General features: G+C 41.6%; 2 protein-coding genes and 1 long non-coding RNA gene across 11 annotated transcripts in view; 2 read left to right on the plus strand and 1 right to left on the minus strand.

Moving 5' to 3' along the window:
• LOC142826546 (uncharacterized) overlaps positions 1-1,181 on the plus strand; it is a 2,122-nt gene extending 941 nt beyond the window's left edge. The window contains exon 3 of the long non-coding RNA XR_012900748.1: positions 895-1,181. This is a non-coding gene — a long non-coding RNA (uncharacterized LOC142826546). The remainder of the gene's footprint in view (positions 1-894) is intronic.
• A 24,290-nt stretch (positions 1,182-25,471) lies between these two features.
• On the minus strand, positions 25,472-87,322 carry RPAP3 (RNA polymerase II associated protein 3). 6 transcript variants are annotated; one of them, XM_075930635.1, is made up of 17 exons: positions 87,149-87,322; positions 83,246-83,404; positions 78,753-78,890; positions 76,562-76,684; positions 72,416-72,543; positions 70,221-70,342; positions 69,694-69,764; positions 66,952-67,086; positions 59,614-59,741; positions 58,460-58,581; positions 55,820-55,890; positions 55,578-55,694; positions 45,567-45,778; positions 43,126-43,324; positions 42,101-42,198; positions 40,107-40,207; positions 25,474-37,299 (listed from the first exon to the last, which is right to left on the minus strand). In XM_075930635.1, the coding sequence occupies exons 1-17, from the start codon at positions 87,314-87,316 to the stop codon at positions 37,208-37,210; spliced, it is 2,184 nt and encodes a 727-aa protein (XP_075786750.1). In that variant the 5' UTR covers positions 87,317-87,322; the 3' UTR covers positions 25,474-37,207. The 6 variants fall into 6 exon arrangements, with proteins under 6 accessions (XP_014430698.2, XP_075786755.1, XP_075786750.1 ...); XM_075930630.1 differs by having other exon boundaries at positions 83,246-83,407; XM_075930650.1 differs by having other exon boundaries at positions 83,246-83,407; positions 87,255-87,305.
• On the plus strand, positions 87,275-105,460 carry ATP23 (ATP23 metallopeptidase and ATP synthase assembly factor homolog). 4 transcript variants are annotated; one of them, XM_075930685.1, is made up of 7 exons: positions 87,498-87,637; positions 89,989-90,026; positions 92,445-92,490; positions 92,602-92,683; positions 97,204-97,341; positions 101,992-102,075; positions 104,933-105,460. In XM_075930685.1, the coding sequence occupies exons 3-7, from the start codon at positions 92,474-92,476 to the stop codon at positions 105,134-105,136; spliced, it is 525 nt and encodes a 174-aa protein (XP_075786800.1). In that variant the 5' UTR covers positions 87,498-87,637; positions 89,989-90,026; positions 92,445-92,473; the 3' UTR covers positions 105,137-105,460. The 4 variants fall into 4 exon arrangements, with proteins under 4 accessions (XP_014430695.2, XP_006126531.2, XP_025042111.1 ...); XM_006126469.3 differs by lacking the exon at positions 89,989-90,026 and having other exon boundaries at positions 87,292-87,637; XM_025186326.2 differs by lacking the exon at positions 89,989-90,026 and having other exon boundaries at positions 87,468-87,609.
• Positions 105,461-144,179: the final 38,719 nt, after the last annotated feature.

Here is a 144,179-nt window from a genome sequence, read left to right on the forward strand (position 1 = left end):
AAAAAACAACAAATAATCTTGTAGAACCTTAGAGACTAACAAAAAAGGGGTAAAGCATTCAATGGGATTTATTGTCTGAGAAACTCAAACACTATCGAGATCATAAAGGCTGCTTTTGCTCACTGAAAGTCATTCTTCTTATCTGTTTTGGACCAAAATAGCCAGTCAGAGATATAATCATATTGAATCAAATAGGACTTCACTCACATAATGTACAGGCTCACAGAAAAGGGCTTTGATCTTTTAAAAAAAAAAACACTTCTTTGCTTCATTACTGTAGTTTTACCAGACAAACTACATCTGGGAAGAAAGCTTTTAACCTCTTCAAATTTTAATTAAATTTTATTTCTAATGGGAACACAAAAAAAATATGAACCAGACTGTCATTTATAGGAACATTTTAGCCTTTTATCTGCAAGAATGGTGGCCACATTTTTGCTGACAAAATTGCAAAAAGCTCTAATGGGAATGGGAAATCCATGCACCTGAAACTGATTTTTTAAGAAGTTGTAAAGTGCTAGATTCTGCAAATGGGTGCAGAAGGAGGAGCCCTATTTTTAACTTTTAGGATAGCGGTAATGAGAGACTTACATACAGTTTCCTACTCTAGGTGAGGTGGCAACAGGAGATGAACTTGGGTCTCCCAAATTGGAGGAAAATATCTTGGCTCCTGGGCTACGGAATATTTGAGGTGGGAAAAAGGGCTCTCTCATTCCCATTGAAATTTTTCCACTGGTATAATAATGAAATAGTAATTTATAATGGCAATGATTAGTCTTTGGGCCAGGGAAAGGGAGCAAAACTGATTCTACAATGTTGGTGGTTATAATACTTGGTTAAGCAGTGAGAAGCCAATGTACCTTTGAATCACTATGTAATGTTCCACTTGTTTAGTAATGCAGCCTGCAAGAAGCAGATTACATCTGTACTCTGGGATAATAACTAGTTTCTAGTTGCAACTGGATATAAATATTATCTATAACACACCAATGCTCTGAAGCCTGGCTACCTGACAGACTATCATCTAGAAGTTGCAGCAACCTACTTCCTCAGTAGAGGACACCATCTTCCTATCAAGCTGAAATTTTTCCTGGCTTTTATCAACCATACTTGAGTTATTTCAAGATGCTGGTCCTCACTGAAGCACATGGATCTCATGTGATTACCAGGTTAAAAAAAAGGGTTTTTTAAAAATATCTAGAATAAAATGGCCCTAATGAACTAGGCTCTGTGTGTTTCATAACCACACAAGTACTTGGATAATGTGTGTGTTTCTGGTATTCAAGGGCTAATCATAGCAATTTATGGCAGTCAGAGAAAGCTGTCTGAGGTGGATTCCAAACGCCCTCTGTCCACCCACTCGTTGTGCAAGTGTACTGTTTGCTGTACACAAGAGCACAAAATAAATGGGAATTAAGTTGGCATTTTAATGACTCTGGCATCTTTAACAGTTTGAAAGAACAGTGGAATCACTCATTTTCCACACGCACCCTGTACACACCCAACAGAGAGGCTCCTAAGAGTCTGTGAACATGGCCATTTGCTTCTTCCTGCCTTTTGTGTGATTGAATGAAGTGTTGTAGGGTAACTCCCTCAAGAGTATTTTTTAGGACATGTCATTCATTGTTGAGTGAAAATGTGGGAAGCTGTAGAATTATGGAAAGCAAAGATTCTTTACCCACACTATTAATCATCCCCTAAGGGGCCTGATAAGCCTGAAGAAGTCAACAGCTCCTATTGACTTTCAGGGGCTGAACTGTAGACAAGAGAGCAAATCCTGAGGTACTAAAAGCAACTGAAACACTTTTAAGGGTGAAGACTGTTCTTGGTAGAAATTAATTGTTGGTACATCAGAAAAGAAGGGTGGAATCAGAAAATGGAAACATAGAGTGAAGTGGCTACTATAAGCAGCATGGTTGGTTCTAGGGAGTTGTACATAATAGAGAGTTCACTTTTGCTATCAATGCAATATATGTATTATATTGGGCTTGTATATTGCTCAGCATAGGAGTCGAAGGGCACATTACACCTATTTCAACAGACTCCATCAGTATTCAGGCAAAGAGGCATTCTGGTCGAAATTAATTCTTTCTCAGTAGGTCTTGAATCAAAGTCCCCAATCTGAATATCTCTGCAGTCTGGCTGCAGAGATATGAATATATTTTTTCCAGTTCTGTGAATAGTCATACCTTTCTTTTCTTTTCAGTTGTCTTTTCTCTCTCCAATTAGTTTCATTAGCTCCTGCATACTTTTCGGAAGAGCAGATGTGCTTTTTCGGCATCTTGGTAAACCTTGTTTTACGAGGAAGAAGGGATGTTCTGAAAAAGAGGAGGTGGGGTCGGATATTTGGCCTAATGTAGATGGGCCAAATGTTGGAAAAGCCTCTTCCAAAAAAAGAAGCAGAAAAAACTACACAAATTGCAATTCACAATTTGCATAACTTTTTCCGGAAGAGAAGTACAGTGTAGACTTGTACTTCTACACTAGCTTGCTCAGAAATGTGAAAAATCCACACCCTTAAGTGATCAGTTATATGGATCCAACACCCTATGTAGACACACTAAGTCAGTGGGAGAGCTTTGCCCATTGACACAGCTACCTCCTCGCAGGGAGGTGAATTAATGGCCCTTACAGGAGAAGCTCTTCCACCCATGGGGGTGCAACTGCACCTCTGTACATGTTAACAAGTCCCTATATGCACTTCAGAAGTCATACTCCCATAGTCCACATTCCTGATCCAGGAAAGTACATTGCCTAACCAAACATACTACATTGGGAAAGGTATGAAATCAATATAAATTAAGTATCCATTCAATATTTTTTTTTAAATTGGAAAAGTTTTATTGGGTAAAATCTAAAATCAGAAATCCAAGTTATACTTTGAGCCCTGTAAGATGAAGTAACTTCTAGAAGCAGATTAATGCTTTGTATAGGTATGCGACTCTATCAAAGGATGATGACTAATAGAGAAAAGTACAATCTGGTGGACATCTTAAAGATTAAAAACTGCTAATATTAGACTAATACATTTGGTTTACAGCAGAGTGGCATATATATTGAAAATTTTGGAAGGAAAGGCATCCTTGCATAGAAACATTTTCTTGTGGGAAAATGAACTAGCTGCATATTAATCACAACAGAGCATAATTACATATAAAATTTTCCACTTTTCAGTGAGGAGCAATACTTCAAGTCATTTGCACAAAACTCCCACTAGCAGCAGCATTTCATTATAATCAATAAGTCAAACATTTATTTAGCACCACTGCTGCTGACAATTAGTCTTTTGTCTTTTTCACATCTGGCGCTCGTAGTGAGATACATATAATCAACACGTTTATCCAGATAGTGATTTATTTCCTGGTGCTTTCTTGCTTCATTTTGCAGTCTTCATTCATGGAAAATAAATACATTAATTGTTTCATTTGTTAAGTGACCTTGATAACTAGTCTGTTATAAAAACTAAATTAAAAGCACATTTACATTTATCTTAAAATAAGCATCAGGCATTCATTATGGGGTGTGATTTTAAATTCCCTTAAGCACAAAGAAAGACAACCCTGATGCCAGGTTTGCATGAATAAAGCAGCTTGTGTTTTGATTTTGGGCCAGATTCTGTCACCTCCATTAACATTAAACAGAACATCATCCCCACAGATTTCAGTGAACACAAATGGCAGAATTAAGCAGCACTTCATCAGTAGCACTTTGCAGAATATCCTAGTCCTTGATGATATCATGCTGTCAGGAATAACCCTTTTAGAATAGTCTTCTCTGTATGATCTATCCAGAAACATTTTTTGTTCTTGCCCAATCTGCACCATACACAAATTTACAGCTTATTATCCATAAATGTCAAACATGACTGAGCTTTTCATATTGACCCAGTAGTGAGCCTCTGGCATGACCAATAGGTAAATGGACTTTTTCACAGGTAAGTCTTTTTTAAAAAAAATTCAAAGAACTCATCCGAAAACAATTTTCCTTGCAAAAGCAATAGATAGCATGTAATAAGTGACTACTGTGGCATTTGTTGCCAACCCTTGAAACTATGGTCTAAAATAGGAAATACAACAAGAAGAACAAAACAGTCATATTTTAAAAATACTAAATTTCAAGATATCAGGTAGTTAATTCTGAAATTTCATGATGTAATTGTTGGGCTCCTAACCTAAAAAGGAGTTGGAAAGTTATTGTAAAGGTCGGTTGCAGTACTGACACCCTCACTTCTGTGTTACTGCTGGGCAGCTGGAGAGGAGTGACTGGCAGGCAGCCCAGCTCTAAAGGCAGAGTCGCTACTAGCAGTAAGGATGGCATGGTGTGGTATGGTCATCCTGACTCCTGTGCTTCTGCTGTGCCTCTCTGTGTGTGTGTGTGTGTGTGTGTGTGTATTTGTGTGGGTGCATACATGCTGCCTTCAGACCTGGATGCCTGACCAACAATTGTTGCTTTCCAGCCACCCAGCTCTGAAGACATCAGAGAAGTAAGGGTGGCATTATTGCAACCTCCTAAAATAGCTTTGCAATGACCCCCTGGTAAATTTTTCTGGTCTGGATCTTGAATTTGAGAAACACTGGTCTCCCCCCATGAAGTCTGTATAGTATAGGATAAAAGAACACAAAAGACCAAATTTAATGGGGGGAGACCAGATTTCATGGTCCATAACACATTTTTCTTGTCTATGAATTTGGCAGGGTCCTACTAATCAGCATAGGTAGTAACTGTGCTGAAGTGCAACAGCAGGGCAGCTGCACTGATGCAAAGCTAATACCAGTGATTAAAATTAGCAAAAGGAGATCTGGAAGAGTACATAGTGAATCACAACTGCTTTTCAAGTTTCCTCATCATATTTCCACCCTTCGCCCCCACCCCCTCACACACATCACATCTCCTCTGCGGTTTTCCTGAGGAAAAGTAGCCTGAAGATTCTTAAAAAAAAAACACATGTAAAAATCATGAACTCTTCGGGTTCATGTTTTTATGTATAGACAGATCTGTTAAATTTGGCATGATAACAGGAGCACTGAAACGTTGTGTCTGGTTTGAATTGGGAGCGTTTTGGTTGGGAAGATCCCCAGTGCTGCAACCCAGCCTGGGAGACCCTACTGGTATAGGGAAGAAAGAGACTTCTGCTCCCAGAAGTGAGGGGATCCTGGATGTGGATGAGGAGGCAGCATGCAGGAGGATGAGTGTGTTACTGGTCTCCTGGTCAGGGGATGGGGGTAGATTTTTGGAGCCCTGTCCAAGCCAGGAGCTACAACTAAGCTGCACAAAGTTTGCAGTTTGGAGGGTGGGGCGATGCTACTCCCTACTTCCCAAACTATGCCATTATTAAAATGTCAGGGGCATGACCCCCCTGGCTTTCCCTGGTCCAGCACCAGTGGTCCCCACCACTTCTACAAAGGTTCTGACCTCCTGGGCCATGACAGGAACTGACTGAGGCTGGCATGCAGTGAAGTCAGTGTGAGTAAACACAACTTTCTTTGTTAGGGAAAGTGCTTGTGGAGGAAATGGGGACAGTGAAGAGACTTTAAGGCTTCTCCTGGACTCTGAGGAGATAAGTTGTCTTATTATTTAACCAGGATTCAGAGTTACTGACCTCTGATTATAACAACTTCCATCTTCAGCAGGGTTGTGCAACTTATAATGATCCTAAGTTGGAATCACTCTGCCCCTTGTTACCTTGACTGGACTGTATTATGGAACCAATTGAGTGCTGTCCCAGTTTTAACATCCTCAAGCACACCCGTGCAGAATCTAGAACTCCTAAGTAGAGCACAAGCTCAAGGACAGGATGACTGGTGGTGGTATAAAAGTTCTATTTACCACAATAAACTGCATTTATGAATTGATTTACTGAAGTGCCTCTGCCAGCCTATAATGGTTGTAACATTTTAATTATTCTCCAACTGCTAGATAATGGCTTTCCAAGTAAAGTTGAGTTATTTTTAGTTAAGTTTAGGGCTTGTCTAGAGAAAATGGTGCCCCAGGTGAGAAACATCTTTGTTGCCCCTTCACCTTTTGTTAAACTTTTGAATACTTTATTCTGTATTGCATTTGCAGCCCATTTCATGACTTCGAGGCATGATTTGTATGCATTATTTCATTTGCCATGAAGACAATAAATGTCCGTGCTAGGATATGTAAATTTGCGAGCCCTTTGCAAAAAGCCCCATGTGGTCATCTGGGTTATGTGCCCCTAAATCTGACCCTGAGTGTATGGTCTGTACATGGTTTATAAGTGGTACTTCTGGATTAGATCCATGGCAAAAATCAGCTTTGGTTGTTCCCTGGCGGCTCCCGTGGCTCAGCCAATTGGAGTCACCATCATGATTAAATTCCTTATGAGTAAAAGGACTTAAAAGTAAGCAAAGGGGCAGATGGAGTGCTCCCACCTAGACAATATTGCCACTAGGATATTCTGTATTTCCTTTACTGTCAACAACTTCACAAGCTCCAGCACATGAGTGGTACCTGCTGCCACCTGAACAGAGAAGAAAAGGGGGAGGGGGCTACAACAGTCAAGAATAAATGCTTGCCTATAGTCAGAAAAGGAATTCCCCAGCAAGGACACTCCACTATCTCCCCTCCCACAAAGGACTTCCCATCTGTTCCCCTCCCCTCATTGCACTGTTTTCTGACTTTGTCCCTAACCCTTGCCTCTTTCTCTTGTTGTATCTTCTCGTTCCTAATCCCCAGTTCTGATTCACTACTATTTAAGGTTCTCTTTTTGTCACTCTACTCTACCACAGCACTGATATGTGAGGTTTTTGTGGCTATGAAGGGGAGCCAAAAGATTACAAATCGATAGATCCTTACTCGGGCTAGTATTGTGCCACCCCTGTCCATGCTAAAACCCTCACAGGAGAGGTTGGGGAAGAAAATCTCCACAAATGTCTCCATTGTTGCGTCCCCCTCATGGTATTCCACAGAGGAGGCAAGGTTTATGCTACCATGGAGAGAGCTGGAGTGGGGGAGGGGAGGGATGCGGTGTCAGCCTCCTAAGGTAGACAATCTCCAGGGATCTATAACAGGCCTAAACCAATCGTGCAGTGGCTTATGTGCATTGGAACTAGCGTTAACCCCTGATGACTCTCCTCCCACTAGGAGCCTGGCAGTGCAGTTCCAAAGGAAGGGTGTTGTTAGTGACTATCTCATGGCTGCTGCCACCACATGGGCTCATGGCTGGGGAGGAGCTTTGCAGCAAACTTAATGCAGGCTCTTGCTCTGTCTCCATGAACTGGAGTGTTTCTCTGTCCCCATTCCATCTCACATACTCTTCAACCTCTCCCCCATGTCATCTAGTCTCTCCTACTGAGGAACTAGTTACCATCTGTTTGCTCTTCAGTGGCTATGTGACACGAATTTATCTTCTCTTCACTGCCTAATACACCCTAACACTTAGGTAACTACCACATTAGCACTACATGGCATCCTAGTCTCAGTAACTGTGCGGGTTAGAAAATGGAGGAAAGTAACAAACACATTTTTGAAAATTTTCATTAGCATGTTCTTACCAGCTCAACCCAGCAGGGAGGCCCAGGCCTTATGAAACATCCAAATCGAATGGTCCAATTACCTCTATGGATTTGGTCCTTTTAGGCTAAGGCAGAGTAGTGCTGGCAAAGAATTGGTCTTGCCCACACTATGTAAAGAGAAGACTCCAGGACTGTCAATTTAGGCTGTATCATGAGCCCTAAATTCCTTATTTGTAAAGAATAAAACATTATGAAATGAAAAAGTCATTATGCCTCTTTTAAATTAAGCAAAATCTGTCATTTAAGTCTGCATTTAAGAAGGAAATTTCAAAAATCCAAGCTACAAAGGCTATAAACTATGACATTCCTATTCCTGTACACATATCCCAAGACCCAGTGCCTAGCTTTCTCTAATCTAAGAGGAAATGGTGGCATATAGACCTATGTCTACTCTACAGAATTTTTTCAGAAAAACAGCTGTTTTTCAGAAAAAAAAGTCACTTACGTCCACACCGCAATCACATGCTTTTGAAAAAAATAAATTGAAAGAACAGAGGGATTTTTCCAACACTGGCAAACCTCTTTGTATGAAGAAGAAGCCTTTTTCCAAAAGAGCCCATTCGGAAAAAGGAGTGTGTGGATGGGGAAAAGGAAGTTCTTTCGAAAGAAGAGAAAAAAGGAAAAATCACAGGTGCCTTGGTGGCCACTCCGTCCATAGTAATCACAACTTAAATGCAAGATAGCATCTGTTCAGTGTGGACACTATCTTTCAAAAAAGCAGATTGCTTTTTCGATGCACTCTCGCAGTGTGGATACTCTCTTCCAGAAGAAGTGTTTTTGGAAGATCTCTTCCAGAAACACTTCTTCTGAAAAAAGCCTGCAGTCTAGACGCGTAGCCTAGAGTATGAGAATATAAAGATACAGCTCATCCAATATCCACTGAAATCAGAGGAAGTGTTTCCATTAACTTTAGTTGGTTTTGGACAGAGCTTCAAGAAACCATTCCAAATGGTATTTTAAATGTCAAAAGAAAAGCTCAAATAAAGATTTGCATTCTCCGCATATGTCTTTCAGTAACACTTTATTCCATTCACACTGTATTTTACCTAAAAAGTGTTCTTTTAGGACCATTCAGACTTTAACTGCTGGTTATGATAGCATGGTGAAGAAGAAATAGACTTGTTAAATACCAGTAATTTTGAGAAACATTAAAAATAGTTCATTATTTCATCATTTGTATAGGGAAGTAATGACAATTCTAATACTGCATGACTGAAACCCCATTCTTTATCATTTAGATTCTGTGTTATAACTTCAAGTGCTTTGATAAGAACAAGGTAGAAATTGTAGATAACTTTGTGATGCAAATTAGGAAGAAATTCATTTCAACAAGTGAATATTTCTATCTAGTTGGGTTTTCATATCATTGAGCAGAAACACAATGATAGTGAATACTGAACTCTGCAGGCAGGATTGCAGAGCAGGAGGAAAAGTAACTTCTCCCACTATTTTAGCTGACTTGGCTTCTGAATCTTACCAATGTTTCCAAAGCATTCTGCTACTTCTATAAAACCTATCTAGACTGTGCAGATAGTCCAGACATGCAAGTACAGAACATACACAAGCATCACAAAAGGGGTGACCATATTTCCTAAAATAAAGGTGGGATGTCATGTGGCTCATAGAATCCACCCTCCCCTACCTGCAGGGCCCCTCAAAGATGACTCCCCCGCCCATGACTAGGGCTCCCCCTCATACCAGCCCTGTTCTGCTCCTTGCTGGGAATGACTCCCACCTAAGCTCTGCATTGCTCATGGCTATAGCTGAGCACTGAGCTCCATGAATCTGTGGCTGGAGCGGACACCTGCTGAGCTGGGGATAACCCTCTCTCCCCAAGCTCTGTGCCTTCTGCTAGCACAGCTGGGCCTGAGCACCAGATTCCCATGCCACTCATGGCTGGGCTTGGGGGTGAGTGCCCAATCCCTATGCTTCCCTATACATTTGTAATTTTGAATGTATCCTCCATACATACCCACACAATAATATTAATAATCAGCATGGTATATGGTTTCTAATGATCTCACCACTGTAAGGCAGAAATGGATATTTAAATGAGAAGTGTAAAATTATAAATGCAAATGTAAGATCTTGATGTAGATTCACCCTGTAAACATCTGTATAAGTGCTAAAGGACGGAGGTTATCCTTGTATACATATGTCAATGTCAATTCAATTATTGAAATGTTTGTAAACTTTAAAATATGCAAGTTTGGCAATGTCTCAAAATGGAGTCTGAATCTCCATTTTGAATTTAGAACTCTTTCTGATAGCATCCATTTGAGTTATGCATTCTATCACGTTCACAGGTAGCTGTTAGAGTTTGAAAATAGCAACTCACCTACCTGTTGGAATTTACATCATTTATGAATATTCACAAGCATCCTGTTCTACCAATCAGTTTAAAACACGCCGTAAGAGCATCCTTTAGTGTCCAATCATTTTAAACCTTAGGGTTCATGAATATGTATGAACCAAAACTATAAAAGCTTCTGTCACGCAGCAGTTACCTGTTGCGTCTGGGCGTCGGGCTTAGGGATAGGTTAGGTTCTAGAGAGAGAGAGAGATCCTTCAAGTCTTGTCCTAGGTCTGATAGAATGAGAAAGGTCGTGTAAAGCTATTTCTTTAGAGAACCTGATGGAAGGTCAGTTCTCTCATTTAGGTTAGGTTAAGGTAGTTTAGCTTTTAAATAGTAGAGCTCCCATCATCGTGTTTGTACAGCAGGTTGCGTCGGTCCACGCATGTTGGCCATCTTCGTGACTGTCCGTTGGGCGCGTCGGGATTAGTTTAAGGTTTTATTTTTAGGTTAGGTTTAGGATAGATAGGATCCAGAGTCATCCATCGCCTGATCCAGTTGCACTGAAGCGCGAGAAGAGGCGTCGAGGACCAGAAATTCTGCGGAAGGCGAATTGACCGTCTTCGATCTCAACTCCTGCTTCGAGGGATCACCTTGGCTGTTCCTCTCCTGCGACTAGCAAATAGCCAAAGGATCGTAGGTCGCCAAGCACCGGATCAGCCGACAAGGGACACCTGGCAGGTCCTCCCCAAAGGCTTCCAATTAGCCATAGAGTCGTAGGTCGCCAGCGTCCATCAATTGTCTTCGTTGTAGACTCTGTAGTAGGTATAGGGACCTTGAGGGACTTCCCCTCCTGGTCCACTTAGTGTAAGAGGGGACTGCCCCCTTGGGTTAATTTGAGGTATTGTTTTGTTAAATTTATTTTTGCAACAATATAGTCTGGTGGTTTTCAGTTTAAAACCAAGTCTTAAGTTTTTATTTAACGCGCCACCTTAATCTAATATCTCGCACTCTCCGGTGATCAGATACGGTGAGAGGGTCGCTACCTTAAATACCATCCCTTGCGGATTGGTCGGGTTATTAAATTAACTCTTGGGAGAAGTGTTCTTAAAGACCTTCTTCAATTCTGTTGACATACAGCTAACACCACCTCTCTGACTTGGCAGCCTACATGTTATGTCATTAGTGAGTTGTGGTACACTGAACTCAACAGCACCATTCAAACTCACTGTCAGGTGAGCCACATGCACTATGATGTCATTAGGAGCACAGAACCAACTGCATTTCAGTTCAGACAAGAAGTGTGTAATGGAGGGTCTCTGTGCTTCATTTGAGGGGTGGGGTGAAACAGACTTATTTTTGTCTCCACAGATAACTTTGGGTTCAAATGCCAGCATATAGGTAGCTAACTCCTCAGAACTCCTGCAAGTGAAGTATTGTACTTTACCTATATTCTAACGTTTGCATCCATGCTAAGACACACTCAATAGGAAGTCTGGTCTAAGGCCCATTCTTATCCCTTTCCATTGTTTTGTTGCTGATTGCACATATTGTAGATCTGTGTTCCAAAGACGCTAAAGATATAAAAAGTTAGCATAGTTCATTCATTTTTACTGAAATATTGGAATGACACCATACTTGTGAAAGAGCTGGTTGCATGGTCACCTGGTAGTGAGGAAAAATACATGCCCATGGTCCTCATCGTGGGACTACTGCGTGTGTTAATTAAGTTTAGTGCCCATGCATCTCTGTTGAACTCTAGGCCAGAGCTTTGGCATAAATCCGTATAATATCAGTGGAGATTGTTTACAGCAGCTGAAGATCCAGCCCAGTTGAGATACACTGCCATAAAAGTGGTGAAAATGATAAGTAGCGTCTGCATCTTTGTCTATGCTTGGAAACAGTTCTAGTAAGTTTTGGGCTATGTCTAGACTGCAAGCCTCTTTCGAAAGAGGCTCTTTCGAAAGCATCTTTCGAAAGAGCCTCTTTCGAAAGAGAGCGTCTAGACTGCACGGAGAAATTTCGAAAAAGCGGCTTGCTTTTTCGAAAGAAAGCATCCAGTGAGTCTGGATGCTCTCTTTCGAAGAAGCCCTATTTACATTGAAGAACGCCTTCTTTCGAAAGAGGAACTTTCAAAAGAAGGCGTTCTTCCTCGTGAAATGAGGTTTACCGCCATCGAAAGAAAAGCCGCGTTCTTTCGAATTAATTTCGAAAGAACGCGGCTTGAGTCTGGACGCAGGAGAAGTTTTTTCGAAAAAAGGCTACTTTTTTCGAAAAAACCCCTGAGTCTGGACACAGCCTAACAGTAAAAGTTCTATGCTGTTGTTTTTTAATTAGGGCTCTCCCAAATTCACAGTCCATTTTGGTCAATTTCAGTCATAGGATTTTAAAAATGGTAAATTTTATTATTTCAGATACTTTTATTATTTCAAAATCTGAAATTTCAAGGTGCATTTGTAGGGGTCCTGATCCAAAAAGGAGTTGTAAGGTTGTTGAGGGAGGTTGTGGCATTGCTAGCCTTACTTTTGCACTGCTGTTGGCAGTGGTTCTGTTTTCAGAGCTGGGCAGCTGGAGAGTGGTGGCTGCTGGCTGGGAGTCTAGCTCTGAAGGCAGTGCAGAAGTAAGGATGGTATGGTATTGTCACTGTTATTTTTGCACTGCTGCCTGCAGAACTGGGACCTTAGTCAGCATGCATCTGCCACTCTTTGGGTTCCCAGTGCTGAAAGCAGCAGTACAGAAGAAAGGGCAACATGGGTATGGTATTTATCATCCTTACTTCTGCATTGCTGGTGGGGTGCTGCCTTCAGAACTGGGCATCCAGCCAACATTACAACCACTGCTCTCCAGTTGCCTATCTCAACAGGCAGCACAGAAGTAAGGGTGGCAATACCGTGGCCCTCTTAAAATAAGCTTGTGATCCTCCAGCAAATCCCTTTTGGGTCAGGACCCCCAATTTGAGAAACATTGGTCTTCCCTTGTGAAATCTGTATAGCGTAGGACAAAAGCACACAAAAGGCCAGATTTCACAGGAGGAAACTAGATTACATGGTCAGTGACATGTTTTGCATGGTTGTCAATTTGGTAGGGCCTTATTTATTATATGCCCTTCTAAGGTACATTTCCTATACAAAAGGCCAGATCATCCATTTATGTACATTGTGTTGTTCCAGTGATTTACACAGAGTTAACCAGATTTTCACCAGCTGAAAAATCTAGCTGAGTATTTTTGTGAGAGATTCCAGCTATGAATACACTTAAAAATAGCACAAAACACATTTTGGGTGCTATAAGAAGGCATTGTTAGGAGGATGATTCCATTGAAATAGCTAATAAATATTGCATGAGACAAAGTTGAAGACGAAGGTGTAAATGGATTCATTTTCATACAGTCTCAAGGCTTACATATGAAAATTAAGTGAATCCACTTGCCTCAGTGTGCAGACAAGGAACTTGTAAATTAGCAAAATTTCATGAAAGTGTGTGCTGTCTAAATTAAAAGTCAAAAAAAGTAAAATGAGTTGGGTATATAATTTATACTGCATAAAAATTAAATTGTAATCTGATGTAATCACCCGTATAAAAGCTGCATGGAGATTTTAATAACCACAAAGAGAATGTCCATCACAGAGACATCTTTAACTGCTTGAACATAAAATGCACAAAACAATTGCAGTTATTTAGGTAATGACAGCAAATTAGGGAAAAGCTTCCATTCTCTTCATTACATCTCCACTTATCCACAAGTGCTAAGAGTCTTGTTTAACACTGACACAAGGAAATCAAAATAAATCACTGCATGGCAAAACAAAGAGATAAATATTCTTGTAGCTGGAAAGTGTCAGAATTGTGAGTTCAGACAAGTATTTCACTCAGTATATAAGGCAGACAGACAAAACTGAAATGTATTTCCAACACTCAGGTGAAATGTTTAGTTTCCAAAATGAATATACTCGGATAAATTCTTTTGGCGATATTGGACCAGCTTTGCTGGTTCAGTGAGTCTTGCTTTGTGCCATACTACTGGTGTAATGTGGCCCAGATGTTTGTTTAACCAGCTCAGGGAAGATTAGTCCAGTGATAACCAAGGGCTTGTCTACACTATGGAGAAGATCGACTCGCCGGATGTCGATCTTTCAGCATTCAAGTTAGCAGATCTAGTATAGACCAGTGTTCCCTTTAAGCTTCAGGGAAGCACAGCTTCACAGGTGATTAATCTGACTGGGCGGGGCTGATTAATCACCTGTGCTGCCGTGCAGCTTCCAGGGAACACTGGTGTAGACCTCCAAATTGAATGCTGAAGGCAGCCCCTACCAGAGTCTGGTGCTCTTCCTTCTGTGGGATCATGTTTGGACCTAAGAAATGTTGCTCTTTGATCAAACCAGTCATTTAAATTTGAAGATGAAGGAGAAGCTAAGTTTCTATATAGACTATAGTTTGGAGGTTCTGCTCTCATGCTTTACTTGAGACACCCCAAACTACCTGGATTTGTAAGACTTGAGCTGCAAATCTCTTGAGATTGGACATTTTCCAAAATCCTTGGAAATTCCTGGGGATTTAGAGGCTGGAAATACCCTGAGAGGAACCTTTTCCTCCCACTTCACTTTTTGACAACAGAAATGTAAAGGGAACAGAAATGTCAAAAGAATCAATGGAAAGGAAACTTTAAAACTTCTGTGCCATTTAAGCTTGAGAGAGATGTGAAGGTACAAGTAATTTGTTATGTTGTCTGAACTATTTTGCCTATCACTAATACAGCTGTTCACTGTTTTTAAACCCTCACAGACACTATCAGAGAGTACCTTGTTTTATCAAGGCTTCAATTTTCACAGAATACTATAGCAAAATTCCTTTTTTGAAAGATTCCCTTCATATCTTCATTTTGTAAGGATTAGCTTTGCCATAAAAAGGAATGGAAGTGAATCTGTCCCAAAGCTATTCTGTAGACCATTTACTTCCAACATACCAACTGAAGATTACACATTAATAATGTGTGATGTAGCATTCATTAGCTATGGAACTGTATAAAGGAACATCATTACAGAAGGGAAGGAAACAAATATAAGAAGGTTCTGAAAAGGAATATGAAATGCTTATACTGTTTTTATTGTATATGTTGGGTTTTCTGAATGTGTTATTTTTAGGTAACTTATGTCTCTCTATATAGATATATAAAGATTTCTGATGCATATACAAAATAGTGTTATTTTAAATATGTAGCCCTGTACCTCCAGGGATCAACTTCCTAAAAGCACCAGAAGCACCCTCCCCCGAACCTCTTCTCTGACAGCCCACTTCACAAACTTCAGAACAAAGCTGTAAAGGGCTTGGGGTCTATGTTACCAGATGTGATGGATGGGAGGGGTATCACTCTTTTCTAAACATCCTAGCATTCAATAACTAAAGGGTTAAATTAAGAACAGTGGGTATCCAGGAAATGTTGGCAGAGAGCCAAGAGAACCAATTGGAAAAAAGTGTTGAGATTTAATCTGAAAGGGAATCTGCCTGCTGCAGATTTCCCTCAATAAGGAATAAAGAAAAGTACCCTGATGGCAACTAAATACATGTTTTCCCTCTGCTCATGATCCATGCTGATTCATACTTCAAGGCCCAGTTCATTCCTATGTCCAATATTTCTTATAGGCATGATTATTCTGATAAGGACCGGAGGAAGCAGATGCTGTACAATTTTTTCACAAAGGGTATGTCTACACTGCGGTGCTATTTCATGTCTTGACAGCATGCCCCTTATTTTGAAATAGCTTTCGAAATAATGGGCATGGTATTCTGACTTCCTTGTAAACCTTGTTCTATGAGGATTAAGGGATGTTTTGGAATAGCGATTTCTTTTGAAATTTGGCACTGTGTAGATAGCGCCAAATTACGAAATAAGCTATTTTGAAATGAACTTGAAATAAGCTATGCATAGCTCAAATTGCATAGCTTATTTCAAGTGAAGGGTGCAGTGTAGATGCACCCAAAGAGAGCAATCAAGGTATCTAAATACAATTCAAATTTCAGCACTGTATCTGCGTTGGTTCTTCTGGCCTCCTGCCAATACCCTGGCTAGCTACCTGAATTTAACTCTTTAGTTACTGGGTGCTGGCCAGCACTCCTCCTACCTATCACCCCTTGTAGCTATATTATACAAGGAACTCATATACAACTGGTTATCTATGACAATCTCCTAAACCTTTTTCAGTGTTACATGTATTGTTCTCACAAGGCCACTTTACCAAGTGATTCAGAACAGTTTATATAACTGAACTGTCTCAATAAGATACTCTGTCTTATTCTCTCAACATTCTGTTTGTTTTTTTGACTGCCACTGCACATTGAGTGGATGTTTTCAGAGAATTATTCACAATGACTCTGAGATCTATCTCTTGAGTAGTAACAGCTGATATTGTTCCCATAATTTTATATGCATAGTTGGATTTATGTTTTCCAATATGTATTACTTTTCATTTATTGTTTATCTATTGCTAACCTGAAAGGCAAAATTTGGGCTGACAGAGTCCAAAAGAGAGTGTTTGAAGGGATGGTGGTGTCATGGACCTGAGAGCCAAAGATCACAAGAAAGATTCCATCTTGTTAGAGCCAGCAGATAACAAGGTGACTCACAGTCCTGGGTACCTGAAAACCATCAGACCAATAGCCCATTTACATAGAAGACAAAGAGCTGCTTGTGGCACGATTTCATGATTGTTGTATAACTAAGAATGAAGGACATTCCATTTCTTTGTCTAGGTTTACACAGGGCCACCAAAAATAGCTTCCTGCCACACTTCATGGTGCTTTGACTCCATTCATGTATCCCAACCAACACTCTGGTCTGTAAATCTTCTAGGTATTATTTTTGTACCTCATGGTAAACAATAATTCTCTTCTGACAGCTACATATGTCTAGATAAATAAGAAACAGTCTTTCATTCACTATGTGATAGGCCTCATTCCAAAGAATACACTGCATTACTTTAACCAAAACATAAGGCAACATTTTTAAAACAGGCAATCCATCTTTTATCCCCTGGAGCAACTGATGCATTATTCTCTGAAATTCTGCAAGCATTTTAACAAAACCACAAAGGAATGTTCCAGACTTCCACAGATCTCTGCAGACCCAGCAACAGGAAAGAGGACAGGGCAAAAGTATCAGTTACCCAGGGCCTAGGCAATTTAAAGGGGCCTGCAGTGGCAGCCAGAGCTCTGGGCTTTTTAAATAGCTATCAGTGCACTGCAATGGAGAGGGGACACACTGCAATCCATTTAGCATGGAAGGCCGGCTGCCCATGATCCTGCTCCTTCTGCTTAAGGCCTCACACCTTCTGGGAGCATGGAACCAGCCAGCTCTCTCTCTCTTTCTTTCTCTCACACACACACACACTTTACCCAGCGGCCTGCAGAGGCTGTTGGCTCCCCTAGCTCTTTGCGAATGCTCATGTATGGCATGTTCTGAATCTGGTTCTAACACAATCTGTAGCCCAGGGGTGGGCAATAATTTTGATGGGGGGGCGGGCACTCCAAGAATTTGGAAAGCGATCGAGGGCCACACTCTTCCAGAATATTAATGATGGAGGCGTGGGGTCTGGGATGGAGGTTGGGTACAGATATCTGCTTCTTATTCAAAATGTCACCTGAATGTTAGAACAGGCATTTGCATGGCACTTTTGTAACTGGCATTGCAAGGTATTTACCTACCAGATATGCTAAGCATTTGTATGGCCCTTCATGCTTTGGCTCTCATTCCTGAGAACATGCTTCCATGCTGATGATGCTTGTCAAAAAATAGTGCATTAATTCTATTTGCGACTGAACTCTTTGGGGGGAGAACTGTATGTATCCTATTCTGTGTTTTACACACATTCTGTCATACATTTCGTGTTATAGCAGTTTCAGATGATGACCCAGCACGTTGTTTGTTTCAGGAACACTTTCACTGTAGATTTGGCATAATGGAAAGAAGATACCAGCATGAAAATTCTAAAAATCATTATAGTACTCTACCCAAGGTTTAGGAATCTGAAGTGCTGTTTAAAATCTCTGAGGAAGGAGATGTGGAGCATGATTTCAGAAGTCTTAAAAGAGCAAAGCTCCAATGCAGACATTACAGGACTTGAACCATCAAAAAAGAAAACCAACTTTCTGCTTGTGATATCTGACTTAAATGATAAAAATGATCATGTAGTGGTCCACACTGCTCTGGATCGTTTGGGCACATGTTGTCTGGAATGGTGGTTGAAGCATAAGGAGACACATGAATCTTCAATATATCTGGCACGTAAATGTCTTGTGACAGCATATTCATCAGTGCATGCAAATGCCTGTTCTCACTTTCAGGTGATATTGTAAACAAGTAATGGGCAGCATTATCTCCTGCTAATATAAACAAACTTGTTTGTCTGTGTGATTCACTGAACAAGAAGTAGGACTGAGTGGACTCATAGGCTCTAACAATCTCTTTATCATTAAAGTAGAAATTACAATGTAAAATTATATAGAAACATAACTGCATTAAAAATAAAACAATAAAACCCACCTTATCTCTATAAAGATATCTCTATAAGGTGGGTTTTATTGTTTTATTTTTAATGCAGTTATGTTTCTATATAATTTTACATTGTAATTTCTACTTTAATGATAAAGAGATTGCATTGCAGTACTTGTAATAGGGGTACTGAAAAATACTGTTTCTTTTGTTTTTACAGTGCAAATATTTGTAATAAAAATAAATACAAAATGAGCACTGTGCACTTTGTATTCTGTGTTGCAATTGAAAAAATATTTGAAAATGTAGCAAAAGTCAAAAATATTTAAATTCTCTGCAGCCCCTTTTGGGTTAATGAGGTAATATTTATATACTAGAAAATAAAGACAGCTCTAGAAGCACTATTATGAAGTTCATACAAAGCTGAATTTAAGGAATTTTACATTAAATAATATTAAAAATGCTATTCAGGCAACTCTGATGTTTCTGTATGTTTGCTTCTGTGCAAAATTGAATAAGTGAAAAACTGGACTCACTGAATTCAGTGGTAAAATTCCTATTTACTTCAGTGGATGTTTACCCTATATGTTCAACCAAAAACGGAATACATCATGTCAAATAAATGTATCAATACTCTAACATTTGGCTCACTGCTGTCCATGTTCATTAGTGTCTGAAGAAGATGAGTAAAGAGAAGAGAAAAACACTTCCTCTAAAAATCTCTCGTGTCATTTCCTATTGACCAATGACTGTTTATGATTCCTCCAGTGCTGAGAACACACACACTCTCAAATCATCTAAATCAACATCACACTTCAACACTTACTGAGTGTAAATTTTAATTACTGAAGTAATTAAACCAGAGAAGTATTACAATGACTGAGACTACAGCAGGTATATTAGAATTTTAATGCATTTGGATATAAAACGTTGTGAAACAAAGATTTTTTTTAAGAGAACTGTGAGAACGCAATGTCTTCAAATACACAGTACACATGTAAACAGTAGCCAAGCATGCTACCAGCTGAAGGCTAAAAATCCACATCATGATTTGTTCTTTGTTCTGACTAAAACTCTTTCCTCCAGTTTTCAATATTCACATGTTTCTTATCCTTCAGGATTCTTTGGGAATGGAGGTATATTTAGAAAAATTCCTTATAGGTCATCAATGTAATAATGCAGCCAGCGGTCATGTTCCACAGGCTAAATGCTCTTCAGTGTATATGTATTTACGGTCAGGTTTTGAATCTAAACACTCTCTGGAGGCATCTTAAAGCATGACAAACCAAACTGGCTATTGTCAGCGATAAAGAACGATACATTTTGGTACAGGACAACGCTTTTTGAACAAAAAAACCACCCCTTTCTTTGCGTGTGTGTGGAGAGAAACCTTTGTTTGAGGTTAACCAGTCAAGACACGTTTTATTACTGTTACCAAGAGATTACAAGCTGTCTTTTTTTCTCTCTGTAACTCAGGTGTTAGTAGGTGAGCCTTGTGGCTAATGTTGAAATTCAAGTCAGTTGAGATTTTAAGTCTCTTGTTAGGTCCAAAGCCAGCAACAATTTCATAAGACAAGCACCAGAGAAACCTTTCCATTAGGTGTGCTGGTTTGGGCTTTGCCCATAGCAACTCTTTGCATATCTTTATAGAGATAAGGTGGGTGAGGTAATATCATTTAATAACTTCTGTTGGAGGGAGAAACAAGCATTTGAGCTGAGGTCCAATAAAAGATACTGTCTCACCTGCCCTGTCTCTGTACAGGTTGGACATTCCCTGTCTGGCACTCTCGGGCCTGAGTGCCAAACAACGGAGTTTGCCATATGAGGGGAGGTCAAGGCTTCCTATCTGGCTGTAGGCTCTGCTTCCGGGTGGGGCTGCGCTCCCTGCAACCTGCTGCTGCCTCCAGCCCCCCACAGTGTCAAGCATGGTCAGGGCTGTGTCCCGCACTGTGCCAGCTCTGGCAAGGGCTGTACCCCCTCCACTCTCACCTCATAGTGCCAGCCTGGGCTGCTCATCCAGCTGACTCCAGCCCTAGCTGGGGATGAGCTCCAGCCGGGACTGCCCTCCTGCACCGCACCAGCCCCGACTGAGGTTGCACTCCTGGCCCTGAACTCCACTATCTCTAGCCCTGGCTGGGGCTGCACTCCTTGCTGCCAGTCCTAGCCAGGGCTGTGCTTTCCCTTGTGCTGGCCCCGTCACCAACCCAGCCCAGGCTGTGCTGCTGAAACTGGCCAGCCAGGCTCTCTAGTCCAACAATATTCATAGACCTACTGGACCACGGATGTTGCCAGACCAGAGATCCTGGATTTTAGAGGTTCAACCTGTAATTTCCTGGGACCCACACTGCTACAATACTAGCATATACCACATTTCCATATAGGATGTTTTGGAAAATCCACATGGTGAGTGAGCTCATGAATGAAAGCTATTACAGCTCACCAGCACAATTAACGAACATTGATGAATAAATTAAAAGTAGAGAGAGAAATTAGAGCGACAATAACAACAAATTAACTAGAGAAGTAAAGGGCAAAGTAGTGAGAAAGAAGTGTTTAATTATGCTGGAGATTTCCTAATAATATTTTCTCCCACCCAGCCCAATGAAAAACAAATGCCATCTGGTATGTGTTGCAGATGCAGCTGCCAAACCACAGCACACATACAAATGTGCATATTAAGCATACAGCTGTTTCCATTTCGGGTTGCCCAGTAGCCAGATCATTTCAGATCACCCACTGAGATAAGGGTGTGAGGGACCTTGATAGGTGCTAGCCATAATATTTTTTTAAACACTAATTTCCTAATTCCCAACTGAGGGTCACTGCTAGATTTGATATCCTTCTGGATGCCTTTACTACAAGAATTTGATACAGTACAATTTGTGCCCAAGATTATAGGTCTCTATGTATACTACTAATTGCAAGTTCTTTAATTCTTCTCTGCAGGACAATATAGCTATTCCACACAGGACTTTGCTGCAAGTATGCTTAACAGTATGGCTGTGTCCAGACTCAAGACTTCACCTGCGTCTAGACTACAGCCGCGTTCTTTCGAAATTAAATCGAAAGAACGCGGCTTTACTTTCGACGGCGGAAAAACTCATTTCACGAGGAAGAACGCCTTTTTTCGAAAGTGCTCTTTCGAAAAAAGGAGTTCTTGAATGCAAACAGGGCTTTTTCGAAAGAGAGCATCCAGACTGCCTGGGTGCTTTTTTTGAAAGTACTGCTTGCCGTCTAGACGCTCTTTTTCAAAAGAGGCTTTCAGTCTAGACGTGGCCTATGCGATCATCTCATTAAACACTTTCATAACACACGTGCACAAGGAGGATGCACAAATTAAAGATGCACAAGCAAAGTCTGGCATTTCCTAACTTTTGAATGCTTGAGCTTGCAACCTTTTCAATTGTATATTAAGATTAAGCTCAGGAAGGCACAAAGCACATTCCTTGTACTTTGCCATTGTAATGCATACATAGTCTGAGCAACCTACTCAGTTTTAGTTGGGAAAGACCTTCCTAACCATTCAATAATTCCAAGACTTCAGCTTGCTGCTAAGCTGTGAAAGTAAGTAGAGAAATCAAGCTTATATTTTTTCAGAATTAAACTCAAGGGAGGAACAAATACAGAAAGAAAACACAGGGCTTGGATTGAAATAAATGAAGGGCAAAAGGGTTCCTATTGGATATAAATCAGTTAAAAAACCTGCTCTCTCTGTCAGCATTTCCCCATCCCTCCAAATTGCCTCCAATTTGAGGTCTGTGAAAATAAGTAGGCTTTTTAAAAAGGCAAATATATTTTATACCCCTCTCCTCACAAAACATATAGTCTATGTTTGTGAATAATTCACATTATCAGCCCAACTCTATAACCGGGAGAAAAATATGAACAACAAGTAACAGTGTGGCCACTGAGTAAATTATGCAATGAGATCACTTCATTGACTCCTAGTGTATTTCTTTTCTCTCCTCCCACGCTCAGTTCTCTTGTACTCCCTCCCTCCCTCCCTTGACTAATATAATGCTTGCTAGATGAGCTCACTCAAATTCCCTTCATAGCCATTTTCTCTGACGGGTTTTTTGTTCAATGGAAAAGTGTTAACTATTTCCTGTGAGCCACTGAAGAGAGTCTATATAGGTGCCATCACACTCTGGCAAACTCAGTGTCTGAATGCTTTAATACAGAACACTGTGGCATGTTTCCTCAGCAATAAAGACAGTATTAAGCATGTCCTCACATAGGATACTGAATCAAGTTCAAGGTCTCAACCCTTCAAGATGTTCAATGGCCTTGTGCCAGGGTACCTAAAAGATCACCTACAGATTTGGAATGAAGACTATCGAGGACATCTTCCACCATGAGGGAAGGAATTTCCCAGAGCTATTGTTTCAGGCAGATGGCAGACAGCACTGTGCCATTTTGGAGGTTTGGCAAAGCCAGAAGAGCTAGCAATGCAACTTTTACAAATAAAGGCATTGCACTTGTCATGGCAATAAATCAGTTCTCTTGCAAATTCTGTACCTGAAAAACCAGAGTCCATATGAATAATGGGCCACATCACACTTTCCTCTGGTGAAGCCTGTATCAGAAGTACAGATGGCCCAGGAGAGTCTGAGAGAGGAAGCTCAGAGTTCCTGATTTAGAGCTTGTCTACATGACAGTTGTACCATTTGTCTGGAGGTACTTTTTCATGCAATGTTAACCAGCAGAACTATTTGATAGAGGATGCTGTGAAGTCCAAGACTACAGCAGAGTTTTTTTTTAAAAAACCTGAAAAGAAGACTGAATACTAGGCTAGATGGACCTTTGGTCTGATCTAATATGGCCGTTCTTATGCTCTAACTCACAACCATAATGGTAAAGCCTTTCTGTGTAGGAGATAGAGCTTTCTTAGGGCCAGTCCTAGAGTGTGGAGCAAACTCCTATTGTGCCATCACAAATCACATACCTTCCTCTGGCAACGTTCAAAGTCATAACAGATGTGTGAATAAAGTAGTGATTCCATCCCATTGTATGACAGAGAACCAGGACTCAAACTTCTTGGGCCCACTATAACGGGAAGCCTGAGACACTAATTGGTATAGTGCAGAATGCCCATATGAAGGAAGGTGCAGGGTAATAACTAGCATAGGGAAATGGAGCACTTGGATCAATGGCACAGTCCATCTTGATACCTGGCCCTTTCAGAAAATGTGCTGACCTATGTCCTATGCTTTTCTCAGGATACCTGGGCAGGAGGATCCCAAAGCAAAGAGCAGAATGTTAGGAGAATGTGAAGTAAATAGGGTAGAGACTAACTAATAATCTTGTTTCTGGCCTTGCCATTAGTTTATATAGGCTGAATGAGCAAGCGAGTGTAAATGAAAGCACAAGGCTGCAGCCACCTCAGCTGGTAGCCTTGAAGTTAAGGGGCTAATGGAGCAAGGGGTTGCTATGGTAACCAAGCAGCTGGAAGGGAGGGGAAGGTGTAAGGGAGGCACAGTCTGCAAAAAAGTGACTATGGCCAAACTTTGCTCCTTTCCCCTCCCACAAGGTACAAGAGATGTGGTCTCGTTGCCCCCAGACTCAAGAGCCCCTGGAACGGAACATGGCCATATACTAGAAGAGGTGGTACTGAAAAGGGGCACTAGAAGTATAGCTAAGTTTGCCAAGATGAGGAAAGAGGAAGAGGGAGCTCCGTCAACAGGCAGAGCTAGGAGTCAGGAGAAGAAGGGGATTCTATAAAAGTACAGCACAGTAGTTGGGGGAGGGGAAGAGGAAAACTATCAGCACATAGATATAAGCCCAACTGATGTGAAGGATTTTGGAATATGATTAAACTCTATTGGCCTAGAGAGATAGCTCGACTGGTTTCAGAACATGCTTGCTTGTTTAGCCCCAGTAAACCCATCAAATTGCCTGCAGATTGGATTCTGGACTGTTTTTTTCCAATAAATTGTTGGAACGGAGAGGGAGAACGGAGCTGGACCCCTACCACCATGTAGCACCATATCACAGCCTCATATGCTTTTTTAACTGAGGGGAGGAGGAGTGGGAGATGCATCTCACTTACTTTCCCAGGACAGTCCTCTTAAGACAGTATTCGTGAAATCTAGAAGAAAAAAAGCCCTTCTCAAATCATCTCAAATCAATTGCTTTTCAAGCAGTGTTCCTTGATAGTTCCTGATGTTTTGGGGGAAAATACTGTCTTTGCAAAGTCAGAGCTGATACATGGAATTTCCTATACTGAATTCTTGCACTGCATGAGATTGCATACCACAGTTGTTTAAAAATAAAAGCTACCAAGTCTTCCCATTTGTAATGTTGAAAGAAATTTTACGCTTTGTGGATAAATTTAAATACTCTGTTAGAAAGGAAAAGGGCAACTCCCATTAAAGGCTAGACCTTTTGTGTTTTTCTTTAAAATGTCACACGGCTTTTGAATGATCTTTTAAAACAGTAATATTGTAAAACCTGCTTTGCTCTTTTATAATTGAACTAATTACAAGTACTGAAACAAGAATGTAGCCATTGAAAAGAAACACAGCATAGCTGCACCTTGCAGACAATGTAACAAACCAACAAAAACAAAGACTACTCCACAGGGGCCAGTTAGGTGTTTTTTTCCTGAAAGTCAGTAGGTGCTGCCCTTACTGTCTTTTACAATTTCCCCCTAGACATCTGTTAGCTAGAAGGCACCCAGCATCTTAGGGTCTTTATATGAATCAGTAGGTGGCATGGGCAGCGAGTTAAATGGGCTTGTGGTGCCCATGCTCCAACAATATTCAGAGCCGGGGGCCCTGCTCCACTAATGGAGCTGGGTCTCTCCCCTGGCCCTACCTGGAGCAGGCCCCGGCCTCCACCTGCTGGCTACTGTGCATCCTCCCCCCAGCCTCAGAGCATCCTTGCTGGCATAGGCGTGTGCACAGGGCAAGACTGGCCGGCTGGAGGAGGAGAGGTATGATGGGGCAAGCCTGCAAGAAGATGCTGGCTGCCATGGTGTCAGAAGCTTCACAGCCCGGGGCGGCCCCGCGGACACTTCAAAAGCTCCCCTAGGCACGGGCCAGTGCGGAGTGGCAGGAGCGCTGAAGCAGCGGCAGAGCCAGCGGAGCCAGCCGGCCAACCAGAGATAGGGTGGGAGGGGGGCGTGGGGCGAACCTGTTGGGCATGGCAGGAGCCCGGCCCGGCTGCGGGGGGGGGGGGGGGGGGGACTCTCTGGGGCCAGTGGGGAGGACACACGGGGCTGACAGCCTTCCCCAGGCTGCAGCCTAGCCCATGGCATGGCTGCTGCTCCCAGACAGAACAGCTCCCGCTGGCCAACCCACTGTAGGTGGACTCAGTGGCAGGGGAGGGAATAGCCATACGGGGAAGGGGCTTCATGTGTTCTGGGTTCTGTCCCAGGCTGTGCTGCAAGCTTGTATTTGATGGACCAGTTGCTTTACCTCAGTTTCCCCCATCTGTATAACAAGAATTAAGAAGCCTCTCCTGATTTCGCTAATTGCTAGGATCAGGGCTGGGGGAGCCTCATTAGTTCTATGCTGCTGCGTTGGTTTGCCACAATTTCAGAGGAAACTCGTCCGTTAAGTGTAGTTTCTCGCCGACATTTTAAAGCCACCCCTCCAGCATACCTCCCCCCCCACATAGCTTCTTGTAAAGCCTCTTTGTTAGAGTGCTGTAGGCTGGCGGGGGCCCTTTAACAAAGCCTTCCCCTTGGCCAGTGTGAAATTGGGGGCCAAAAGATCTAAGCAAGCCTGGGTTGCAGGAATGGGGGGATTTACAGAAGGAGCAAAACGTCTCTTTTCTCTGTGTCCCTGGCACTGGGGCAACAGCCACTGGAATGCTGGGCCCAGGTGCACCGCCCACAATTCCGAAAGTGGTTGTTGAATTACAGCGTTCAGGAAAGAGGCACAAAAAGGATCAGAAATAAGTTGCCAGGAGGCCAAAAGAATTTCAGGAAGGCACACTTTGGAGAAATAAGACATCTAGTGAGTTGAGATGAGAGGGGGGGAATCAATGTGCCCTCTAGTCTTTTCCATCCATGTGCAGAATAAATTTTGTTATGTGCACCAAAGTGAGTTTGAATGTGCACCACCAGGACAAACACAAACCTAAATGTGGGCATGCTGCTAATCAGCTGGGTGGCACTGGAATCGCTCTTGAGCGGCCGCATGAGCACACAGGTTACAGGGAACACTGGTAAGAATGTTGAAATGTACTTGTGTAGAAGAAAGAAGATGGAGCAGAATGAAGGCCTAACAGATCATAAACTCCCTAGAAAGTGTGCAGCAGAGTGTGGCAGATGAGAATGTTTGGGGGAAACAAAGTTCCCTTCCCCTGGGTCTGAAGATGAATTTCCCAGATCAGAGAAGTATCGATTTTGTAGTTATGATGCTAGCTTGTTTTGATCTGTATTTATGGAGCTTCTCCCCTGCTAAACAGACATTCTTGCCTATTGCTGTATAATTTGGCTTTTGCTCATTTCCAGTTTACAGGCCCATGAACACTCTTTCTTCTGAGGATGCAATACTGTAAATGGAAAAATTACATTAAAGACGCCTTTCTCACTTCGGTTTATGGGGCTCTACAGTGAGACTGAAAGAGTTCGGTCTATTTGGCTTAAAGTTAAGGGGTGACTTGGTCTATAAATACCTGCTTGGGGCAAAATACATTTGAGAGTGGGCTCTCCAGCCTAGCAGAGAAAGGACTAACCCAGCCCAATGACTGGAAGTTGAAATTAATCCAATTCCGATGGAGAATAAGGCCTGAATTTGTAACACAGAGTGACTACTCTGTGGCACATTTTACCGGGGGGCGGGGGGGGGGGGGGGGTGGATGCTCCATCACTGACAATGTTAAAATCAACAATGGTTATTTTTCAGATCTGCTCTGGGAATTATGTGGGGGAAATTCTCCAGCCTGCCTTCTACAGCTCATTCTGGATCAGTGGTTCTCATACTTTCTGGATTCAGCCCTCCCCTCCTCTCAGTTCTGAGTCAAGGAAAGGGGCCCTGGATATCCCTAGACCAAGAGGCAGTGAGCCTCATTTCTCTTCCTGCTGACTGGTGTAAGTGAGGAGTAACTGCCCTGGTCTTAACGGATATACATTCTGCTCATGAGAGGAAACTCTTAGAGGGAACAGTTCCCCAGCCTTTCCGCCCTCGAGTTAATGTCACACACATTGGGTTAATGCAATTGCAGGATAGTTGCATGAGGGGGGGTTGGCGGGGGCCAAACTAATCCCTATTGGTAGGAGGATGGTGGGAAAAGTCCTTAGAGGGGGGGGTCACATGACACCTTTTACTTCTGGTCATGTGTCCATCTTACCTGCGAGTTTTACCTCCAGAGGTGTGGCTAATGGGAGTCAGGGGGTGTGGCTAATGGTCAGGGATGGGCGGGAGAATGGAGGGTGGGACTAGACCCATTCTGGGCACCACCAAAAATTACACAAACCTGCCGCCCCTGGTAGGTGACACTTTGGCCTGAAGGACTGAAGGTTACTGGATACTGGAAAGTGGGCCATGTGGGACTTTCATGAGAATCTATTCTGTTTAAATCAATGCCAATCTCTTAGAAAAAAACCTTACTATTTTGTTTTAAACCACCATTTCTGCCATCAGTTTCTAATTGCCTTGTGTCTAGAACTAATAGGATTGCAGGGTTCTGTGGAGAACAGAGACTGGGAAGAGGCAGCACAGGAGGAGAGCAGAGGCAAGCAGGCACTATGAGACTACGTCTACACTGGCACCCTTTTCCGGAAATGCTTAAAACGGAACAGTTTTTCCGTTATAAGTATTTCCGGAAAAGCGCGTCTACATTGGCAGGATGCTTTTCCGGAAAAGCACTTTTTCCGGAAAAGCGTCCGTGACAATGTAGACGTGCTTTTCCGGAAAAAAGCTCCGATAGTCATTTTCGCGATCGGGGCTTTTTTGCGGAAAAGGCTACTGTGCTGTCTACACTGGCCCTTTTCTGGAACAGTTTTTCCGGAAAAGGACTTTTGCCCGAACGGGAACAGCATAGTTTTTTCTGGAAGAACAGACAATTTTACAGTAGATCGTCATTGTTTTTCTGGAAAAGCAAGTGGCCAGTGTAAACAGCTTGCAGCTTATTCCGGAAAAGCAGCCGCTTTTCCGGAATAAGTGGTCCAGTGTAGCACAGCCTGAGGGTATCAGTCTGGAGGGAGGCAGGGTAGATTTCAGAGGTTAGCAGGAGAGGTAAATTTCATTGGGTTGAAAGAAAGGAGAAGAGGCTTGAAACCATCATCTCCAGTTGCTCAAACAGCACTGAGCACAAGCATACTTGTCTTCACTGCTCCTAAAGCTTAAGAGGTTTGGAGGAAGAGCCTTGGACTGATAGACCGATGGGAAAGAATTAAGCCACTTGTCATTTTCTCACAACTGCAATTTTCCACAGTAGATCTGCACATTGTTTTAGCACAAGTGCTACTGGAATTCTACAGTAAAGGGAAACCAGTGTTGAATGACTTTGGACTCACTTCTGATTGTGTGTCATCTGTTTCTACTAAGCTTTGATTCAAAACATGCAGGAACAGTGGCTGAAGATTTCCTGAGTGTTTTATTAGATTGTGTGGGCATCTCTAGCTAGCTAGATTTCCACATTTCTACTGAACATACCACACAGGAAATAAAACTAGTTACTAGCCTTTCTATAGCTATTGTTCTTCAAGATGTGTTGCACGTTTCCATTCCAATGTAGGTGTGTGTGCACTCTGAGCAAAGTAGCTGGAATTTTTTTGCCTTAGTGGTATCTATCAAGTTGGATTATAGTCCTGGTTTAAAGGATCCTTACAAACCCCCTATTATTGTATGACCTTGACCAAGCCACTGGAGCCTTATCTTGTAAGCTCTTCCGTGATAGCAGACCCTGTTTCTTGTATGGCACCTAGACTCCAAGTGATACTCTATTTGGGAGCAGGTCTATGAAAGCCTGTAGTTTACCTAAGGTTTATACTTACAAAGCAGTGCACTGACTTTAGTCACCTCACATAGATAGCTTGTATTAATTTTAAAGACCTGGTGTGTGTGTGTGTGTGTGTTATTTTAATGTGTGGCCAGAATCCCTGCACTGCTTTGTAAATGTGCATTTAGACTTCTCTGCTTTTCTGCATGAAACCATCATGACACCAACTAAGTATTTATAAATCTGAGATTTTTTATTAAAAGGTGCTATTAAATCACAAATTATCAATAGCCCCCAGCTTTCCCAAACTAGCAAACAACTTTTCCATCTAGAAGATGTGGAATTTGAGAAATTTTCCCATAAATGTCACATCAGGTTTTAAAGGAATTCATTATAGACCTTTCATTGAGATTAGAATGACCACAAAGTGTATAAAAATGAGAATTCAGTAACAAAGCATTCCCCTACCAAGTGAGACTGTCTTCCCATTGCTGATAAATTAATCCAGTACTATACTGTGATTTTTAATAGTTTCAAAGCTATAAACGAGAGATAACCACTGTAATTTTCACATGCTCTGAAATTCATTCACCAAATGTGAAAAAAAATACAAATGAAGCGAGATTTAAAATGAGAGAAGCCCATGAGTTTTTTAAAAATATGCTGCAATCAAAAAATTACAGTGGAACTTTACTGATACTTTATTAATGAGTAAGCTTAATAATTTTCATAAAAATAGTGGCCTTCCCTCACTTCTCAGAAAAAACAGAATATTGTGGCATTAGATGGTAAGTTCTTGTATAACATAGGTGACAATACATTTATTAGTGAATAATAAATTGAGGTTATTTGTAACTTGAGTTCTTTGACAAATACTGCATATTCACCCTCATGATATTGGCACCAGTCTTTCCTATGTGTTGTTTGGAGATGGGCTGGTTCAATTTGCCAGCAACTGGATGCTTATAACATCACATAAATGGATTCTTGAAATTACAAACAAGGGTTATTCAGACCAATTTGCGACCTTACCATTCCCTAATCAATGGTCCCTCCCAAAAGAGCATTTTGATATCAGAGGTTCAATCTTTACTCCAGCTTCAACAAACAAAAGATGGTGGGTTTTCAGTCTATCTATGATCTAAGAAAGCTGAATGATTTTATCTAAAGGCTCCAGTTTTGAACATTGATCCAGGCTTCCATTATATCCTCTTTCTAACATGGATCCAAACCAAATGGCAATACATTTATTAGTTAATAAATATAATTACATTTCACTTGTCAAAATAGCATGATCCAGTGGACAGGGCTTGGCCCGAGACTCAGATGTCTACTGCCCTCTCTGCCACTGAGCTGCTGTGTGACTGGGGAAAGTCAGTTTGTCTGTTTATTCACCTGCTCTTTGTCAGTTTTACCTTGTGACATTTCTTTCTGTATTCTTCATAGAAATATTATTTGATATGGACCAACTAAGATACATTTTATGGAAGATGGGTCATGTGAGGAATCATTACAAAGGCTATGATTTACTAAATGTATTTCTTATTTGTATGTATATATTATTTCTGTATCTGAAGTTAGGAACATTGACTATGTAACAATTACATCTGTGTACGTATTTGGGAGAATGTCCACCAGATAATAGGCAATCTGCCTGGATAGGCTATTTTAAAGGACAGTAAAATTTTGAAGTTACTAATCTCCCATCATCCAGAGAAGCTTCCTGTAATTATGCCTTGACATTGAAAGGTCATCTGATAACTGCTACCTTAGACACGTCAGGCATTTTTCCCACTGGAAACAAAGGGTTCCCACCTTACATAAATCCTATTTAAGGCTGAGAAGTGAGTCAATCAGGGCTCTTCTCCATTACCTGCCTGCCCAAGAAGAACTGCTAAAAATATTTGGAGAAACAAAGGAACTAAGCTGGGGAGAGACAATGGCTGGGTCTAGGTTATGATAAGGGTTTAGGCTGTAAGACAGTGGTCACCAACCAGTAGATCATGATCTACTGGTAGATCTTGGAACCTCTGACAGGTGATCCTGAGAGGTTTGGCCAGGAGGCTATCAAGTGCTGGCACTTCGTCTTCCCCTCAGCACTGCCGTGTTACTCCTGCCCTCTGCCTTGGAGGTGCCCCTCACCCCTGGGAGCCTCCTGCTTGCTGTACAGGGCACAGGAAGAAGAAGAGGGAGTGCTGATGTCAGGGTGTCCCTCCCTCCACCTTGTACCCCATCTTCACAGAGCAGAGGGGGGCAGGGATGGAGAGTTTGCTGGCTGCTTTGGGAGTGGTGCAGGGTTAGGATAGGGGTGAGCTTGTCTTAGCCCCCTGTGGTAAGCAGTGCCCAGCTGGAGCTCAAATTCCAAACCCTGGCCCCAGACCTGAACCCCTCCTGCACCCCAAACCCCTGCCCCCAGCCTGATAAAAGCGAGTGAGGAGGGAGGACAGAGTGAGCAGGGGCAAGGCTTCGGAGAAGGGGTGGGAAGGAGAGGGGGCAAGGGTATTCGGGTTTGAGGTAGATCCTGGGTTGTGCTTAAATTCAAAAAGTGATCTCATGCTTAAAAAGGTTGGGGACCACTGCTGTAAGAGAAATAATAAGCTCTGAGCTGCAGAAACTCTGCAAACTGCCTAAAACAAAATTTAGGGTTTCAAATTAGTGTGTAACTTGTTGCTTTGGTATATTAAGATTAGTTTTCATGTTTTATTTGCTCACTATTCTGCTTTGTCCTGTTTGCTATCCCTTATAATCAATAAAAATTTACCTTCTGTAGTTAATACTTTTTGTTCATCCCAAAACAAGCAATTCATATTGGAGGGAAGGGAGGTAAAGCATAACTCCCTTCCACATTCAGGGAGGCATTTTGTATGCAGTTGCATTGGACAAAACTCTGTACAGCACAAGACAATGTTATTTTGGATTTGCACTACAAAGGAGGAGTGTATGAGTGCAGAGTAAATCCACAAGCTGAATCCTCTCACACAGGCTAGGTCTACATTGCAGGGTTTTTGTGCAAGAAGTAGTTTGTGGAAGAGTTCTTACACAAAAACGTCTTGCGCAAAAGTGCGCCCACACCTCAACAGCACATTGCAAAAGTGATGTGGTTTTGCACAAGAGAGCAGCCACACTGCATGGGCACTCTTGCGCAAGAAAGATCTGATGGTCAGTCACAGAATGGCCACCAGAGCACCTGTGCTTTTTCAGAAAGGCTCTTTTTGCACAAGAAACCCCTGTGGAACATGCACACATGCCTTTTTGCACAAGAGCTGTAGCACAAAAAAGTTATGCCTCATAGAAGGTTTACCTACACCACAAAAAGTCATCTGTTCTGCCATTTTACTGTTGATTTCCTTGCACAAACATATACTTGAAGTGTGGACGCTCCGTGGGTTTTTGCACAAAAATGGCTGGTTTCGCGCAAAAACCTTGTAGTGTAGACGTAGCCACAGAGCTGATTTCAGTCTATGTCTGCAGCTGGGTGAGAAAGAGAGAGAGGTTAAAGAATGCTTGATAGCCTGGCATAGCAGGCTGACGTTTTTTGTATGTATTTGTTCACTTAGACCCTGATCAGAGCCATATAACCAGACCCCAGCTGGCTCCATTTGTAAGATGGGTTCTTATTTGACCATTTATAAACCACAGACATTAGAATATATTGGTGAGGTTTTGCCATAGTTGTATCTATGTTTATCAATTTACCAGTATTTGGGTGGGATTCTTCACAGTTACGGCAACATCAGTACAAGCAGTACGGAGTCTTACTTTTTAATATAATCCAGATAAACACCATTAACTAAACTATTGATGTAGTGGGGGAGAGAAGGTCTGAAAACTGAAGATGTCTGGAAAAGAATCACTGTCTGATGCTACTGTTTGGAAAGAAATAAGATTCCCGTAAGATTATCCTTCTACCAGGGAATTTGGGAACCACCTTAAAAAGCAGGAAAGGAAAAGAATTCCCTAGCAGATACGGTTGTTTGCTTCTACTTCTAAATCAAGCTGCTTGAGGAAAATAAAGATAGCTGTAAACTAGAACCTTAAAGGCAGAATACTTGAAAGCTGCTTTTAGAAAACATAAAAGCCTTGAGAAAATACTTTTAGAAAAACAAAGAGGAGTCATCAAATTACACTCTTAGAGGTTCAGCTTCACAGTACTGATTAAAAGAGAGGGTATAAAGTGGAGAAGAAAGAAGTGTTTTGAACTTGACATAAGGTAGAAAGGGCACAGGGAGAGAGAGAGAAAAAAAAAAAATCAAAGGAAGAGTCCAACTGAAGGTGACAGAAATAACAGGGAGAGCTAGTGCAAATGATTGAATGAGAAATACGGTGAGGAAGCAAAGGAGTATAATAGAAAAAAAGCAGAAAAGAGTGCTCCAGTACTCAGTCAAGTTGAAACAAATGACTAGGGATGAGAAGAAAATGCAAAGTATAATTAAATGTATCCATGAATTTTAAGACCCTTCATTTTCATAGGTCTAAGCAGCACCTAAGTACAAGACAAAGAGCTAAATCCATCCATGGTGCAACTCCATTGTCTTCAGCAGAATGACAGCTACTTACATTGAGGCTGAATTTGTCCTGCAGTATCAAACAACTACTCTTGACCCTGGTCTACACAAGGGAGTTATTTCAAAATACGCAGAACATCGACACTAGCAAGCCCATTATTTTGAACAGGCTGATTATTTCAAATTCTGTACTTATGCTTTCCTTGGGGAATAACATTTATTTCAAAACACTTATTTCAAAATAGTTAGTGTGGATGCTCAGTTGCTGCTATTTCAAAATAACTACTCCCCAGAGTAATTTGAAGTAATTACTTCCCAGTGGTTTCAGGGGCTCTAAGTCGAAGTAGCATGTCCACAATAATGGAGCCTGCCTCAGACTAATTTCATGGTTTCCCCGATAGTGGGGGCATATTATTTTGATTTTGTTATTTTGGGAGTTATTTCAAATTTAGGTATTTCAAAATAATCTACTAGTGTAGACATGTCCTGAGACAAGAGGAGTCAAAGTGAATTCTCTGTTTCCTGGATCATCAACAGCAAAAACAAGATTCTTCAGGTTGCATTTTGTTCTCCTAAGCGTTTGTGAAAACATTGGACCAGAAAGATATTGAGGTTAGGAAAGCATTACTGAAGACATAATCTAAACACAATGGAATTGCATATGTGTAGATGGGGGTATAATTTGGCCTGCAGAAAGTCTAAACTTGATAAACTGAGTTAGTCCCACTGTCTGATCTCAGGGAAGGAAGAAAGTGGATGGAGGAAGTAGGAAGAGACAACACATGGTTAGAATGTGAATTAGTGAGATACAATGAATAAGGAGTTCCACAAATCCCTTTTAATAGAGACCCCTCCAAGACAGAAAGGCTCTATAATGACATTTATGGAAGGGAAAAAAATTAATTTAGTAGATCAGCTAAGGTGTTCTGTGACATGCTAATGGGGGCATTCTGACTGTCAAACTGGCAGATATGCCAACATAAGGGGGAGAGTCTGATGGTGCAGGAGTGGCACAGAAGCTCTTAAGCAGCACCTTTTCACTGTTTCCAGCATAACCAGTGTAGACATTAAAAAAAGGGGTACAGGTAGGATATCCCTATAATGCACCAACTCATTTGCAAAAGCTTGATCAACCGTGGCAACAACTTCTTGTAAAGTTAAAGAATTGTACAGCTACAGTATACCACAAAGATGCCATGACAGATTCCAGTTAATGCTTTTGATCTATTGCTATAACCTGAATATATAGCAGGCAGCAAGAATGCAGCAAAAATGAGAGCACACACAAGGACAAAAAACCAACACACACACACTCACTCTTTGGCTATGTCCATCTTGTTCTACTTAAGTTTTATTGGTTTGTTAGCTGTTCTAGATTTTTACAAAGTTATTTAAAAACACCACAGACTGAAAAATCAAGCACTCAAAAGATAGAAACTACCAGAATTAAGTTTGTCTGTGCAACCTGAATGCGGCCCTTAGAATAAAGGGTGTGATTTTCAAAAGCACAGGTCCCTTTGAAAGTGTGACAAATATGAGGGCTACTCAGAAAACAAGGATAAAAAGAAATACTGCATAGTTATCCATTCAGGAAGCACACACAAACTTTTCTGCATTGATTGAGACTGGGAGGTACTGCAGAAAAAAAATGCTATGCAATCATTTAACTTACTCATAACATATACATACAATAGGGAGCAGAATTAAGGTGGTAGAGAGGCTACAAGTAGGATTTCCTCTGTAAAGGTTCATTAGCTCTGAAATAAGATCCTGACATTTCCCTAATGACAATATTGGCTGGATTAGCTCCAGGTAAAGTGGTGGGACATTGTTACCTTTGTTCTCCCTTGTCCCTCCCAGCAGCATCAGGCACTGCCTGGGCACAACTGAGGAGCTGGTCCAACTGTTATGAATTATTTATTTTTATCATAATGCCTAGGAGCCCCAGTAGGGCCTCATTATATTATAGCTGTACAAACACTGAACAAGAAGGTTGCCTTGCATATATTTTTTCTTTAGATTATATCCAACTTGGAGAATTAAAAACTAAATAATTTAACAATTGTAATCAGTTACCACTAAAGTGCTGAAAAAACCTTAAGAGTTTAGGACCACTCAGGACTTCCAGATTTAACCAGCCAATTATCCTCTCTAAGTCAGAAAGAAGTTTGAATTCTTTCTGTGAATGTTATAAGTCTTCTGTATGATTATGGGCAAAGCATTAACCCCTCCATGAAATGGCATTGCTGAACAAAGTGATCAATATATTCTTTCAATGAATAACAATTCTTCTGACTCCACTTTGTTATTGCTTAACCAAGGATAGCCAAGGGGAGAGCAAACCGGCTTAGAAAGAATGTTAGTAAGTGTTGGTCACACTTCCAAAACTATGCCAGAACATGAAAATGGGAATTTAGTGCAGCTGTTTTCTACTCTCTCTCTCCATGCTAAGGCTGTAATACATTTTTTCGTCGTTTGGTTACGCAGATAGGAGGTTCTGCTTGTAGTGCCTTTGCTATCTGACATTTCCTCACAGATGTGTGTATTACCATTACTCTATTCCTTTGTCCTCTCCATGCTGCATTATTATTCTGCTTAAAACAGCCCATAAGAAGCACCCCAAAGCTTCAGCTGCAGAACTACTGGCCCAACTTGTAAAGGGGATGGATTGATAGAACTATGTTAAGAATTGTGCCCTCCGTACAGTATGATATATATTCACATTTTATATATTTTCATTCAGCCACAGGTGCAATTTAGGGTCTTAGTGAATATTTTTAAACCTTTTATTGTTTGGTATCTCGTCACTTAATAGAGCTTCCTTTTGTACTGCTGCAGAGGTTGAGGTTCACTGGGGCAGTTCAGCTGTCAGTGCCCAGAAGTCAGCAAAAGACATTTGGAATTTATTGACAATAAGACCTCAAGTTTGCTGAGCATCAGCTGAAGTTTTCATATTGTCCCGCATAGCATCTATTTAAAGCTAAATTTAGCTAATCTGAGAAATGTAAGTTAAGTAGTACATTTTATGTTAAAATACGTTATACCAGCCAATTTTGGTATTTTGAATTAAACACTGTTCAGTTTATTTCCCAAAATAAAACTCATGCTGATCTTGTAATCATCAAGTTAATCATTCTTACCAAAACTCACAGTTTATAAATAATTAATTTTATTTCTGAATAACCCCGAGTCTATTGCCCTAATCCTATAGTTCATTCTGCTCAAGTGGGCACGTAGGCCTGGGGGGGAAAGGGGTCACACTGGAAACAAAAGGGCGCTGAAATAATGGACACAACTGAAGAATTGGTACATAAGCCATTATTCTTTCTAGGCACTTGCCGTTTGGTTATGTCTGTTATAAGGATTTCATTACCTATATAAATGCAACTTTATGGATGTAATTCTTCCACTGACTTCAGGATAAGTTGCTCAGAGAATAGGTGCAGAATCAGACTACTTCACATATATAAAATATGTAACATCAATAATCTCATTAATACTGAACACCGTATTTCTTCTTCAGCTCTTCAACAGTATTGTTCTCCAATCCTGATTGGTTCACGTAACTGAACAATGCATGTGCAGCTGTAAGAGAGGATAAAAATTAACATGGCTTTCCATTTTTAGTTTTTTTAGACACACTATAAGATTTTAAGTTTACGAACAATCTGTTACAGAAAATGTCTCTTTTTTTAAAAAGCTAACACATTTAGTATGTCATCTAGATTTATTAGATCAATAGGAACTAGTTAAAACAATATTTGTCTATAAAACTGAAAACAAAAACAAAACAAATAAAAAAATCCACCAAATGGCAACAGTCGTCATTTTTGTTTTGGTGCTCTAAACTATGACTAAAGGTCCTCTGACAGCACGTAGTAAGCCAAAAAGCCCCATAATTCCTTAAACTGATGTCTATTCCTGATTGTAAAAAACAGAAAAAATAAGATACAAGCTATCTTGTCTTTATGATATTAAAACAGAAGGTAAAAAGTGTGTGCCAGTTGTCAAACAAAATTGGCATAAAATAAAACTGTCTATTCAAATATAAGCAGTAATAAAAAAATATACTGAAGTAAAAAAGTAGAAAAATTTCAAGTCATGAGAAGGCTTCCTTGCAAAAGACAATTTGTCCAAGAGGGTCATTTTTTATTACACTGAAAGAGTGGTAGATGTAGTAAAGCTCAGCTGAATGTAGTAATTTCCTAATTTTTTTTAAATGTACATTTATCAGCAATAGATGTAAGGCACCAAATGGCTTATGTGCATAAAACTGATGGTCTCAGTACAGACCCGAAGTAGACAAATATTCAAACATATACAGGATCTTTCGGAAAATAAAGCCTTTTCTGAAAGATCCCTTATTCCTCTTAAAATCAGGAATAAGGGATCTTTCGGAAAAGGCTTTATTTTCCAAAAGATCCCCGTCTAGACTGGCGCTTTTTGCCGGCAAAGCCCCGAGCCGGAAAAAAGTGGCAGCCATGTTTATGCAAATGAAGCGGGGAAGATTTAAATCCCCGCTTCATTTGCGATTGCGCTGTGTCTAATTTGCATCCCTTTTACTGAAAAGGGGTGCAATCTAGACACAGCCCAAATGCTGTACGAAAGAATGATCAAGGCGTAAAGAGTAAAACTCCTGTGAACTAACTGAGGTGATGCTTGAAGAAAAGTGCTGATGCATACTGGAAGAACAATTTAGAGATGCTTTCACTGTCTGCTTAAATTTGTTCTCTGACAAAACAGAAGATGTCAATCTCTAACACTAATTAGTGTTCATATAGGTGTTAGATTTCTCAAAAATAAAATTAACTGAAAAAAATAGATGTCAGAAAACAATTACACTGTATGACTAATATTCAAAAGATGCTAAGAGGAATCCAGTAGAATCTGATTTATTCATTACATAGGAAAACAACTAATATTAAAACACACCCACACAATTTTTTAACAAGGGTATTAGGGCAAAATTCTCAAGGTAGGTTACAGCCCTTTGCATAAAAGTGGTACAGAGGGATCATAATGTAGCTGCAAATGTCCAGCAGAGATGTCCCCGAAGCACAGAATCTCTGCTGGAATATGTGTACTTTTGCAGATCCCGAGGCATATATCCTACAACAGAATGTAGAGGGACTAAAATGGTGGAGGAACAACAGTGCAGGAGGGCCAGGGAGGAGATCTATGATGGCAATTATCAATTGACAAGGTATATTAATGATTCTTTTCCAATGGCTTAAGTTATAGCTGCTATGAAGTAGTTCTAAGCTGCATTACAGCTAGGGCCAGCCATGCAAATCAAGGGTCTGTTTTAGCCTAACAACCTTCTCCTGTCCCAAGACAGAATCAATTTTTGGGTTTTTGTTTTCAAATGGCAAGTAATTGTTTTTCCTTTTGGTGCTCTCTAACGTAAATAAAGGTCTTTTTACAACAAGTTGTGCCTTGTTATTACACTGATGGGGAAAATTCAAAGGTGGCAGCACACAGTACTGCAATTAATAAAGGAGTTTCACTCAAACATTTTAAAGATTTTCTTCTCAAACATGATTTAGTGGCAATCAGGTATGACATCTTGCATATTTGTACTATATTGTGCTCGATTACAATGGCAGCTATTGGGGTTTGTATACAACATTGCTACTTAATATTGAAAATGGTAGTCATAGCCAGCATGTCTTTTCTGGCTGTTAGTTTGAGTTTTAAGGAGATCCCAAAAAATGAAAATCTCTAAACAGCACATTTAAAACAGCTGATTTGATCAAGCATGCATATGCAATTCAAAATCATCTAGATTGAATTTCTACATTTCAAAAGTATTCAAAATGTTCTAAAAGCTCTGCTCTAGGAATTCTTTTGGTGAAGTTCCATGGCTTGTGTTATACCAAAGATCATACTAAATGATTACAGTGATTCTTTCTGGGCTTAGACTCTATGAAGATTAATTTTTTTCAGGGCGCTTTCTTCAAGCCCAGACAGTATCCTAAGGATAGGTCTCCATTTCTTCCTTTTTTTAAAACCCATTTACAAAAGCCATAAATAAACTGATCACTCAGTCAAGGAGGATATGATTTGTCTGGAATGTGTCAGCTTCACAACTGTATAGTCAATAATTGTCACTACACAGTGGTGAAACTTTCCCTTCTCAGAATAGTTGAGTTCAGTGCTTTTAGACTGATGCTCTCCCTCTCCAACCTCTCACAAAATAAACTGAAAATCTTTTTAGAAGCATGTAGTTAAAGCTGCCTGTGAAGTATAAATAAATAAGAATTTGTCTGTCTATTTGCATCATCATTATAAACTGAACTGATACTGAAATTTATTGTTTCTGGATGAAACAAGACCTATGCCAAGATCCAATGTCTTAAAAAAAATAAAATTCAACATTACTTTGTGCTTACTTTTTTTCTCCAAATCTGACATAAACATCACTGCCATATCAAATCTTTTTATTTCAGATAGCTTCTGGAGAATTTCAAGGATAAGCGTTGGTTTCTCTTTCCTAAAATAAAAGATTATTAAATACATATGCAAATAGCTACTTCTGATTAGAAAGATCCAATAGCTATAAAAAGGATTATATATTTCAAGCTACAGAACAAATATTTTTTAGTAATAGATAAAGATAAAAAAATGCAGAAAGGAGGAAAGTTGACAAGGCATAAACATGAAATCATGCACTAGCTATTACTATTCCTATACAGGCAGTCCCCGGGTTACATGGATCCGACTTACATCGGATCCCTACTTACAAACGGGGTGAGGCAACCCTGCACTAGCTGCTTCCCCCCAGCAGACCAGGGAGATGCAGAGCGGCTTTTCTCAGCAGACACCTCAGCTTGAGAATAAAGGACTGAGGGAAGTGAGGTGTGGGAGAATAAAACTGAGCTCTGAAGAAATGTTTGGCTAGAGTTTCCCCTACAATATGTACCAGTTCCGACTTACATACAAATTCAACTTAAGAACAAACCTACAGTCCCTATCTTGTACGTAACCCAGGGACTGCCTGTATATCAAATCATACTTTTCAGTACCCAAAAGACTGGTGCTTAAGGTGTGTGTTTCTTGTTGAACTTTTCCTTTGAGCTGTTATTCTTGGCTCATGATAATGAAGAGGAAAAATAAAATTCATGTTGTTTCCAAACAAAAATGGAAGCAACAGATAATGCAATTTACGGCTTTTCCCTCGGAAACACGTGCTCATACAAACTGTGTTAAGTAAACTGCCTTAGTAGTAAGAAATACACTTGACTTACCACTTTAGACCTCTACAGATCATGATCTATTGATTAAATGTATGGAAATCCATAGGGTTTCAGGAGTAAAATAAGGAGAGATATTTTAATGGGAACCTAGCAATTTGATTGTGGTGATGTGCCTAGTAATCAGAATGCATAATTGCTCTCATTTTTAGCACTAAGGAAAAGGTATCAGGATTTTTTTTGACAATGTTAGCATGTGAGATCACTTACCTTCCTCTTTCACTATCAATGACTACAAGTTATCTTCTTTCTTCTTCATACCTCACATTCCCCTCCTTTTAAAAACTAGTTTTATCTTTCTGCTCCCAATAAATTCACTCTTTAGCAGCCATGCATGTAATAACACCGAATGAAGGACATGCCTCTTCAGGTGTGGTGATTCACCCGCATGATTTGCTTTTGATTGGCCAAAATTTGTTGCCAGCCTATATCCTGACTCTTAATTTACACTTGCCACTCTGCATAATAATAAACATAACATTTTTAGAGCCCACATTAATTCAGAGGAATGGCAAATTATTCATAATGAGCGAATGAATTTTATGCAGCACTGAAACATGACAGAAATAATTGCTAAATGCTTTTTATTTTCTTAATATTAAGATTTCCATTTACACACACATGCTTGCTACTTCTATGTGTTCTGTTACAAAGTACAAGCATATAATTAAAGGAGGAAAATAAAAACCAAGACACTGAACACATGACAAAGACGACAGCTAAAGTAATGAAATCTGTTTGAATTTCTTAGTTTTTTTGCTCTTCTTTGAGCTATACTGAATTGTTTTAAAAATGAATTCTGTGCTAATGGAATGTGCTGTCCAATAAAAACAAATCATTTTTAAATAGATCACTGAGTAGACAGTCAGTAGTCACTACTGAGACAATATGAAGTTTAACCAATGACTAAATCAAAAGGCTTTTTATTACCAATTTTCCCCTAGCTAGTCCTTCTGAAATACTCTTCTGTATTGAAAGTTAATTTCTTCAGGAATACATTTAGATAAGCCAGTGTTATATGCTTTTAGCTATCAGAGTATCAACAATATGTTCTGTAAGGCAAACAGAAAAAAGCCTATGTTGGCAGCAAGCAATATAAAACCCTAAGATAATTAGTAAAGAACTGAACTTACTCAATGTAAAAGTCTTGCAGAATTTTCAAAATCTGGTTAAAGACATCTGGATCTAAGGATTTTTGGAACAGCTTAGGGTAAAGCGAAGGCTCTATTTGCTTTGGAAGAATAAAAACATTGTTATTTATAGACATAAAACATGATTCAATCATGAAAACCGAAACAAATAATTTTAAGCTCTCCTAAGTAGGGTCCATTCCCTTCCACATACTTTATAGTGCCTATCAACATCATGGACCCTTCTGAAAATGAATAATAAAAGCTACAAGAATACATTTTGGCCTATTATTCATACGTCCTTCTATTCTGTTGAATTGACAGCTGTAATTACAAGGAGATATATTTCTCTTCCTAGAGCTACTCATTTTATTTTATTAACTTGTACCTTTTTGCAAGATGCATATGATTGTTTAAAAAAAAATGTAAATTAACAAAGGATAAACAAACATTCCTTCAAAAAATTAATTCAAAGCAGTTCAAAACACTTTAAAGAATACTGGTATTCGTTAATGCTATAATTCCAATCCAGCAAACACACATGTGAGCAATTCAAGTTCAATGTGGATACCAAGATGCAAGTTTACATAATTTGGAAGGGATTAAAAAAAAAAATTAGGGCACTATTTATAGACTTATGTTTTAAAATTTGAAATAAAACAAACGTAAGCACAGAATGAAAATTATTTTCATGTGGAGTCAAGGCTATTTGGTATCATGATAAGGATATTAACACCTAAGAATTGTTAAATCATTTAGGCTACGTCTAGACTGCAAGCCTCTTTCGAAAAAGAGCATCTAGACTGCAAGCAGTACTTTTGAAAAAGCAAGCCGCTTTTTCGAAAGAAATCACCCAGGCAGTCTGGATGCTCTCTTTCTAAAAAGCCCTGTTTGCATTCAAGAATGCCTTTTTTCGAAAAACCCTTGAGTCTGGACACAGCCTTAGGTGCTAATTTCTCAATCTACTAATATAAAAAGAGACTATTTCTTTAAGCATAGTAGCAGTCATATACTATTATTTCTCTTACCTTTAGGTACATGTACATCTTATCTGGGCAGCCTTTCAATTTTCTGAAATCAGATTCAAGCTGGAATGAATTTGCAGGGATTGCAGGGACATCAGTTGTAGACACGGGAAGTGATATTTTATTTTCTTTGTCTAGATGATTTTTCAGACTGGAGAACTGAGGTGTAGCTGATGACATATCTTTCATATTGGTAGGAACTCTAAAATATTTAAATATACATTTTAAATTAAAAATTCAGGCCATTTCATAAATGAGTCTTAGTTGGAGCTATTGAGTACCACACCTCTTTTGCAAACCTAAGCCTTAACAAATGTCCTCACTTTTAAGGTTTTGGTAATATTTTCTATAAAAAACAATTATTTTCTCCAGATTAAAATATTCCTAAATTTTGAAATAAAAGCAAACAAACATACTTAATGGAATTAATTAAACGTTTGTTAAAGTATAATTTTCACTTGTCCACTTAAATGATTTTCTAGTCCTGAAAAAGTATATGCTACATATTTACTTTATTTCCAGAAGTAACCCTGTTTTAGTGTACAAAGCTTCTACATTCAATATATATCAGCATTACAGAATTTTTCCCCTCACAGCTGCAAGAATACAAAAATAAGTTTTCTTTGCAATTTCATAATGCAAAACAATAAGCATGTCAAAAGTGAAAACATTTTCAACACTGATTACAGTGCAGCCATTTGTTCTCCTATAATTTATTTGTCTTTTCTATCAGTATATTTTTAGCAGTTAAAACGTGGCTGTAAAAATGTACTTTTGCCCTAAATACTACCAAATAAATCCATTCAACTGTTCAGGGGAGAAAAAAAAAGATATACACTTGAGTTTTATAGTCAGTAAAAGCACATTAAAAGAGGCAAGGAATACCATATTAAAGCTCTCTGACCGTTCAAAGAGCCTGGGAAATACTCTTCAAACCAGCCAACCAAGGATTCTTAAAACCTGGGTGTAGGGCACTATCTTTACTGGTTCTGTGTCACCCCGTCCAGCCCATACCCAGGGATGATTTAGGAGTCATTCAAGGGATGATTCCACTACAGAAAGAAAATGACCCTGTCACAAGCTGGCTGGTCTTTTAAGGAGAGAGTCAGTATCAGCCTAGTCCAAGACAGGTCAGTTACCTTCTCCTTCCAGCTGATCCTCATCTGCTAGGGTATGTTTACACTTGTACCCTAGTTCAAACTAGCGATGCAAATGGATGTGACCGAAATTGTTAATGAAGCGGGGATTTAAATATCCCGCGCTTCATTAGCATAATCTCGCCAGCACGTTACTCCGCTCAACAGCTGTTCCGAAAGTGAAAGTGCGCACCGGGACTGTTAGGGGTTTGGTTCAAACTAACACATCCCGGTGCGCACTTTCACTTTCGGAACAGCTGTTGAACAGAGTAACGTGCTGGCGAGATCATGCTAATGAAGTGCGGGATATTTAAATCCCCACTGCATTAGCAATTTTGGTCACCTACATTTGCATCCCTAATTCGAACTAGGGCGCAAATATAGACGTACCCCTAGAGAGCTGGGAAGAAGTTATGGGAAGACCTCAAAGGGTTGCAAGACTTTGATTGGGGGAGGCAGGCTGATCTTCTAGTAGGTTCTTGAGAAACGTAGCTCCCCGTCAGACAAACTTGTGTACTGAGGGTTTCAGGAAGGAGACTGGCTCCTATGACTGACCCTGGAAGCAGGGAGGCTCCCATGTGGAAAATGCCTAGAGAGTCAGTGCTCTGTGGAGAGTGGGAAACACCTGAGAGCTTAGGCCAAGAAGAATGGAGAATTTTTCTTTTTATGGTTCACTTGGGATTATTGTTTAAATTCATCACCAGTAGCTCGCCACGGGGGCTGATGGAAACCACCTGGGAGAAAGCTAAGGCATGGTAAATAGTGGTGGGCCAGAAAGGCATGCTGCTGCCACAGGCTCCTTGGGAGCTCTTATCAGTCAACAGTACTTGGAGCAGACATGAGACTCCTGGTTACCTCCACAAATGGAGGAGAGGTGATAAAATAGCTTTAATATCATCTTTATTGCCTCCCCAAATCTCCTCCATGTGCAGAATTAGAATCTTGCCCTAAAATTCCCAACTGAAGTAACTGACATAAGATATAATGCACAGGAAATGAAGCATTATTATAGATCAAAATTACACAACTTACCTCAGTTATTTGGAATACCTGAGCAAAACAATCTAACAACTTGTCCGCTGTATCTAAAAGGCTCATGTTTTTGTTTCAAAATTATCACACACAAATGCATAAACATATTCCTAAATAAATCCTTCAAAACAAGGTGCATACAGCTACAAGATGACAAATGATATAGTAGTTACATTTAAGCAAGGTTTTTTGGTGCAACATTCAAAGAAATTAATACATACCCAGCTATGTTTGCTTATCAAATTCAAGAACACCAGAAGACTTTACTATACTCACTGGCAGGCTGGACTATCACTGATTTCTTCTATTTTCAATTGTTTTGCTTTTGGAGTATCAGATGAGGTTAAGAGGTCATTTTGACTTTGATTCCTTGTTGTTTCGATGTTTGTAGAATTAATCCAATTATTGGCTAGAGTACTAGGGTTAGGCAAATCAATATTCTGCATCTCATCACCAACTTCTTCAATGAATATTCTTCTCAAAGGTTTCTTAATAGAACAAATATCTCAGGTTAGTGAGATACTCTATTCTTTGTAGAAATTACAAATAAAAGACTATTGTTCACAATGGAGCTAGAACCTCAGAGCCACCACATTAGAGTGTGCTGGTGTCCAGAACAGACACCTTACAATAAAAATATACAGTGTGTTTATATAGTTATAACAGGCTTTCAAAACTCATCATAAAATTAAAAATATTCCTTCTTATTTGGCCTTCTTTTCCCTGCTACCACTTTACTTTATTTCTCTGTATCATGGGGGATCCTCACTTCAAAGTCATTCCATTTCTGTATTGTTTTCCCAGATAACTGGAAAAAAACCCATACTTCTTTTGAGATCCTTTAACCTTCCAATTTAGGATCTATCATATGTGATCAGTTCATTAGCCAATCAAATTTTATATCACGACTTCAAAAGCAAGATGCAGCAGTGAGGTTCAAATAACTTTATTTTGCATGGATAACTATAAATGAGTCTGTGGTCACAAAATATAAAAGCCAGTCATACACTTTGAATAAATTATGTCCTGTCCTGTAAATTCCATAGCTTACCTACACATTGTTATGGAATAATTCATTCTATGTGTTTCAGTTACGTTAATAATTATTTTGATCCCTGCTTGATCTCCAATAACTGCATACCCCATATTGTAGGCCCTCCATAAGACTTCAGGGTCTTTTATAAAAAAGTCACTCAAGTGAAGGGTAAATTCCATCCACTGAATGTAATCTTTTGGGAATAGAGTGTGTTGTGCATATTTACAAGGTCACATTCAATTATTAGTAATGTGACTGAAGTTCAACTAGCCAGTTAATTCATTCAAGGGATGCACACTGTGGGAGGCAGTGGAGGAAAGTAAAGGGGGGCAGACTGCTCCTCGGAGCTGGCAGACATGGAGAGCAGCTTAAAAGCTGTCTTCCCACTCCTATTGGTGCCCGCCTCCTTGTCCCTTGCTGCCTCTGATAACAAGGCGGGGGTGCGTGTAGTTGGTAAAATTAACTGATAAGCCCAACTGATAAGCCCAGTCTTATGATTTCATCATGTAGTCGACTACACATCGACATCCCTACTTTCCAGCGCTCAGCTCTGGTTCAGCACCCACCTCAGATTAGAACAGTGTGAGTTGCTCTAATAACCATGTCAGCAACCAACAATCTCCAAAGAACGGTCTTCCATCTTGGGATAGCCAGACAGCAGTCCATTATGGACACAACCCATCCTGACCCATATCAAGAGAGGTGTAAGGTCTCCACTGGGGAGATCAGGTGATTTCTGTTCTCTTTGCTCCTTTTTCAGTGCTCTTACAGATAGAATAAGACAATAAATGTGTGTCTAACATTAATTTATAAAGTAAACTTCTGATAATCTGGCACCTTTAGGACCCAGGGGGTGCCGGATTATCATATTTGCCGGACTATCGTAAGGGGGGGCTATGAGGGGTCTGGTGTGGGGGGGGGGGAAATGAATCAGGATGCCTAGGGCAGAGCAGCTGGGGGGCTGACTGGTTGGTCCCACAGCGCCGAGGAGCGGCGCTACTGGACCAACCCGGCAGCACCCCAGCTGCTCTACCCCAGGTGTCCCCAAATCAGCCGCTGCTTAAACTGATCAGCGGCTGACTCCAGGAAGCCCGAGGCAGAGCAGCTCTGCCTCGGGCTTCCTGGAGTCAGCATCTGATCAGTTTCAGCAGCGGCTGAATCGGGGACAACTGGGGTACCTGCCGGGTTAGTCCCGCAGCAGCCCGGAGGGGCAGCGCTACAGGACCAACCCGGCAGCGACCCAGCTGCTCTGCCCCAGCTTCCCCGACTCAGCCGCTGTTCAGTTTTAGCAGCGGCTAAATCGGAGAAGCTGGGGGCAGAGCAGATCCAATGGTCCGGCTGCCCGGAGCACTTCCGGGTTCCTGATGGTGTCGGATCATCAGGAGTGCTGGACCATCAGATGCCGGACCATCGGAGTTTTACTGTATTTAGTATTTCTAGTTAGTGCCGCTTTAAAGATGAAAATTAGCAGGTCAATAAATGCTACAGCTGATATGCCAAGGGTAATTTAAGATTAGGAATGTTAACAAATATTTCTCTTTCTAAACGTGTAACTGCTGAAAAAAATTTCAGCCGTTACACATTTACACATGATGGGGGCACACTGCTCCTGGGAGCCAGTATGTGGTTTGAAATCCGCCGTACTGCTTCCTCTCTATCCAAGGCAGCAGTACCAGGAGGAGGGTGAGGCGAGGGGAGGAAGGGGGGAAAAGAGTGACTCTGAAGGAGCCGGTACTCGTGGTGAGCTGCCTTTTAAGCTTGTTCCCCCCCCCCTCCCTCCAGCACCAGCTGTGGGAGGCAGTGGGGGGGAGAAGAGTGCCCCACAGGAGGCCGAAAGGGAGGTGTAGAGGGTATGAAGCCATTAGGATTAACCGATGAGGTCAGGCTTATTGGTTAATCGTGTAGATGACTACATGCTAACATCCCTATTTAAAGCTATGGAAGATATCGTTTATTACATCTGTATTAATACAATATTATAATTGTATGTAAATAATCCAATACTTTCTTTTTAAATTTCAAGAAGAGGACATTATTTTCTAACTTTAGTCTGTTAATCATTTTAATTTATATTACAATTAATGGAGTCAAGAAAAAGAACTGTTTGGTAATAAGTTTTTAAATTAAGAAAAATTTTAAACTTTAGTATGCTTTGCACTGTACAAAATACAGCAAATGCTACTATCTCTGTCGCAGGGAATTTCTCTCATACATTTAGAAAGCAGAAAATAATTAAAATGTCTGAATAGTGTAAGTCTAATGGACACAAATCTTTATCTGCAAACCACATTTATCATCTTAATATATGTTTTTAAAAGGTCTCTCTAAACTCAAGTGATCGAAATGTAGTCGTGTTAGTCTGGTGTAGCTGAAACAAAATACAGGACTATGTAGCACTTTAAAGACTAACAAGATGGTTTATTAGATGATGAGCTTTCGTGGGCCAGACCCACTTCCTCAGGTCAAATAGTGGACTATTTTCTTCCACTATTTGATCTGAGGAAGTGGGTCTGGTCCACGAAAGCTCATCATCTAATAAACCATCTTGTTAGTCTTTAAAGTGCTACATAGTCTCTAAACTCAGGAATTATTACACCAGAAAGGGAAGTTACTCACCTTGTGTAGTAACGATCGTTCTTTGAGATGTGTCCCCATGGGTGCTCCACTCTACGTGTCGGGCTCGTCCTGGCGCCGCTGATCGGAGGCTTTTCGTAGCTGGAGTCAGCCGGACCGCGCATGCGCAGTAGCCGCCGCACGCCGTTCACCCGTTTCTCCCGTCGTGCGGTCCGGCCCCTCCGTCAGTTCCTCTCACCATCCAGAATCAGTAACTAGACAGGAAGACTGACCCGAAGTAGGGAGGAGGGCGGGACGTGGAGCACCCACGGGGACACATCTCGAAGAACGATCGTTACTACACAAGGTGAGTAACTTCCCTTTCTTCTTCGAGTGGTCCCCGTGGGTGCTCCACTCTAGGTGACTACAAAGCAATAGTCAAGATGCGCACCGGGTCAATGATTCTGTGCAGAGGCTAGAACCGCAGACGCTACTGCCGTGTCTGAGGCCTAGCGCCGCACTACAGCATAATGATGCACAAAAGAAGTGCTAGAGGACCAGGTGGCTGCCCGGCAAATGTTGCTAAGGGGGATGCCTTGGACAAAAGCGGTGGAGGTAGCAACTGCTCTAGTGGAATGAGCAATAGGCTGAGAAGCAAGTGGCTTTCCTTTGAGTGAATGACATGTCGTGATGCAAGTAGTGATAAGTCTAGCTATACGTTGACTCGAAGAGGGTTGCCTTTGGAACGTTGTGCTAGTGACACGAGCAGCCTGTCCGCACGTATCCATGAGTGGGGTCTCTCTATGTAAAAGGAGAGAACTCGTCGCATGTCGAGCATGTGTAACAAGGTCTCTGAGGGAGAAGCGTGCGACTTAGGATAAAAGGAGGTTAAAACTATAGGCTCATTGATATGAAAAGACGTATTAACTTTGGGGATAAACGCCAGATGTAGGCGCAATGTCACTGTGTCCTTTGAAAAAGATGTATAGGGAGGACTTGCCATTAACGCCCCCAGCTCGCTGACTCTGCGTGCCGAGGTAATCGCTAATAGGAATACGACTTTCATTGTTAACATGTGCAGCGATGTAGATGCCAAGGGCTCAAAAGGAGGGCAAACGATTGTGCGCAGGACCAAATCAAGGCTCCAGATTGGTGGAGGTGGTCTGTGAGGTAGGTGCATGTTCGCCAATCCCTTCAAAAATCTTTTCGTGGTTTGATGGGGGGGGAGGGGGAAGAGGAACCTTGCACTGGTTGATGGAAAGCACTGATAGTTGCTAAGTGAACTTTCAGGCTTGACAAGGAGAGGCCAGAATCGTGAAGCTGGAGGACATAATCCAGGACCTGACGCAAAGGAGAGACAAGGGGTTGCATGTTTTGAGTTCGACACCGTTGAGCAAACCTGTGCCACTTCGCCAGGTAAGTTTTTCGAGTCGAAGATTTCCTGATGCTCATCAAAATTGTCTTGACTCATTGTGAACAAAGGTGCTCGTCATCTTTGAGCCAGTTATCAGCCATGTTGTGAAGTGGAGTGAATCGAGTCTGGGATGCCGGAGAGCCCCTTCTCCTCCTGTGATAACAGGTCTGGGTGAAGAGGGAGTGTTCATGGTGGGTATATTGACATCCTGTGCAAGAGTGGGTATCACGGCTGTCTCGGCCATGCCAGGGCTATCAGGATGACTGTCGCCTCCTCGAAAGTTATTTTCTCAAGTCCTTGCAACTAGGACTGTGGGGGAAATGCGTAAAGGAGTGATCTGTGCCAAGTGGTCAGAAGGGAGTCGCCCCGAGAACCCCTTCCCATTCCCGCTCTGGAATAGAACTGGGGACACTTGGCATTGTGTGTTGTGGCAAAGAGGTCTACCGTTGGCGTACCCCTCCTGCGAAAGATGTAATGTAGCACGCCTGATCTCATCTCCCACTCGTGATCCGCAGGGAATTGTCTGCTCAACGAATCTGCAACGACATTGCTGATGCCAGGTAAGTAAGACGCTGTGATGATTACGTCGTTCGTTATGCACCAATTCCAGAACCACACTGCTTCGGCGCAGAGGGAGCGGGATCTGGCGCCTCCCTGTCTGTTCACATAGTACATTGCCGCCACGTTGTCTGTGACTGTGGTGTGCTGAATGCGTGGGAAAAAATTCTTGCATGCCAGAAAAATGGCACGTAACTCCAAGAGATTGATGTGATAAGTCTTCTCTGTGGAGGACCACCTGCCCTGAATGCAGTCGTCGTCCATATGTGCACCCCAGCCAATAAGCGAGGCATCTGTTGTAAGCGCAGAGGACTGAGGACGATGGAATGGAACTCCCAAAAGGTTTCCTGTATGCTTCCAGCAACGCAGGGAATTGCGGACATGTGGCCGCACAGTGACCATCTTGTGAATGCTGTGTTTTTGCAGTATGTATACTCTTGCTAACCAGTGTTGAAGATCCCTGAAGTGAAGTCTGGCATGAGAACAACAAAGGTGGTAGATGCTACGTGGCCCAGAAGACGAAGGCAGGTATGGACGGATACAGTCGGAGCGGTGTCGAGGACCTTCACTAGTTCTTGTATCGAGTGAAACCTGTCTAGAGGTAAGTATGCCATTGCCGTGATAGAATCTAGGACTGCCCCTATGAACTTTATATTTTGTGTGGGGACAATGGTCGACTTCTGTTTGTTTATTATTAGGCCCAGAGAATCGAACATGTTTCTGATCAACGAGATCATACACATGGTCTCCTGATGCGTTGTCGCCTTTATGAGACAATCATCCAAATAAGGGAATATGAGAAAGTGCTGACGGCGGAGATATGCAGCGACGACAGCTAGAGTATTTGAGAAAACTCTGGGAGCTGACGCCAGGCCAAAGGGGAGGACCCTGTACTGGAAATGGTCATTGTTTATCATGAAGCGCAAGAAGCATCTGTGTGCCGGATGAATCGTAATGTGAAAATATGCGTCCTACAAGTAGAGGGCCGCAAACCAGTCATTGTGATTCAGAGATGGGATTATTGTGGCCAGAGTCACCATCTTGAAACGTCTTTTCTGCAGGTAACTGTAGAGCCAACGCAGATCGAGAATCGGTCTCCATCCTCCTGTCTTCTTTTGCATCAGGAAGTAGCGTGAATAAAAGCCTTTCACTTTAAACTCTTTTGGGACCCTCTCTATGGCTCCGATGGCAAGTAGGCGTAGAGCCTCCTGTCGCAAAAGAGTGTCGTGAGAGGGGTCCCTGAAAAGAGACGGGGTTGGGGGATGGATAGGGGGTATAGACCCAAAGGGGATGGTGAAGCCTGATCTTATTTCCAATACCCATTTGTCGGTGGATACTTCAGCCCAACGATTGTAATAAGGCCGAAGGCGATGATGAAAGATGGGTATGGTATCAGCAGTGATGGCAACGACAACAGGTGAGGTTGCACCCTCGACAAGCGAGTCAAACCTGCTGTTTTGTGTGCAGTACGTTGGTCGCCCTAGACAGTTGTGGACGTCTACACTGCGGTCTTTGTTTAGATCAAGTCTGATCAAAAGGACAAGGTTATCATCTTTGGAATTGAAAGTCATATCGCCTCTGATACGGAAGTACCTTCAACGACGGAACGGTGGTACGTACATGCCAAGGGTACGTAGGGTCGTACGCGAGTCCTTTCCAGTGTGTAACACCTCATCAGTTTTGTCCGCGAATAGCTTCAATTTGTCGAAAGGAAGATCTTTGACTTTTGCCTGCAAATCCTTAGGGGCACCCGCAGCAGCCAACAATGATGCTCTATGCATGGATACTGCGGTAGCTATTGATCTTGTGGCAGTATCCACAATATCCATGGCTATCTGTAGACTAGCTCTAGAGCAAGCGTACCCCTCCTGTACCATGGCGCGGAGTATGGCCTTGTCTGCTTCGGAAGCGTTCTAGGCAAGCCCTGCCAACTTGGTGATGTTATTGAACCCATGGTTGGACAGAAGTGCCGCGTAATTGGCAATGCGAAGAAGGAGGGTGGATGAAGAATAAACTTTTCAACCGAAGAGGTCTAGTTTTTTGGCCTCTTTCTCCACTGCTGCATTTTTCACCTGTGGATTCTTGGCACGGTTAAGGGCTGCATCCACTACAAGAGAGTTTGGCTCGGGGTGGGTAAAGAGAAACTCCAAACCCTTGGAAGGTACAAAATCTCTCTTTTCCGCCCGCTTTGATGTAGGTGGGGCAGAAGCCAGGTGTGCCAGATTTCCGAGGCTGGTTCGAGAATGGCCTCATCACTCGGAAGTGCTGCTCTCGACTGTTGTCTCAGGTGTAAGTTTTTCAGCAGCCTGTATTGCTTGGTCTGCATGTCTGCCAGCTGGACATTCTGTGTCTGCGCTACCCATTTAAAGAGATCCTGGAACTCTTGACCGTCATCTGGGGGTGAAGTGTCCCCTTGAAAGAAGGCCTCCTCCGGGGAATATGACGAAATGTCAGCTGGAGACACTGTGTGTGGAGGGGCATCATCGTCCGAAATCTGACCCTCCTCTGGTTTGGACATCTGAAGAAGAGGAGGAGGAGGAGGAGGAGCAGCTGCCACCGGAACCTTGGGCGATGGGGCTGTCTGTTGGAGTGAGCCCACCGGGGACTGGCGTCTAGCCAGAGACGCACAGCAACAACAAGGGGAAGGAGAACGAGATCTTGTATAGTCATGAGAAAAATAATCTCTCCCTCATGGCAATAGGAGTAGTCAGGAGACGGCCTCCTGGATGAATGGGCACTGCTGTATCTACTGCGATAAGACCTTGAAGGCAAACGAGTCGGTGAATGAGATCTGCCAGTAGACATCCCATAATGCAGCAGGGGGTGCCTGTACACATAAGTATAGTGAGGCCTCGAATGCTGGTGCAGAGAACGTGGGCTGCGCTGATAACGAGGCTCTCGCGGAGAGTGGTACCATGGAGGGGATGGAGACGGTGCCGGGGAAAACATCGGTGAGGGAGACAGGGACACCCTTCTCGGAACCGATTTCCTTTGAGCTTTGTAGGAACGGCTGAAGGCATGGTGAGGGTCTCATCAACAGAGGAATGTTTTGAGGCTTGATCCTCATTGTCCAAAACCAGTATGCCGTACTGATGAAGCTGGGGAGACTAACTCTCCTGCCGGTGTCTTATGCGGAACCGAACTGCGGTGGTCCGTTGGTGCCGTACTTGGTTTCTGTCACTCGGCACCGTATCTGACGCCGTGGGCGTTTGGTCCCCGGTGCCGACTGGGCTGTCGGTGCCGTCGATTGAAGTGGTGCCGGCCTCGGTGCTGTATCATGCCTCCCGTGCTGTTGCACCATCGGTGCCGCCTGCGTAGGCAGCCGCCTGTGAGTTGGAGGAGCCAGCTTCTTCCCCGCAGCCTTAATAGTGCTCAAAGGCGCACTAAAGAGGAGCGCACTAAAGGCTTATGCCTCTCCGATTTTTCTTTCGCGGGCTGACGGCCCGTTCCAGAGGTGCCTGGTTGGGCACCCTCACTGATTTTAGACAGAGGGGCTGCGGCCAGGGATCGCGCCGGGGAGGCTTTCTTCCCTTTCTTCACGGTCGACTCCCTCGGCAGTGACAACCTCCGCTTGCGCTCCATAGAGGAGTCCCCTTGAGCCACTTCAGAAGGCTGCAGAGCCTTATCAAAGAAGATGAGCTTGAGACTCATGTCTCTGTCCCTACGTGCTATCGCCGTTAACAGTGGGCACACTTGCTCGGTATATGGGACTCCCCCAAACAGTGTATACATGCGTCATGGCCATCAGACGCTGGCATGGGGTCCTTACACTGGAAACATTTCTTAAACCCCGGTGAACCAGGCACTGGGATTCAACCGGGTTAAATAGTAATAATAAACTAGAACTTAGCAACAATAAAAGTAACCTAAGTTTAACTTTAATTTTTTTTTTAAACTAACGAATAACAAACTAACAATAACCTGAAGAAAAACTAATGAAAATTTGAACTTTGAAAGGAGCTGCCTCTGAGGAGAGACAACGGAACTCCGTCAGCAACCTAGGACGGTTGAGAGGAACTGGCAGAGGGGCCGGACCGCGCGATGGGAGAAACGGCGCGCAGTGACTGCTGCGCATGCGTGGTCCGGCCGACTACAGCTACGAAAAGCTTCCGATCAGCGGCGCTGGAAAGAGCCTGACACCTTGGCTACGTCTACACTGGCCCCTTTTCCGGAAGGGGCATGTTAATTTCAACTATCGTAGTAGGGAAATCCGCGGGGGATTTAAATATCCCCCGCGGCATTTAAATAAAAATGTCCACCGCTTTTTTCCGGCTTTTAGAAAAGCCGGAAAAGAGCGTCTACACTGGCCCCGATCCTCCGGAAAAAGCGCCCTTTTCCGGAGGCTCTTATTCCTACTTTGAAGGGCGCTTTTTCCGGAGGATCAGGGCCAGTGTAGACGCTCTTTTCCGGCTTTTCTAAAAGCCGGAAAAAAGCGGCGGACATTTTTATTTAAATGCCGCGGGGGATATTTAAATCCCCCGCGGATTTCCCTACTACGATAGTTGAAATTAACATGCCCCTTCCGGAAAAGGGGCCAGTGTAGACGAGCCCCTAGAGTGGAGCACCCACGAGGGCCACTCTAAGAAGAAATGTGCCTGACAAATATAGGTTTACATTTGCAATACAACAAGTAAGAAAGGGGTTAACTGTTGAACGCCACCATTTCTTCATGCCCTACTTAATTTTCAAAATATTGCACTTTCCCCTGCTGCCCCAACACACTTACAGTTGACCTAAGATGCAAGGGTTTATCAATGGGTAGCACTAGGTTTCTTATTTCTGCTTCTTCTGCTGATCGTTCAGGACATTCCTGGTAAATCCACAGACCTTTCTCAGCTAATTCCTTAAAGAAAATTGTTCAGATAATTAAAATTAAGGTTGTTTATAAAACTCATTCAATGTATACATATAATCTAAGCACAGAAAAATTATATAAACAAACTGCAACACAGTCAAAAACATACATACGTTCTGTATTTTGGTTAGTTCATTCGTTGCTTGTTTGTTGCCAGGTTCCAGCTTCAAAACTGTTTCAAAATCTAAATGAATAAAAAAAAAAAATACGTACAAATTTGAAGTTGAAGTATTTGTTTTTATTAAAAGTATCTGTTTTCGCCGAAAAGGTAACTCCAAATTAAAAATACAAAAACTCACTCAATATAAATTGGAAAAATAGAAATCTTGACTATTTCCTAGTAACTAGTAATATGTAATATAAAGATGTATTTAACACTAAGTGGGAAAATACATTTTATGTTAAAATAATCTCTCTTATGAAAGCACCAGTCATAGATCCATATTTAAGACTGATTAGCATGTTGTACTTAAGCATAATTAAGGCACCCAAGCAGCCATAACTCTGTCCTGAAGGGATACCACAAGGTGGCAGAGCTAAGAAAAAATAACAAGTGAGCTTTCAAAACAATTTTTACCTAACCTGGAACAGTAAAATGCTTTAATTATGTGATTACTGTCTGGCATTAGGCAGCTAAGATTGTTTAGATGCCTTAACTGTGCTTTTTCAGAACAAGTTAAAGGCCTGTTTCCTTTTAAATATAACCTTAAATCTGAGTTTCCTAGTTTCATCATGTTTGTTTCTGGAACAGGTACACTATTCCTGTGATGCATTTTCCCCTAAATTACTATTTTCAAACTAGACTCCATTTTAATGAAGTTTTTGAAGCAGGATAATATTGAAAACACATGCTCAAGCTTGTAAATTCAATTGGTTTACTATATCACTGTGGTATCAGTCCTTAACTCCCCTGTTGTCCCAATATTTATGTCCCATGTTATTGAAACTTAATTCTTTGCAGGAATCCAAACCTGGAACCCGACTACAACACTCTTTTTTACATTCTACTGCAATCTTTAGAGAGATAAAATTATCCATTCAAATAAGAGGTGGATGGGGGGGCAAGTAAAATAAATCTTCAATTTGTCCTATCAAGACAAATAATTAAAGACTTGACATTTATGGAGTAATAGGAGGGCCTGAAACATAAGCTCATGTATTACAGGCCTGAAATGAGGTGGCCTAGGCCACAATGATCAAGACTGTGCTAATATAAAGCAAAGTTAAAACTGTGAGCACGAGGCAGGCCCAGCTAACAGAAATGGACACAAACAGGGTTCATAATTTAAAATACTAAATACAAGGCACAAGCTGGAAGTACATTCTAGAGAGGTCATAACAGAACACCTTGTGAAGAACAAACTCCCCACAAACAACAGACATACTGATCCAGGATCAGGACAGGGTCTAAAACTAACAGCATTATAGTAACTGAACCCCCATGTAAAAGGTAATGGGTGTTATCTATGTATCGTCAGACGGTAGCAACCTAATACGGCAGAAGTGATATGTAGTGAGTGTGTACCTATGTTTAAAAATGTACCTCTGGGGTGCATGTTAAATCCCATGTTACTTACTGACTGAGTCAAGTCCACTGTCATGGGCTCACATTCTTAAGCATATCTGTAGGCCTGGGATCCAAGGAAGCTATTACTATGCTTCGTTTACAATAAATCTGGCTGGGTGTCTTCAATCATCATCTGATTTTGTGATCTTTGGGGGCTCTCTTGGAGTATCAGTTGTATCAGCAATTTATATAGAGCTAATAATATACAGAGGGAGCACAAAAAGTATTCAAATGTTTATCACTGGACAAAGCACAGGGCCTTTCAGGACACCACACTGGTGACTTGACAATCTCATTGGTGACCCTAACTGCTGATCTGTTAAGCAAGTGAGCTGTACCTCTGTTGGAATTGTGATCTAAGATGACAGAAAGCCATGAGTGAGGGAATGTCTTTAATCCCTCCCTAAAAATCCTCACAGAGGGTGTGTCTAAACGACACCCCTCTGCCGAAAGAGGGATGTAGATTAGGCACATCACTATTGCAAATGAAGTGGGGATTTAAATATCTTGCGCTTCATTTGAATAGAAATGGCCACCGCCTTCTGCCAATGAGGTACTTTGCCGGCAAAAAGCAGCAGACTAGACGGGGATTGGTCGATAAGGAAAGCCTCTTCCGACCAATCCTGTAAAACTCGTTGCACGAAGCATAAGGGATCGGTCGGAAAAGTCTTTCCCTGTCGACTGATCCCCATCTAGACTGCCGCTTTTTGCCAGCAAAGTGCTGCGTTGGCAAAAAGCGGTGGCCATTTCTATTCAAATGAAGCACGGGATATTTAAATCCCCACTTCATTGCAATAGTGATGTGCCTAATCTATATCCCTCTGTCGGCAAAGGGGTGTAGTTTAGACACACCCAGAGTGGGTTTTTTTTTTTTTTTAAAAGAGTTTTGCCCCAATATAAAGGTAATGCCAATACAGTGGTTTCTCTCTACATATATAAAAAAGTTTTTCCTGACGGATGACAGAATATTCCCACCAGACAACAGAATGACATCACCACATCAGCAGGCTCTTTCGGCAAAGCAAAAGCAGCCACAGGGGGTTGGGGGAGGAGGGGAGGGAGAGAGAGAAAGGGGAGGCAAGCAAAGCAAGCATAGGGCACAGTCACCTAGTAATTGTTTAGGAGTTTTTTTAAAAATCAGGACAAAACAAATCATCACAAACATTGAATGCATTCAAAGTCTCACCTTGCATAGCTTCTTTTAGTTTTCCTAATGCTGCTCTGGCAGTACCTCTTCTGGCAAAAGCTTTAGAATAGGAAACATCTAGTAGCACAGCTTGTGTGCAGTCTGCTTCTGCCTCTTCATATCTCAATAGAAAAGAAGTTTTAAAAGATTACTAAGCTAATCATGTAATGAAAACAGTATTAAATAAAATAGTTCTTCAAATACGTAAACATTTGTAATAACTGGATGCCTAAAATTAAGTCCTTGAATCTATAAACACAAACGATCTAACTTTCACAAGTGCTGAGCATCAAGTATTAGTTTATTTCTAGACTCTTCTCTGCCCCCCCCCCCCCATAACTATGGCATTTTTAGAAAGCAATACTTTTCCAAATAAGCATAATCTAACAGACCTAAAGTTTTCTACATTATTGGTTCTGTACCAGAACTTTGTGACAACCACACAGAAGAACACATACTATATGGAAAGAGCCTTTACAAATAGTTAAAAATCCCCACCACCACCAGTCGTCTCATTTGATTGTAAAGTTCAGAGACAAATGTATGTGTGTATTATTACTGAGACTTTTTGGATTTATTTAAACAACCACCATCCAACTACCTTTCTACACACAATTGAAAACAGCTTTTGACATTACGATGTATGTGTTTTTATAGACTACTTATAACTATCCCCTCAGAAGTTTGAATTTGAATCCATGTCTAACAAAATTATACAGAATTATTCCTACAGCCGACTGCTATGAGACAGCTATCTCCTATATGAGCTACCAAATTTCTATCTTTTTGCTGTATGTAAACAGTATTGATCCAGAAGATGCCAGAATAGTTGTGCAAAGCTTTAAAGAAAGAAAGCTAGGAATAGTCAAATTGAGTGAAACTTGAACCATTTTCTCTATGATTTCTACCTATCCCTATTTTTCTCTTTCAAAATGTTTTCATTTAAAAAAAAATCATAAAGATAACAATTTGCACATATTAGAGGAGATATAAAAAAACATGATAATTTGTTTGAATATATTTTATACTGAATTCTAAGAACAGTGTAGAATGAATGGCCGTAACCATTTGAATTTATATGAAACTGATGTGATGTATCACTTTTTTATTCCAATTTAAAAAGACTAGAGAAGCATACACTCAATGCCACTTACTTCTGAATCTTGAGATAGGCCATAGCTCTGTTAGCTGGCAGAAGTGCATTGGTGCCATCTGCTGCTATGCCACGTGTATAACATTCTATTGCTGCTTCATATTTTCCTTCTTTGAAATATCCATTTCCCTGATAAATTTGGATGAAAAAAATATATTAAGGAAGTTGACAAGCTTCAGGGGGTAGCCAAGTTAGTCTGTACAGGAGAAACTTAAAAAAAACAACAACAACAACAACAACAAATGGTCTGGTAGCACTTTATAGACTAACAAAACATGTAGATGGTATCATGAGCCTTTGTGGGCACAGCCTTCAGATAATGGCTCTATATAGTGCTACCAGACCATATGTTGTTTAAGTTTATTAGATATATTGGCAAGCATTTAAAATACTATTAAGAATTAGAAGTATTCTACTACTGTAAATTGTAAACATTTCAAGAGCCAGATGTGGCTACTTAGTTTTCATATTTAGAAACATCACACTGGAAAAACTGTTAGACATGGATTCACTTTTTAATCTTACCACTATTCAAATAATATTATCACAGAGCCAAAGAAGATTGGAGTTAGAAGAGACTTCAGGAGGACATCTAGTCCAAACTCCTGCTCAAAGCAGGATCAACTCCAAACACATCATTCCAGTCATGGCTTTGTCAAGCCTGGCCTTCAAAATCTGTAAGGATGGAGATTCCACCACCTCTCTAGGGAACCCATTGCAGTGCTTCACCACCCTCTTCGTTTTTTCCTAAGAACTAATCTAGACCTCCCACACTACAACTTGAGGCCATTGTTTCTTGTTCTGTTATCTGCCACCAATGAGAATAGCCTGGTACCATACTCTTTGGAACTTGAATCAGGTAATTGAAGGCTATCAAATCCTGCCCTCATTCTTCTCCTTTAAAGACTAAATAAGCTCAGTCCCCTCAGCCTCTCCATAAGTCATGTGCCTCAGCCCCCTAATCATTTCCATTGCCCTCCCCTGGACTCTCGCCAATTTTTTTAAACATCTTTTCTGTAGTGGGCCCCCCAAAACTGGATGTAATGCTCCAGATGTGGCTTCATCTGTGCTGAATAGAGGGGAATAACACTTCCCTTGATCTGCTAGCCATACTCCTATTAAAGCAGCCCAGAGCAGTGCCTATATTATATATAAAAAGAGAAACAACCAAATGTCAGTTGTGGATTAAATTTATCATGATCTCTATATGAAAAGAGAATTGATAGAGCTTCATTTAGAAAATGTTAACATCAAAAATTGTGGAGATGGAGCAAACCTATACTATTCTGAGTTGCACAATTTTTAACAGATGTTTTACATTACAACATTTCATATACATTTTGCAAAGTTATTTAAAAAGAATAGGAACTTATTAAAATATAAACACATCCTATGGGAAATTCCACTGAGTCAGGAATATTTTTAAAAGGGTTCAGTCATGGCTCAAATCAGGCTTATTGGGTGTAGTTTATTTGCCGGATCCCTGCTCTTTGGAAGAACACTACCAGATACTACTTCAAGAAGAAATAAAAGTCTAGAATCTCAAATACTACAGGTGGCAAGGCATTCTACTGCATTATGGTGGAAACTGACACCTGTTATGATGCTATAACTTTCTGAAAAAAAATGCATATCAGCGATAGTTACTTCAAGATTATTTCAAGACATATGACCCAACTGTAACCTGCAGTATCACCTTTGACATAATAAGTGAGAAGAAAGAAAACTTATAGGTATGGAGGAAAAAACAAAAGCAGAAAGATTTCAGCATAAAGAATCATTAAAAATAGTTTATGACTTAGCTTAAGAAAAGCCAAAAGATCCACTTTTTCTACATACACAATTAACTACAGTCTACTACTTTTCTTCACATCACAAAATTCCTCCCCTTGACTATGGAAGTCTAGATCTCTAATTATGGCTGTTCTGAAAACAAAAATACCCCTGGCACCACTGAATGCTTAAGTTGCTTTGAAAAATGATGAAAAATAAAGACCATAAAAAGGTTCCTAATTATTTTATTCCTTCCAGCATACTAGCCTCAATAAACCTAGAAGAAAAAGATCCTAATTTCTGCTTATGACTCTAGCAACAGTAACTGCCAACAGAAGGAAGACAGCATTTGCTTCAAGAGGAAGAAGACAAGCTATTACTGCCTGTTTTTCTCCTACTCTGACTTCTTATTGGGCAGGAGAAGATAGCACAGGGAATAAGGGAGTCATTTTGAGGGGTGCTCCTAAATGGCTCCAAAGAAGACATTCTCCATCTTCTTTCTTGGAGACCTTCAAAAAGGGCAGCAAAGAGGCAATGTGGTGATTCTAACATCTTTAGTACTCCCAGCAAATAAACAAAAGAAAAGAAAATCCCAAGTTCTATACCAGGGCCAAATCTGCAGCTGCCTACTAATCTACGTTCTTTAAAGTTTCACCTCACCCTTAATCACTCCCCAAGTTGCCAGGTGCTTCCTTCATATTTATAGAATCATAGAATCATAGAATAATAGGACTGGAAGGGACCTCAAGAGGTCATCGAGTCCAGCCCCCCGCCCTCAAGGCAGGACCAAGCTCCGTCTACACCATCCCTGACAGATGTCTATCCAACCTGTTCTTAAATATCTCCAGAGAGGGAGATTCCACCACCTCCCTTGGCAATTTATTCCAATATTTGACCACCCTGACAGTTAGGAATTTTTTCCTAATGTCCAATCTAAACCTCCCCTGCTGCACTTTAAGCCCATTACTCCTTGTCCTGTCCTCAGAAACCAAGAGGAACAAATTTTCTCCTTCCTCCTTGTGACACCCTTTTAGATATTTGAAAACTGCTATCATGTCCCCCCTTAATCTTTTTTTTTCCAAACTAAACAAGCCCAGTTCATGAAGCCTGGCTTCATAGGTCATGTTCTCTAAACCTTTAATCATTCTTGTCGCTCTTCTCTGTACCCTTTCCAATTTCTCCACATCTTTCTTGAAATGTGGCGCCCAGAACTGGACACAGTACTCCAGCTGAGGCCTACTAGCGCAGAGTAGAGTGGCAGAATGACATCACGAGTTTTGCTTACAACACACCTGTTGATACAACCTAGAATCATATTTGCTTTTTTTGCAACATCATCACACTGTTGACTCATATTCAACTTGTGGTCCACTATGACCCCTAGATCTCTTTCCGCCATGCTCCTTCCTAGACAGTCGCTTCCCATCTTGTATGTATGGAACTGATTGTTCCTTCCTAAGTGGAGCACTTTGCATTTCTCTTTATTAAACCTCATCCTGTTTACCTCTGACCATTTCTCTAATTTGCTAAGGTCATTTTGAATTATGTTTCTATCCTCCAAAGAAGTCGCAACCCCACCCAGTTAGGTATCATCTGCAAACTTAATAAGCGTACTCTCTATCCCAATATCTACATCATTGATGAAGATATTGAATAGTACGGGTCCCAAAACAGACCCTTGAGGAACTCCACCTGTTATCCCTTTCCAGCAGGATTTAGAACCGTTAACAACAACTCTCTGACTACGGTTATCCAGCCAATTATGCACCCACCTTATCGTGGCCCTATCTAAGTTATATTTGCCTAGTTTATCAATAAGAATATCATGCGAGACCGTATCAAATGCCTTACTAAAGTCTAGGTATATGACATCCACCGCTTCTCCCTTATCCACAAGGCTTGTTATCTTATCAAAGAAAGCTATCAGATTAGTTTGGCATGACTTGTTCTTCACAAACCCATGCTGGCTATTCCCTATCACTTTATTACCTTCCAAGTGTTTGCATATGATTTCCTTAATTACCTGCTCCATTATCTTCCCTGAGACAGACGTTAAACTGACCGGTCTGTAGTTTCCTGGGTTGTTCTTATTCCCCTTTTTATAGACGGGCACAATATTTGCCCTTTTCCAGTCTTCTGGAATCTCCCCTGTCTGCCATGATTTTTCAAATATCATAGCTAAAGGCTCAGATACCTCCTCTATCAGCTCCTTGAGTATCCTGGGATGCATTTCATCAGGACCTGGTGACTTGCTGACATCTAACTTTCCTAAGTGATTTTTAACTTGTTTTGTGTATCCTATCTTCTAAACTTACCCTCTCTCTGATTGTATTCACTACGTTAGGCACACCTCCAGACTTCTCGGTGAAGACCGAAACAAAGAAGTCATTGAGCATCTCCGCCATTTCCAAGTTCCCTGTTACTGCTTCTCCCTCCTCATTAAGCAGTGGGCCTACCCTGTCCTTGGTCTTCCTCTTCCTTTTAATGTATTTATAAAAGGTCTTCTTGTTTCCCTTTATGCCTGTAGCTAGTTTGATCTCATTTTGTGACTTTACCTTTCTAATCTTGCCCCTGCATTCCCATGTTGCTTGCCTATATTCATCCTTTGTTAGTTGTCCTAGTTTCCATTTTTTATATGACTCCTTTTTTATTTTGAGATCGTGCAAGATCTCCTTGTTAAGCCAAGCTGGTCTTTTGCCATATTTTCTATCTTTCCTACACAGCGGAATTGTTTGCTTTTGGGCCCTTAACAACGTCCCTTTGAAATACTTCCAACTCTCCTCAGTTGTTTTTCCCTTCAGTCTTGCTTCCCATGGGACCTTACCTACAAGTTCTCTGAGCTTATCAAAATCTGCCTTCCTGAAATCCATTACCTCAATTGTGCTGGTCTCCCTTCTACCTTTCCTTAAGATCATGAACTCTATTATTTCGTGATCACTGTCCTCTATACTGTCTTCCACTTTCAAGTTCTCAACTAGTTATTGATTCATCCTTACAAACTCCCCTATAAAATAGGGAAGTATTAACTCCAATTTACAGGAACTGATTCACAGGAAAATTAAGTGACTTGTCCAAAGGCATCTGGTGGCACAACTAGACTGAACTCTCCTACATCTCACTGCAGTTCCTCAATCTCAAAATCAAAGTTTAAAGTTTCTCACATGCTGTTTTTCCTCCAACTTTTCCATCTGCCCCACCGACCCCATCTTTTAACACTTGATCCCCACTCTTACCTCCTCCTCAATCTCTCATTTTCCTCAGGCTTCTTCCCTCACAAGCATACACATGCTAGGATCTCCCTCGTCCTAAAAAAACTCACTCTTGACTCCAACCTATCTTTCCATTTATCATTAGCTCTCAGCTTCTAAACTCATTGCTGTAAGCTCCTCTCCAATTCCATCTTAGTTCTCTCTCCAATTTACCTCCCATTCGTCCATACAATTAAACATTTCTAAAGAACCCATACTGCAGGTTGAACCTCTATAGTCTGGGACTCTTTGGTCTAGCAACATAGAGACCTAGTGGCAGAGGTTGCCAGTGGCTGGGAGCAGAGCTGGCTGGTGGGGACAGAAGGGTACCAGAACCTGCAGCTGATGGGGCAGGGAAATCAGCAAGAGAGCCAAGGGTTGTAGGGCCCCGAGGCCTGCGGGGCCGCCGGAGCTCACGGGGCCAGGAGGCTGGGGAAAGAGAAGCCTGGGTGGCTGGGGAGAGGAGCACAGTGGGGAAAGCTGGCGCCCCCTTACCAGACCTTCTCTGGTCCAGCATACTCCCTTGTCCAGGACTGGTTAGGTTCTGATGATGCTGGACCAGGGAGGTCCAAACTGTTGTAGTATCTCTACTCAATCTTCATCCTACTTGACCTCGAGGGCTGATCATACCCTGCCTCATGAAACATTGTTATTCCTTGGCCTCCCATAGTTTCATTATTGGTGGAAACACATTTCTTCTGCTAAATACATGTGTTTCTCCTGCTACACAGACCTACTCTTTGCCTTTTTCTCTTTTTTCTCTGCATTCTTTGTGTCTGGACTATTTTAAATGTTCATATGATTTCACCTATGCTAGTTACATCAATGAGTAACAAATGTGCATCTGCACTTCTGTTTCCTTACAAACTTGCTACTGAATCCATCTCTGACACCTCCTGATGGAAGTCTCTCATCAATTTAAGTTTAATTTTGCTCAGATTCAGTTTCTCTCCCCACCTCTACATTAGGTCATTCCAGCCTGGCTGAAGCAGCTGCCCCCCCCCCCCCCCACGCCCCCACTGCTGAGCTGGAACAGACCCTGCCTGTAGCCCCCCATGTTCAGGCAGGATAAGCTCTGTCCTGAAAGAATAGGGAGTCAGTTCCTTCCAACACCAGTCTAGCACATGATGGGACCATGCCAGAAATCCCTCATCAATTCACAAGAGCCCCACACCAGCCCCTCAAAACTGCACTTTTCAGAATTAAAAGCCTTTTGAAATGAATGGGTTCACATTTCAGACTTCAGGCAAACATCACTGCATCAACACACTGTTTATATTCTCAAGGCTTTCTTACCCCTGAGGGCTAGAAGCAGGGTTTTTGTTTTTTTTAAGACAAGGCTACAATTCAGACATCGTCATCATGGGACTCCAGGAGTCACATCCCTAGGATCATGTCCACAGTGCATAATACCTAATCCAGCCCTGCCTCCACTAATTTCTTCTTCAAGCATTATCAAAGATTCCTGTCCTCAGATTGAAGGCCTCTCAGATCTCTATCCCTTTTTATTTATCTGCTCTATTAGGCTACGTCTAGACTGGCAAGTATTTCCGCAAAAGCAACTGCTTTTGCGGAAAAACTTGACAGCTGTCTACCCTGGCCGCTTGAATTTCCGCAAGAACACTGACTTCCTACTGTCTGAAATCAGTGCTTCTTACGGAAATACTATGCTGCTCCCGTTCGGGCAAAAGTCCTTTTGCGCAAAGCTTTTGTGCAAAAGGGCCAGTGTAGACAGCTCAGATTTGTTTTGTGCAAAAAAGCCCTGATCGCGAAAATGGGAATCAGGGCTTTTTTGCACAAAAGGCATCTAGATTGGCACGGACGCTTTTCCGCAAAAGCACTTTTTGCGGAAAAGCGTCCGTGCCAATCTAGACGCTCTTTTCCGCAAATGCTTTTAACGGAAAACTTTTCCATTAAAAGCATTTGTGGAAAATCATTCCAGTGTAGACGTAGCCTTATTGTATCACCCACTGTCTCTTCAATAATGCCAGCCTTAATAACCTAAATAATCTTAACATAAACCTCCTCCAATATTTTCTTCCAAATAATTTCATGCATGGAGGGTGCTCCCTAAACTACTCCAGAAAACTATTACTGTCCTTCAAATCCTATATCACAACTCAGTTGGTGTATCCTAACTCAATAACAAAGATTAAACATATAATAAATTACTAAGTAGATGACCCACACATCTATTTTATTTATTTCTGACTAAAAAGCAAAAACCTGTTCCTGTCAGTGTAACCAACATCCCCCATCATCTCTTAAGTAAATGTTTTGTTCATTTCTCCCTCACAGGTAAAGATTATGTGATTTACCAAGTCTTTCTCTGCAATAGCTTTCTGCTTGAGCTGCTGTTCTTCAATTTGCTTCTTTTCTTCATCTGTTAATTCAGGCTTCTTTCCAACTTCATCTGTTTCTTTTTGTTGTGAATTATCTTTTGATGTTAGAGCCTGGGATAGATAGCATCAGCAATACTATTCAACTCATTTTCTCTCACACATATGCACACAATTTGTCTATATGGCGTCTTTGTTGACACCAGGCAGGAGAGTGAATTCTAAAGTACACTAATATCATTTGCTAAGTCAGTCAACTAGGTATTTATTAGTGTATGCCACCAGGGTCTACACAGATCATTTAGTGTGCAACATGAATGTACACTCCTCCTGCTGTAGAGACTACTGCACCATGTAGAGAAGCCTACACACACAAATTTTCTTCAATTAGAATATATCACAATTTGTAGTCTAATCAAAACTCTATATTGGAAACCATTTATTTTTAAAGAAGCTACTTTGTTATAACTGCTGTGAATACAATTTCTCACCGTTAAAAAAATAAAAACATTTCAAGGGACTAGCTCTTTAAAAAGGAACTAGAGCCCTTCATTGTGTTGAAGTGTTTACCTACAACATGTCTGTGAAGCTGAAGAGGAGGTTACTTACCCGTGCAGTAACTGACATTCTTCGAGATGAGCATCCCTGTGAGTGCTCCACATTAGGCAGGTGCGCCGCCATTGAACCCATTCTCTGGAGTCTTTAGAGCAGTGTCCCTGGAGTCATGTATGTATGCACTTCTTTCCACATGCTCCCACTGGGCAGCCATTACACATGTGCAAGATTCCTCCTCCCCTCAGTTCCTTCTTTATCCCGGCAGCATATAGACCCTCGAAGAGGCCAGGACATGTCTATCCTACACAGATATCAGATCTTTGCAGGAAGAACAGCACCGGAAACCCAGGGAGCTGGGCATGTCGCTTGCTATCATTAACTATCTATCTAGGAGAAAAAACTTGGAAGAAAATTGTTTTTTTTCCTTCTGAATACTACAAACAGGGTGATAACTGACCAACTAACTACAGGTAAAACCGGGGAAGAACCGATTTACTTATCTAAAACATGGGATGAGTTTGGGAACACTGCCAAGCTCCATCTGTGACCAGAGGCAATAGGAAAGGAATTGAGGGGAAGAGGACGGCTCACACATGTGCGATGACTGAACAATAGGAGCGTGTGGCAACAGGTGTACACATGCGCAGCCCCAGGGACACTGCTCTAAAAGACTTTGGAGAATGGGCTCAACAGTGGGCAGTCTGACAATGTGGAGCACCCACAGGTACATCTCTCGGAGAAGAGTTTGAGAGTTTGTTAAAATATTTAGCAGAGGGCAATAAACATTCTGATGGTCTGGTTTCTGCAATACAGTGGAATCCAGATTAACCGACACCCGGTAATCCAACACTCCGCTTTATCTGACCCTGCAACTTCCGGGGACTTTGTCCCCAGGAGCTGCAAGGTTGGATACAGCGCGGGCTGGGAAAACAGCCCCGCTTGCTGCTCCTGCCTGGAAGCATCCCTGCAGCAGCAGCGGCAGCTTCTCCTAGAGAGCAAGGGATCAGCTGTTCCGTTGCTCTCTACAGTAGAGTCCGTATCATCTGACATATTCGGTAATCCAACCATGTGTTGGTCCCATTTAGGTCGGATGATAGGGACTCTACTGTACAACTGTAGATTAGCCTATATCTACTCAACAGTCTGCATTGATGCTCTGAGATCAATCCACTGGCCATTGATTTAGCAAGTCTATAGACTGCAATTTGTTCTCTTCACAACCTTGTTAATCTACAGGATGAGAGGAGTAAGGGAAGTTGATGGTCAATTTCTTTGTTGACCCTCCCTCCCGCTCTGTGTAGAGCCCCTGATAACTCACCTTCGGGTATGCTGACTCCAGCTATGTTATTCATGTAGCTGGAGTTGCATAGCTTCAGTCAACTTCCTGTTGTGGTGCAGATGTAGCCCTATTTCCAACACTATGATTGTACAACATCAACTTCAGCTGGCAAACTGTTTTAGAGTTCATTACAAAGTTTAAAGCTCAAAGACTGATTTTTGAAAGGAAGATTTCCAAATGCTTCCGCAATGATAGAGGTCTATTTTTGGTACACTGAAAAGCTTGTGTTTACCACAGCTCATTATGATCAACATTCTCTCTCAGTACACTGCTTGTGTGGTGAACCTACCATAGATTTTTAATCCACAAAGATCTCCTGCCCTGCTTATACTCATCCGTTATGCTTCCTAATATCAACTATAAAAATTAGTTTGAGGCTTAATTAAAACTGTACTCAAACACACAGTCAACCAGAATTACTCTGTAGCTAATATGTAAAGTTCTTCCATTTATGAACAGCGTTACTATGTGACTTGTACTGGATTGATTTAAAAAAAAGCACAAGGGGTGAGAGGTCATAAACCATTTGAAATCAAAAGTAGGTTTGAAACATGACATGTTTGAATATTGGCATCCACTATTCCTCCCCTCCTCATCCAAGATTTATATGGGTTGGTCCACTGTAGGCCAATGAGCTAGCATTTCATTGATCAATGCTTATTGATTTGCAAGAAGTAGACTAAAATCTTTCTTAAAATCCTGAAGAGGAAAATATGCTATGTACTAAAAGCATAAATATACAATTAACGGATTTTCTGGCATCATGAATAAAGTTAAATATAAAAAAAAATGTTTAAGACTGCTAGCCACCCTTCATTATCTCTTACCTGATCTATTTTCTGGAGTTCATTTTTTGCTTCAAAGTTATTTGGATCCAGTTCTAAAACCTTTTCATAATCTAAACAAAAGGCAGAGGGACATAAAAATTCCGTATTTGTATATAACAATGTTACAGGCAATACATTAGAAAACAGTCTGTTAACTTTTACCAAAATGTGAACTAGGAGCATCTATCAAGTCATTTAGTGGTACTACAAACCAAAACTTGCTAACTTATGCAGTACGCAGAATTTAATATGTCTCTCACAGTTTACTATTCTGAGCCATTTAACATGCAATTATTTTATAAACTACTTATAACTAGTCTTCTTTAGACTTACTATCCCTTTTCAGCTTGCCAGCTAAACTCAGTCTGGCATCCCATTTGATTTTTTCTTGAAAATAGAAATCAAGAGTCCTTTATCAACAGGCATAAACACAAAACAAAACAAATCTACAAAAATAATCTTTCAAGTAGTAAGTGTATGAATAGTTTGTATGTACAATAAGGATCGTTTTAAAAAAAACAACTAACCTTCTTTGGCCCCCTCAAAATTTTGCAAAGCAAAGCGAGCAGCTCCTCTCCTGGCATATGCCTTTGTATAATTCTTATTTAGCGCAAGTGCTAAATTGCAGTCAGATTCAGCAACAGAAAACCTATAACAAGACTGCAGTTAGTTAATTTGAATACAGCTAGATTAAAAGAGAAACATAAGTATAGTTCTGGATTAAGCTAACAGGATTTTCATAAAGTATGACAGAATGTTAGAGTCCATTTTGGGCAGGGGGAGGGATTTCATGACATTAAGCCTCTAGATAAAAATGGTGGTAGAGGCAGTATTCAGAATTAATTGTTGACATGAACTCTGATAATTTTAGGTGCACTCTTCCTCAAGGTATTTGCAGCACTATTCTGATGCTTATCCCCTTTGGGAGTAAGAATGCAAACAGCTTGTTTTCTCTGGCAAGTATTGCAAATAGCTTGCTCTTTACAAGGCCCCCTGGACTTTTCTTGACAAGTGGAGACTAGAGCAATACCTACTGCCCAGAGTGAATTCTCAATAAAAGGCCTGGGCCCTGACCACAAACGAGGTTTAGATTTCAGTTGAGGTACTTGATAAAGGGTACAGCAAGGGCTTGTCAATATGAACACTCAGTTCCCAGCAAGTTGGGGGTATAAAATCAACCTCAGGCTAAACTATGGTGCACTATGTACAGATATTGCTTCTCTGCACTAAAAGTTGCCTAGTGAGCTCTAATCTAGCTTGCTTTGAAATGGGAGGGATTAAAATGCACTAGGGAACTTTACGTGTATAATACCACACACTAGAAATTTCCATGTGCGCTTTAATCCACTTCCAAAAAAGGGTATATTAAAAGCACTCTAGGAAACTTCTAATGTGGAGCAGCAGGTTCAACACAGACCCAGTGTACCGCAGACTAGAATAAGTAGACTTACACTCCAGTAGATTTACACTCCTGCAATCTTAATGTATGTCCAGATGGTCTGTAAGGACATGTCTACACAGCAGGCCCAAAGTCGAATTAAGACACGCAACTTCAGCTACATCAATTGTGTAGCTGAAGTCGAAATAGCGCCAAAAGCCAAATTAAGCTGTTTAGACAGCAGGAAGTCGAAGGAAGAACACTCTTGCTTAGATACACAGGGTCTTTAGAAACCACAATTCTTTTCTCCCTACTGCTGAGGCAATCTCCCTCTGCCAAAAATGGGAAATTTTAGAAGCAATGCTTGGCAATTTGGAGCTAAATTTGAGGGCAAAAATATATATTTAGTCATATGCACTCCAACAGGTAGGTTGGGACTAGTAGTCTGAAGATGTGGAGGCAGACTTGAAACTGGTAACTTCAGCAGAAGACAATTTCTATTCTGACAAAATTGTACCTCCCAAACCTTCAAGAAGCTGAAAATACACATGAACAGATCTAAAAAAGTCTCAGAGGGGTAGCTATGTTAGTTGTTTTAAAGTAACAGACAAGTAGTCCTGTGGCACAGTAGAGACAAACAAAAATTGCTCATCAGAAGAAGTGGGTTTTGCCCACAAAAAGCTTATACAGTATATACTTTTTGTTTGTCTCTAAGGTGCCACAGAACTACTTGTTGTTTTAAAGTAAGGGTATGTCTAAACTATATCCCTTTTTCAATAAAGTGATGTAAATTAGACGTACTGAAATTGTAAATGAAGCCGAGATTTGAATTTCCCACGCTTCATTTACATAATAGCGGTCGCAGCCTTTTTTTGAAAAGCCACTTTTCAAAAAAACAAAAACAAAACAAAACAAAAACCAGACACACACAAACCCCCACACGGCACGGTCAAGACAGGGATCTTTTGACAAAAATGCCCCGTTTTGAAAGATCCTGTAACCCTCATTTTAGAAGGTTACAGGATCTTTCAAAATGGGGCATTTCTGTCAAAAGACCCGTCTTGACCGCATTTTTTTTTCCAAAAAGCAGCTTTTCAGAAAAAAGCCGCGGCCACCATTATGTAAATGAAGCGTGGGAAATTCAAATCCCGGCTTCATTTACAATTTTGATATGTCTAATTTACATCCCTTTATCAAAAAAGGAATGTAGTTTAGACATACTAACACAGCTGCCCCTCTAAGACTTATAAACAGACCTGTGGATCATAACATAATGAACAATATATTTATGGCTGCAATTCAAAGAAAAAATAATATTTTAAAGAAAAATTAGATGTGTCTTACTTCTTCATTCTAAAGAAAGCAGATGCTCTGTTTGTGGGTAGGACTGGATTGTATGGATCAGCATTCATCCCCTTTGTGTAACATTTTATTGCTTCATCATACTTTCCTTGTTTAAAGTACACATTGCCCTGTTTTTAAGGGGGGGAAAAAAAAGCCTGTCAATTTGTCATAGTACAATCTTTTGCTAAAAAAAAAAAAAAAAAAAAAAAAAAAAAAAAAAACACTTCAGTTCAGCTTCTTAATTTGGTGATGCAAAGAGAAAGCATTTTTATAATTTCCAGTTCAATGTCTATTTCCAAGCATTCCTAGCATTAGAATGTTATTTGCAAAACATTTCTAAAATGTTTCTCACCTTCCTACAATCAGAAATTTTTATCATCCCTGTAATAAAAATAATATAAAAAATAAAAAATGGTTTACATTTTCATATACTATTATTTCAAGGTTCTCAATGTAATATAGGCCAGAGCTTCATGAACTCACACAGAATTACTAAAAACTTCATAGATTTCCAATGAAAATCCAACCAAATATCAGTATTTTAGCTTGCCAGGATTTACGATGTGTCATAGCCCCTTTACTATTTTCCTTTTATATTCCAAATAATAGTTGGGCAAGCTAATATTTTGGAGATATTGGGAGAAGGGATGGGGGGGGGGGCAGGGAAGACTTATTGTTTTGGAACTGTTTCCAGTGTTAGGGAAGCAGCTTTCTATTTGTATTCAGAAAGGTGAGGCTGGGTTAGATTTTAAAGCAACATTTAAAGACAACTGACACCACTTTGAATTGAGACACACCCTGAGAGCTGTGTATATTTTCTACATTATTCATGTTTTCTGTCAATAATAATAGCACCTTGAAACAGAATCTGCTACAAAAGTAACTGTTGTACAAGAGAGAAGTCAACATAAAAATCTTGAGCTGGACAAATATTCTTCATATCAGTCAAGATGAGCTATCCCAATCTGTAATGGAAGAACAAAGTGTCCCACAAATAAAAACCGTGATTGTAATGTTCACTTATAAATGAGAGACACTAAAATAACACAGGACAGTATGCAAGAGAAATTCCGAAGCCATGGAAACCCTTGATTTTTCAGATGGCTGGATCTAGGACAGTTGTGGGAACACAATCTCTAGAAAGGAGGATGACATATGCAGCACACTTTTTTACCCTTAATAGCCTGCTGTGGTCTCAGACAAGATCACTGAGAATGAGCCCAGTGATTTCAACTGCTGTATGAGGTAAGCTGGAAGCTCAGAATTGAGAGATAGTATATGTAATAAGAGAAATGGAAAGGTCCGGAAACTGACAACAGGATATGAAGACTAGAGTCCAGCCAAGGTTAAAAGTGACAGAGTACCATCTGAGTTCTGTACAGTCATATATATGAGTTGGTGTTCCCAAATCCAGACGAATAGATAGTCAAATAAAACCCCTCCCATCAGAACTGGCATTCTTCTTCAATGTCATCAGAAAGATCAAGGATGAGACCTATAGATGAAGAAACTACTCTCTCACTCCTAGATTTAGTTTCTTTAAGTCCATGATGAGGAATACTGGCAAGGTGGTGGAGGAAGAAGAGACAATAGTATTTACAGATCAGGAGGTTCAGCCTCAACAACCTAGCTCCATTAACAAGCACAAACTTGACTTAAATACTGTGTAAAGATCAGGAGGGAATCTTTTAACTCAGAAGAATATAATGAACCACAGGCCTTTGGCAGATGAGGACAACATCCTTCCATTTCATCTGGGATGTAAGAGAAAAAAGTATGGTTACATACCCTACATTAACTGTGGTTCTTCGATATGTGTTATCCACTCAGATTCCCTCTTCTGGTGTGCATGTGTTCTATGCATGTGAGGTCAAATCCTTTCAGCAGCATCCACTGAGGTGTGCTGCTCACCCATCTCACCTCAGGACATCCAAGGCAGAATGGGTTCAACGATCCCTCACAGGAAACCTGATACTGCTTGTCAGCTTTTTTGGATGTAGATACCATTGGTGCTGTGATCTGCTCCAAGATCTTAACTGTTCTAGCCTTCATTAATGGGCATGGCAAGCCTACAAAGGCATGAAAGAGTGTAGGATAACTAGTAGTTTATATGTATTTTTCTATGCTATCGCTAACGGAATTTCTAACATATCTGTTGTGTACTTAAAAACTCTCAGAAGCTCCTGAAGTTATCGGTCATTCTAGTACTAGAAGTGACATCTAGTAAAGAGAAAGGAGCTGCTGTTGAGAATAAGTGTTCTTTTATGTCCAGCTGCTATTCTTCATTGCGACAACACAACCACGGCAGACTGAACTGTACTAACTGGCCCTGCTGAATAAGTCTATGGTATCTTGTAGGAGAGGGAGATCTAGCTATAGAGCAGAGGAATAGTGATGGTAAGGACAGCACAAGGTGAATGTGCTGTCTTTAATGGGAGGAGATATCATGTCAGGTGTCCTAAGGTCCTCCCACAACCAAGTGACAGATTTAACAGGTGAGTTCACCAGTACCATAGTCACCTCAGAAGGCAGCATTGAGGCAAATGCAACTCTGCTAGATGATGCAGACAGCAGGAGTGACTGTAGTAGCCTGGTGACCATAAGACTAGTCAGAACTTAAAAATTCAGAGCCATCAACATCTGCATGGTAGAGGTGAAGTCTGAGTCATGGGCACTGAGGTTTTCAGTACCAAGTGTGGGTGTTCTAACGGCAATACACAGGGAAGTGAAGACCATGGTTTCCGATGGCGCCATAAGTTCCTGATGATCAAATGTGCGAAGGCTTCAGATGGACCCAGACAGGGTTACCAACTGCCTTTTGGCTAAGGGGCATAAGATCTTGAGCCAAGTCTTTTGTCTGTCTTTATTGGGCACCAGGATGGGTGACCATGGTTGTGCCTGACCCTGGAGCAGGACTGCTTTTAGACAGTGGCTAGGTACAGTTTAACCTGCCAGATGTGGTAGTCTTAGATTAAAAAAGCACATAGGAGAGCCATAACTCAGCGGGGCTCTTAATCAAATACATTAAGGGTATGTCTAGACTACATGCCTCTGTCGCCAGAGGCATGTAGATTAGGCTACCAGACATAGGAAAATGAAGCGGCGATTTAAATAATCGCCGCTTCATTTAAATTTACATGGCTGCCGCACTGAGCCGACAAACAGCTGATCAGCTGTTTGTCGGCTCAGCGTGATAGTCTGGACGCGCGGGTGTTGACATCAAAGGTATTTGTTGACCACCCAGGTAAACCTCATCCCAGGAGGCATACCTGGGTGGTCAACAAATACCTTTGATGTCAACACCCGCGCGTCCAGACTATCACGCTGAGCCGACAAACAGCTGATCAGCTGTTTGTCGGCTCAGTGCGGCAGCCATGTAAATTTAAATGAAGCGGCGATTATTTAAATCGCCGCTTCATTTTCCTATGTCTGGTAGCCTAATCTACATGCCTCTGGCGACAGAGGCATGTAGTCTAGACGTACCCTAAGGAAGCAGGACTTTTTAGCCTCAGGCTCTTAGGCCTTCATTAGAACTTTAAAAGTAGACCTTAAAATGGGCCTCAGTGGTTTTGTGTGTTCTCTTAGAAAAGGAACAGACTGAACACTCACCAGGGCAGAAGAAATACCAAGATTGCTCACTATTATACAACATAGCAGTCTCTTAAGAGAGACAAATTTTAAATCCCAGTGATTTAATTTCAATAATAGCAATTAAGTACTAGGCTAACTGCAAATCTAATTTAGCCAAATGAGTCAATAGTTACTTAATACCTAACAATAATAAACAATGTTCCTTATCCTGAAAACTAACAGTTCAGTGCCCAGAGTATGTGGACACTACAAGAGTTCTGTCTTGCTGTCAGGAGCAGTAAGAAAGAAGTCAGGCATAACTGGTCCCATTGTGTCCTTTATGTCTTTTTTTGCGAGCAGGCCAGCATGACAGTGTGAAGAGCAGTGAAACTGTTTAAGCATATGTCAGGCCTGGGCATGGTCCCAATGGACACTTCTACCCAAAAGAATCTGCTACTGGGCACATGCTCACCAGAAGTGGAATCCATGTGGACAATGACTTGGAAACAGCCCATGTTCAAATGTGTGGGTCACTTTTTTTTTTTTTTAAAAAGGGTCACTTAATGACGCAATAACCTTTTCTCTCTCAGCAAGAGCTTTTTCTTCATCTATATGAATTCCATCTTCTTCCGAGTCCGATTCTGGAGATAACGAATCATGGGTACTATCTTCTTTGTCAAGTTCTTCAAGTATTTTGTCCTAAAAAGCATACAAAATGAATTTACTTATGTATGTTCATTATAAACCATGACTCTATATGAATTGTAACTAGATCTCCACAAAAGACACACTAAACTCAGTATTTTTAAAATACATGTCAATTAGTACAAATACTGGTGACAGTACTTCGTTTTGTCTTTATTTAACCACGGTTGCAATCTTGCTCAGCTACAGGGGTTCATTTGTGCAGATCTCTATACTAAGGATGTGAGCAGCTAGTTGGTAAATTGTTTAACCAACAAGCCACAGCTTATCAGTTAATGGTCCTGGTTAACCACAACACTCTTACCCCAGTTATAACATTTGAAACTGACAGTGGAATAGTTAGTTCATGACTGTTTTTAACATGTGTGTGGCACAATCAGTCACAATTAAATGAAAAGCATTCACTCAATTCTGATTATGAAATCATGATTTGTCTCATGGTACTACAGAGTATTCCTTGCACTCTGTTTTAGTTCATCTCAGTCCACAATTTTGTATTGGGAAAAATTCATTAACAAACAAATAAGAGGTCCCTCATAACTTAATTATGTCTCATTTAGTATTTGCACAGTCACAATAAACCAAACACACAGCAAAGAGAAAATTCACTCTTATAGGGAAATATTTATTATCCTCAAAACCGACCCCACACCTACTGTTTATTCAAACATTTTAATTGCTGATAACATGCTCAGTCGCACATAGATTCTACATTTTCTGAAATGTCAATAAAAGTGGGATGAATTTAGTATCTTAATACTTATTCTACTGTGTATTTTATTTCAGATCAGATTAAAGTTTTAGAAGACATTAAACACTGGAATCCCATCAATGTTAGCTGGCCAGTTACCTCAAAGCCACAGAAACATATATATATATGTTTTATATATATTATAAAAATCAAAGGTATCTTTAAAAACAGCCATCTTCAAATCTCCAGCTTCTGTAAACTGTAACTCCTTGGGTAAACCTAACTGTGTAGCATTAGACAGACATATTCAATGATAAACCTGAGACTAAAATTCATAAGAGGCATCCTATTGGTATCCTCAAGATTTCCATTCCTTTTAAGCACAATGCTTCTTTCACTTCAGGAACTAGTTAAAAGACAGTGCACTAGTAAGGCTTCAGCTTCTTACATTGTCTGAATGTTTACAATGTCAACAGCAGGAGAAGTAGCATGAGCGCATGAAACAGGGTCTGGCAACTATTTTCCAAATATTTTGTTTTTAAAAAAAACATATCAATCATAAGCTTATTCATACACACTAGTAATAAACTGGGGTGTCAAACATGCTTAAAAGATATAGTCCACCTTTAACCAAAGTTTTTATGGAGGCATTTAACAGGAATGTTAAATATGTACCTCAGATGATGTTCTACTTCTATTCTAAACTACTTCTTGTAGAATCATTTTACATTTAAAACAAAATAATATTTTAAGAAAAAAATGGTTTTAAAGACAAAGATGTATCATAAGCGAGGGCAGTAATCTAGTGTACTTAAATTGTAGTATCGGACTTCACATCTTTTCAAGGACCATCTTTTCAAAATGTAAGCTGTTTGGAACAAGGAGTGATACTTTCTGTTCTTACAATAACTAGTGCAATCGAGAACCAACCTAGCAGGTCTATAGGCAAAAATGCAATATACAGGCAGTCCCCGGGTTACATGGATCCGACTTACATCGGATCCCTACTTACAAACGGGGTGAGGCAACCCCGCACTAGCTGCTTCCCCCAAGCAGACCAGGGAGACGCGAAGCTAGTGCCCTCCCCAGCAGGCCAGGGAGATGCGGAGCGGCTTTTCTCAGCAGACACCTCAGCTTGAGAATAAAGGACTGAGGGAAGTGAGGTGTGGGAGAATAAAACTGAGCTCTGGAGAAATGTTTGGCTAGAGTTTCCCCTACAATATGTACCAGTTCTGACTTACATACAAATACAACTTAAAAACAAACCTACAGTCCCTATCTTGTACGTAACCTGGGGACTGCCTGTAATATTAAGCAATAGTATAAATTAGGCCTAATGCATAAGTATACCATATTCCTGGAATAACATACCACATCAAGTTTTCCCCATGCTTCATAGTCATAAGATTTGATCTTGTTTTTTTTGTTTTCCTCTGTAGTTCTCTTAGAAGGTGTTCTAGCTTTGTTCTTCTTTTTCCTATATGCCTCATTTCGAATTGGTGGTAAATTCTAGGTAGAACAACAGTTATTTCAGTATAGGTTTAGCTTATTAATTTTACAATGAAATAGTTACGATTTTTTTCTGATGAGATTGGATAACATGTACAGTAATATATATATATTATATTTTAAAATTAAGGATGATTTAAAACTGTGTTTTAAAGATGGCAGACATATGGAGATTGAGCTTTTGTTAGTATAAACAAATAAATAATTGGTTTTATCTTCTAAAAGAGCTTGCAAACTTTAAATATTCCAAATAGGTTGGAAAATGAAAATCTTTGTAAATAAATGTAGATGAAAGTGCAAAAACCATTATAGTGCTTCAATTCTGACGTAAGATAGACTCAAAGTTTAGGTTTCCCTGAATCCTAAACATTTTGAAGGAAACTGTTACCCAGCTTTGCAACTCCACTCAAATAATGTTATATTCATGCTGTTCCACAAACTGACAAAGATCTTTCTTATGGATATTATAAATCTAATAGGAAGTGTTAAAATGCAGTATCTAAAATACAAACATCAAGATGTTTATCATGGTTGATTCTCACTGTGACTAAGTAACACAAGATTCAGTCCATTTTCTGGAGTTGAATTTCAGACAGATATATGCGTAATATTTTGGATAAAAATAGAGGAGCAAAAGGAAAAAAAAAAAGATAGTCATGTTTCTATAACTGGTGTTCTTTGAGATGTGTTACTCATGTCCATTCAATGCAGGTGTGTGCGCTCAGCCTGAAGATTTTCCTTCAGCAGTATCCATGGGGAACAGTCCAGCCTCCCCTGGAGTGGTACACACATGCCATGCTACATAGCAGGGGTGGCCAACCCATTCCGGGCAAAGAGCCAACGTATCAGTGAATCCAGCGCAAAGAGCCAGGGCAAAGTTGTCGAGCAAAACAAACAAACAAACAAGCAAGCCCCAGTCACGTTTTGCCGAGAAGGAAAAAAAAAACAAACAAAAAAAAACCCCCAACCCTGAGAGGCTTTTTGGCCATATCAGGCTCCCGTCGGATGGTTCCCCTGCCCTAGTGAGCACAGGGAGCCGGGTTACAAGCTATGGGGTTGGGGGAGCTTCATGAGCCGCACTGGGAGGGAGGGGGGCAAGGGGAAAGAGTCGCATGAGGCTCGTGAGCCACGGGTTGGCCATGGCTGCTATATAGGATGCTGCCAGGCCCCCTCTTCCTTCAGTTCCTTCTTGCCAGAAACTCTGACAGGGAGGAAGGAGGGAACAATGCTGAATGAACACAAGCAATACATCTCAAAGAACACCACTTATGGAAACAGATAACTGTCTTTTGAGTGCATGCTCACATCCATTCAACATAGGTGACTCCAAGCAGCGTCTGCAGAGGTGGGAAGAAATTTAAGGACATGCTGAAAGCAATACATTTCTGCTGAACCCTGCATCACTCCTGGCCTGCTACGTAATGGCGTAATGGGATATGAACATGTCCACTGAGGACCATGTCATTGCCTTGCAAATATCCTGAATAGGGACAAGGGAAAAAAGGCTGCTGAAGAGGCTTGTAGTCTGATTGAATGTGTCCTCACCAGTGGGGGGAGCTGAACCCCTGCCAGCTTATAGCACATCCTGATACAAGACATGATCCATTTGGAAATCCTCCGCAAGGACCCCACAAGATCCTTCACATAGTCAGAGTAGATCATGAAGAGTGATGAGAATTTACAAAAGGGTTTCATCCTCTCATGGTAAAAGGCAAGCGCTCTTCTAACATCCAACGTGTAAAAGCATCTCTCTTTACTGGTCTTATAGGGCTTGGCAAAGACGACCAGAAGGAAGATATCCTGGCCCATTTGGAAAGCAGACACCACCTTTGGCAGGAAGAGGTCTAAGCTGTACCTTGTCCTTGAAAAAAGACTTTATGGGCATTCCGATGTCAAGGCACAAAATTTGGACACTTCTGAATGATCTAATTGCCACCAAAAAAAGCCACCTTAGTGGAAAGAAGTGAAAGAGAGCAGGAGGCCAGCAGCTCGAAGGAAGGCCCTATGAGTCGGGAGAGAATGCTAGCAGTCCCACTGAGGAAGCGGGACTGCAGTCTGTGAGAAGAGCCTCTCGAGACCTTTCAAAAATCTGGCTATGATTTAAAGGGAAAACCACTGAGTGACCTTGTATCAGGTGGATGAAAGGCTGAGATCACCACTAGGTGCACCCTAACAAGACAGTGGCAGGCCCTCATGCTTCAGATGCACAAGGTAATCTAGGACAGTTTGTAGCAGAACTCCAGCAAGGCGGATCCCTCTCTAGGAAGCCCAGACCAAAAATTGTGTCCATTGTGCCAACTAGGTGGATCTAGTATACAGCTTTCTGCTTTCCAAGAACACTTGCCTCACTTCTATGGAGCAGGCTTGCTCCTCTGGGTTCAACCATGGAACAACCATGCCATGAGATGGAGTGCTAGCAGGTTCGGATGTAGGGACAACAGATATGGACAAAGTGAACATAAGAACGGTCAGACCAAAGGTCCATCTAGCCCAGTATCCTGTCTACCGACAGTGGCCAGCACCAGGTACCCCAGAGACTGTGGACCGAAGACAGTGATCAAGCAATTTGTTTCCTGCCATCCTTCTCCAGCCTCTGACAAACAGAGGCCAAGGACACCATTTTATCCCCTGGCTAATAGACTTTTATGGACCTAACCTCCATGAAATTATCTAGCTTCTCTTTAAACTCTATTATAGTCCTAGCCTTCACAGCCTCCTCTGGTAAGGAGTTCCACAGGGTGACTACACGCTGTGTGAAGAAGAACTTTCTTTTATTAGTTTTAAACCTGCTACCCATTAATTTGTGGCAGAGAACAAGGCTTCTGTATCAAGAGACTCAGAGAATGTACTAATGTTGGTGCAGCCACATTGGCGTAATAAATATTACTCATGCCATGTCCTGTCTGATTTTCTGCAGGACCTTGCTGACCAGAGGAAACATGTATGTGAGGCCCTCCGTGTAAGGAAGGCATCCACAAGGGAGCCTTCTGCTGGGCCTTGTCTGGAGCAAAACCAGAGGCACTTCACATTCTGCCTGGTCATGAACAGGTCCACTTGCAAAGAACCTCACTCTTGAAAGAGAGAAGAAGCCATCTCAGGGGGAAGAGTCCACTCGTGGCAAGAGAACGGTCTACTCAAGTGATCTGCGATGATGTTCACGGTTCCCAGGCTGAGCCTTCAAGATGATGTTGTAATGAACACAGGAGTCCCAGAGCCAAATCACCTGTTTGCAGAAGTCTGCGGAGTGGGCCCCTCCCTGCCTGTTGACGTGGAACACAGTGGTCATATTGTTGCGAGGACCCGAACTACTCTGCTCAACATACGTTCCCAATAGCCCTGAGCTCTTTTATATTTATATGCAGGTTCATCTCTTCTACAGACAACTCTCCCTGCACCCTCAGCATGCCCAGGTGGGCACCCCATATCCAGTCTGAGACCCTGGATAGCAGTTCCCTGGAATGTAGAGCTCGAGGAAAGGGAACGCCTTACATGATGCTCTAAAATTAAAGACTAAAGCTGAAACTGGAGCATACAGTTCTATGCACCATCATTGGTGACAAGAATGAATTGAAGGAGTACGGGACTCAACAGAGCACTATACTGTGCAGCACATGTGTACCATTCCTGGGGTACTGGCGCCGGTCTCCTATGGATACTGCTGAGGGAAAAATCTCCCGGCACCGGTTCACGTGGCAAGCACACACACCTACATTAAACAGACATGAACAAACACTTGAACAACTACTGTAACATGCATATCTGGGAAAATTCATTGCGCTGATTATAGAAGTCTCCTTGTATTTTCTTTCCACTGAAACATTTTTTTTTGAAAGTCAGTGACAAGTTTCATACCAATACTAATTAACCATTTGAGTGCAGAGGGTAATATCCTGTCCTCACTAATATCAACAGGAGTTATGCTATTTATTTCAATAGAGCCAGCATTCTCCTCAAAGTTACTCTGCAGAGAAAGAAACCATAGGCCTCCATATATTTTAGTGTTTGTTAAATTATTTCAGTTTTACACAGAAGCATTAGTTTACTTGTAGACGGCCAAATCCTATTTGCCTTACTTATGAAGGCAGCCCTGTGATGTCAACAGGACTTCTTATAAGAGTATATCAAGAAGAATTTGACCCAGCGCAACATACAGCAGCATTGCATTGCATTGCATGTCTTTATGGAATATCCTTGAGGAGCAGCAGTGACATATCCCTAGACCAACATTAAAATGAGAATCAGTTTGGATTTTAACCTGTGCAAAGAAAAACAAAACTAAGAAAGAAATTAAACAACTACCACCACTTTTTATTAAAATAGCAGTATTGATATTGAGGTTGGACTCTTGAATTTACCTCTTCTGTGGCACCACTCTGTTTCCTCAATTCAGAATCCATCTGCTTGATATCTTTTTCCCAGCTTTCTAATTCTCTCACAAAATCATGCAGCTCTTCAGCATTTTGCTTCATTTGAAGCTGTAGCTCTAGGGCTTTATTTGGTGAAGTCATTGTTATCTGCTGATTTGGGGGAAAAATAAGTTTTTAATGAGAATAAAAAGTATTTATTCAAGGAAGATCATTTCAATAACATTATTAAAAAAAAATCGTGTCTGAACCCAAATGAATGACTTTGCATACCTGACTGAATATTCCCACGAGTAAGAGCGAAGAAGTTATAAGAAAAAAGAAATGAAAATAGAACCAGTTGTGATAACTGTTTTGACATACTGAAAAAGTTCAAATGAAAGAAATAAGTCATGTTTTTCATTATTATAGATTTGGTGTATGACCCCTTTAAAGAGCAAGGCCACATCTACACTACAGCCCGCATTGATGCTCGAGTTCAATCCACTGGTGGTTGTTGTAGGGGGCCTATTCAAGACCCGCCAAATTGACCACAGATTGCTCTCTCATTGACTCTCCATGGTGTAGACGCATGGTGACTGGACTTAAAGTATGCTGACTCCAGCTCCTTCATTCATAGCTGGAGTTGTGTAGTTTAAGTGGATTTTCTGCTGGACTGTAGATGTAGCCCAAGTCACCATGGTACCCACCAGGTAAAAACTATGTCATCTAATATTAAAGGAAATATGCCTTCAGTAATTTTTCAAAGCTTTATAGTCACACAATCTTGTGTGAAAAAACAAAGAAACTGACTTTTAAAAGTTAACATTTAACAAAAAAAGCTAAACATAAAATGTACTAATTTTATAGATGCTGCCTCTTATCCGCATACAGGCAGGAGATTTGATGGTTTTTAGGTTTAAATATGTACTTGCATTTTAACTACCAGGAAAACGGAAGGCACTTAAAGTTTTGTTTTAAATTAACATAATTTGGTTTACTTTACAGGACTATTTGCCCTTGAAGTGATAGCATGCATCCAACTTTTCCTAATTTTATCCTTCCAGACTTATTCCCTTCTTCCCAACTTTCTAACAAAACATACCATTCAAGTTTAAAAATAAACAAGCCAGTCTTTTCCTCTGATCTTGTTAGCTTATTGCCAGTGCACGTCCCCTTTTGAAAGCCATCCTTTGCTAGTTTCCTATCACAAAAATGTTGAGGCCTCTAAGACCCTGACGTCCTACATGCTAGTCACATGTAGCTATTTGCCTGGTTGAGTGTAGTTAGCTCATTATAGCAGTAGCTACTACTTCAGACCTGGTTGGACACTACAGCTCTATGAACGTTATTAAATAAAATTATTTTAAACAAGTACAGGTTGAACTTCCTAAATCTAGAACTCTGGTGTCAAGAGCCATGGTCTGATAGGATAACGGATATTGCTGGCCCAGAGAGCCCTGGTGCCCAGGAGTGCAAGTTGTTTGGGAGTTCAATGGCAGGGAGCTCCATCATTGGGAATAGTGAGTCCCGGCGCAGCAGCAGTGAGGCAGCCACGGAGCCCCATCCCCAGGAAGCCCCAGATGCGTGCGGCGGTAGCAGGGGAGTGGTGGAGCCACATTCTAGCAAAGCAACGGCAGGTCCGCCAGCAGCTGGTCAGCCCCATTCCTGGGAAGTCCCGGCCAAGTGGGGCAGAAGAGGGGCTGTGGCAGCTGGGGTGCTCCCTCCCTAGATAGCCCCAGTCAGCCGGCAGCAATAGGCGAGAGCCAAGCCAGTGGGGCTGGAGCAGAGGCAGCCAAAGGGAGGGGCAGTATTCTGGGAAGCCAGTGACAGAGGGCCTCCACTGATATAGCCTAGTTCAGGGGTGGGCAACAATTTTTGATGGGGGCAACTGCAAGTTTTTGACTATGGGGCTGGCGCACCAAGGGAGTGAGGTGTTTCAGTTGGGAGGGGGAGTCACATCAGTGAGAGTTGGGGGGGGGGGGGGGAGTTTTTTTTTTTTTTTTTTTACTTCTTACTTGTAAAACTGATTTTTCTGTTGGTCAGTAGCCCCGACCCAAAAAAGGTTCCCCATTCCTACCCTAAATCTTTTGTGTTGCACATAATATTTTACTTTATTTTAAAATGAAGTCTGGCCAACAAGACCCAATTGGGGCTGAGCCCTCATCTGGCCACAGCGTCATACCACTCCTGCACCCCGTCATACACCTGAACCCACTGCCTTGAGCCCTCATACCCCCACATCCCCAAACTTACACTTCCCCACATCTCCAGTCTTCTGCCATAACACTCCTTTACCCTACACACCCCAACCTTGTGCCCTGAGTCCATCATACACTCCAATCTCCTGCCCTGAGCCCCTTGTATACTCCAACCCAGACTCCTGCACCCCCACATCACCAGCCCCTGCCATAAGAGTGACAGAAGAAAGCCTGAATGTGTGCATGAAGCTGGATTTGACCAGTTATGATGCAAACGTCAAAGAAATGTGTGAAAAGATGAAGTACAGAAGTCCTATTAAATAAAGTCTGTGAGTACAAGTTGTATATTTTCAGTCATGCAAACGGGCATTTTTATATGGCACTTTGTTGACCCCTTGCTCTAAATTTTGATGTTGTTTGGCTCTTTGGTTTGAAAAGGTTGCCGACCCCTCCCCTAGACTCAATTCACACGTCTAGCACAAATTTCGTGTGCAATCTTGGGCAACTTATTTAGACCTCGAACCACAAAGGTACTTAGGTGCTAAACCTAATTTTAGGTACTTAAAATTCAGTTTTAGGCACAGAAACCCCAGTTTTAAATGCCACCCATGATCCACAAAACTCCCACTGAACCTCACAAGCACCTAAATTCACTTGGGGCCTAAGTTTACAGGTTCCCTCTGCATCTAAACTTTAGCCTCTCTGCACTTACGCTGCTGCCACGCTCTATGCATCTGCATGCCTAAACACCAGAACGAGGCACAAACCAGGAGAAGACAAGCATTCATCTGCCTATTTTGTGCACAGAGCCCAATAGGGTAGATAGACTGATGGTACCTGTCAGAGCAGGTCCCATTTAGAGTCTACTTGAAGGAAGCAGGGTTATCTTGCAATATTTAGCATAGCGGTCACCTGGGAGGAAGGCTCAGGCATCTCAGGAAGATGCTCTTATCACTGAGAAATAGGATATTGATGTGAGGTGCAGCTATCTAAGCACTGATTAAGAGTGGAGAAGTTTTAACAGAGAAAGACTAAGAACCCCACATCAGACTACCCCATAGATCTGTGATTAAAGCACTCACCTGATTACTCCAAGAGATAGATTCCTGGCTATTGATCTCTAGTATGGACTGGTGACTTCTCACAGCCCAAAATGAGGCACCTCCCTCCCTCCCTCCCCACAACCAATAGTCTGGTAGCACTTTAAAGACCAACAACACATGCAGATGGAATCATGAGCGTTCGTGGGCACAGCATGCTTCCCTTTCCTAGAACGCGGGTTGTGTAGATCAGTGGCTCTTCACAACTCCCAGGCTACTCCACCCTCTCCAGGCATCTGATCGGTCTTGCATCCGTCCAAGTTTCGAGTCAATTAAAGGCAACTCGCTTACAAAACCAGCCATACAAATGCAAAAGTGTCACAGCAAGCGGCTACTGAACAACTGCGTCACTCTCATCTGGAAGCTGCATATCATTAGAAACTACCCAGGACTCCACCTGCCATCATCACGTTTCATTGCGCGGGGCAGAGAGCAGGAGAACCGCACGGACGTTTACTTTGCCGTTACTGTGCTCGTGCTGTTTTTGGAACGAAGAGCAGGCCAAGGACCCCGGGACCCTCAGGCGGCCGCCACCGCTCGCCCCCCAGACACACCCAGGCACCCCCGCCGCATGCAGACCGGGTCCCCGCCGCCCCTCGTCCTCCAGGTCCCACCTGCGCCGGGTACCGCCTCCTCCTGCCGCCGGTAGCGCCGTAAACCGCGGCCAGCCCTTCCCAGCGTGCACCGCGGCTGGGGCTGGAAACCGAGTCACCCGCGCACCTGGTTCCAGCGGCCGCCCCCACGCGGCGCTCACCCCTAGCGCCCGTTGCCTCTGGTGTCATGGCTGACGGCACCGCCCCTCGGCTCGCGGGCTGCAGCACGTGATGCGCTGCCGGCTTTGCGATTGGCGGGGCGGGGCTGGGGGTAACCTTTGCCCGCGAACGGTCGTAGCCGGTCCGGGGCCGTGTCCCGGAGCCGCAGCCTGTGAGCGTCCGGGCCCATGGATCGCAGCGAGCCGCCGCCGGAGGTGGCTGAGGGGGAGGATTTCGGCTACCGGCTCTTCCCGGAGCGGCACAGCGAGGCCAAGCGCAGCTTCCTGACCACCAGCCTCTTCACCTTCAACCACAAGTGCCAGGTGATGCTGAGGATCGCCCTGGACACAAGTAAGGGCCGGGGAGCGTCTCCGGGCGGGGTTTCCGATCTCCCTCGGTCACACTCAGCCCCGCAGCGCGGGCAGGGCCCCCGGCGCTTTGTGGGGGCAGCGAGGCCTCTGCGCCTTGCCCCGAGTGCGCCCCGCCGACCCTCAGCCCGGCTCCGCGCTAAGGCTCTGGCCGGCTTAAAAGCCGGTTTGCCCCAGCAGCCTCTTTGGGGGTGGGGAGACAGGGCAACAGCGCTACCTTTTTAAACCTGGCCCACGAAAGCTCATCACCTAACAAACCATCTTGTTAGTCTTTAAAATGCTACATGGTCCTGTTTTTTTTAAAATGTAGTAAGAGTCACCTGGCTATTACTACATTTAAAAGGCAGAGGCGCAGCGTGGGAGCTGGGCTGCCTGCATGCCTGGTTCCTACTACCTTTAAGCTGCAGAGCTGCAGCTGCCCCTTATCAACTAATCGTGTACTCAATACAAATTGTGTCAAGTATACGATTAGTCATTTACTTGCTACTCAACAGCCTTAGATTATTCTGCAGTCAGGGCTGTCAACCTTCCCAGACTATTTTATGTCTTTTGAGAATTTGATTTGTCTTGCATATTCCCACGTTTCACCTCACTTACTACTACTTATAAACTACTTACTTACAAAATCAGACAAACATACAAGTGTCACATAACACTATTCCTGAAAACAGGAGTCTTGTGAGCAAGACTTGAAAAGTCATTCTTCCACTCTACTTTGATTAGGTCTCAATTGGAGTATTGTGTCCAGTTCTGGGCACCACATTTCAAGAAAGATGTAGAGAAATTGGAGAGGTCCAGAGAAGAGAAGCAAGAATGATTAAAGGTCTAGAGAACATGACATATAAAGGAAGACTGAAAGAACTGGGCTTGTTCAGTTTGAAAAGGAGAAGACTGGAGAGGGGACATGATAGCAGTTTTCAGGTATCTAAGAGGGTGTCATAATGAGGAGGGAGAAAATTGTTCTCCTTAGTCTCTGAGGATAGGACAAGAAGCAATGGGCTTAAACTGCAGCAAGGGAGGTTTAGGTTGGACGTTAGGAAAAAGTTCCTAAGTGTCAGGGTGGTTAAACATGGAATAAGTTGCTTAAGGAGGTTGTGGAATTTCCATCTCTGAAGATGTTTCAGAGCAGATTAGATAGCCATGTATCAGGGATGGTCTAGATGGTACTGAATTCTGCCATGAGGACTGGACTCGACCTCTTAAGGTCCCTTCCAGTTTTAGGCTATGTCTACACTCGCGGTTTCTTGCGCAAGTACAGCCGTTCTTGCGCAAGAATCTGCAGAGCATCCACACTGGCGCCCCCGCCCCTCCTTGCGCAAGGAAACTTACAGTACAGCGTGGTAAAAGAGAGCTTCTTGCACAAGTGCTACGCTCTTTTTTTTTTAATCGGGTGTAAGCCCTCTTGCACAGGAGCTCTTGCTCAAAAGGGCAGTGTGGACACTCGGCAGGGATTTCTTGCGTAAGAAAGTCCTATGGCTAAAGAAAGTCCTATGGCTAAAATGGCCATCAGAGCTTTCTTGCGCAAGAGAGCATCCACACTGCCATGGGCGCTCTTGCGCAAAAGCACAGCTCGCACATGACACTGAGGACGTTTTCTTGTGCAAGCGTTCTTGTGCAAGAAGTCTTTCGCAAGATGTTCTTGCACAAGAAGCCGCCATTGTAGTCATAGTCTTAGTGTTCTGTGATTCTATGAAAAATTGCCTATTTTCTTATTTTTACCAGGTAAAAATAAATCTATTAGTCTATAAATACATTTCATTTACATTTCTATGTATAGTAGTGGTTCTCAACTGGGGTACATATAGATCTTCGTGGGTACAACATTAACTAATCTAGATATTTGCCGAGGTTTATATTAGGCTACGTAAAAAGCACAAGCAAAGTCACTACTAACTAATGTCAAATAATTACTTGTTTATATTGCTCTATATACTTCACACAGAAATGCAAGTACAAAAGTGGCTCCTATATGTTTTTTTTCCCCCAGAGGTCCTCTTCTGTAACTCTTCTTTCTCTCTTACAGATTGAAGATATATATTCATTTTCTGGGTAGCTTGCATTATTTTACACTGAGGTTGGGTGTACAAGTCCACTGCTATAGTGTGGACACTTACTACAGGAATTGAAAGGGGTTTTTCTCATTGTAGTAAATTCATCTCTCTCAGGGCATGGAAAGATTGGCCTACATTTTAGTTAAGAATGGCCATACTGGGTCAGACCAAAGGTCCATCTAGCCTAGTATCCTGTCTTCCCACCGTGGCCAATGCCAGATGCCCTGGAGGGAGTGAACAGAACAGGTTATCAAGTGAGCCCTTTCCTGTCTTCTATTTCCAGCCCCTGACAAACAGAGGGTAGGCACACCATTCTGGCTAGTAAGTATTGGTGGACCTAATAATCTCCATTAATTTATCTTTTATTTAATTTGAATTTATCTAAACCAATTACATTTATCCACTGTAGCATGATTAAAATGTAAACTCACTAGAAGTGTACTCCCCAGCATCAGGGGCTGGAAGCAATAAGTCCTGGGATTGACTCCAAAGCTTTTAAAAAAGGTCCTGGCTCTTAGTGAGATCAGATCCTTCGCTTGCCCGCTGAGCATTCTCCTCGTTGTCCTCCTGCTCTTCTACCATTTCTTCCTCATTGCTACTCAATGCTGCCTAAAGAGTCACTGGTGGGATATCTACAGATAGCTATGGGACAGTAATTAGGTATTCATGGAAGTGGCACGATTGCAACTGTGACCCAGACTGATTATTTGCCTCCTTTGTTTTTTGGTAGGCCTGCCTGAGTTTTTATTTTCACACGGCACTGCTGGGTGTTCCAGGTGTATTCTTTTCCACCATGTCCTGTGTAATTTTGGCATCGATATCAGCATTTCTTCTGCTGCTTTGGAGTTGTGCGTGCACAGATTCCTTTCCCCAGACACAGAAATCAGATCCAGGATCTCCTGCATGCTCCATGCTGGAACTTGTGTACAATCCTGGGCATTCGTGGCCAGCTGTGTTGCTGAGGGGTGCAGCTGGGCTCCCCACACTGGCCAAATAGGAAATAAAATTCCAAATTTCCCCAGGCTTTTCCTGTATACCTGGGAGAGCAGTAGAGTTGAAAGTGCTGGCCAAAGACATAACATTGGGCCATTGGGACACCTGGAGTTCAAGCACATCAACTTTAACAGCAGCGCATCTGTACTATCTGGAAATCAACCATGAAGTGTCAAATTTAGCACGACTCAGAGCTGGAAGAGACCTCAGGAGGTCATCCAGTCCAGCCCTCTGCCCAAGGTAGGACCAATCCCAACTAAATCAACCCAGACAGGGCTTTGTCAAGCTGAGGCTTAAACACCTCTAGGGATGGAGATTCCACCACCTCCCTAGGTAACATATTCCAGTACTTCACCACCCTCCTAGTGAAATAGTTTTTCTTAATATCCAACCTAGACCTCCCCGCTTCAACTTGAGACTATTGCTCCTTGTTCTGCCATGAGTCACTACTGTGAACAGCCTTTCTCCATCCTCTTTGGAAACCCCCTTCAGAAAGTTGAAGGCTGCTATCAAATCCCCCCTCACTCTTCGCTTCTGCAGACTAAACAAACCCAAATCTTTCAGTCTCTCCTCATAGGTCATGCGCTACAGCCCCCTAATTATTTTGGTCGCCCTCTGCTGGACCCTCTCCAATGCGTCCACATCCTTTCTATAGTTGGGGACCTAGAACTGGACACAATACTCCAGTTGTGGCCTCACCTGAGCCGAATAAAGGGGAATAATCACTTCTCTGGATCTGCTGGCAATGCTCCTCTTAATGCACCCTAATATGCCATTAGCCTTCTTGGCTACAAGTGCACACTGTTGACTCATATCCAGCTTCTCATCCACTGTAATCCCCAGGTCCTTTTCTGCTGAACTGCTACTTAGCCATTCAGTCCCCAGCCTGTAACAATACGTGGGATTCTTCTGTCCCAAGTGCAGGACTCTACACTTGTCCTTGTTGAACCTCATTAGATTTCTTTTGGCCCAATCCTCTAATCTATCCAGGTCACTCTACACCCTATCACTGGCCTCCAGCGTATCTACCTCTCCCCCTAGCTTAGTGTCATCTGCAGACTTGCTGAGGATGCAATCCATCCCCTCATCCAGGTCATTAATAAAGATGAACAAAACCAGTCCCAGAATTGATCATTGGGGCACTCTGCTAAAAACCGACCGCCAACCTGACATTGATCACTACTCGTTGGGCCCAACAGTCTAGCCAGCTTTCTATCCATCTTACAGGCCATTTAGCCAATCCAAACTCCCTTAACTTGCTGGCAAGAATATTGTGGGAGACCATATCAAAAGCTTTGCTAAAGTCAAGGTATATCACATCCACTGACTTTCCCATATCGACAGAGCCAGTTACCTCGTCAAGGAGCAATGTAGAAATAGGGACTCAATGGTTTAGACTCTCTGGTTTTAAAATCGACCTAACATGACTAACTTCAACCTAATTTCATAATGTACATCAGGCCTAATTTCTGTACAGGACTCAAAAGTAGTTTTGGCTTCTCCTCAAGCATTTGGAATCTAATGTCTATGTGTCCTGCAGTAAATTGAGCATTGTATTGCTTTGAACATAATTTTTCACCTACCGGGAATAGGATATTTGTAAGTTGACTTCTGATCCCATTTTAATTTAAGATATAGTATCACTTTATCACCATATAATTATTAATTGTATAGAGAACTTACTGTAATTACTTTGTGTAATAAATTATTGAACTAAAGAAATTGATTGCAGCAATGTTTTTCTAGATCCATACGCTCAGCTTCTTCTTGATGCCATGAAGCAGTCAGGCTGGTAAGTAAATCTCTGACTTGTGTGTACTATATTGACTGCTAAGGAAATGCCGTTCATTGTTAAAATATTATTTAAAACTTGCCTCTAATTTTATGCATTTTGACCTTTCAGCACTGTTTATAAAGATCGGCACTTTGCATGTGAAGACTGTGATGGGTGTGTCAGTGGAGGCTTTGATTCTGCAACATCACAGGTGACTATTTAATACCTATGAAGTGTAAAAGAAGATTGCAAGAAAATGCATTTATAATCACAATCAGATTTTTAAAGAATGTTGGACGTTTGATTCAAATCCATAAAAAGAAAGGAAACTTTAAAATCAGGTAGACCTTGTGTGTGTGCTTAGATATTGGTGCTTCTTTGTAAAGTGCTTTGAGCTCTGCTAGTAAACAATTAAGAATGTAAGAATTATTATTTTTACTCCATGTAAAATAACACAAAATAGGGCAATATCAGTAATATTAGTACACAGTAGGCTAAAGATGTGGGCAATGGAGAAAAAGGTGGGATTCCAAAAGTCCTCAGTGATGCAGATGACTTTTCTGGGGTATTTGAGGGATTGTAGGATAAATATGAAATGAACGAATTTGAGTTAGCTTAAATTTTTTGTTTATAGAAGTATAGGTGGTGTAAAAAAAGGTCTTGAGTAGCAAATTGGAAGGAAGGTATTGAAAATACTAAGTTAAAGTCCAAATGAAAGGAAGTGTGGTTCAAAGAATCTAATATATAAAGGAGAATGTTTGTGCTCTAATAACTTGGACGGTATAAGACCTCCCGCAACCCGACTTTCCATGGGATAACCTTTCCTCCAGGAGAAGGTTTTAAGGTACTGTGGGAGGGAAGAGATGAGACCAACGCCTCTCCCCAGGGTTGTACGAAGCTTGGCAGTGCGGGGAGAAGCTGTTTCCCCACCATTGCTGGAAGCATATGGAGACCCCTCTTCAATAGCGCAATTGGCTTGGGGCCCGGCAGTCGACCAATGGGCGGGCAGATTGCTGCCGGGGCTCGCTCTAGGTGGAGGGGGTGGGGCTGGTGTTATCCCTCAGCTGCCACTTTGAAAAAGTGTCCAGAAAGGTGCATCAGGGACTCGGAGGTGAGAGTTGGGGGGGGGGGAAGAATGAATAGAGGGGGCTGAACCATTGGGGGCAAGTGGAAGGAGGGCAGGATTGGGGGTGGCTGGACCTTTGGGGGCGAGTAGGGAGAGGGCAGGATTGTAGGGGGATAAAGGAAGTGGAGCTGGACAATCCTGCCGGGAGTGAGTGAGAAATGAAGCCCATGGCATAGGGGAGGGTCTCCTTTGAGGGGCACTTGCCCAAGGGGCAGCACTGGATGATGCTGGGTGGGTGAGAAATTAATCTGAGGCGGGGAATCCCTTAAATCTGGGCACTGATCCTGGGTTTGATACTGGATGATACTGGGGGGAAGGGTGAGAGATGCAGTCCATGGGAGGGGCAGCTGGTCATACTGGCAGCAGCTGTATGGCTGGAAGCTGTCAGGACCAGCTTCTGTTTTTCTAGATTTTGTTCATCTGGTTTCCTGAGCAATGCCAGGTAACTCCAGCTAGTAAGTAATAAATAAAGGAAAATTTCTGAAAAAAAAAAGTCCTCTAACCGATAGGATTTAAAACTGAATCTGCATGGTTTTAAGTAAGAAGAAAAATCTTTTAAGTAAGAAAAAGGAGACAGCATGGCTATTTGTTTAGCAAGAAGAAAGGGACGAGATGGGGAGAAAAGGCCTTGCAGGAAAAATGAAGTTGTAAATCTTATTTGGAGTAAGACTGGAAAAAAGGGTTCAGTATCACAAATTGTTTTTACCTGATGTCAGTAATTCAGAATAACATCTCATTTGTTAAAGGGTATAAACAAGTGAATTCTTAAGGGATTCAATGCTAATACAGCCAACCAACATAATGTATATGTTAGAATATTCAGGCAGTTTACTGAGGAGATATCTGACTGATTATCTTAAACTCATGGAAGATAGGGAAGATTCTAGAAGACTGAACAGGGCAAATATAGTGCCAATATATAATAAGGGTAACATGGGGAATTGCAGACCAGTCAGGTTAACTTCAGTACCAAGATGGATATTGTGGCAAATAAGCAATCAATCAATTTGTAAATGCCTAGATGAAAGTAAGGTTATAGGTTGGTTTGCTGTGATTTGTTCTTCACAAATCCATGCAGACTGTCACCTAATAGCTTTCTTTGACAGGGTAACAAGACTTGAGGTTGCCGGGGGTGGGAGGGAAGGATGGACTAGACGTGGTATGTCTTGACTTAGTAAGTCTTTTGATACTGTGTGTGCATGACCTTTTCATAAACAAGCTATGGAAATATAGCCTAGATTGAGCTATTATAAGATGGATGCATAACTGGTTGGAAAACCATTCCCAGAGAGTAGTTAGTTGGAAGGGCATTTTGAATGTTGTCCTACAGGGTTTGGTCCTGGGTTTGGTTCTGTTCTGGAGTTTCATCAATGATTTAATGGTGTGGAGTAGGGATATTAAATATCACTTAGTTGAATAAGTCAATTAACCTCACGAATTCTAATTGGTTACTTGACTAGTCTATAATCCACGTGGGTGAGGCCAGCAGCCAGTGAACTCCCGCCCCACTCCCAAGGAGCCCCCTGCCACTCTGCGATGCTGCCTTTATATCAGTTCCCCTCACGGACTGACTGCCTGTCACCCCATGCTGCTGCCTCTGATACAAAGGCAGCAGCCCCAGTCAGGGGAGGGAGGTCAGGGTTTGAGCTCCCGGGTCCGGTGCTAGTTGGAATTGACCTGGGCTGCCTGACCACCTGGCTCCTAATGCACTTTAAATGCAGAGCTGCAGTGGGGGTCGGTCCCGGACTTGGCGCAAGCCAGGACTGAGCCGGGCTGCTAGCCAGCCTACTAAAAATTTACTGGCAGGGAGGTAGGAGGGGGAATGTGTGTAGTCTATAGCCTTAACCTATAAGCTTTCTCTTATCAGTTAATAGACTATACTAATATATCCCTAGTGAGAGAATACATTAATGAAATTTGCGAATGATACCAAACTTGGAGGGATCACTTTAGAGGATTAGGATTAAAATTCAAAATTATCTAAAACTGGAGAAATGATTGGAAGTAAATAAAATGAAATTAATTAAGGATGAATGCAAAGTACTCCCGCTGTGAATGGAACAGTCAGTTCCGAACATACAGAATGGGAAATGAGCACCCAGGAAGGAGTACTGCGGAAAGGAATCTAGAGGTCATTGCAAATCATAAGCTAAATATGGATCAATAGTACAATGCTGTTGCAAAAACAAACAACTAAACATCATTCTGGATGTGTTAGCAGGCTGTTGTCAGTATTAGAAGAGAAGTAAATCTGTACATGCCAATTGGGCATCAATGAGAGTGGTATATCCAGTTCTGGGTGCCTCATTTCAGAAAATATACAGACATATTAGAGAAAGTCCAGCATAGGGATGGAATAGTGTAGTTGATTAAATGAATAACTGACAAGCGAAAGCTTATTGATTAATGCTACCAGCTACACACATTTCACCCCTTTTCCCCTGCAGCTCTGCCAGTAAATATTTTAGAGGGCTAGCCAGCAGCCTGGCTCAGTCCCAGAGCACCTGGAACCCATCGTGAGATCTCCTGCTGTAGCTCTGCATAAACAGTCATTTAGGAACCAATGGCCAGCAGCCTGTTTTAGTCCCAGCTTGTGCTGGGTCCTGGGAGCTATCCCCGCTGCAGCTTGTCAAGGAAAGTATTATTACAGAGCCATAGCAGGGGTCTCTCTTGGGATCTGGCATGAGCTGGGACTATGCCAGGCTACCTGCCTGCTGGCACCTAAATTATTCTTTGTGCAGAGACACAGTGGGGGTAGTTGCCAGACTTGGGATTGAGTGCTTGCAGTGCAAACCCTTATCGATTAATTGTGTAATTGACAAAAATTGTCGACTACACAATTAATGAATTACACGCGTCTTAACATCCTTAGTCTAGAAGGGAGTAAATAATTATTAAAGGCTTAAAAAACATGACTTTTGAGGGAAGATTGAAAAACAAACAAACAAAAAAACCTGGATTATTTAGTTTGGAACAGAGAAGTTTGGGGGTGGGGATAACATTTTTCAAGTATGTAAAAAGTAGTTCCAGAGGGGAGGGTGAAAAATTGTTCTTTATCCATTGAGGACAGGACAAGAAGCAATGAGGTTTAAATTGCAGAAAGTGAGGTTTAGTTAGGAAATTAGGGAAAACTTCCAATCTGTCTGAGTGGTTAAGCACTGGGGAAAAAAATTGTGTATGAAGGTTATGGAATTTCCATTATTGGAGATTTTTAGCTTAGATAACACCTCTCGGGTCCCTTCCAGCCATACGCCTATGACTGAGTCTAAAACCCCCTGGTTTATCCCATTTGGGTTTATCCCATTTGTAAGTTTTGTGATTTAAATGCTTATGAAATGTGGTGTTATTGTTGGGATGTAGTAAAATGCTTATCAGTTAGGCTTTTAGGAATATTTAGAGTAATTGTATAAATACCATTCGGACTTTGGATTTAATTAAGGAATGAATTCTGGTTAAATTAGTGTTGTGGTGATACCCTGGATAAATAGTAATAATATGAATAGTGTAAGGAGAAGTTGAAAGCTAATAATACTGTTCAAAGCTAAAACTCTTGCAATGAAAATTCCTTTAGCTTTCTGATGATTTCCTGTATTTTTGTTCTACAGATTGTTCTGTGCCAGAACAATATTCACCAACAATCCCATATGAACCGAGTGGTTACACATGAACTGATTCATGCTTTTGATCATTGTCGTGCACATGTTGACTGGTTCAAAAATGTCAAACATTTAGCCTGTTCAGAGGTAAGGCAACATACTGTCACGTGCAAGTAGGCTTCCCACTTGAGATTGAGTGTTATTTACTGGTGGTCATTAGAGGTACTCGGCGCTGAGCCAAATGTTCTATCCAAGCATAGTTCAGTAAAACTCACTACTTCATCCCTTTTTTTTCCTCCTGTTGGTTCAGTCTAGAGACTGGACTTGTTCAAAGTATACAGGCAGTCCCCGACTTACGCGGATCTGACTTACGTCGGATCCGCACTTACGAACGGGGCTTTCTCGCCCCGGAAGTCGGGGCGAGAAAGCCCCGTTCGTAAGCTGCTCCGGTGCCCCTGGTCTGCTGGAGACCGTCTCCAGCAGACCAGGGGCACCGGGCGGGTTCCCGCGCTTCTGAGGCTTTGCCAGAGCAAAGCCTCAGAGGCGCGGGGAACCGCCGCTGCTGCCGCTTCAATCTGGGTGCCTGTGGTCTGCTGGGGACCGTCCCCAGCAGACCACAGGCTCCCGGACTGAAGCCGCAGCCGCGGCGGGGTCCCTCGCCTCTGAGGCTTTGCCAGAGCAAAGCCTCAGAGGCTCTGCTCCCCGTGTCCCTGGTCTGCTGGGGGGGCGGGGGGGGGGGCAGCTAGTGTGGCTCCCCCCCCCCCCCCCCCCCCGCCCAGCAGACCAGGCTTTTGTTTTGGACTCTGGGGCAGAGCAGCTGGGGCGTTGCCGATTGGTCCTGCAGCGCCGCTCTGGGCACTACTGGACCAACCCGGCAGCACCCCAGCTGCTCTGCCCCAGGTCCTGATTCAGCCGCTGCTGGTCAGTTTCAGCAGCGGCTGAATCAGGACGCCTGGGGCAGAGCAGATGGGGTGCTGCTAGGTTGGTCCAGTAGCACCCAGGAGCGACGCTACTGGAGCAACCCAGCAGCACCCCAGCTGCTCTGCCCCAGGCGTCCCCAAGTCAGCTTCTGCTGAAACTGACCAGCGCTGACTACAGGAAGCCCCAGGCAGAGTTGCTCTGCCCCGGGCTTCCTGGAATCAGCTGCTGATCAGTTTCAGCAGCAGCTGACTTGGGGACGCCTGGGGTTCTTAAGTTGATTCTGTATGTAAGTCAGAACTGGTGGTCAGTTTCAGCAGTGTCTGAATCTGGACGCCAGTTCCTACTTACATACAGATTCAACTTAAGAACAAACCTACAGTCCCTATCTTGTACGTAACCCGGGGACTACCTGTACTTTGAACTACTTTGTTTTGGAATTTAATAAACAAATGTAACACATAATACATATTTATCTACTTCTGATATGTAATTAGTCTAATTTCAATAGCTACAGAATAAAATATGTAGCTAGTACAGTATTTATTAATTTTAATCTTCAACTCTACTATGAAGATAACACTAATTTGTAGAAAAATTTATAAAGTTTCTCTTGCTGTAAAAATATTTATTTCATTTACTGTGACTGATCATATACTCTAATAATCACAAACCTCTGTTCATGTCACCCTAATCCTTTTGCTACAATCTGGTTATTACCAGATTATTATTGTAGCTTGTGTAGCCTGGTGAATTTAATGGATTATGAAATGAAGCTAAGCTACTTACACAGGTTACTAATAGTTGATTTTGGAATATGAACTAGAAGTACATGAAGTATATTTCCATATAAATGTCATCTTTGTCATTTGGATAAAGTAGAAAGTTTCCTTGTGAACAAAAAAAATTCCATACCATAATAAAGACAATGCAAATGTATAGGATTATATGGTGCCATGTCATTTTAGTTGTTTTAAAACCTTTAGGAATACTTCCCGAGAATTAAAGTTGATATCAGAAACTTAAAGGTTTCATTGTAAAAACTGCATACTCAGTGATATGTGCCAATAAGAGAAGTAATGTAATGAATTTGCTACGGAGAAGTTAGATTTCAGAAAGGTACATTAAATTGTGTGTGATGTTTGCATTTGTTTTACCTAGACAGGATGGAAGGCAGCGGTGATTTCTGTAATTCTTCATGGAAATGAATTTGGTTTAGTATCCAGCGGGCAAATACACGGTATCATTAAATCCATTCCAGAGTTCAGAAATACTGTTATCTGCCTTCTCTTAGAGAAGTGCATGTCAAAGTGACTAGGTGCCAAACAAAAAATTAGGACATAGGATTTAACACATGATTTTGGCTTATGTTTTCCTAGGACTTCCTTGCTTTATACTTTAGTTATATACAGTCACATTGGCTTCTGGTTTTGTGTCCAAAGAACTTTTGCCCCGTCGATCCTTTTTAAATTCACCATTGCAAATACCAGCTTTTTCTTACAAAACAATGTGGTTGGGTTTTTTCCTGCACATTATTAAAAAATTTTTTTTTACTGTTAGAACAGTGTTTCCCATCCCAGAAAGTAGCCCCAAATGAGTTTGGAGGAGGAAAAGAAAATGCAAGGCAGAGGAAGAGAATACTGAGGAGCAGATAAATGTATATGAATCTAAGTTAGCCTTCTCTTAATGTAGCTATGTTTCTGCTATTGTGGAAAATTCAGCAGATGGTTCTCTGAAAGCCACTTGGCTGCTGCTGTATGAACAGCCCATAGTGTAGATAGCAAGAACATCTCACAGAGTTTTCATATTCAAGCATTGGCTCACAGATCTAAGTTTCTCTTCTATTCCTTGATTACTCATCTTGGCTGCAAGAGTATGTGTGACTTGGCCCCCTGGAGTCACCAGGAGACATTCCCTGAAGAACAATATGTAGCCTTATATAGAACTAGAGACTGGAGGGAGTACAACAAAAAGAAAGAAAAGTACAGGAGAGCAAAATCAAGGAAAAAGATAGTGAATTATGTCTTGGCATAGCTGACACTAAAGGACAAAGAAGGGTTAGTCTTCCCTAGCCCAGCGCAATATGGGAGAGTGTACCAGAAAAATCATAGAAAACTAGGACCAGAAGGGATCTTGATAGGTCATCGAGTCAAGTTCTGTGCCCTCATGGCAGGACCCAATACTGTCTAGACCATCCCTGATAGACATTTATCTAACCTACACGTGGAATCTCCATCTCTGGAGATATTTAAAACAACGCTAGGCAATTTGTTCCAGTGTTTAACCACCCTGACAGTTAGGAACTTTTTCCTAATGTCCAACCTAAACCTCCCTTGCTGCAGTTTAAGCCCATTGCTTCTTGTTCTATCCTCAGAGGCCAGGAAGAACAATTTTTCTCTCTTCCTTGTGCCAAAGAGTCCTGTGGCACCTTATAGACTAACAGATTTATTGAAGCATAAGCTTTCGTGGGCAAAGACCCACTTTGTCAGATGCATGTAGTGGAAACTCCAGGGGCAGGTATAAATATACAGTCATAAGAAAAGAGTACCAACACCAACTGCTTTTGTATTTGGCTAGCCATTCACAGTCTTTATTTAATCCTAAAATGATGGTGTCAAATTTGCAGATGAATTGTAGCTCAGCAGTTTCTCTTTGAAGTCTGTTCTTGAAATTTTTTTGTTGCAAGATGGCTACCTTTAAATCTGCTACTGTGTGTCCAGGGAGATTGAAGTGTTCTCCTACAAGTTTTTGTATGTTACCATTCCTGATATCTGATTTGTGTCAGTTTATTCTTTTACGTAGGGACTGTCCAGTTTGGCCGATGTATATAGCAGAGGGGCATTGCTGGCACATGATGGCGTATATTACATTGGTAGATGTTCAGGTGAACCGCATTTGCTCCAACCCCTTAGACTAGTGGTCCCCAACTGAGCCGATTTCCCCCCCCCCCCCCCCCAGTGTGCAGCACATTTGCAGCCCTGCCCCTGGATGCCCGACAGCCCCGAAAGGTTGGGGGCCACTGCCTTAGACAGAGACACACCTACAATATCTTCACCAAGCATTCTTGAAACTACGATACCCGCCCGGGGAAGTGAAGAAACAGATGAACAGAGCCAGACGTGTACCCAGAAAGCTCTTACTACAAGACAAGCCCAACGAAGAGACCCACAGAACACCACTGGCCATCACTTACAGTCCTCTAAAACCTCTCCAGCGCATCATCAGTGATCTACAACCCATCCTGGACAACAATCCCTTTACTTTCATGAGCCTTGGGAGGCAGGCCAGTCCTTGCTTCAGGGTGGTGGGTTGTCTGTGGGCAAATTCTCACCAGCAACTATACATCACACCACAGTAACTCTAACTCAGGAACCAATCCCTGCAACAAACCTCAGTGCCAACTCTGCCCACGTATCTACACGGGCGACACCATCACAGGACTTAGCCAGATCAGCCACACCATCACGGGTTCATTCACCTGCACATCTACCAATGTAATATATGCCATTATGTGCCAGCAATGCCCCTCTGCTATATACATTGGCCAAACTGGAGAGTCCGTACGTCTGACCAAATTGACCTTGTTCTCTCCAGCCTTACTCTTGATTGGTACTTTTCTTATGCCTGTATATTTATACCTGCCCATGGAATTTCCACTACATGCATCTAACAAAGTGAGTCTTTGCCCATGAAAGCTTATACGCCAATAAATCTGTTAGTCTATAAGATGCCACAGGACTCCTCGTCGCTTTTGCAGATCCAGACTAACACGGCTACCCCCTGATACCTGAAAATCTAAATGCAGGAAACCATTATATTTAGACTTACTATACTTTGAGTTTTCTATTTATGTTCCATGGTCTCTTGTTTTCATGATAGATTCGAGCTGCTAATCTCAGTGGAGACTGCTCGCTTGTAAATGAAATTACCAGATTTAAATTCGGATTAAAACAGCACCATCAGGTAAAGAAGAATGTACCTTGTCAATAATACTGATCTATGTTAAGGAACAATTAAGTAAGACTATGATAAGTGTACAAAGCCAATCAAACAATACACCAATGCTTATTAAATTCCTAGCCATAATCTTGCCCACCTACTCATCCACCCACTCAAACCTAACTGTCTGCTCCTACTCCCTAAAACCCACATTCTCCCATCCAGCTCCTTTGGCTTCAGTCCTTTTCCTTTTTGAGGAAGAACAGCTTTTGTGCAAGAGGGGGTTTTTGTGCAAAAAGGAGCTATCTACACTGCTCTTTTTTGCACAAAAGCCTCTTGTGCAAAAATGCCTGCTCATTAATTATGCAAATGAAGTGTGGTGATATTCCATGCCAAGCTTCATTTGCATGCGGTTTTCTGCAAGGCTACAGTGTAGACCAGTGGTTCCCAACCCTTTCCCGATGGGGACCCAATTTGACAATTCAAGACTACTTGGTGACCCAAGGCAATTCAAAAACAAGGGGAGGAGGAAGGGAAGAGCCACCTGGGGAGACACTTGGCGACCCTTTTGAAATGTAATGGTGACCCATAGGTTGGGAAACCCTGGTGTAGACCTAGCCTTAGCTTCCCCTTCCTCAAGTCTTACTGCTCTAGTCCAGACTACGGGACTAAACTTGAATAAATCTGTTCCTGACTGATCTAGAGCAGCGGTTACTAATGGTGGCTTGGGGATTGTGTGTGTGTGTATTTATATGTATAAAGAAGAAAAGCCTCATAGGTAGCAGTTGCTACAGAAGAGTGGGATTAAGGAAAGTAATGATAACAGTAGGGATATGAAAGTGTAACCATGTAAACGGTTAACCATTGAGCCTGGGCTCATCAGTTAACATTGATGATTACATGCAGGCTCCCAAAACATGTGGGGAGCCACCTGAAAAGCCAGCTCCAAGCACACACCAACTCTCAGAGTTATCTGCTGCCCTGTTCTACTGCCTTTAATAAAGAGGTAGCAGTGCGGGGTGGCAGGTGAAGCTGACTGTCGCCCCATGTGTAACTACTGAAATTCAGTGTTTACACGGTTACTTAATTCTACACATTTTAACATCCCTAGATGAGACAGAAGAAACTATTCCTTCAGATCTTCTGTTTTATGATAGTTGAAAGACTACAGTGGGCCATGGATCTAAGTTATGCAACTTCAGCTACTTGAATAGCGTGGCTACAGTTGACGTATTTAGACCTATTTACCACATTAATTCACTGCAGCAAAGACAATGGTGAATGCTCTCTCCTCAGCTTCACCTGCGCCTCTCATTTTGATGGAGTACTGGAGTCAATGGGAGAGTGTGATAAAATGCGCCCACTGAATTGATCACTGCCTGTTGATCTGTATGGTAGTATAGACATTTTCTAATTCAGTTGTCTCCAGCCTTTTAAGCACAAGGTCACTTTTTGAATGTGAAATCCATTATTTGCCTCCAACCTAAATACCTTTCTCCAAGCCCCTGCCCCACCAATTCTGAGGCCCTGCCCCGATTACTCCATCCCCTTTCTCTCCCCCATCCTCACTCACATGCACCAGGCTGGAGCAGAAGGTTGAGGTGTAGTGAGGTAGAGGCTCCCAGGCGCCCGGGAGGTGGGGTCACTCAGGTGCCGGGCGCCCGGGGGCGGGGCCACGTGCCCGGGGGCACGCCAGGGGACAGAGGTTGGAGTGCAGGAAAGGGTTTAGAGCTGGGGTTCAGGATTGTGGGCTGGGCACTGCTTACCACAGACAGCACTCAGATGGTGGTGCAGTCACCCCTGCCTGGGCCCTGTACTGTGCCTGAAAGCAGCCAGCATGTCCAGCAGTGGCTCCTGGAAGGGCAGGGGCAGAGTCTCTTCATCCCTGACTTCAGTGCCACGCTCCACTGTCTCCTCCATCTTGTACAGCAAGCAGAAGTCTCAGAGCTGGGGAGCAGCTCTGAGGTAGAGGCAGTGAGGGGAGGAGCAACTGAAGTGCAGGTACTTGATAGCCGCTCAGCCAAATCTGTCAAAATCACCTGTCAGAGGCTCCAGGATCTACCAGTAGATCCTGATCTCCTGGTTGGTGAATACTGCTCTAACTGAACCATGGCTTTTATCTTTGAACATGTTTTTCTCATTTGATTATCTAAATCAGTGGTCCCCAACGCGGTGCCCGCCAGAGCATTTGTGCATGCCCGCCAACAACCTGGGCCGGCCCCGCCCCCAGCGCATGGGAGGCGCCAGCCCCAGGCGCGCGACATGCACTGGCGCTGGGTGCGCGGCGCTCGGGCGGCCCCAACCCCGGGGCACATGCGGGTGCTCGGGTGCGCGGTGCTCAAGCGGCACCAGAGCAGGCCCCAGGCGCGTGGCTCGGGCAGCAGCGCCGGCCCACGGCACAAGGCGCTCGGGAGGCCCGAGCCCCGGCCCTAGGGCACGCGCCAGATGCAAGGGCATCCTAGTCCCCTGGCGTGCCCCCGGGCGCGTGGCCCCGCCCCCAGGCGCCCGGCACCTGAGTGACCCCACCTCCCGGGCGCCTGGGAGCCTCTAAAGGTTGGGGACCGCTGATCTAAATTGTATAGTCTCTTTATTTAAGACCAGAGTTTTGCACTGCTTTTTAATTATTGCTCCTCAAAGAAAAGTAGCATTTCTTCTTTTTACAGGAAGGTTTAGGTGCATAATGAAAATTAAATGGTTCAGATTTATTTTCAAGATGTCTCTGTTTGGAATGGTGTCAGTTTTCTGTGATACTGACTTTACAGTAACCTTAATCTTGATGCATGTGCAATAGGAATTCATATTTGGCTAGATCTGCATAAAATGCTTTGTAACCTTGAATCTTCCTATCTTAACTTCAATTTTTCCCCCTTATTTCTCTCAGACCTGTGTACGAGACAGAGCCATTCGCTCCATTTTGGCTGTTAGAAAAGTTAGCAAAGAAACAGCAGAAAAAGCTGTGGATGAAGTTTTTGACTCCTGTTTCAACGATCATGAACCATTTGGACGAGTTCCACATAGTAAATCAGATGCAAAATATGCTTACAGAGACTTTCAGAATCGGAATCGATATTATGCAAATTTGTAAAGAAGAATGTTACTCATTTTTAGTGGTGCTGTTACATTTTAAATGAAGAATATATACTTGGTACCAGTGCTCAGAGGAAATTCTGGCATGTAAACTACAGTTTTGTATGGAAAGTTTTTACAAAAACCAATTTCCACTGATTAAATTAGAAATAATCTGAATGAATGAACAAGAACTATAAACCATGTATTCCCTTGCCTGTTTGTCAGTGTTTCTTTTGACTATAACATTTTTCAAATCATATATACATCTACTAAGTCCAAGCAAGAACTAGTTTCCAAAAGGTTTCTTTTATCTTTACCAAATAAAATAATTTTAAGTGTTCAGATTTTTACAGATTGTGTATTTTCAATATTGCATACAGACAAATGAGCATTCATTTTTCAAAGTGGGTACCTATAGTCAGGATCTTAAATCCACATATGGGCATGTAAGGCTTGATCCATGAAGAGATTTAGATGTTTAACGGCCACTTCAAGTGCCTAAGTCCAGTATTTAGATCCTAGAATCTTTGCTTAGCTTCTGCCAATCCCTGCAGATGTCTAAATTTCATAGGCACCACTATTTTTGCTGGTAGGCAGTTATGAACAAGCTTTAACACTCACCACCTAAGACCTGGCAGAATTCACAAACCTGGCTAACTTACTGATGTGGTGGTAGTGCTCAGAGGGCACCAGGTTGGACTCTATACAAAACACAGCTTGTTGTGGTGAGATTCCACTAAGCCAGTGTTTCTCAACCTTTTTTTATAAAATAACTTAAAAAAAAGGGGGATAAGTACCCCCAGTACCTTCAGTTTTCAGACATGCAAAAAAAAATTTCTACCATAGCAACACATTTGTTTAAAGAACTTAATCATAGCCAGGAGGGTGATTACATTTTTGGGTGTAAAAAGTACAAAAGAAAATAAAGCACTGTAAAACTTAGCAAAAATTCAGTTGTTTTGACATCCCGCCCCAGACTTCTTAGAGGTACTTGAGAAGGTACTCGTACCACTGGTTAAGAAACATTGCACTAGGTGACCAGGTCCCTAGTTGAGCTTTAGTCTCTTTTTGAGACTCTCCTTCCAGGCTTGTATACACTGTACATTAGTGAGCACTAGCAAGGGAATACATTGTGTGCACCATAGCCTTTGTCTACACTAACACTTTTGCGGGAAGAGGCTATGCAAATGAAGCACTGATTAGCTTTTTTTGTTGCTTCGTTTGCATAATCTATGCCAAGCCGTTTTTGCACAAAAACAAGCAGTGCAGACATTTCCTTTTTGCACAAAACCCCCTTTTTGAAAAGCACACAAAAAAGCTCCCACTAAACTCGAGAGCTTTTAGACATTCAGTTTTGAACACTTAACCCTGTCCTTAACTGCAATTTATGCACCCGCTTCTAAAAATCTTACCCAACCTGTTGTTAGTGGTAATTTAAAAACTTTAATACTGTAGTGACTTTTTTCTATTTTTAGAGAGAGACAAGAAGATACCCTTTCATCTCAGGTGACTACTTACGGTTTTGACCCTTCTCCTGTGCTGGCTGCTCCAAGCTGTGACTTGTGGAGCTTCTCTCAGGCAATTTTATCTGCCCAGATTAGATTATTGAATTTGATGGGCCAATCCAGTCTTTGAGCTCTCACTGAGATCAGGGATTTGCTCTACTGCACATGTGCTGTGGCTCCCAGAAGGAACAGCATGTCCCCCCACCCTGTTTAGCTGTGAGGGGGCATCTAGTGGTTTCCATGTGCTGCTCCCATGCCACATGCTACCTCCACAGCTCCCCTTGGCTGGGAGCCTGCGGATGGGACAGAGTACAGAGCTACTTGCCAGCAGGAGCTGGAGTGGGGAAATGCTTCTGGAAACTGCTGAAGTGCAGCCTGCCCTCCTCCATGCCTCATACCTCTGCTTCAGTCCTGATCACTGTCCCACCCTCCAAACCCCTTGGCCCCAACCCCATCCTAAAGCCTGCCCCTCCCAGCTGGAGCTTTCACATGCACACTGTACCTTAACTCCCTACCTCATCCCTGATCCCCCTCCTGCCCCCTGAGCCCCTCAGTCACAGCCCAGAACCCTCTCCTGCACCCAGAACCTCACATCTGCAGCCCCACCCCAGTGCTGGCACCCTGGCCGATACAATTTCCATACCATGATGTGGCTTTTGGCCAAGAAGTTTGCCGACCCCTTGTGCAGGATATATGGTTAAAATAGTAATGGATTATGATTTTGCAAACACCACAGGCTAGAAAATGGATCAATATAATAACCATCCATTGATACTTATTCAGTGTCTTGGGAAGGTGGTTTTCTGTAGTTTTTGATTCAGGCACTCAGAATAGAACCACATTCATGCCAATTGTTTATCAACTGGGTAGTGTTAAAACAAGGCAGTTTGGTCAATTACTTGCACACCACTTCCCATCTCCTTAGAATCATAGAACTGGAAGAGATGTCAGAAGGTCATCAAGTCCAGCCCCCTGCTCTAGGCAGGACCAATCCCAACTAAATCAACCCAGCCAGGGCTTTGTCAAGCCGAGACTTAAACACCTCTAGGGATGAAGACTCCACTACTTCCCTAGGTAACCTATTCCAGTGCTTCACCACCCTCCTAGTGAAATAGTTTTTCCTAATATCCAACCTGGACCTCTCCCACCACAACTTGAGACCATTGCTCCTTGTTCTGCCATCTGTCACTACTGAGAACAGCCTCTCTCCATCCTCTTTGGAACCTCCCTTCAGGAAGTTGAAGGCTGCTATCAAATCCCCTCTCACTCTTCGCTTCTGCAGACTAAACAGACTTAACTCCCTCAGCCTCTCATAAGTCATATGCTTCAGCCCCCTAATCATTTTGGTTGCCCTTCACTGGACCCTCTCCAATGCGTTCTCATCCTTTTTGTAGTGTGGGGCCCAGAAGTGGACACAATACTCCAGATGTGGCCTTGCCAGAGCCGAATAAAGGGGAATAAGATAGAGAGTAATAAACTCTTAACCTACTTTCATATACATCTCTCTTTGTGTGTGTGTTTATGTATATAAAAAACACATTTCCTGCTGGACAACAAAGTGACATATCGTTTATACATCCTCATGCTGCCATCCCTGCCCACCTCTGCCCTCAGCCACTTGCTGTGGCCATCTCAGTGCTGTCCATTCAGGGCATGGGCTGCTCCTGCTCCAGCTTTGTGCCCCAGGGGGCTGCATCGCTGGGGAGGAGTTGCTGCTGGGGGCTGGGTTCCCTCTGCCATACAAGCCTGACCCCTCCCTTCTATTCACCCCATATTCCCTGGGGGAGCTGCTGCCACAGCTGAACATGGGTGCTCCAGGGAGGTGGGAGTCACTTAGCCTCCTCCCTCTCCACCCCCATGCTTCAGGTAGGCAAGAGCCATGCATCCTCCTCCCTCTTGCACCTTCCCCCCCCCCCAATCTCTGCTAATGAGGGGGATGGGGGTGCAGGATCTGAGTGGGAAGTAGGGTGTCTGGCCAGTGAGGAAAGTGCCAGAGTGGGCCAGGTGTAGGGTGTAAAGCCAGGAGGAGACTGATGGTAGGGTGTGGGATCAAGGAAGAAGATGCACTGGTGGTAGGGCATAGCTGCTGTGGGGAGGAGGAGAGCATAGCAGCCAGATGGGATGGGGGTAGCATGTGTAGCAGCTGGGGGATCTGGTTTGCAAGCATAGCAGCCAGACAAAGGGTTGTCATGCGTAGTGGCCAGAAGGGCGGCTTAGCAAGCAGGGAGCGCAGCCCCCTAGTTATATTAATCTGAGGATCTGAATATCACTCCTAAGTAACAGACTCTTACTTTCATAATAAACTTTAGCTACACACACACACACACACACACACACACACACACACACACACACACACACACACACACGAAATCATTAACTACAGTTAGGCTTGGGTAATGTTTATTAAACATTTTTTATTTTTATCCATTTCAATTTTCACTGTGGGAAATTGGATTAAACTTTTTTTTCCTATTCTTGATTTTCTGCAATTGCAGAAAATTATGGGTGGGTTATACTTATTTAATGACATGAATCAAAGTGTTAAAGCTTTGTAAGTAAATAGTTTAAATCAAATTTTAATAAGTTCTTACTTTACCTTTCTGAAAATGACAATATTTCCATTGACAATGGACAGTTTATGCAAATAAGATTAAATCAGTATTTATTGATATTTACTAATACAAAGCTACCCTCTTCAAATCTAACTATAACAGACACAAAGCCTTTCATAATACCACTTAACCATGACTTTTTCAATTTCAAAGCTATTTTATAACAATTTTGATTGGAATCTGTTTCAAAACAAGGACATGGACCAATTGTGCCAACCTTTAAAGCACATACATGTTCTTACAAACTACCCAGTTTTAGCAAGTAATCAACTGAGTGACTTGAGTTGTCACCAAAAGAAAATCTGTGTTAATTACCAGGTCTTCGCTAACCTGTCAGTTTTCAATTCAGTTACTATTCACAGCCGAAGTTGAAGCTGCAGGAGGAAAGGATGGACATGCCTGTAGTCATATCCTGATATGCTAATGAGCAACTCAAATTCCTAGAAAATAAGACAGTTAAATGTGTCTATGTAAGATAGCTTTCCTGTTGACATGAGATACTTAGGAGATCTCAGTCTTCTACCTTCCAAATGCTTTCAGCGAGTGATATGTTGAAGGAGACAGGACATTGCTGGGTCATCCAACTTAGTCTTGTTGGTTGGAGAGCTGCTGTGGACCAATCTGATGATGATCCATACTTCTTCCAAAGATTTGTAATATTCAGTCAAAATGAGAGTTGTCCTCTCACTATCTAATCAAGAAATGAGCTCATCACTTTTGTTCTTGCAAATGGAGCTGGAATTTTTTCAGTCTTTTCATATAGAACGTCTTGTCATACCGGCTTGTGTAAAACAAATTAAATCATAGCTGGGTTGGTACAAGCATCTTGAAACAAACATTGAGTATGAGCTAGGTTGCTCTAGTCTCCAGCATTTCTCAAATTGGGGTCTGAGGAAACTCCAAGGATTTTGTGGGCCCTACGGATCAACTCCTCCCCACCCTTCTCTAGTGCATCATGGTGCCAGCTTCCTGGGATTAAGGCAGGTTCTCTGTCCTCAGTCCGTGTGTCTCCTGGAAGCAGCCACCAGATGCTTGCAGTCCCAAGGCATGTGGACAATCAGCTGAAGCCCTCCTCCTGTACTTTAACCCCAACCCAGAGTTCCCTCCCATGCCCAAACTCCCTCCTGGAGCCTGCATCCCCCCTTTACACACCAATCCTCTACCCTAGTCCAGAATCCCCTCCTGCCCCCCAAACTTCTTATCTCTGGCCCCACCCCAGAATCCACATTCCCAGCAAGAGCTCTCAAACCCCTCCTGAATCCCACCTCCCTACCCCAGACCCATGAAACTGAGTGAAGGTGGGGAAGGGGGAGCAACAGAGAAAAGAGGAAGGGGACAAGTGGGCGGGGTCAGAGAAAGGGGTCCATGAAAAATTTTAAATCTAAATGGGGGTCCTCGGGTTGCTAAAGTTTGAGAACCTCTCCTTTGGTCATTAACTTACCTCTGTAATTTGCCTTCTGTGGGTCCCTTTGTGGTGCACCCTTGGACAACTGCAGAGGTGATGCTTTGTCAAGGTGCAGTTTCTCCATCAGCACTGTACTAGCTGCTGAACTAGTTACCCCAAAAATATTCTCGCTGAGACCAGCATATGGGGTTTATTGTTTGAGGAATTAGTACTCCACTATTTGCACCACAAAAATAGAGCTACCACCAAAGGTTTAAACTAAAGAAGATACAGAGCTATCTTTCTCTCTCTCACACACACACACAAACAAGCACCCCTCCCCCCTCCGCCATTCATTCACACACATTCATTCTTGCCCTCAGGCACTCACACAGGCATACGGGTTGCAGAAGGAGCCAAGTCACGTAGATCCTGGAGGGTCTGTTCATCATTGCTAGGGAAGCTGGTCAGGAGAAGAGACACTGGCTGTACAGAGGAGTTTCTCAGGAGCAGTGGAAGAAAGAGAGAGATCTCACATGTGCTCCCTCTCCTTATATTGAGTCTGAATGGCTCCTGTGACTCATTCACCTTGTCATCAGGGAGCATGCCCAGACTTCCCTTTATCCAGTAAAGCAGCAGTCTGGGATGACTCATAACAATGTGCTCCAGTCTTGCATTACAACTTCAAAAACACACTCACACTCTCTCTCCTTTCACTCAAGGAAGAATGCAGTTTAGAGCAAGTTACAAGCAAGGTGGCTGAGAGTTACAAAGATTACAAAGTTGCAGCTTATAGTAAGTTTGAGAGTTACAAAGTTTTACAAAGATTACCAGAAGTTGCAAGGTTTGACAAAGATCACAATGAGTTGCAGTTTAAAACCTTAGCCCTTATAGTTTAGTGTAGTTTCAGAAAATGCATGTATAAAATCAAGTAAGCTGAGGCGGAGGCTTTTTTACGCAGCAGAACTGTCCAGTTTAAAGTTCATATAATTTATAAAGTCCCACCACATTCTTTGCTGCTCTTTAAACTTGCCTTAAACAGCCCATTGTACAATGCAAAGTTACTTCAAAAACTGTTATTCTGCAGCAGGCTAGAACAGATCTTCCATTTCTGTGCTCCTTGGTTTTAATAACTGTAGGAACCTTCTTATGCATAACTGACCTACATAGATGACTCCGGTCATCTGAAGAAGTGGGCTGTGCCCATGAAAGCTCATGATGCCATCTATATGTTTTGTTAGTCTATAAAGTGCTACCAGACCATTTGTTGTTTTTTAAGTTTATCCTACATTACTGATCAAATATATCTGATTACTTCACTCTCATTGTGTCCTTATAAAATGCAATTTGGTTTCAGTCATTTTCATTTATGGTTTCTTTCAGCACAGGTGTATTTCACCAGCTTGATTGCATAAACATTCTTGATTGCAGTTATTAGAATTACTTCTTCACTTTATCACTAAACTAGAAGATTCAAAATGAATGCAACTCTCTCCTTTTCTTAGCAAGATTGCCTGAGAGGTAAAATCTGTCATTAAAGTTGGCAATATTTTGCTCCAAGCTGTATCACTTAAAGTCAACTTCCATTTTAAAATATATCACCTTCATTGAATCACAATAGTTGATACAATCTGGTCCTACTATTTTATCTGTCAATATAACATAGTATCTTAATATTTTAACTATATTCTAATTCATTTGCATACAGGAAAAATAGGAAGTCTCTTTAGCTGTATCAACAGTTCACTCATGAAAGGCTATTGAAAATATAAGTTGCCTCAGGCTATTTGGAAAGTGAAGAAACCTTGCTTTTAAGAGTTTTATTTTTATTTTGTTTTCTGAGCCTTCTGTCCTGTTTTTTCTATAAAAAGGCTATATACCAGCACAATTCTTAAGTAGTGATAGCCCTTGCTTTTTGGAGCTGTAATCATTACAAAGGATTGTCATATTAATCTTTGTGGGCCACTGACCAAAACTGATCTGTTAGAGTCTAGTTCAAGTTCGTTATCCTTATTTTCAAAATCCGGTGTGGGATTAGTTCACACTGCCAATGTCTCAATTCAGGAAGGTGTCAAGGGGGGGAGTGGGGCAAGCATATGTGCTTCTTGAATCAGAGCCCAAAAGATCACTTCTCTGTACTACTATGACTACTATCCACTGCCACAGTGGAACTATTGCTCAATAGTAAGAGATCTAGATGTAGGCACAGGATCTAGATGTAGGCACAGAACTCTCTGCCACAATATGAAAGAATGACCATAGGTCCCACAATATTTAAAATTAAATTGAAAACTTCTTTGTAAACTAGTTTTCTTGCAATAGGTATGGCATACACTGAGTAATGCTTCTTACATGGAAAATAACATTTTCTGTAACCAGGAAAGAGATGCCATCACTGTAGTTCATGTGGGCCATCATACTTCGGGTCTGATTCCCCACTGCCTTCCAGTCAGTTTAGTCATTTACATTTGTGCAAAGTAGAATCATAGAACTGGAAGGGACCTTGAGAAGCCATCGAGTCCAGTCCTCTGCTCTTACGGCAGGACCAAGCACTGTCTAGATCAGGGGTGCCCAACCTGGGGTATGCATACCCCCAAGGGGTACGAGAAGCTTGTCGAGAGGATACGGGGAATATTTGGTAAATAACTAGATTATCCTAATTGAAATATTCCAAAAGTAGTAGTGTTAGTGAAAAAAGTTGTGGATTCTAGAGTCTAGAATTTATTTCCTTTCATATTGAATAATGGGTACAGGAAGGTTTACTAAAAGCCAAGGGGGTAGGGAGGCCGAAAAAGGTTGAGAACCCCTGGTCTAGATCATCCCTGAGAGATGTCTATCCAACCTGCTCTTAAATATCTCCAGTGATGGAAATGCCACAATCTCCCGTGGCAATTTATTCCAGTGTTTAACCATTCTAGGGCTGCATCTAGACTGGCATGATTTTGCGGAAATACTTTTAACGGAAAAGTTTTTCCGTTAAAAGTATTTCTGCAAAAGAGCGTCTAGATTGGTGCAAAAGCATATGTGCCCAGTATAGACGCGCTTTTGCGCAAGAAAGCTCCAATGGCCATTTTAGCCATCGGGCTTTCTTGCGCAAAAAATTAAGGTGCTTGTCTACACTGGCCCTCTTGCGCAAGTATTCTTGCACACAAGAGGGCTTATCCCTGAGCGGGAGTGTCAAAGTATTTGCACAAGAAGCACTGAATTCTTACATTAGAACGTCAGTGCTCTTGCGCAAATTCAAGCGACCAGTATAGATAGCTGGCAAGTTTTTGTGCAAAAGCAGCCACTTTTGCACAAAATCTTGCCAGTCTAAATGCACCCTAAGAGTTAGGAAGTTTTTCCTAATGTCCAACCTAAACCTCCCTTGCTGCAATTTAAGCCCATTGCTTTTGTCCTACCATCAAAGGCCAAGGAGAACAATTTTTCTCCCTCCTCCTTGTAACACCTTTTTAGATACTTGAAGTCTTAGTAAAGTTGAACCTCTCCAGTCTGGCACTTTCTGGTCCAGCAACATCCATGGACTGGCATCATCGGAGACACATGGGTGCTCCAGGGTTGGAGAACTTAGGGGGGAAGATGGCACCGCAGGACCATGGATGTTGCTGGACCAGAGAGTAGACCTGGTGGGCTGGGAGCCAAGCCCCAGGCTGGCACCAGAGCTAGCAGGGAGCTGGTGACGGGGAGCGGAGTCTGGCTGGGGTCAGTGGCTGGAGTCCTGGGGCTAAGGGCAGGGAGCCGGGTGGCCAGGACTGGACCCAGGCCTAGGGGGCTGGAGTCCAGGGGTGGCATGCCAGGAACTGCAGATCATGAGCCAGATCTGATGGCCAGGGCTGGGGGCCGAAGTCTGGTGGATTGTGACCGGGAGCAAAGTCAGAATCTGGTGGCTGGAAACAGAGGCAATGGCCTTCCCTGATGAAGCACACTCCCTGGTCAGGGACTGGTCAGGTCCTGAGAGTGCCAGACCAGGGAGGTCCAACCTGTAGTGTTTGATGCTGTTTTGCACATTATTTCATAGGTATCAATGACTATACAAGGGCTAGGCAGTGGAGAATCAATCCTGAGATTGATGGAGAATGCAAGGCTACTGACCAGTTGGTCAGCTATGTTCTCCACAGAAAATTCTTCAGTGCAGCTGCTAGGAATCATATGCAAGGTGCTGTGATACAGATCCCAGTTCAAAAAGTTTGCCATTAAGCATCTCATGCTTCATTTATGGACTAATTCTACAACTTTTGCATTCACTTATGTGAATAGTCCCATCAACTTCAGTGGAACTACTCCCACAAGTAAGTATTACTCAGGATAAAAACAGATTGCAGTAACAAGCCTTTGATGAAGATGGCAATTTCACCAGGTAGCAGGAGCAGATTCTGTACCGTATTGTCTTAAAAAAATCTGGAGACCAAAGCATTTGGAGGGCAGGATTCAGAGACACTGGGCCACAGACATGGTCAGCACTGCCCCAGAGGAACAATGGAGCAAGTCAAAATGGCACTGGAATGTCAGAGAGTTTTATTTAAGATTTGTGTTCTGTAGAAATAAGATGAAAAGCTGCCCTATGTTCCCAAAGGTAGCAGACATGGTTAGTTGATAACACTGCTGCTAGGGTTGCCCATTAATGCAGTCCTTTTGGGATCACATCCTAGCTCTGTTGAAGCTGGTATCATCAGCCTAAGGCTCCCCAAAACCTGTTCTTTCAATAATTTTTCAGAATTAATGTGGAGAGCTACTAATCTTATTTTATTTGAGTAATTCTATCAGCGACTTGCTGTTGCATAGCCACAGGTTGCATAATGGCTGAATATCTAGCAGAATAAAATGGTTAAGGAAAGGACATAATACCAAGTACTCCTATGGAGAAAATTACACCTTGAATTCTAAGCTTTCCTTCTTTGATGTAATCTAACTAGACCGTCTGCATTTTCTAAACTCCCCTGTGGATCACAGATGCCTTGGAACAGCATAATCTTACATGTTAGTACACCCTTAACCTTTGCTTCCTCTTCAAATCTCCATTTTACTCCATGTGATGCATGATGCTGCATTTTTCATAATGCATATAACATGTATTCATTCAAGTAATTCCCTTTCCTTGATTTTACACCTTATTTAACATAGTTCCGTTGTGATAAGTTTATTTAATATTACGCTTTGAAAGCAGCATACATTGCTTTGAGTGCCTGCTGCTGTATTTTGATTGGGGAGGGGGCGGAGGGGCGGGGACTGGTAGGAGAAACTGTAGATCCTATTTAGAAATACAGAAACAATGACAGACATGAATATAAACTACTTATTGGATTTTATTTAGCATTTTTTGGCTGAACATGTAAAGCATTAAGAGGTAAAGTATTCCAGTGATATAGCTGAAAGTGACACACATGAATAAAAGAGTATGAAGTACAGAAAGGAGCAATTATTAAAAATAATCAATGAGAATTAACATAATAAGGTAATGTGATGCAAGCCTAAGCTTCTGATAAATTCCTGTTATACAAAATCACAATCAAAATATAATGACAAAATATGCACTTCAGGTCATTGAAAAGCAATCAGAAGACTGAGGCTTTTCTCTAGTCCCTGGAAAGTTGAGGGACAGTAATTATATAAAACTTTGCACATTCTGTTTGTCAATTCAAGCAATCATTTCGTTGCTTTAGGTGCAATTTTAATCTGCATCATTTTTTCTCATCAAACCACAGTGATGATTAAAAACACAGTCAAACTCATTGCAACTCTGAAATATTAAGGCAATCAACTAAGCAGCAGATGGAGCTGGAGTACCACTGATCCACACAGGCAGATGGAAGTAGAATGGCAAAGAAGACATGTAGTTCTTTGTGCAATTCCATTTTTATTTAAATCTGTATTTTAATCAAATTTACATAACTCTAATGTTAAAATAGATTAGAAATTAAACACATTTCCCATGCATTGTTCAGCTCTTGTATGGTCCAAAATGGAATATTTACTTTCCCTGAATCATCTGGAGGATGCAAATGGAATATATTTTGCCATCTGTAACATTTTGAGTCTGATGTGTTTTAAGGGGCAGTGAAAAAAGTAGAGTAACTGCTAGTTTGGGAATTGTAGCACTAAACCCTCCAGCTACAAGATTTGTTGGTGAGAATCACCAATCTATGAGTTCACATCACATTTTACTTAATCCCTCATTTAGCATGGCTAAAATTCAATTATATTATTGCTTTTTCCTCTCATTTTTTGAATGATTCAGGAGTTTGGGATAAAAAGTTGTAAGCTTATATCGATTTTATTAGGACTAAACTGGGTAAAAATATAGGAGCCTTTCTGTTCTGAGGAAACAGGTATTCTTTTTGACACACACCTGTACCTTCATTCAATGGCTAGGTGAACAAAAAACAAAGAAAGGATGTCTTGAGACAGTATTTGTTCAAATAGTTGGGTCTAAGGAATCATTTTCTGAGCAATTTTGTGTTTGTAAAGGAATGATAGTTCTGACATATAGCTCAGTGACATTTCTTCTGCAAAACTGCACTACTGGAGGGTTTCTTGTTATTCACTTCTCAGTTGCATGGGGACATATCAGAGATACCATAAGGAGCTTTGGGAGGCAGTTCCCCCAAAATTATTTTGTAAAAGTGAATGACTGCAAGTGTAAGTAACAAAAGTCAATTGCAAACAGAAAATATTAAACATGATTTTTAAAGAGTAATAGCAGTGTTTGTTTAGAGGACTATGTATCCACTATCCTTTACTGAACTTTAGTAAGTTACTTGGTTAAGGGCTTGATTATGTCTCTTCTTGAGAGAAACACAATGGAAGCAGAGCACGCAGGGCACCACCCCTCCTGATGAATCTCCCCACCTGATGAGACTAAGCACTTCCCTGAGTGCAAGGCTTACTTCCTGTTCATGTAGCTGCTGGCACTGTCTCTCCCACAGAATGATTGGGGATATCTCCTCCTGCACTAGCCAGCAGAGCTATTTCTGTGCAAATTGTTGATGGAAATGTGTAAGGCAACCAGTAGCTCAGCTTCTGAGGGGTGTTTCAGCTCCAAGCTATCTCTACTTCTGCTGTGACTTGAAGCCACATTATGTGCTCCTTCCTGCCTGCCTCACTATGATTGCAGTTCTATTTTCTGAAGGATACCTACCTCTTTGGCTGGAACTTCCTGGGTTTTGCCATTTAAACTTTTATGATGTTTAGTGATACACATGTTTTCTGTGAATCTGCCATGGCAAGCTTCAGGAGCCTCCATGCTGGACTTCAAGATCTTTTTGACTAGCTTTGTTTTTATTTTATTTTATTTTATTTTATTTTATTAAATAATCCTTGTTTCTGAAGTTTAAAGTCAGGATGCTAGTTTTTTATACGATTTCCTCTTTTGCCTCTGGATGTGTGAAAGGTAAGTATATTGTGGTCATTCTTACTGGCTCAACCACAGTTATTTCTAGTCCTTTGTGTTCTTTAGGAGTAAGCAGAGAATAGCCTCTCTTCTACAACTAGCTGACCCAGGAAGCGGCCATTGAAAGTGTTAAGAAATTGTTTCTCTAAACCTTGTCTCATTCTGACATTTGACTAATTTAGATGTAAGCAAAGAGACAAGGGGAGTGAGGTAATATCTTCTACTGGACCATCGTCTGTTGGTGAGAGACACAACCCAATGAAAAATGTTACCTCATCCACCTTACCTCTAATATCCCAGAATGAACATGCCACAAACAACAATTAGATATGAATAATAGAAAGAAGCTGTAATTATTACTTTGTTAGAGTTTGCTAATGCTTCATTCTGCCTCAACTTGTGCGCTCAATATCCTTTTCTTCATCAGGAGGCAGGCAGCATAATCCTCCTAGGATATTTGTATTCTTATGACTTGGGATTTGTACCCATACATATTCTACTGTCTAGACCTCTCCACTCAGAATACTATCTCATTAGATTCTACCGAATCTTTGAAACATAGAAAACTTCTTTCCTGCATCCAATTTGCCCTACCTGTTTAGTTTACAAGCATATGTTATAGCATCATATTAATATGTCACTCTAGCACATTTCAGTAATATCTATTATGCAAACTCCTATTTCATTGTCAGGCATTCTATTTTTTACTTTTAACATGCTCACATTTCTATACAGCTATTTATAGGTTTGTGTATTGCTCCATGGCAATTTTTATTTCATACTTTAGTCTGACACCCTGCTATTTTTTCTGAAATTTACCTCATCCCTTATGTATTGGCTCTCCCTTTATACAGAAAGTCCCCAGTTTTTAATATATCTAAATATCCTTTCTTTACATCATCTTCTCACCAATGCATTGAGATTAAAGCTCCTACCGTGTAGCTGAATTTGCATATGTAACTGGACTGTGTTGCTCTAACTACACTGACATAAGCCTTACACTTTTTATGGACATGGAGGTATTATATCAATATAGTAGACCACTAATATCAGTGGGAGAGAGGCTGTAATGTAGACAGTGACATAATGAAGTCGATAGAAGCTGTACAAGAAGCATAAGTAGCTGCACATTCTGCACTTTGTGCTGTAAATTGGGTTTTCTCCACCAATTTAATCTGCTGACTTTCTATCTCTATAGTCCAGCAGGCTTTTACGTATGATTAACTGCCTGTGAGGCTGTACTATGTTTCCCTTAAATTAGAAGCTACAGAATCTTAGGCATTAATCCATATTTTTACAAGCTACAATCAACTAATTAAGATAACTTCTTTCTCTTTCTCTTTGCCATACTCCCACTCAGACCACCCTCTACAGTAGGGCTACTCAATTTTGGAAGCCCTGGGGGTCACAGCACATGCTGAGGACCACAACTTAAGTGTGGTTGCATATACATGGAAATATATATGCAAATATATTGCAAATATCTTCTTTCACACAATGTCCCGGCACTCCTAGCACCTCCTCCCTTGAGCTAGAAACACTGACACCCTGTACCTGTCTGTTCCAGCCAGCCTGTCCTCTTGCGACTTTCGGTGCTCACCCCGCCTGGGAGATCCCTCGCTGTTGTGGAGCATGTTCCCAGTGGAGATCGTGTTCAAAGGATCCCACCTGTGGGCTGTAAGTTGAGCCCCATGTTAATCCAAACCTCACTGCAGGCTGCAAACAAACGGGCCGTGGGTCACATACAGCCCACGGGCCGTGCGTTGAGTAGCCCTGCTCTACTGTGGTCTCTCTGCCAGTGCCTCTCACTCTGAGTGGAGTTCCCAGCTGGAGAGAGGTAGTTGTTAAATCACTGCTAGGAGGAATTTAGACGTTGTGGCTACATCTACACTGCAAGGTTTTTGCGCAGTGGGGAGCATCCACACCTAAAATTAATGGGCAGTTATATGGAAGAACAGAGGGCTTTTTCTACTGCAGGTAAACCTCCTTTTCTGAGACATAACTGCTTTTAGCACTACAGCTATTGCACAAGAAGGCAAGAGTGGATGCTCCAGAGGGGTTTCTTGTGCAAGAAACCCCTATGGAAAAAGTGCAAGTGCTCTGATGGCCATTCTGTGAATGGCCATCAGAGCTTTCTTGCGCAAGAGCATCCAGCAGTGTGGACACTCTTGTGTGCAAAAGCACATTGCTTTTGGGACGTGCTTTGAGGTGTGGACATGTTCTTGCGCAAGAAGTTTTTGTGCAAAAACTCTAGTGCAAAAGGCTCCTTGAGCAAGAAGCCTGTAGTGTAGATATAGCCTGTAAAGCCTTGGGGCGTGTCTACACTGGGGAGTGATTTTGAAATAACACCCCTTATTTCAAAATAACACGGTGAGCATCCACACTACCAAGCCTGTAGATGGTATCATGAGCTTTCACGGGCACAACCCACTTCTTCAGATGAAAACCCAAATGGTTTTTGCCCGTGAAAGCTCATGATACTATAAATTATTTTTGTCAGTCTCTAAGATGCCACAGGAGTACTCATTGTTTTTCAGTAGGTAGCAGTTGACCTATTGAACTCTCTGTTCTTGTGATAAAATATAAAAGTAACATCAGTAAATATCTCATGATGCATTTTCTAAGAAGAGGAATGTTAATAATCCTCATGTCCTGGCCGAATTCCCACTTCAGTAAGTCTGCCTTCTTATATTCACCCTGCATTTTGGAAGAGGAATTCATTTCCTGTCCTAAAGAGACACAGGGTATGTCTACACTGTGACACTATTTCAAAATAACTAGTGTTATTCCGAAATAACGTAGTCTATGTCTACACAGCAGGCAATTATTTCGAAATAGTGTCAAAATGCTCTCAAGCTGGAGGACTTCTTACTCTGACTCTTGTAGCCCTCATTATACAAGGAATAAGGGAAGTCAGAGGAAGAGTGCTCTGTTTCAAAATAAGTGCTGTGTAGACACTCCCAATTTAGAAATAAGCTATTTCAAAATAAGATGCGCAATTGACATAGCTCAATTTGCAGTTTATTTCGAGTTAAGCCCTGTTGTGAAGATGCACCCACACAGTTTTTCTCCTTACTGTTAAATACTGATTTACAACAGAGGTTGCTGAATTTCAGGTTAGATGAAAAGATCACTGCCTAATTTCTTAAATTCTGCAAAGCACTTTGGGATTTTTTTGCCATGAAAACTACTATATAAATGTAAGATCATTTTCACCGTAACTTATCTGATTAGAAGGAGAAATAAAGTGACAGTCGCACTGCTCTCACAAATCTTAGCAACTTCCTCATCCTATTAAACCCATAGGCTTTATTCATTCAGCTCACAAATTACTGAGCAAAGAGGAAATAATAGGCTACTTACAGCAAATTGTGTTTTCCACATCGTGACTATAAATAAGTTACCTAAGCAAACTTTTCTGAAGCCAATTTCAGTATAACAGTTTAAACCTAAAGTCAGTGGAAAAAATAATGCAGGCATTATTAACGAGTGGTCACCTTCTCATTGTGATGATTGCTGATTTGTGGTCTGGGTATTTTAAAATAACGGATCTTTCCCAAAGATCCATAGTTACAGAAATGACAGATATGTGAATTTTAGATTGTAGAATATATTCAAAAAACAGTAGCATGAACAAGAGCTGGGACAATAGTAGGAAAAGATATTTGCAGATATTTTGCTCATTTCTAAACAGACTTTGCTTTGACTGTGTCCACATCCCCTTTTGTAGTCTGCTTGCAAACAATATTTTATTTATATAGTTCATGGAAAATGTATTCCAGCTCTGTATACTGTGAAATAAGAAACATTTGGGGTAGAAGCAGTGTTGGAAGGTTAGGTCATCCAATAAGGGAAGAAAATCAATAGAATGTGATTTAGGTGACCAATCCACAGTTCAGATATTGAAACATCAAGCAAATGTTTACAGGGCTATTTATTGGGAACAGTTCATGAGCAATTCAGAAACTGAAATTTGGTGTGCAAAATGCATTCCTTAAACAATGTCAAACAGCAAACACAGCTTTTAAAAATTGCAGTCTGTTTGCCAAATAAGTCATTTATCACTTATGAACAATTCAGTGAACTAGGCTTAACACTACTCATGCTTTAATATACTGACTGTTCGCCATTGGGGCTCACTATTTGACTTCAGTTCTGTATTGAAATGCACATAGTCCCCCACAACATCTGCTCTAAAGTACACTAGATCTATTGAAGCAAAATGCAGGACAATGTAGCACTTTAAAGACTAACAAGATGGTTTATTAGATGATGAGCTTTCGTGGGCCAGACCCACTTCCTCAGATCAAATAGTGGAAGAAAGTAGTCACAACCATATATACCAAAGGATACAATTTAAAAAAAATGAACAAATATGAAATTTTTTTAAATTGTATCCTTTGGTATATATGGTTGTGACTACTTTCTTCCACTATTTGATCTGAGGAAGTGGGTCTGGCCCACGAAAGCTCATCATCTAATAAACCATCTTGTTAGTCTTTAAAGTGCTACATTGTCCTGCATTTTGCTTCAACTACCCCAGACTAACACGGCTACATTTCTATCACTACTAGATCTATTGTGGTCCCAGAAGATCAAAGATCTAGTGGAGCTCCAGAGGTCCCATCCATATCCCCTCTCCTGCCCTTCTCTACTCTTGAAACACCATGGAGAATGGTCAGTGGAATAGACCTACAACACCTCTGAGTATTCCCTGTGTCAGGGATAATGCTTGCTCAGTTAGAGCAGGATTTTGGGTACTTTGGAGAGAATATGGCTCATTGTATCCTAAAAATAGACTGAATAAATTTTACTTTTTGAAAAACACATCTGCTGTTATGCAGTACAGTTTAAAACACAGATCAACCTTACTTGGGAGTCCATATTTCTTGTTCTTAAGTATTAGAAACTTTTTTAAAAAGTCCTAGCAATTCAGTGGTTAAATATTCACAGTTGCTTAATTTCTCTCAACTACCATATATTAGTAAAACCAAAGCACTTAGCATAAGATCAGAATGTTAAAATTTAAAAGGACCTTCATGTATTAATGAAAAAATATACCAAATATTTGTATATTTTCTGAAATCTAAATTACACAGCGGTGTTATGGCTAATTGAATGTCACAATATCAGTGAGTAATTGCGCTGTCTATGAAAGAAATTTGTTCCAAAGTCAAAATGTCACCTTGCTGTCAAATAATCCCATAGATTACCATAAACAGAGCTAGAGAAATTGTACTGTGACTGAAAAGATATGTGATGTGAATCCTAGTCATTATCCAAGACATGACTTCCATTGTAATTATCTGCCTATCACAATAGCTTCCTTCTACCATCTCTTGCTTACCTGCTGCCACACATAAACTCATTAACATTTTTGTCAATGCAGTACCATTTGTACAGTTAACCTTTATGCAAAGTGGGGTCACTTCTTCATTATGATGGATTCTGTAATACCACAACAACTTGTATTGAGGATTAATATTTCTCTTTTCTTCATTTATGGCTAAATTAGAAATTAGTCTAACACCTGGGTTCCATTATTGTACTGTGTTTGCCTTCTCATGTGTTGAGAATGCAATTTGATTTACAGGTAGCTTTGCAGTTCTTTGTGTAAGAAGGGATTAAATAAATGGCTACCGTTGATAACTAGTTTTAAAAATGGATATAATACTTGTGTTCACTCTGAACAACTTTTTTGTTTGGCACAAAAAAATCACTGAGCTGGACAAGGGTCTATTTTTCATTTGAAAATAACAAAATTCAGGACGTACAAAAAACTGTTTCTAAATCCAGATTTTCGAATAAGAATATGGCACCATCACTTTTCTAAATGGTGCTTCATTTTTATGGTCCACAAGCACAAGTTCTCACTCCATTTGTTGGACCACTGTAAACTATACATTTTTTCAGCAATGCCTATGGAATACTCTCCATAAGCAGTTACTTGATCCTGATAAATTCACATTAAGATTATTACAGCATGACACTTTTAAGGGTGATTGTAAATGCATTTTTACAGTCACCAGTATTAAGAGCAGGAAGGTGCTAGCAAGGGGATAGATGTTACATTTCAAGTTCTAGGCAGCTCTTCTGAGATTGTTGCTGTTGGTGTTAACATTTCATCTAGCAAGTCAAAGAAATATTATTCAGGCAGCTGGTGCTTAAATTAATTCTATACTTTTCACAATGAGGTATCCTGTGGAACTGAAGACAAGTATGTTACTCATTCTAAATTTGCCCATCCTCCCACTATGTAACACTCTTCTTCTCAGCTGCTGATCTCTCCCTCTTCTTCCTTATAGGAGATCAGACCCTTTCCTACCTTCTAACCCTCCCACCATCCACCCTACAAATGTTCCTGATTCCCTGTTTCAGGTAAGTCTGTCTCTTTCTTTATTCTATGTCAGTTCCTTTCCTAAGCCCTGTAGGCCAGCTGGGACTGTCTGTGTCCACTTCCATTTGCTAATTTTGCAGCCCTAATTGATGGGCCATGATCTGGCAGCTGGGAGGCAGGTCACTTGGAGAATGCATGCTGGCAACAGGGGAAGGGCTCATGGCAGCAAGGAAATGTGTTAGGTCAGGACAACATTGATCAGATGAGTTCTCTTGAAATCCAGGGAATGTAAATTTAGCCAGGCTTTAATTCAGTGAAGGATACAACTTTTGATACATTGGATAGTGGTTTAAGACAAACAGTACAGTAGAAAATGGAAACAAGTATTCATGGCTCTATGTAACATGGTTTTATAGTTATAACTTTAATTATAACCTAGGATCCACATTCTGACTACAAGTGTATATAGGACCCATGGACAGAGGACAAATGAGAGTCAAGGTTTTCTGTCCCTATTCCTGCTGCTCACAAGATGTGCAAAGGCTGTTCCTCAGGTCTCCTTATACAGAAGCCAAGGAATGGTATTATACAGTGTAGTCTAGGGCCAGGTCTACACTAGACCTGGTAGCTTGGCTTAAGGTATACAACTCCAGAAATGTATTCTATGTAGCTGGAGTCAGCTTACCTTAAACCAAGCTTGGCAGCATCCCCATAATAGGAGGTGGATGGAAGCAAATGTTCCTGTTGGCTTCCTTTTTTTCCTTACAAAAGAAGGGATAGCAGACACTTTCAAGGCACACTCTGTGTTCTATTTAGCATGTCTTATGTAGACTCACTAAATCAAACTCTGGAAGACTGATTGCAGAGGCAGTGAAGGAAGACAAGCCCATAGTGTCTGTGGGGATGGCCTATACATTTGTAGACCTAGGCTCCTCATCCACAATCCAGGCTTCAGGTCTCCATTCACAACCCTGCGTTGACGCATACTTAAGCTCCAATGGGATTTAGGCATGCGCTTTCCTAAACCGGAGCCTACCCCCATTGTGCAGATTACTTTCCCAGTAGGACTTGTGTAAGATAGGCATCTATGTTTTGAGTGTATAATCACTCTCATTCAGAAAACAATCACACAATAATACTGTTCTCAAGTGTGACTGAATGCACCACTATATTCACACCCTGCTGTAATTATTTTTGTACAAAATATACCTTGTGAGATGTCATTTGAAATCTAATTATTTGCTGGTCAGTAAGATCACAGTGAAATGTATAAAGAGCATTATTATTAGTAACGGTATGAACATAAACAGAAATCATGATCGAAGTATGATTACTAGACAAGCCTGAGAAGTGGATAAACCTGTTTCTCAAAAACAAAGGACAAGTTGGCATGGCTAGTCTGGTGTCATTCAAGTTTACAAGAAATTACCCTCATTCATTTGCAAGAAGGAGCTGAAAGAACAAACAGATCTGCATTGTAGCAAACAATGGCATGGAATCTCTTTTACCACCAAGACTCTTAATCTCTGTCCTCATAGTGGACATGAACTTTATCTAGGGTAACCATCAGGAAAATTCAATTTCAAAGGATGACTAAATTATAAAATGAGAGGGAAAATACCATGTTATCGCTCTCTCCATCTCTTTTTCACTTAACAAGACAAATCAGGTCAGCAACATCACTGGAAAATGTGGTAAGGGACTTTGCCATCAACCACGTCTAGTCCTAGGGCTATGTCTACAGTGCAGAGTTTTTGCAGAAAAACAGATGTTTTTCCGCAAAAACTAATGAAGCATCCACACCTCAGGTGTGTTTTTGTGCAAGAGAATCGAAAGAACAGAGGGGGTTTTGCGCAATTGGTATTCCTCTTTCTATGAGGAAGAATGCCTATTTGCGAAAGAGTTCTTTCGCAAAAAGGCGTGTGTGGATGGGGAAGAGGATTTTTTTGTGAAAAAAGAGGAAAGAGGAAAAAGCACAGGTGCCCTGGTGGCCATTCTGTGCATACCAATCAGTGCTTACTTTCAAGAGAGCATCCATGCAGTCTGGACGCTCTCTTTCGCAAAAAGGCATCGCTTTTTCGATGCACTTTTGCAGTGTGGATGCGCTCTTGCGCAAGCAGTTTTTGCAGAAGATCTCTTCTGACAAAAGCTTCTTGCACAAAAAGCCTGCAGTCTAGATATGGCCTAGGTTTTAGCACTAGGAAGCATTTCATCCTTATTTATTTTTTCACAATTTCCAACTTTAATACCTTACTGTTGTTTTCACTTGTACTTAAATAAACTTGTTTTATGCTTTAATCAAAACTAATCCAGTGTTTTGAATTGTGTGGATAACTCCACTCAGGGTAGCCAAATGCTGTATGCTGAGCCGCTTAAATGGACAACACACTGTTTAGGGGAGGGCTGGACAATGTAGAACACACACTTAGTGGGGGTGGGGGAGGGTCAGGATTGGAAATATACTGGGATCACTCTAGAAGGGTAACCATGGCTAGGTGGAAACCAGAGTGTGATGGATATGTGGTTGGCAGCCATATGTAGAACTCAGGATGTGACCGGCATGCTGGAAAGCTATTTGTGAGTGGCCTACATGGGCACCAAAGCAGCAGAACATTATGAGGCACCCAACTTTGCAGTCTGGATTGCATCCTGGAATGTCATATCAAGTCATTTCAGTAGGGATGCAAAATTTGGCTCCAATCCCTGCAAAAATGTGAAATAAATTATTCAAGAAATGCAAGTTGAATTTTTCCATGTCTTACTAAGCAAGAAACTGATTTTTCACATTTCTTATGTAATAAGACCACAATCTTGAAATTATTGAGTACTTTAAAGAGTTGCTGAGCAATCTTCACTCTAATTGGGATTAGACACTCTGCATCTTACAAGGCTCTAAAATGAATACATGCAGACTTTTACAGTATAATGATCAAATATAGTATTTGAAATCAGATTAAAAATAAATATCTTAATTGGTTCAGTCATTAAAAAAGGAATAAAAGCACCAGACAATGTTAAACACTTGTAACGATGGTCCAGTCTACACTCCATGCTTCTGTCAGAAATGAAAAGGCATTGAAAAGTATGGACTAGAATAGGGATTCCCAAACTTTTTGACCCAGGGACCAGTAAATCCATTCACGAACTTTTGGAGGACCGGTAACATTAATTTGCATATTTGCATATTCATCAATCAAATTATGAATATTCAAATACGTTGTTTCTGGTCCTCCCAAAGCCCTCTGTGCCAGCTTTAGCAAAGCTTTTGATATGGTCACCCACAATACTCTTGCCCTCAAGTTAAATTTGGATTGGATAAATGGAGTGTAAGACTAACAGAAAGCTGTTTAAACCAGGGTTTCCCAAACTTTTTACTTTAGTTGGAACCCTTTTTTTCAGTACTGTTTTTTGCAGCCCAAAAATATAAACACATAAAAAACAAACTGAGAAAATATCAGACATATAACGTCTGGTATTTTCTCATTAGGTACGTTTTATTATTGCTAGATGTATCAGTTTGTAGTTTTGAACTTCCTGGCTGCTCAATGTGCTCAGGCTGCATGAGTGTGTCTACCAGCCAGACAGTTCACTACTTGAGGGGGTGGGGGTGGGGGGCACAATAGAATCCCCAGGCCGGACTCACTCGTGCTTTGCGGGGGGTGGGGGGGGGCAGCGCCCTGAGATCTACGTATGGCCGGGTCAGTCCTGCTTCCCCCCCCCCGCTTCCCCCGCTGCACCTCTGGCCAGCCCCACTCCCCCAACCCCCTCTCGGACAACCAGTTCTCCCCCGCGTCTCCTCCCAGTCTCCCTTGGCCAGCCCCGCTGCCCACGTCTGGCCCTGCTTCCGGCGGCCGCTTCTCTCCACCCCCCCATCTTCCCCAACCAGCTCCCTACCCCCGACCTCATGCCCCCCGGCAGCCCTGCTTCCGCTGGCCCCCCAATCTCTCCTGGCCAGCCCCAATGCCCCAGGCAAGCCCTGCTTCCAGCAGCCGCTTCTCCCCTACTCCTCCTCCCGATCTCCCAGCCAGCCCCCTTACCCCCCAGCCAGCTCTCCTTCCGCCGGCTGCCCCCTGCCCCAAATCTCCAAAGCCCACCCTGATTCCCCTGTCCAGTGCTGCTTTTGGTGGCTGGCTCTCCCCTCCTTCTCCTCCTCCTCCCCCCAAACCTCCTCTAACTATGCCTCTGCCAGGAGCTGGAACATTGGGCTGCAGGTTATGCCCAAGCCATCCAAGGGCTTGGCGGACCCAGTGCCACACAGGCACTCTGGGAGCCCAGAACACCCCGGCAACCATGCTGAGGCCCGGTATTTTTTTCCTGTGGCCTGGTACCGGGCCGCAGCCCACAGTTTGGGAAACGCTGGGCTAGAGATTACATTATAGGAGGGAGACAGTTGCGCACTGGGAAGTTGACCCTTTGCTCCCAATCACCTCAGTGTAACAAATTTTGCCCTAACATGCAGTGTCAAAACTTCCCAAAAGATAGCATGCTGGATGATGTTGGGTTGCACACTGTGATACCTTCCCATGGTGCACTGCATTGTATATTGACACAAATGCTCCTGATGAGGACATGCAGTGCTAACATCAGGAACCTAAGCATGCATTCAAACAAGCAATATACTAACTGCAGTGACATAACTTTCACTGACCAACGTTTGTAGTGTTGACATGGCCTATGAGAAAAGGGTAAAAACAGATAACATACATTTTAAAGATAAACGACAGAAATGTGTCAAAAAGATTTGCATATACTGTACTGTATTTAAAAAGTAAATGCCAGTGCAGCCTCATGTATTCAGAGCCTGGCAAGTTGGAGTCATAGAAGTCACCTATGCAGCTGGTGCAAGTAATGGAATTCCCATCAGGCAAATTTAAAAACTCCAAAGTAATGTGATGAATACAATTCTCCATCTGTTTGTACCCTACTGAGATAAACATTAAATCTGCATGCAGTCTATAAATGGATATTGTATCTTTAGAGAAACAATTTATATTAAGCACCCTTAATTACATTTATTTACTATATAATTATTTGGCAAATGTACACTGGTTGTGTGTGTGAGAGGACATATACTTCCCACTGTTTTCAAGACAGATCCTATTCTCACTGAAATAAGTTGCAAACTTCCAGTGTGTGTGTTATCATTACAAAGAAAGTCCAAACATATTTTATGACCATACTTAGCCAAGTGTTTGTTATTGAAAAATGTCATGGAAAAAGAAGGCTATAAATCAAACTGAAATGGGGAAAACTTACAATGAAAGACATAAGAGAAATACTTTGGTTAACAGTGAACAACAGGCCAAATTCTTCTCTTAGGGCTTGTCTATATGGGAAGTTAATGTTCAGCAAACAAAAGTGAATTTACAATGCACTAACTACTCTCCACCACATTCCCATGTGAACACTCTTAGCACACAAAGTGCTTTTATACCCTTTAGCTTACTACTTTAAAGTGTGCTAAGTACTTTCCTCTATAGGCACACTGAGTGAGAGGTAAACATGCCCCCAGTGGGACTTAGTACAAGGTAACTAGTGCATTGTAAATCCACACACTAGTTTGCTGCACACAAAGTTCTGTGTATACAAGCCCTTAGATACATGAGAGCAACTCCAGCTGTAGTTAATGGCAGTTGTGTGTGAGTATCTTAAAGCTAGAAATGAGAAAATCTTCATCTGCTTTAATATTTAGACACTGTTTTACAAAATAAGTAAGAGTACAATTAGCCTGAGACGGGTGACTGAATGTAAGATTTTGCTTAGATTTTATCTGTACGGTTGCCAACTTGGTCTGACTGGATGCCATTGCCACAATTGGTGCCTGGTCCATCTGGTCTGACCAAGTTGGCAATCCTAATTGTTCAGTAACGTCAGGAGCAGACCAGGGAATGAATAGCGACTTGGAGGGTAACTATGCCTTCAGCTTGTTCAGAAGGGAATTAGATTACATACATCATCCCTTTCCATAAACTAGTTTACTTCTGTGTGTCCAGCTTGTGTGGGATGTGGAGTTGTCAACTCGGTTGGAGTGGACACTATGGATGGCAATGGCATTCGGTCCATGTGGTCCTACTGAGTTAGCAACCCTAGTGGGATGGGAAGAGCTGCTTGTAGGGGAGGAATCAAGCTGTATTACTTTTACTCACCAGCAGAAGCAAGCACGGACTCTGAAAATCAAGTCGTACTGATGGGGTGCCCCCGTTTTGTAAATCATATTCTCTATTTATACTGTCCTTTTTGCTGTTTGATTATACCTACTATCAGGGTTTGATACTGTGTGTATTAACTGATGGGTCAGATAATTGCTTAAATAAATCATTCATTAATTATGAGTCATTATCTTTTAGTAACTTACCTGGAAACCCATGGAGAGCAGAGTGCTATTTACTTTGTTCCTACACTGCTACACAATTTGTTGTACAATGCCTCAAAAAAAAAAAAAGTGGTAGTCAGCGGGGACTCAACAAAAACATGACCAGCATTTTTTGTTTTGCTTGAGTCAATATTTTGGAAGAATATGCTGGTGTAGTAAGATGAGGGCCTAAAAGATAAGGCCACATATCACAGGCCAGATATGAGGTATGAAGTCTTGACAGCAATGGTCAAACCTTTTCTGATATAAAGCAGAGATAAGCTGTGAGCAAGAGGCAGGCCCTGTTCATAGAAGTTGGCAAGAACAGGCCTGACATTACAGAAACATTCCTATCTAAGAGGTAGTAGGCACAGGCTGTAAGCACATTCCAGAAGGGCCGTAACAGAACACCTCATTAAGAAACATCTTAGTACTAACCATCTCTCCACAAATAACATACATACCGAACCAAGTTCAGGACCAAGTCTAAATTGACAGCATGATGGATATTAATTGAACCCCACTTGTGTGAGGTAAGGGATGGTAACTAGGTAACGGCGGGGGGCAACTAGATACATCAGGAGTGATGTGTAATTTGTTTGTACCCATGTATAAAAGTGTACCCCAAAGAGAGGTCGTTGGCTGACCTAGGGGGTCAATGCTAGATGTTAGTCCATTGTCACGGTGTACATATGTATAGTGGCAAAGTGGCAAGTCTGTTCACTTACAACTATCATTGTACTGCACTTGGCAATAAACCTGGCCAGGTGCTTTCAATCCTTATCTGATATGTGGTCTCTGGGGACTCTCTCAGGGTATGTCTACACTACCACCCTAGTTCGAACTAGGGTGGTAATGTAGTCAACCGGAGTTGCAAATGAAGCCCGGGATTTGAATTTCCCGGGCTTCATTTGCATCTTGCCGGGCGCCGCCATTTTTAAATGTCCGCTAGTTCGGACTCCGTGCCGCGCAGCTACACGCGGCACGAACTAGGTAGTTCGGACTAGGCTTCCTATTCCGAACAACCGTTACTCCTCGTGAAACGGAATAGGAAGCCTAGTCCGAACTACCTAGTTCGTGCCACGTGTAGCCGCGTGGCACGGAGTCCGAACTAGCGGACATTTTAAAATGGCGGCGCCCGGCAAGATGCAAATGAAGCCCGGGAAATTCAAATCCCAGGCTTCATTTGCAACTCCGGTTGACTACATTACCACCCTAGTTCGAACTAGGGTGGTAGTGTAGACATACCCTCAGAGTCTGTCGTGTTAACTAATAGAACATGGTTAATGTGGCAGACAGGTTAATGTGGTAGACACACACACACACACACACACACACATACACAGAGCCAAAAGCTTATCATCATTGATGGAGCAGAAGACCTGTAAGGAACCCATCGGGACACCTGACTGATGACAGCCAGCTTACACATTTTGCTCCATTATACCACCAATAAATCTGCTTAAATAGTTACAATGACTTTCATAAAATTGAAGGTGGCGGCTTAAAAGTATATACCTTAGTGAGTTGTTATATGATTGGGGAAAACCATGATAACACTTCTTTATTTCTATAAAATTTTAATAATTGTATACTACTGTAACTTGGCCCAATATCAAGAAGAAGCTGCTGCCTCTTTCCCCAGGCTTGTAGAGTCATTTAACCTGTGGACAAATGAGTAAGTTCTCTGTTCCTGGGGTAAAACCAAGAGTCCAAATAAACACGTTTACACTTCCCCTCCCCTTGACTTTAGTGATCCCTGCTCTTGGTTCTCCTTGGTTCAATCAATAGTCCTTTCTCCTCCAAGGTTTGCCTTGGCCTCCTCTTTGTTGATGCAGGGGTTGAAAGGTTGGAGAATTCCTTCTGCGCTCTCTAGAAGCCTCAGCCTGAAGCTCCTAAACAAGGAGAGATCCTAACACTGGGTCACCAGCCCAGTATTATGCTATGCCTTTACTTCTCTAGTTGCATGTATCCATGTCCTGCTTCCTCATAGCGCCCTCCTACAGCCTCTCCTGGGCCTGTTTCACTAGTCTTGGTCTCCCCAATGATTTTATGCAGCAGAAGTTACTGTTTCTCAGATCTTCTTCCACTCTGAAGAACAGGCTGCTTCTACATTCTACTTCCTCTCTCCTAGTCTGCATTTCAGCAGAAGCTACAGTTCCCAAGCATCCTCTGAGAAGAAGAATCCTTAGCCAACCTCTAGATTAAAAACTCTATAAATGTCAGTAGCAGGAAGAAAATCTTATATTTAAAAGTAGTGTTTTCCTCATCCCTGAAAGCTATTTGATAAAAGTTTTGAAAGAAAAATGACTTTTTGAACGCTCTGCTATTCTACTTTGATACTTAGAATGTCCCATGGTTGCTTTAGCCTTATTTCTTTATATGGACAATGTATATTTTTTCAGCGAAATAGGTACTGGGTTGATGTAATCTGTCATAATGCAAAATAATTCTAACATTCAGCTAAAGAACGTATAAAGCCAAATTTATTCAAAATGCTTATAGGGGAAAAAGCTATTCCAAAGCTATTTAGAAATCCACTATTTGCATCAAGATTGCTCTATGGTGTATTCAGGTAATAACTGTGTACTTATTAGATAAGTGTACCTGCAGAGAGCACATTTTTCTTTTATCAAGAAAGGGTATTTTTTAAAAAAATTTAGGCATAGTTTAATAATAATCACTCTCTAATTAGAGATAATCAAGTGCAATGCTTTAATTAGGCAATGTTACAACATAAAAGAACACAAAGAACACATTTCATGAACATGCAATGGCCGTTTTTATTTTCTTTCACAGTAACTGCTGTCCTGCTGATGCCTAGCAATTGGCAAGGTAATGAAAGAACAATCGTAACAACCTGTGAGCAAATGATCGTCAACATGGTTTTGGGGATAACGAAAGAAGGGAATAGGTTATGCTTAGTGAGTCCTAAAAAGTTCATTATTTAAATGCTTAGTAAGGCTCAGTCCATGTTTATTACTGTTCTCATGCAACATACACTACCCTAGAAAACAACAGTTTAATATAAGGTAAAAACTGAAATTTGAATAGTGACATGGCTACAAAATGTTTAAACTTAAACCTCTGTACGTATAGGATTATGTAACATCTGCATCCAACAGAGAGAGGTCAGGCCATCTAGATGCTAAGCAAGATTAAAAATGTTCTATGTGAAATGAAAGACTATGTCTATTTTAAGCAGAATTAAATAGGAGCATTCTGTAGGACATGAAATTGCTAGTGTTTAGGAGTGGAAAGAAGTGTAAAATTCAAAGGCAAAATGAATACAGTGTTTTTTTTCACCTAGATTTACAGTAGTGCAATGATTTAATTTTCTGATGTGTTACAATGTAGCTTTTTTCCTTAATTTATTGGGGAAAAATTGTAAAAAAAAATAAAGTGTAACATTAAGTAAAATGTCATATATAACTCAAACCTCCTATGTGCAATTAAAACATATGTAACCAAACCCTGGTTATAGAATGTCATCTGCATAGCTAACTTCACACCTATTAATAGAAAATTACACTTACAAAAAGTAGGCCATTAGAAAGGCAAGCTTACTTAATTAGGAATTTTATGAAGTATAAATGTTTCAACTGATATAGTCTTTGTCATATGTAAATTTGTGGATAACTGGTTTTTACATACTAGTGCAGGTTCCAAAAATTTGCAAGGGTAGAGCAACACTAATTTTACATAAACTTCAGCTTGGGGATGTCAATGTGTAATCAACTACACAATTAATTGATAAGCTTGTGTTTATCAATTAATCCTATTGACTATACACACTCTCCTCTTGCTGCCTCTGCTCCCATGTGTCCCCTCTCTGTTTGAAATGTAACTGTGTAACATCCCTACTTCAGCTCATAGGGTATGTCTACACTAGCTTGTTAGTTCGAGCTAGGTAGGCAAATGAGGGCAACCGGAGTTGCAAATGAAGCCCGGGATTTAAATATCCCGGGCTTCATTTGCATGTTCCCGGGCGCTGCCATTTTTAAATCCCCCTTAGTCTGAACTCCATGCCCGTGGCTAGTAATTTTCGAACTACCTACTCTGTGCCGCGTGTAGCCGCAGGCACGGAGTTCGGACTAAGGGGGATTTAAAAATGGCGGCGCCCAGGAACATGCAAATGAAGCCTGGGATATTTAAATCCCGGGCTTCATTTGCAACTCCAGTTGCCCTCATTTGCCTACCTAGCTCGAACTAACGAGCTAGTGTAGACATACCCATATTCACCAAACACTTTGGAGAGTGGTGCTGCACAGAGCTTGTACTGTAAGTTATCCAAGGTAACAGTCAAACATAACAGTTTTGAAACCACCCCAAGTTGGAGACAGACCTTTGCAAACAGTATTATTTAAATTGAAAAGAACTGTGATAAGGGGTCTTCAAGTCTCAGGAACATACACAGGGATAAACATTTGACCACTTTTGGAGGGGCACTTTCTGTGCCCTCTCGGGCCTGAGGAGCTAGCTCTCCTCCTTTCCCTTCTACCCTGAAGCTGGAGGAACTTACTCTCTCCCAGTAGGTGGAATAGTGGTAGAAATGTAGCCATGTTAGTCTGGTGCAGCTGAAACAAAAAACAGGACTGTGTAGCACTTTAAAGATTAACAAGATGGTTTAATAGGTGATGAGCTTTCGTGAACCAGACCTACTTCCTCAGATCAAATAGTAGAAGAAAATTGTCACAACCATATATACCAAAGGATACAATTAAAAAAATGAACACATATGAAAAGGACAAATCAAATTTCAGAACAGAAGGGGGATGGAAGGGGGAGAGAAGGGGGGAAGGTAAATGTCTGTGAGCTAATGATATTAGAGGTGATAATTGGGGAAGCTATCTTTGTAATGGGTAAGATAATTAGCGTCTTTATTCAAATTTGAGTGTAAAGTGTTGAATTTAAGCATGAATGACAGTTCAGAGGATTCTCTTTGAAGTGAAGTCTTAAAAGGTCTTTGAAGCAGGATGCAGGTAATCAAGTCGTTGAGACAATGTCCTTTCTGGTTGAAATGGCAAGAAATTGTTTTTTCTTTGTGATCCTGTCTGATATCTGTTTTGTGGGCATTGATCCTTTGGCGAAGTGTCTGAGACGTTTGTCCAATGTACATAGTGGACGGACACTTTCAGCACATGATTGCATAAATTACATTTCTGGATGCGCAGGAATATGTGTTCTTGATCTTATAACTCACTTGGTTGGGTCCAATAATGGTATCAGCAGAGTGACTATGTGGACAAAGCTGCCTCCTCCTCCCCCCAGGCCTTGTGCATGGCCTCTGGAGGCTTCTGTTAAAGTCCTGGATTAGCATGAGAATGAGCTGGAACATTCTAGAAATGGGGAAAGTGTTTCTGGTTGAAATTACCAAATGTGTTTCCACTGGTTAATTTTAATGAGATGAAGTTGCCAGAACTTCTTTGATATTGTTTATCTGAAGGCCATTCAATGGGAGCACAAGAACACTTAGACTGAAATAAGTAGCTTAGTCATTAGGGCTGCTACCCCCTAGTCTGTGGAGACTCAAGATTACATGGCACCGTTTGATAGCCATCCTGACCAGACTGGGGTGGAACAAAGGAACCAGTTTACACCACTACCTTCAGTTACTTAGGCTAAATTCTGAACACCAGAGTTACAGGCCTTAGTTTTCTGCTGTTTCCCCCTCCATCACATCAGTTGCTTGCTCCCCCTTATTTCTCCTCTTTTCTATCTTTTTTTCTTTTTGTCCTCTAAGAAGTGTCTGGCTGACAACCAAGACAACTCTACCTTTGCAACACTGATGTGATTGAGTGACCTAAGAAGCAGCTAAAAGTAATGCTTTTAACATCCCAAGGAGCCAAGGGACATGCCACTGCTCCCGGGTAGCTATGAAAGAAGTTTTCCTGTGCTGCTGACTGGACTTTTAACAGCAAAGTCAGCAGCACTGACCAGATCTGCCAGGGTCTCTTTTTGACCAGGTGCTCTGGTTCAAAACTGGATTCTTGGTAACTCTATCCCCATGCCCCTCTAGTTCTAGGATAAAGGGCTGGTCAGGTGTAGCAAGAATATGAGTCATTCTGTATGGTTAGCATATGGACCTTTGGGATTGTCAAACTAAGAGATATTCTAACGTGCAATTTGGCATGGGTAAGAGTGGCCTGCAACAGAGGATTAGGGAGACACAATTAACTTCCTGATGGTCTCCCTTGTTTAGGAAATAGGTTCTTAACAGATCTCTGTTCAGGAGCAAATCAGACCTATAAGTTTACATCGTGACTGAAACATTCAAAAATGCATGTATCTATACAACAACTGAAAATCAATTCAAGAGTGGTTGCAATTTATTTTTTTCCCATTAATTAGTTAACTCATTGAGAATAGTTTATGATGTTTTGACAGTTTAATTCTCTGACATAATTTGCAATTCTGAACCTAGCCCGTTAACTGGAACATCTCTGTTAAACTGATAATACTAACTACCTAAAATGAGGCAACCTACCTAAAGTGATTTATGTTTCAAAATCTGAATTTGTGTAAAATGAAAAAAACACAGTTGCTATTAATCACACTTATCTATTACATTCTGTCTTGACTGAGGTTTGTTTCATTTACTATTGTAAAGTCTTTCCAAAACACATTAGTTAAATGGGGCTGAAAATCATGTATGCATATTTTATGGGAAAAATTAGATATATCTGCAATTTTAAGCTATAAACTATGACTTTTCTCTGACTATTAAAATATTCTGCCCCATTTAAGATGAACTACATAATAAAAGTGATTTGAAGTAATAATTTTACAATGTTTAATATAAAGCACTCTTTCGCAAACTGCATTTTAAGAGATTTTATGAATTATTCAAGTACTTTTGTTCTATTTTGCACACAAAATATAGCATGTAAGTAAAGTGCAGGCACAATCTACAACTGAAAAGAATTTTAAAGAAAATTAGTTATTTTTTTCAAAAACATCTTTGAAGTGTCTGGCCTTTGCTAGAATTAAAGAGGACTGATGTGCAAAGGCATTCAAGCTGCTGGGGCAGGAGGTATCAGGACCGGTGACACAATGAGAAATAACATGCTCACAATTTTGGCTAATACAGACTCTGAAATTGAGTTTAAGAGGAGAATAAAGGACTATTTATGTGTATTTAATATCCCCAATATTACCAATTCATGTCACTGAAAAGAATTTCCCTTTGCTGGCACCAAAAAGAAGGTTTCTGATCTTCAACCAGCCAGCTGCCAGCAGTGCCCTTTAACATGCAAACTAGCTGAGGGGTTTTGTATGCCTCCTCCTCCCCATCAAAGCACGAGGAGCTGAAGATAGATCACTCACACTCTGACTCTGAAGCCCCTACTGAAGCCATTACTAATGAAGAGGAGAGAAAATGGAGTTAGAGATCCATAATCTGTGTCTGTTCATTAATAGAGGGGTGAGTTATGACTCAGTGTTTTAGAGTATTAAAGGCAGGCACTTTTTTCAAAACCTTATCAAGTTGAAAACCTCAAACAGAGCTTGAAAAATCAACCCTAGGTCAGAACAAGTCAATTATCAACCTGAAGCAAAGGCCAGCAATGTACAGAATGAATAAAATATATGGGCATATTGAAAAAATTAAAATTAAATGAAATTAAAAATTAGCCTACTAACTAATAGAACACTGGTTTCAGTTCCTCACCAATAGTTCAAGGATCATGTTTCAAGGGAGAGCCTCCTCTATATTTTAGATTTCTTATTTTTATGTTTTCTGTGTTTATTTTTACCTTTAATTATTTGGTCTTAGTTGCTTAATTATTTTGCCCAGAGCATTAAGAGAAATTATAAACCCACTGTTGAAGTCAATGGAAGTTGGGTATATGCAGATTTTGTTCCTATGGCTCCAATCCTGAAATGAGCACTGCATGAGTGAATCAACTTTGTAGAATTGCAAAAATTGCAGAATTTGGACCTTTTGGGACAAATTTTGCTCAGCTGTGTACATGCACAGCTTCCATTGACTTTAACACTGGGACTGGAGCCTACATGTTTTTGCAGAAAAGGAGGCTGATATATTTTACTCCCAGTTTGATTCATCCATTTTGGTGGGGAGTAGCTCTTGCAGAGTGCAAATTTCCTCTTCTGTGAAACATTCACATTTGCAGGAGAGCTGACAATTTTTGTGGGCCCTGGGGCAAGGTGTGTGTGGAGGGGATGGGGAGGCGGATCTGGCTCTGTGCTGCTAAAAGGGGTGAGTCCTTGGGCAAAGGACAGTCCTTGGGCAGCGCTGTCCATCCCAGCCTTCAGAGCCACATGGAGCACACAGAGCAGCACTCTGGTGGGAATGTAAAGGGCCCAGTGCGCCAGCAACCACCACTGCAGTAATAGTGGCAACGGCTAGGAGCCCTGGGCCTCTTTGAACCACCGGGCCTTAGGGCAACTCCCCACTTTGTTCTTCCCACTCCCGCCATTGGCAGGCCTTGGAATGATGTCTCTATTCATGAGCTGGCCCTCAAAGTGACTTGTGTGGCTGTGTCATATCACCATGGAAAGCAAGGATGCTTATGTACTGACATTATAGGATTTGATTTTATGGTCAAGGGAGTGTAGCCAAACATCAGAGTACCTTTTCTAGCTTTCAAACCATCCATATTCCTATAAATATAGGAATAGATATGGTGAGGAAAACTAGATATGGTGAGGGAAAAAACCCAGCCTTTGCCCCATGTGGGGTCATGCAAAGCTATAAATCTGGAGACACAGGAAAAGAGTTTGTTCCATTTCCTCTGCAGATAATTTTAGCAAGTACATGCTATCAGGAAAGAAATGATCATTTTAATTAACATTGCCGTATTCGCTCCCTTATCCCAATCAAGTTTAAATTCTTATCACATATACCAATATATTATTTTCCATTTTATTTCCTGCTGACACTAGATCAAGCATTACAGATTCTGGATGTTTCTAAGGGAAATGCCAATTCCATTTTGAATATGTTCTTTCCTGGCATATTAAGGACCAAATTATGGCTCGGAGTCAGTGAAGTGCAAAAGGATGTATGGGAGAGCATCTTATGATCCTGAATGATGTTAAGAGAGGGAGTAACGTGTGTAAGGCATTATTCCTCCTTGAACACAAGAGGAAATATGTTGAGAAGTGATAATGTTGTATCACCATAAGATGTAGGGAACTTCTGAAACCCTTGTCAGAATTATCCAGGTTTGTGAGGCACCTTTACCATGACCTGACCTTAGCACAAGACAACATTATCTGTATTTGCTATGGAACAACTTCCTAAATCAACGGCCTTAGGAAGCACAAGCACCACCTATCAGCCCTCCCTCCCCCCAAGCCTTGCTTTCTGAGTACAGGGGTTGATAGGCACACAGAAGTCTCCAGGTACATGGAACATTCTGTGCAGTATCCATCCCCTTTTCCTCTGGATACTCATGGAATTTCCAAGCCTGCTGTTACCAAAGGAACAGTACACAGCAGTTTAAAAGATTCAGGATTATCACCTTGTTTTACACCACAGCACTGGGATACATTTACAGTGAAAGCAGGGAAAAGTGTAGAAGTGCTACACTGCTCTGCTTCTTTTTGTGCAAAATCCCCTTGCGCAAAAAGCATCCACAGAAAATATGCTAATGACATCGCGACTCGTACTATTGAGTCCGTCATTAGCATACTCTCTGCCGCAAAAACCTTGTAGTGTAGACAAAGCCTTATAGTTTTGGCCTTTGCAACGTTGCCTGGCGATGATTTCCACAGGCTGACTGTGCATTGTGTGAAAAAGTACTTCTTTTTATTTATTTAAACCTGCTGCCTTATTAATTTGATTAGGTGATTCCCTAGTTCTTGTGTTCTATGAAGGAGTAAATAACATTTCCTTATTCACTTTCTCCATAACAGTCATGATTTTATAGACTTGAAGCATATCCACTTGGCCACTATCAGAAGACAGGGTACTGGGCTAGATAGACCTAACCTAATGTGGGTGTTCTTGGGTTCTTATATCCATTTAGTTATCTCTTTTCCAAGATGAAAAGTCTCCATCTTTTTAATCTCTCGTTATGTCCAGCACCTAATCATTTGTGTTGTCCTTCTCTGTACCTTTTTCAACAATATTACCTTTTCCAATTCCAGTAAGTCTTTTTTTATATGGGACAATCATATCTACATACAGTATTCAAGATGAGGGTATATCTTGGATTTATATAGGGGCATTATGATATTTTCTATCATATAATATATGCCTTTCCTAATGGTTCCTAACATTATTAGCTTTTTTGACCACTGCTTACTTTGAGAAGATGTTATCAGAAAACTATCCACAGTGATTCCAATATCTCTTTCCTGAGTGGTCACAGCTAATTTAAACACCATCATTTTATATGTATAATTAGGATTACGTTTCCAATGTGCATTATTTTACATTTATCAACATTGAAGTTCATCTGCCATTTTGTTGACCAGCGTCCCTGTTTTGTGAAATTCCTTTTTAGCACTTGAAGTCTGTTTTGTATCATCTGCAAATCTTTGCCATCTCACTGTTTGCCCTTTTTCCAGCTGATTTATGAACATGTTGAACAGCAATAGTCGTAATACAAACTCCTGGGGGACATCACTATTTACCTCTTTTCAATCTGAAAACCCATACTTTATTCCTATTGTACTTTTCTTCTATCTTAACCAGTTACTGATCCATGAGAGGTCCATAGTCTTTCCATGACTGCTTACTTTGCTTAACAGCCTTTGTGAGGGACCTTGTCATCTGAAGAAGTGGGTTGTACCCACGAAAGCTCATGATACCATCTACTTGTTTTGTTAGTCTTTAAGCTGCTGCTAGACTATTTGTTGCTTTTTAAGTTTTTCCTGAAGATCATAGTACATTATATCCAATGGATAACCATCATCTACATGTTTGTTGCCCTCCTCACAGAATTCTAATGTATTGATGAGACATGCTTTCTCTTTTACAAAAGCCATGTGGACTCTTCCTCAACAAATAATGTTTATCCACGTGTCTGATCGTTCTGTTCTTTTGTATAGTTTCAATCAGTCTGCCTAATATTAAAGTTAGGTTTACTGGCCTCTAATTGCCAGAATCATTTCTGGACCCTCTCTCTCCCCCCCGCCCCAGACCCACACTTTTTAAAAAATTTACATCAGATTAACTATCCTCTAGTTCTCGGGTACAGAAGCTGATTTAAATGAGAGATTATATACTACAGTTAGTAGTTCTGCAATTTCACATTTGAAATCCTTCAGAACTCTTGGGTGAATACCATCTGGTCCTGGTGACTGATTAGTATTTAATTTATCAATTTGTTCCAAAACCTCCTCTGTTGGCACTGCAACCTTGGACAGTTCCTCAGATTTGTCACCTAAAAATAATGACTCAGGTGTGGAAATCTCTCACATCCTTTGCAGAGAAGACAGATGCAAAGCATTAATTTAGTGTCTCTACTATGGCCTTATCTTCAAGGTGCTGCTAAGGGAGCACTTAAGGATCATTTAGTGCTCCACTAATTGTTTAGCAGGCTTCATGCATCTAATGCACTTAAAATGTTTTTTTTCTTTAGTTTTTATGTCTTTTGCTAGTTGTTCTTCAACTTCTTTTATGGCCTGCCTAATTATCTTTTACACTTGGCATAGTTTATGCTTCTTTATATTTTCACCAATAGGATTTAACTTCCAATTTTAATGGATATTTTTTTGCCTGTAACTGCTTCTTCTATTTTATTGTTTAGCCATGGTTGTCTTGCGATGTTTTTTTTTTTTAAATTAAGGCAATATATTTAATTTGGTGTTTTTAAAAAGTTTCCATGCAGCTTACAGGGATTTCATTTTGGGGACTGTACCTTTCAATTTCCATTTCCTTATTTTTGTGCAGTTCCCCTTTCTGAAGTGAAATGCTACTGTGGTGGGATTCTTTGGTATTTTCCCCCTTCAGAGATGTTAAATTGTACATATATTATATATTGTATTATATTATAGTCCGTATAATCAGCTACTTTTTAACAAACTGATTATTCTGCCAAATAACCACTCGATTTCCAGTTACCAGTCCAACAACTTACCTATGATTCCTTTATTACATTCTGTTCATGATTTTTACTTGTATGTTTAATGTTTGTAAAAGCTGTTATATTGACCATTCGAGAGAGTGAAGCCCTCTACTGATCCACTAAATGAATGCTTCAAAACTTCTATTCTACCAAACCATTGTATTGCAATCAGCCTGGAGAGACCTATCCATGTTCTGCTCATTCATTCCCAGCCCTTTTATCATTAGGCTGCCAATCAATACCAGTGATGGTAATGGTTTTATGATAGGATTGCTTGTCCACTAGGAACTGGACTGAGACCAAATACATTTGATGTAGGCCTCCAAGAGCTAACAAGCTCTGCAAGAATGTTGAGTGTTCATTGAATTAAACCTGGGTAATTTGGTTTTAGATCTTTTGCTGAATTCATTTTCAATTAATTTGTCACAAATTAGGCTTTTCTTAATCAACTCCTAAAATTCTTGCATTTTAGAGTTGCCTTTTCATTATGTGCTGTAATTACTGCTTTTATTTTTGGCCCAAAGATGTTCATCTGTAGAGCACTGTACATAAATTGTGATGGAGTGACTGATTGACATATCTGCATAAATGAGATCAGTCTTACGTCAATAACTAAATAAAAGCAGGGGTTTCAGATGGAAATGCTGACTTTAAAATAAGAGTTTATTTGACAGGTAAAGGACCATATCCATCTGAGGCAATGTAGAGTGGGACATCTGTAGGCTTTTGACTAACTTTGCAATTTCTAATCGTAATCTACATAAGTGACTTGAAGTGACTGTAAATCAGTTAAATGGTTAGCAGGTGACACAATGATGGTAAGAATAATGAATGCACATCATAGGGCAAGAAAGATTTAAAGAAATTTGTATCAGCTTTGTAACTGGTCTGACTTGAGGGAAATAAAATGTGTTATTGATAAACATTCAACATGACTCACAAGGGCAAAAATAATGAAAGTTAGTAAAACCAAAGAGACTCACTAACTAGAAGAGTGGAATTTTCAAAAGAGCACCCCAGAAATTTAATGGTGGATTTATCTGAACTATGTCTTGATAATCTAGAAAAGTAATTCATTGATTTAGTAACAAATGATATCTGCCTTTATGTTGTGTCTCCCGTGTTTAGATTGGTCTACCTAAAGTACTCTCCAATTCCAGATTTCACAGAATAGCATTAACTGAACATTGTGTGGGGCATAGCCACTACATAAGGACAGATTGTAGTACAATTTTTAGACACATACTCTTCTATTAATACACAACTAGGTCTTTCTCCCCCTTAGATACGTAGGGTATGTCTATACATCAAAGTGAATTCGAAATAACAGCCGTTATTTTGAATTAACTTTAATAGCATCTACACAGGCAAACCGCTATTTCAAAATAAATTCGAAATAGTGGCGTGCTTATTTTGAATTTGGAAAACCTCATTCTACGAG

Source organism: Pelodiscus sinensis, chromosome 1 (assembly GCF_049634645.1).
Source record: "Pelodiscus sinensis isolate JC-2024 chromosome 1, ASM4963464v1, whole genome shotgun sequence".
In the NCBI taxonomy this organism is placed as follows: domain Eukaryota; kingdom Metazoa; phylum Chordata; order Testudines; family Trionychidae; genus Pelodiscus; species Pelodiscus sinensis.

Excerpts from the sequence above, each read along its gene's own strand:
- RPAP3 (XM_075930630.1), bottom strand. The coding sequence starts at position 87,316 with ATGACACCAGAGGCAACGGGCGCTAGGGGTGAGCGCCGCGTGGGGGCG. Across the intron at positions 69,765-70,220 it reads TTTTGAGGGGGCCAAAGAAG|ATTATGAAAAGGTTTTAGAA; the intron begins GTTAGTTGTTTT and ends CCTTTTGTTTAG. Across the intron at positions 58,582-59,613 it reads GCCTATCTCAAGATTCAGAA|ATATGAAGAGGCAGAAGCAG; the intron begins GTAAGTGGCATT and ends TTTTCTATTGAG.
- ATP23 (XM_006126469.3), top strand. The coding sequence starts at position 87,475 with ATGGATCGCAGCGAGCCGCCGCCGGAGGTGGCTGAGGGGGAGGATTTC. Across the intron at positions 92,491-92,601 it reads GCCATGAAGCAGTCAGGCTG|CACTGTTTATAAAGATCGGC; the intron begins GTAAGTAAATCT and ends TTGACCTTTCAG. Across the intron at positions 102,076-104,932 it reads GATTAAAACAGCACCATCAG|ACCTGTGTACGAGACAGAGC; the intron begins GTAAAGAAGAAT and ends TATTTCTCTCAG.